Raw genomic sequence first — 144179 nt, 5'->3', positions numbered from 1 at the left:
CGGAAAAGTGTGTCTCCGGCGAGCTGATGGGCCAGGTCATTGCCGTCAATCCCTGAATGCCCAGGGACTCAGCGGAGGAAAACGATGGAAGGCTGCAGTGCGGAGACCGCTTGTTTGACCTCCTGTTGGAGAGACGGGGCCAGGGTGCGTTCCTCTATGTGGTGTATAGCGGCTTGTGAGTCTGAATACACTGTGTATTCTTGGAGAGAGGGAAGTAGGGCAAATGACTGGAGGGCATGCGCAATTGCGAGGACCTCGAGGGACAATGCGTCTGGAGGGTGTAGATACGGCCCGCTGGTGAGGGTTTCAGGAGCAGGGAGGTGTGGATGGTACAGGGCGTAGCCGCAGGAACCTCGTGGAGCCATGAAGGAGGCATCCATGTAGGCTACAGCCTGGATATCAAAGAGAGGAGAATGGTGCTGCCCGGCTGCATGACGACGGCCGGCGTGCAGGACGTAGGACATGTTGGTAGAGAGGGGGAGGATACGGAGGTTGGGAGCGGGGGTGGGAATAGGAGAGGTAAGCGGGGAGATTAGAATGGGCGAGATACCCGCTTGAGTCAATAATCACTGACCTGGACGGGTAAGGGAAAGCCGAACAAGATGCGAGTCACGATGGAGACTGAGAAGAGAACGAAGAGGATGGAGGAGGCCTGTGGCAAAGAGCTTAGCGGTAGAGGTAGTGATAGGAATGTTGAGAGCTGCCTTGTAGAGGCCCACAAAGGCAGTCTCGAGAGTGTTGAGTCTGAGTGAAGGAAGCGTAGGGTGGAAAGTAGAAGACCTTGTTGAGGGCTAGCGCGTGGGCGACTCAGCACGCGTGAGCCTCGTGGAGACCTGAGCATCGAGTGACCATGCGCCGCAGGAGGTGAGTTAAAGAGTGGCAGGTAGTGACAGCGCGGTGGAAGGCTTGCACATTCTTGGCCGCATGCAAACGGAAGCCAAGAACTTTGTACTGTGTGACAACAGGAATCGGGGAGCCAGAAAGGTGGAGAGAGATGAAGTGGTTGTGTGAGCACTAGTAGGAGGAATGGTTGAGAAGTAGAAGCTCGGATTTCTCAGGAGCATGAGAGAGGCCAGCGGTGGTGAGAAAGGAATCTATGAGATCTAGGCCACGTTGTAAGGTGTCCTGTACGTGACCGGGAGAGCCAGATGAACACCAGAGAGTAATGTCATCGGCGTAAAATATATGATGCAGGTCGGGAATTTCAGCTAGCTGGGAGGCGAGAGGGGCCATAGCGAGATTTAAAAGGATATGAGAGAGAACAGCACCTTGAGGTGTGCCACGGGTGAGGTGGTGTGGGTCAGACAAGTGGGTGTCTACTAGAAAGCGAGCCACACGTTTAGAGAGGAACGAGAATATATAAGAATACATGTGGGAGCCACAGTTCGAAGAGGCGAGTTGAGAAAGCAAGTGGTCGTGGCAAACACCGTCAAAGGCCTTGCGAACATCGACGGTCACAAGTGCATGAATTTGAGTGGGTATAGGTGACAAGGAGGTCTGCTGGAGAACCAGAAACATGTCCTGTGCACAGACGCGGCGTCGGAAGCCAATGAGAGAATGGGGGAAGTACTCCCGTGAATCAAGAAAATTAGAGACTCTAGTCAGAGCCATTCGCTCAAGGGTCTTACCAACGCACGACGTCAGGGAGATTGGGCGGAGGTTAGAGAGAGATGGAGGTTTGGCTGGCTTTGGAATCATGATTGGCTTTGGCTCATGATTTGCATTCATCCATTGATGCTTGGGGACAAATTGATGCCGTTTTTCTCGATTTTTCAAAACATTTCGAACGTGTTCCTCATCATAGGCTTATACTCAAACAAACTCAGTTGAATATTCACCCTACTGCTGTTACTTGGATTGCGGACTTCCTCAGCGCTAGACTGCAGTTCACCTCCGTTAATAACTACAACTCCACTCACTCTGAAGTCACTTCTAGGGTACCACAGGGGAGCGTCCTTGGCCCACTCCTTTTTTTAGTATATATTAATGATCTACCCAACTCTGTGTCTTCTCGAATTAGGCTCTTTGCCGACGACTGCGTAATATACCGAAATATTTCATCTATCACTGACCAACAATGTTTGCAAACTGACCTTGATGCAGTAACCGCATGGTGCACGGCTTGGCTTATGCCACTTCGTACTTCCAAAACTAAGTTTTTATCTTTCACTCGCAGCGCTCGCACTCCCCCAATTTATTTTCTAAATAACAACTCTGTCGAACTTGCCGCTACCTACAAGTACCTTGGAGTTCATCTGCAATCTGAATTAACATAGCATAACCACATTAATATAACTTTAGCATCCGCCAACCGCTCAATCAGCCTACTAAAGCACAACCTCAGACAGGCTCCCCCCAACCTGAAGAAACTTGCGTTCCTCACACTCATTCGTCCGAAGATTGAATATGCATCAGCCATCTGTGATGCTGAACAAGCCTATCTCATAGCAAACATTGAGTCCTTGCAGAACCGTGCTGCGCGTTTTACTTTTTCAGACTACTCACATACTACCAGTGTCACTGCCCTAAAAAATCGTGCCGGATTAGAAGACTTGTCTTTCCGCCGCAAATTATCATGACTAGCTCTTTTCCATAAACTGTATCACCATCCACCGCTCCACCACGATTTTTTCCTATCACCATCAGCCTTCTTTCCGCGGCTCGACCATCCGCACAAAGTTAAGCGCATCGCGTGTCGTTCAACTGCATTTGCGAAGTCATTCATACCACGCACTATCATAGTGTGGAACGACCTACCGGCACCCATAGCCACTGAATCTAACGCCTCCACATTTCTCGATCTCATCCGCAGTGACGTTCACATTTGAAATATACTGTTGACTGGAATGTATGCGATTGCTTCTGTCTCTCTTTATGGGCAATACGTACACGCTGCGTACGTTCATTTCTGTTATGCCTTATTGTTTTCCTAAACATATTAATATAATGCGTTCTATTAGCCTGTTTCTTTATCCTCTGGTGCTTAATTATTTTCGCATGTTATATTTAGCCTATTTATTGTTCATTTACATGTTAATAATGTTCCTGTTGCATGTGACCCCCCCTACAATGTAATACCCTCGAATGAGGGCCTTTAGGGGTGTGTTGAATAAATAAATAAATAGAAATAAGCAATGCTGGAACGCCAGCAACGAGAGCAGCAGCGCATTTCCCACCATCTACAACAGCAGATCCACGCCTTGACCCAAACCCTCCAGACAACCACCACCTCTCTTACCTCCAAGATTACCAAGCTAAATGAGCACCTTGCCACGTTAACCACTCCCTCTTCCAGCGCCCAGGTCGCCCGTTTGGCTGACCTTGTCGAAACCACCACACAGGCTTGGTTCAACTCGCTTGGTTCAGCTGGAAACTTCGGTTCTCCAGATTCTTACCACCCTCCAAGCACAAGTAAAGCAATTGGAAGCCTTCACTTCTATGCTCCAATCCGTCCATGAGTAACTGCCCCCGGACAAAAAGAAGGAACGCGTACCCTCGCGATCCTCTACCTCTTCTCTATCATAGTGGCGTTTGGCGAGGACCTCGAGATTGTGCAGTGGAAATGCCGAAATTTTTGCCACAATAAGACCCCCCTCCACCAGTATCTCCTTACCCGCCCTCCCTGCCCCATTTTCTCCTCCTCCAGGAGACTCGGTAGGCCCGCAATGTCCCAGGCTACCACGCCTACCATGCCACTACGGCCACACCACTTGCGTATATTTATGTACGCAGTGAAGTGCTCGTAGAGCCAATTGACATCCCCTCCACCCTCCTTACATATTTAGTTGATGTGGTTTATTACCACCCTTCTTTCGCATCTAACTCGTGATTTTGTCTTTTTACAACCCCCCTGTCACTTCCTCTTTATTTTCTGGTCCCGGCAAATTCCTTCACTCTCTTCCTTCTACCTCTCATCTCCTCTTTGGTGGTGACTTCAATGCCCTTCACACACTCTCGGGCTACCCAAAAACCCTCAAACCCGGTCGCCTCCTACATTGTCTGGCCCAGGAACGCCACTTCACCCTTCTTAATACTCCTGGCTCCCCTACTCGAGCGGGCACTGCCTCACCACGCCCCACGAAACCCGACCTCACTTTCTTTCGGGGTTCACTTTCCTTTTATTGGCAGGTGACAGCCGAAACACTTCTCAGTGACCACCTTCTCATCCATATTACCATCTCTCTTTCTCGCATCCCTCGCTGTCATCCGGTTATTCACACTGACTGGCATGCTCTTCGCACTAATCTCGCCTCGCCTCTGACTCCTTTCAATCCCACGACGACTGGACCTCCTTTCTCTGCAGCGCTTACGTCCCGCATCCGTCGCGTTCACTCTCGTCATCCAATCTCAGACATATATCCTCACGTTCTCCGTTTATGGCGTCGCCGTAAACGTCTTCAAAGCACCTTTCGCTGCCAACCACACAATGCCCAACGTTCCTTCCGGATCACTGCTCTGCGGGCCGAGATCGTCGCCCACTGCGCCTCACTCGAGCACTCTCGTTGGAGTGCTCTTTGTGATGGCCTCGACTCTGCATTGCACTCGCGATCCCCATGGTCTCTCTTTAAATTCCTCCTTGGCAACAAGCCTGCCCTTGCTCCCACTCTAGGTAAAGCCCTCACTCAGGGGACTCCCTCCGAAGTTTTTGATCAACTCGCCTCTCTCTACCTCCCGCCCTTTCTGGCACCCTCCTACCTGATGCACACAGGTGGACCTAACCCCGATCTGGACCACTGCTTCACTCTCCGGGAGCTCGAATCTGCTCTGGCTGCTAATGCTACGCGCTCGGCTCCCGGTGAGGATAACATTACATGCACCACACTTCGTAACCTTCCTGACTGGGCCAAAGAATTCCTCTTTCAAAACTACAATGAGGCCTAGGAGAGTGGCTGCTAAAGACGAGGTCAGTACAAGTTTTTCGCGCGGTTCTCACAGCAGTGTGAGGCGTTACGAGCGAGAGGAACGGGGTGTTTTCCCGGGGTAAAAAATTCCTGTTTGTCTTTATACGTACTCTAAAGTCCCCACCCACCCTGCCAGAATGACGTATGTTTGGATCAGCCCGTAAGGGACGTATTCTTACAAACACTAGGTGGAGGTCCCTAGCTTGGGACCCCAGGGGCGGTGGCCGCCGCCCGTGCGCGCCCGACTAAAACTTGTTGGCCCTGTAAGGCATGGCAGCGGAGCAGGGTCTCCTCCAAGTCCTCCCGGGTTAGGTTGGCGATGGGGAAATGACCGGGTAGGAGGGGCAGTGCCACACCATGTGTCAGCAGCCGAGTACCATGACCAGTGAGCCACCGCGGCGGCTATATTTCGATGGCGACGAAACGCACTACGCGCCTGTGTGCTGAACAATGTCAGTGCACATTAAAGATCCCCAGGTGATCGAAATTATTATTTGCAAGTCGTTATACGGCTCGTGAGGAGGAAATTTCTGTGTTGTAGTTATCTACGCCAGATAGTCCGAAAATCCCCGTCACCGCACCACGCCTTAGGAAGTGGTTACATCATCAGGAGAGAAAAACATTGTCCCGAATGTCGTTTCGATATTATTGTCTCGAAGTACGTTTTGAACCCAAGCCTGCGCGCCGCGATTGGTGAGTGGTTAATGCGCTCGTCTACCCAGCCAGAGTACCGGAGTTTGGACCAGACCACGGCAGCCGTATTTTGATGGAGGCGGAAGGCAAAAGGCACCCGTGTGGTGCGCGATGTCAGTGCACGTTAACTATCGCCAGTGGTAGAAATTATTCCGATCTCCACTACACCACCTCTTTCTCTCTTCTTCTTTCTCTCCCACCTTCCTCCCTATCCTTAGAGCGCTGTTCAGGTGTTCACCGAAATATGTGAGACAGACACGGCGATTACCTTTTCCCAAAAACCAATTTACCAACCCAAGCCGGCGCGAACAGATCAGCTTCGCTCGTCAGTTCAACAGAGTTCGGAGCTATCACCTCACTACAATACCCCACTACTCCGTACGCGAATCTGCCAGTCACGCGCGCTGTGTTTGCCTGGGGTACGCGCCTGAGCAGTCGCAAAGAGCGGACGTGTCTCACGTCGGCTCCGCCCAATTTATGATCCTTTCCCGAAGCATTTGTTGAAGCGCAACAACACCATCTGGCCACACTTCCAGAACAACGAGGAGCCCCCCACCCTAATTCAGGTGGGACCGTTTTCCGAAATCCTACGAAAATTAGAAGTCTGAGCGGATCGCGCGAGTAGGTAAGCCTAACAGTTAAGGAGCGTTTATAGTCCGACGTGTTCAGCGCGCGGGCGAGCTTCGCCTGCAAACAGTCGCGCTACGCCGGTTTCGCTGCGCGGGTTTACAGCGACGTATCGTAGGGACTGCCATCTTTGATCACGTGGTCACGCCGCCATTACACGCCTCCTGACCGCTCGCTGCGCGCCTCCTTGAGGCAGCTGCTGTGGCTGATGGTTCGGCTCCGCCAGGCAGTGTTTCGGCTGATACTGTTGTAAAGGAGTGGGAAGGCTACACTACGGTTTGTAAAAAGTTTCGAACGACATGTCAGAACCCCTAATGTGATCATTTTAGACATGGAAATGTGATCGGGCTTCATGTCGCGGAGAACGTCTGAGCTCTCCGCCTTTTCGAGCCAACGAATGAATCTCCTGAATGGTTGTCTTTGCAACCTTTGAGAGCTTTGCTTGATGTTTTTTGCTGCTATTATCTAAAACTGCAAGGTTTAATGGTACTGCGGCAGCGCAGGCCATTGTCGTATTGTGTACACGGATGCAGAAATCGCTCTAAAACACTCGCATGCACATCGTACGCATCTATTTACAACCTGTTAGCGGTGCTTAGAAAACTTAAAATATATTATACATGGTTTCTTAAGCACAGAAAGGCGACAGAAATAGACACAAAAATGGTAACTAATCATATAAGCAGTACCGTGCATCAAACCGCCTTCACAAGCTGGCGGGCAATCGTTTCGAAGGAATCCGCGATATAATTGTTATAACGCGCGCATGGAAACGAGTTAATACTGCACTACGTTCACAATCATGTCATTCTCACATACAAAATTCAAGCCGCCGCGGTGGCTCAGTGGTTATGGTGCTGGGCTGCTGACCCGAAAGATGCGGGTTCGATCCCGGCCGCAGCGGTTGAATTTCTTTGGAGGAGAAATTCTAGAGGACCGTATACTGTGCGATGTCAGTGCACGTTAAAGAACCCCAGGTGGTCAAAATTTCCGGAGCCCTCCACTACGGCGTCTCTCATAGCATTAGTCGCTTTGGGGTGTTAAACCCCATAAGAGAGAGAGAGAGAAAACTTTATTTACAGAGGAATTCGGGGCACGCCCCAGGGTCCCCGCACGACCCCACTGCACTCAAGTGTTTATGTTCCGAAGGTCCATAACACTGGCAGCACGGCCGGTGGCGATGGTCTGCACGGCCGGGTCCTCCGAGCGCAGCAGGGTCTCCCAGTCCTCCCAGGTCTTGAGGTTCTCTAGGTCCCGCGGGGGAGGGTCCGCCGGGCATGGGGAAAGGATGTGGAGGGAAGAAGCGAAGGGTTCTGGGCATAGAGTGCATGCCGGAGTGGGGAAGGAGGGATGATAATGGGCTAGGGTAAGGGGTGAAGGGAGTGTGTGTGTCTGTAGTCTGCGCCAGAGTGTTGCGTGTTTGTTATCGAGGGAGGGGTGGGGCGGGGGGTAGAGCTTGCGTAAGGGTCTGTGCGCCTGGGTCAGCTCACTGAATGAGTGCATGCGCTCCTTCGTGAATCCCCGATCAGAGGCCACCTGAGCCCGGTTTAAAGAACCTCGGGCTAAAAGGTTGGCGGCCTCGTTTCCGGGATTCCCGGAGTGCGCGGGCACCCATATCAGCTCCACTTGGCGGGGCGGGGGGGCATCGGGCGAGTCCAGTATGCCAAAAGCAGGGACATGGACTCGGCCTCGAGCAAAATTTAGAATCGCAGTTTTAGAATCGCTTAAAATGTACCGGGCTTCCGTGCGGGTTATAGCAAGGGCAATGGCGGCTTCCTCTGCAGCCTCTGGGAACGTGTCTGGAGGGAGAGGTAGTGTGAGGAGGGCGGATAAAGAGGAGTCCACCACAGCTGCTGTCGCTTCATCACCCGTGCAGGCAGCGTCCACCCACACGGCGTCCGGCTGGGGGCCGTACGCTCGATGAAGTGCCTTCGCACGGGCTCTGCGGCGCTGCTCATTGTGGGAAGGGTGCATATTCCTCGGGAGCGGCCTGATGAGGAGCTCTCGGTGAAGGGATCGTGGGATGGCGAGGAGGGTTGGGTCGTTGGCAGGTATTTTGATTCCGAGGGTGTCCAGGATATACCGACCTGTGGAGGTTTGTGTGAGCCTGATGTATTGGGCCTGTCCCATAAACCAACCAAACCTACCAATCATATACAAAATTGTGATACGTGCTCTTCCAGAGGTGCTCTTAACCTAACTCCAATGCACAGCCACGTTTCAGCTGCACAGCGCGAGAGAAACGACTGACAAGAAGGATGAATGCTGCTGCGCACGTGAGAAGATCTGTTAGAAGTCAACTGCGCCAAGCATGAAGATTAAAATCCCAGTCAGGCTTAACTTGCTACAGTACGAAACAGGACACGCTCTGTCGGAAAAGCAGTACCATACCTTTTGGAACCGCTAATGTGTACCGAGGGAACACCGTAGACACTTCATCAGATAGCAGCCTAGCCCTCGCTCCAGTTCTTTCTAGACATAACTCGACGCCCTGTCGTCTGCTAGTGTCCTCCCATTGCGATGCAATGGACCCTTATTTTAAGCATGAAATGCTTTTAGCTCCCGTTGTCAGCAGTGTGGTGACGTCACGCCGAGACCGAGAGCCATCATCCGGGCACTGAAATCCACTCATCCGGGCACTGAATTCCAGTCATCCGGGCACTGAATTCCACTCATCCGGGCTCTAAAACAAGAACATCCGGGCACCGTACGAGACTTAACGAGATTTAACGAGACTCTCTAAGCCCTCCTACGCGACCGGCATGCAAGCGCCGGTTGGTCTCCAAACGAGACAAAAAATAACTGCTGCCAGTGCCTTCTCAATGTTTATCAAGATATCAGTGGAGCTGTGGGTTTGATAATGCACGGAATTATAATTTCCGATTTCTAATAACGCGTGCAAAAAGCACATAAATGCCATGTTACACTTCGTTGTCATACGTGATCCGGGGGAGAAGCGCTGCCTTCAAAGGGCAAGGCATCGCGCCGAACGGGTGGTGGCGTTCCTCCCTTCCTTTACGGTGCGGTTCGTGTGTCCACCGAGATGGCAGAGAATTACTGCGCCATTTCCTTTCCTCAAAAAACCTTGCGTTCAAATGGCAAGGCATCGCGCTGACCGGGTGGTGGCGTTCCTCCCTTCCTGTACGGTGCGGTTCGGGTGTCCACCGAGATGACATTAGGCCCGTAAACATTTCATGCTTACTCTACTCTCGTTTACGGGAGAGGCAGAGATTTTTTAAAACGCCTTTCCCGAAGTCTTTGCGGGTCTTCTTGCTCGGTTTACGGCGCCACAGTTAGGCGCTGTCGTGGGAAAGGACGAAAACGGCGAAAAGACGAAATGCTAAGTGGGAAAACAAAACTGGAAAGGAAAAACTGCGCTGAGGTACGATTTCGTGCACTGCCAAAGGCTGACTTCCGGGACAAAGCCGCTTATTTCCGGTGGCTCCACTTTCGGGTGTTCAATGCGCCATCCAGCCCCCTAGTGGAGATCAGTGGCACTGACGGCCGAAAGGAACATAAGCCAAGTCGGCGCTGGGCATGTCGCGACGCGTTGGTAGCGGCCGGTTAATTCGGCTGTGCCGGCTCGTCGGACTATAGACGGGTTGCTTTCGCCAACGTCACGTAGCACACGCGCGCGTTACGTCGGACAATAAACGCGCCTTTAGGTCTCGACTCAGCTGCCCGCCGCAACTCTGCGGGCAAACTCTACCGCAAACCATGACGACCCTGACGGGATACGACCCGGAGGGGATGCAGATGGCCACCATGCCAGAGGCTAAAACGCGTTTTCGACAAGGTTACGGGAGCGATTATTCAACGCAAGATAGAAGAGTGGGAACGCACATCAGCCCGTGACAATTACTCGGCAGGGCATAAGGTTCAAACGCCAGATGGCCACCTCACCCCGGCAGCTGATACGCCGCTCCAGCAGACGCCCCGCACGCAAGCCAAGCGTTGGAAGCCTCTTCCGAAGCCGCGTCTGGGCAAGCAAGGTGCAGTCACCATAATCAAGGCTAAAGGAACGCTGGATCTCAGAATTCAGGGAAAGCAACCGCGGTCGGAAACGCCTTGCACATGGCAGCTGGCATGGACTATGGCTGAGCTGAGCTCAGCCTGTGGCCCATATGGGAACAGAACCGTCATTGGCGTCCGAGACGCCCAAACAATCAGAAATATCCTGGAAATTCAAGCCCTTCAGCACACGCAGTGTACTCCTGTAAGGCACACGCAGTGTACTCCTACCTCCGCTCTTCCGAAGAAATGCACAAAGGAGAAATACAGGTGGTCCCAACGGTTTCCATCGAAGACATGACGAAAGCACTTCGCTCCCCAGACGTAGCAGTGGTGAGAGCGATGAAATTACGCTCCTACAACATGACGGCCATCAGGTTTGAAGGAAGAGAGGTTGCGTTTCACGTCTTCTGCTACGTTGAAGCGGTTCTCGTACAGTGATGAGCAGCCTTGTCTAGAGCGCTTGAGCAGTGCGCACTTGGTAAAAAAAACCGAAATTAGAGAGCAGCCCCTTATTACAGGGCAAAGTTTTCGTGCCTGCTTTGTTTACGAGGCTATCTGGCGCTACTTCCGTGCAAGCGTTGCAGCCGGACCCTAGAGGCTGCCACAAAATCTGGATTTGTTTGCAAGGAAGTGCACCGCCCGAGCGCTCTAGACAAGGCTGCTCACCACTGTACGCCTATACAAGAAAACAGCGCCAGCCTGCGCACTGTGCGGGAAACTTGGACACCGAGCGGATGTTTGCCTTTGCCCTGTGGAGTCAGCATGACCGCAGTGCGGTTAGCAAGATATTTCAGAATCCCATGACTGGCAACACAAGTGCATGGTCAGCGAAGTCCACGTCCCATGGGGTAGAATCGATGCAAGTACAAGTAACGAACATCACAACCAACCAAGCCCAAGCGAGGGCAAGTCAATAAAAAGTCCAGGGCCGGGCTTCGGAACCGGTCCAGAAGCAGAGGCCGATGAGCAGCGGGTACCGACTGACCCACGAGGCCCAATCCTCTAGCAGCCACTCACCATCACCGGGCTCACGCTTTTCAAGCAAATGACCTGGGGCTACCTATAAGGTGTCGCACCACACTGGCAGCCATCCAGCCGAGAAGACAACAGGACCCAATTACAAGGAGAAGCGCAACGGCAGCACAGTGAGCTGGGCATCTACATCTGAAGCTACATCTGTAGCTGCCCCCTCCCCCGAAGCGTTCGCTTACAAAAATTTAAAGCCGATATTGAACAACTAAAATCATAAAATAGCACATTAAAACAGCACTTAGGCATCACAGCCAATCCAAACATCACATTACCTCCATCGACGCAACTGGCACGTCCGATGGAAGAAGATAAGGCAGAGCTACCACCTCCGTTTCCAGAACACTTAGACACTAGTTCCCCCGAGAGGCAACCAACTCCACCAGACACACCCCACCAGGCACCAACTCCGCAGGCTCCGAAGCCAGAATATACAGAGCACCCACAAACCTAGGAGAGCATCACTCGCTTGGAAAACACAATTCAAGACCTCACTGAGTATACATTACAAATTATGATCGAGACGACAATCAAAAGCATGTTCGAATCAGTTATTAAACCCATGGTGGAAAACCTCGAACCAGTTCTAATCAGGATGCAAGAGCAGGAGGTTACAACCGACTGCAAAATTCAAGAATTATCTGATGTCTCTCACAACAAGGGCACAAAGCTACAGGCTAAAATAGAAACTCTTCGCCTACTAAGCACTCAACTAGATCATGAACCTGAAGGCAAACCGCATGATCAGGCCACGTTTCTAATCTTCAACATGGCGCAATAATCCAGACCTAAACTCACCATCGTACAATGAAACGTGCAGGGGACTAAAGCGGAAGAGCGAAATATTACAATAATATATAGACTCTCAAGCCCATACGCCGCAAATAACAGCCCTATAAGAAGTGAATATGGAGGCTACGATCAGAGCATACTCAACACATCAAACAAATCACTCGGCATCTGTTTTGGTCCACAAATCATGCACGGAGTCCCTGTAGACCTTAACCAAGCCATTGACGTTTAATATACCTTCATAAAGCTACTATTACAGAACAGAAATAGCAAGGGCGCCTATATACTCAATATATGCAGTCCCCCAAACTGCACCGCATAGTCTTCGACAGGATATTTCTTAAAGCACTAAGTGAAGCCCAAAATGCTACCCTAGCTGTAATTGGCAACTTTAATGCTTCTAGCCCCCTATGGGGATTACCCAGGGAAGACGCGAAAGGTCGAGAACTAGCATCCGCCATCGCTGACATGGCCCTAACCCTACTTACGGATCCGCAGCACCCGATGCGAGTCGTCACGAGCGTAACACGGGGTACTTGCCCCGACCTCACGCTCGTCCGCAAAGCCCGTAACTATGAGTGGCTCCGTACGGGAGAGACCCTAGGCAGTGATCACTGCGTGCTGCAAGCCATCGTCGAAAGCAACAAGCACAGCAAACCCCAAGGGCAAGCGAGAAGTACGGGTGGGTGACATTCAGGAAGGACAGCAAACTAGCTACATCGAAACAAGTCAGGAAGATTGGGCGGCCTCCATTCTCGACCTTAAAGAAAAGCTCACAAAATCTCTCGCCACCACGAAGGACCACCCAGCTGTTGACAACCGCCTCCTACACCTTTGGGAAGCCAGACGTAGTATATTAAAACCATAGAAAAAACAAAGACACAATCGGAAACTGAGAATTCGAAGAGGCAAGCTTACGATTCAAGCGGACCAAAACGCATGGGGCCTTGCTCGCAACAATTGGCTAACAAAGCGCGAATCCCTCAAAGGCCGCCTAAACACCAAGGCTACGTGGAACCTTCTGCTATGCCTCCGAAAGCGAAGAGTGAACAACACAGGAATTTTCATCGAGCCCTACACAGCTCTCAAGGCACTGATCACGAACTCGTCGATAAACTCACGCGTCGCTATATCCGCACTGCATAAGACCCACAACCCTGCAATGGCAAGTACCAGGGTAACCAAACGAAGACCTTGATAGAGACTTCATTTTAGAGGAAATCATGGCACCACTAGCAGATATGCGCCGAGTCAGAGCCCCGGGACAAGACAAAATTACGGTCCGACCCTCGCCAACCTCGGCACGGAGGCTCAATAGCAATTCACGGATTACATGAACGAATGCTGGCGCACCGGCACCATTTCCCAAGCATAGAAAACAGCGAATGTATACTTTATCCCCAAACCCGGCAACAAAATCAGCATCTAACACTTGCGGTTCATATTCCTCGCGTCGTGCGCAGGCAATCTCATGGAAAAGGTAGCCCACGTGCGTCTCTCCAACTACCTAGAGGACAACAAGCTACTACCACACACTATGTTAGAATTCAGGGCACACATGTCCACCCACGATGTGCTTCCGCAACTCAAATGCGAAGTCATTGACCTGCACGCAGAAACAGTAAGCGAGCGCTTCTAACCCTCGACCTCAATGGAGCGTTTCACAACGTCAAGCACTCCACGGTCCTAAACAACCTCCACAGCACGAAATGTGGCAGCTAGTTTACTCATACATCTGTGATTTCTTTATGGACCGAACCGTAAACATCAGCACCGGCACAAAACAAACAACGCAAGTGAAAATGGGCATGAGAGGCACTCCGCTAGGGGAGTATTATCTCCACTTCTCTTCAACAACCCTCTCCTAAATCTCTCACTCCTTATCAACCAAGTACAGGGCATACGCCACACCTTATAGGCTAGCGATACAACCATCTCGACAACCACGGGAAGTAAGGGAATCACTGAAGAACTGCAAGCAGCGGCAGCAACAGTTCAGAATTATGCACGGGCGTGTAGACAAACGTGCTTTCCCGAAAAATCTGAACTCATAGTATTCCGTCAACACAATAATCAGGACACCATATACATCAGCATTGACAACTCAACCATCAAAGAAGTTCAGACCCTCAAGACACTGGGTCTGTACATCAATGACAAGAGCAACAACCCCTTCAGACCCCAGGAACTCCGGCTCGTGAGCGAGCGAGTCGTCCGGGTAACGACGCGGAAATCAGGGATGCGAGAAGATACTCTGCGACTTGAGCAGGCTTTCGTCGTAAGCCGCGTCGTCTACTCAGCACCCTACCTTCGCCTTAAAAAAGCGTGCTATCAAAATCCTCGACGCCATAATCAGGACAGCCTGCAAGAAGGCCCTGGGCCTCCCTATTGCGACATCGACTGACCGGCTCTTACGACTGGGCGTGCACAACACGATAGACGAGCTGATAGAGGCACACCTCACGGTGCAGGTGGTACGACTCTCCACTACTTGAAGTGGCCGACAAGTCCTCAGTGATTTACACATCAATTGCCCCCGACAGCTACACAGCACAAACAACATCCCAGCCTCATGGAGAGGACAATGTAGGGCAGCTCCACCAGACGGGAGTATGCACCCCGATTTTCACCAGTCAAGAACACAATCACGAGCCGAAGCTATGAAAAGGCCGTACGGCGGGCGCGAGGGCGTGTTCTGTGCCGAAGCTGCAGGTCCCGAGCAGGGAATGAAGGCCGTCGCGGTAGTGCACCAAAAAAAAGTAATGGATCGACTAACACTGGCTAGCCAGGAAATTCTTTCTGCAGAAGAAGTGGCGATTGCTCTAGCTGCAACACCCACTACCTCGTAATACATTCTTACAGATTCACAGACAGCGTATTTGCAATTACCTCACGGGCAGGATCGCACCGCTAGCAGCTAAAATCCTGCAAGATTGCTACATCCGTGGCTACAATCCCACACATGAACACTTAATATGGGTACAAGGTCACCAGGGCATCCCAGGGAACGAGAGCGCACACGCCTCAGCCCGAGCATTTCTCCGCCGGGCACCCAGTACCGATGCCGTGGAAGCTCCTACCCCACTAATAACATGGGTCGACATACTTCAGCCCTTAAGGTTATCCCGCCGGGTCTATCCTCCGCCGGCTAAGACACAAAAGCAAAAAGGAGGAACTGCTCCTGCGAAACCTGCAGACCAACGGTGACAACAACCCCGAAATCTACACGCAATAGACCCGGAGTCATTTGACTCACAATGCAAATTCCGCGGGGAGGAGGCAGACCTGTACCATAGCGGCTTTTACGCTCATGACGGGGTTGAGTTGAGGAGTTAAGCTGAAAACCGGTCACTGGGCTCATGTAAACACGGCAGAGTCGGATTCGGGTGTCGAGGGAGCGAGTCCGGTCATTCCTCTGCAGGGGGTCGGTTGAGTCGCTCAACCCAAAAGCAGATGGCATGTAAACCGCATCGAGTCGTAGAGTCGGGTTAGAGGGAGGGGAGATGAGAAATGCGAACCTGTTTTTCGCTTGCGCCGTCGCGCCTCCAAGACAGCGGTGCCATGCCGCAATCTTGGATTCTGCCACTGCCCTCTCCCACTGCGCTTGCTCGACGCTTGGTGTCGCTGCAGTTGAACCGGCCTCGACTTGTTAATACCCGCCGCTGTCGGCTTCATGTAAATGAGACATATGGTATTGCCCTCCCAACTAAATCAGGCGGTCACTGTTAATAGTCAGCCAATGCAGGAGGCATGGGAGGCAGCTCAGACCAGCTCGGACGAAACGAGTCAAAATGAACTCATCGAAACGGCCTGGACAGCAGCCTACGCCAAAGTGGTTCCAGAGTGAGAGCTCCAACCGCCACTACAACCTCCTCAACAATTTCAATAACATGTTTTCACCAACACCACCACGCTGTGTTCGGGTATCAACGTCTTCATCAACTTCCATTAGACCGGCCCGAACAGATAAGCATCACTGGCAACTGCATTAGTCTAGCAGGACATCACCGCAGCCGAACGCACTGCGTTCATGCTTTTGCATTCAGAGCACGTCATTAGTGCTAAGTGTCCTCCGTAATTTTTTTCCGCAGTCCTGCTTTTCGGCACCTCACTCTTTTTCTCGTCCATTCCCACCTTTGTCCCTCCCGTCAAAGCCCCGCACGACTGGCCGTTTCAATCTACGAAGCCGCCAAAGTCGACAAATGCCTGGTAGTTACGGCGAACCAGGTCCAAATCCACCCGCCTAACAACACAGTCATTGTGAGCACGCCCGACATTGATCGTGCACTGTCTACGCCAATGTCCACACCATCACCAACGTCACCGCAGTTCTCTCAGGGCGCTGTCTACGACCCACACTTACAATACCGTGTGCGGGATTCTGCACCGGGCCTACAGCTATGAAAGTGACGCGGAAATCCTCGGCGAGGCTCCGGGCTCGAAATTCCGACCTCCCCATGGTTGCTGCGCGCTGTATGGGCCAGACGCAACACTTAGTCGTCATGTTCGCCGGCGGCTGCCCCAATACATGCGGTGCTTGCTCTTTACTTTCGGGGTCTTCTCTCTCAAGGGGCGCCCGAAGGCTTGTTTCAACTGTCGCAAGCAGTGCCCTAAGGCCCCCACAACTTCTTGCAGCTCCTTCCCAACACTCGAACTCAGTGCCTACTCAACATCCTAAACATGTACAGCCACCCAAGTGACAAGAGCCCTAAGGTAGACACTCAATACTGCAAGGCCTGAGCGGCCACGCGAAAAGACATGCGGCTCACAGTGGGTGACTTTAATGCACGGTCGCTGCGGAACCAAGGTATGGGATACAGCCCACACAGCGGGTTTCACGTTACTCCTCGACCTGTTTTTTGCGAATATGCATTCTTGTGTCCACCATGCTTTGTGTTTCCTTGTTCTGTATTTTGCGAGATGGCTAATTTTGCGGCTGATATTATGCACACTCTAAGAACTGCTACTCCTCCATTAAGAGTAAAAGAGCCTCGCTACTCCTGCAGGTCTCAATCTACTCTCTCTACAAACGAGAAAGAGTGAAAGGTCCTGTTCACTCCTCTTGACAAAAGAGTAAAATGGCATTTCCACTCCTGCGTACTTCAAGGGAGTTCAGTGCTTGTTTTACTCCTCCGCCCTTACGGCCATACATTCGTAAGGGCGCGCTAGCTTCTCGGGGCCGGCCTGCCAGCCTGGATGCCGGCGTCAGAAAAATGCACTGGTATTGCTTGTTCACGACCAAAGCTCTGGGATAGAGTATCATTAGCCAATGTCGAGTTGTTGGTAGAAGCGATAACAGCCATACAAATTTCCTCCCATAGCCGCTTTGCTGCTGCTCTGGAGTTCGCCTGGCCTCTGCTATAGCTCCGCTCCTGAAGGGGTCGCGGAAACCGAGCATATATTTATTTCCCTATGACGCGGGGTTCAGAGTAAAACGGTGCCGAGGGTAGCACCTAAGTGCTGGCCAGTTTCGAAGCGCATTCAGCTACAGCATCTATGTGAAATCGGCTAGGTTTAGCGACGACAAGGGCAGCCAGCGAGCAGCGCACAGTTCGTCGCCCGGCGCGACCGCGGGCGGCGTCGTTGCCGAAAGCTCGGCTCGCTCAATGATTCGCTCCGTAGCTTGCGAATCGCGCACGCAAGGCTGGAAAATCGAGCAGCGACTGGCCTGCGATTGAGCGAGCCTTTATGCCCACGTTTGCAGCACAGGTGAACAAATTTAGCACACATGTATGCATGGAATATCGGCTGCGTTGCGGCGATTCTTAAGCTCGTCCTCGACGCCATCATCACCGTTCGGGTCGACCCGAGCATATCTTTATTTCACTACGAGACATAGTTCACAATAAAACGTACTTACAATGCAAAGAGTAGCACCTCAGCGCTAGCCAGTTTCGAAGCGCTCTCAGCTCTGGCATCGAAGTGAAACCTCCTAGGCTTAGCTACGAATACGGCAGCCAGGGAGCAGGCCGAAGCTCGTCGCGCGGCGCGCTCGCGAGCAGCGTCATTGCTGAAAGCTCGGCTCGCTCACAGATTGGCTCAGAAACTTGCGAATTGTACTCGCAAGGCTGGTAAATCGAGCAGCTAGCGGCTGGCCTGCGACTGAGCGCACGTTCGCAGTACAGGTGAACAACAATTAGCGCACGAATGCTTGGGATACCGGCTGCGTTGCGGCCACGTTAAGGCGATTCTTAAGCTCGTCCTCGACGCCATCGTCACCGTACGTGACACACAGGCTGAGAACTTGAATTCGAATACGTGCTAAAGTAAGCTGCTCGTATTTCTCGGAACAATCTGAACTCGAAAAGACAGTTGCTTCTGTCGGCTTCTATGCATGTGGGCTCTTGCTAGTGAAAGTACACTCGAACAGGATGCGGCGAGTGCGGGCCGCTGTTGCATATAAGCTAAAGTGTGAAGCAAGTATCGTCGTAGTTCCGTAACGCAGTTGATATCACAGTAATCCGCTTGTACGGGTCACATTTAAGCTCTGTTTCATATGTCTCCGTCGAGCATGCCAGTGTCGCGTTGAGTAATGCATCGCAGCAGCTCTTTGTCCTACCGCTCGCGTCGAACATATCCTTGATATGGACCAGTTTGCGATACGGTGCGTTTCTTTGCGTTTTTTGTCGCATTTAAGGGATTTTCGCTGCCGTCAATCGAAATTGCATTCCGTCAACAGCGTCGTCTGCGCCGTCGTCTGCTAGGACACCCGGGGATGGGATCACAGGATCGCAGCTTCTACAAACGACATGTCAGCAAAAGTATCTAAAAGCGCTTTGGTATTCGCATTTAATAAAGAAATAAAATGAAAAAATATAATTTGTTTTTGTTGCGAACACAATTCAAATATTAGTAATAAAAAAAGCGCATTTGTAGGTTTTTTCAACGAAGCAAAACTGCAGCCGTCGTCCCGTTTTGTGTTATTTGGGTTTTCGTAGCATTGTTTGAGTGCTCGTGGGGTGGACGTGTATGAAGAACACAAGTGTGTTTTGGAAACCAACGACGAGAATTACGCCCTGTCAACACTGGTGATTTTGAACGGGTAAAGCCGTGAAGAAAGGTAGCGCTACGACTTCTTGTCATCTGGAGAGGCAACGAAGAAGAATGTGCGGTTTTGCTAAGCCTTGATGAGCCGTCTGAACGGTGAGTCCCGTGTACGTTTCTTTACTTCTGATCTCTATTCGCACGCGTTATTAGTGTGCGCCTATATAGGGATGGCAGTGCAGGCAGTCTGCGTGCGGTTGCCTCAGCTATAATGCGTTAAGGCCGATTCACACGACGGTCCGTTCGCCCGCGGCCCGCGCACTACGTATTCAGGCGCGCAGTCGGCCGCGGCCACCAGTTATCACAACAGAGTTATGCGGTCGCTTGCTAGCGCTGCGAAAAACAACAGACAATGTTTGCTACATTCCAATAGCATAGATTTGTGCTACGTAGGAGAGGATGATGAGCGTGCAGTGCCACGTTAGAGAGCGCTCTTGCTAGGCCAGCTGCGGACAGACAAGGGAACTGACAACGGTCGAGTTGCCTCGCGGCTGGTGACCGTCGGATTGATTTGTGCTACTTAGAAGATGACGATGAGCGGCAGTGCCGCGCGACAGAGCACTCGCGCTAGGCCAGCTGCCAACAGACAGTGCTCAGTGTGTGTACTCGTCGGATTAGTGCTTACGCCTTAATATTTGTCATACAATTTTTTCGGGGACAATGATCGCGTGTAAAAGGCTGGGGCATATCCCTTGCCTAGTCATTTGTAAATTTTTATCTGTGCTTCCCCATGGAACAGAATTTGACACAGTATTATGTCAAAGTTAGATCGTTCTTGCGTCTGCCCTGAGGTGTAGGTGTCGATGCTTCCTCGCCTTCAGATTTTGAGAACTGTTTGGGATGCAACTGCGCACTTATTTAGGATTTCAAGCTTTTTGCTATATCCCTCGTTTGTGCGGCCCGCTTTCAAGTCGTTCGCTATATCGGTGATGGTTTGTTATTGATTTTCACTTTCTCTTATTTATTCTTGGTTGACTGCCACCAGCTGTGCTGCCGGCGATTCTCCGCGCTCGGAACTGTTCCCAGGCACGAGACCCTACCCACAGACCTCCCTGCACCACACTCACCAGTTTTCTTCGGTATTTTTTTCCCTTGCTCTTACTTGCATTGCCACTAGGCAGTTTTTATTTCTGTGCAGATTTGTTAAATGCAATACCAATTTTCGTTTCATGCTGTGATGTGAGATATCGTGCTTCTTGCTAATGAATGCATGCCTTTTTATGAAGCAGTAGACAATTTCTTCTCTTGTCATTCATGACATTGTTACGGCCACTGACAACAGTTGCTCTGACATATTTATTTGCAGTTGCCAGCTGCCAGTATCTACTGGGCCATTCGTGCTTCCAGCTTTTGGCTGTGCTATCTCTCCTCAGCTGTTTGTGGTAGGTATTGTTTTCCAGTGATGCATACCTTACCTGCCTATTTAGAAAAATTTCGTAGACATAGACTCACAGCCGGGTTTAGAAATGCATGCAGAGCTCTACGTGAACTTAGCAGCAGTACCTCCCTGTATAATCACATGAATCTGATCCTGAATTACATGAATGTAATTACATGATCTGTATGAAATAGTCACTCATGAAGCTTTTGACTGCTGCTGTTAACATAATGGAATTTACACTGCTTCAGGTGGAGTGACTATTTCACACATGTTGCCTCTTATGCATATGTGCCCTCTGAAAGGGCGAACATATTCCTTTATCCCTTTAAAAAACATTGTGTTCTATCATCATGCTTTACCGGTATTTCTGGTGTATAGACCAAAATGTCACTCAGTATTGTAACATGAAGCGGGAACTCAGTTTGTCCAATGTTTTAGAGGTAACATGAAGCGGGAACTGAGTTTGTCCAGTGTTTTAGGGGTCCTAAAACATTGGACCAACACAGTTCCCACTCAAGTTATTGATCACTTCGCTCTCGCCCTACCATAAGCTTGCCGTCCAGGTTGGACAAATTGATAGAGCGACTGCTCCAGTGAAGTGGTGGTTCTGAGTTCGAACACCGGACCAGGACGAATCTTTCTTTAACTACGAAGTTTCTGTGAAAGCTGTATAGCTTTCCTTTGTAGCCGTTTGGCTGTGCTCGAGTGGATGTCAATGAGTAATTACTCCTTATTACAGATCTTTTGTCAACGCCAAACTGATTCAGTAGCAACAAATAGTAGAAGGGTAAAAGCATGCTGCTCCCAAAAATTCGTTAAGCATGTTATAAAATGTATGCTGTATTGTTTTAACTGCTGCAAAGAAATAACGGTGATGTTAGATGCCCAGCCCCTATTAGGTAAACATAGCTCGCAACTAACACAGTGGATAGAAAAGAAATATGGACTTCAACCCTCACGACGACCCTCACCCCAGTAAAACAAAAAGTGCCAGTGTTGCCATACTTGAGAGCTTTGCTCTTTAAAAGTGCAGTAGACTGCTACTCAAAGTTGACAAAAAAATGCGTCTCGTTTTCTGCATGTGCATTCCACAGTGCTGGTGCCATTTTCACTGGCCATTGACATTCAGTCGCATGATGTGCACCCCGCTCCTCGAGTTGATTTTGTTTGTCTTGTGAACCTGCCGTCAAAATCAGTGCAGGATAATGCTTCCCCAGTTGATCTGCAGTTAACCTTGTCCTTTGCCAGCTGCTGTCACCCTTTCTCCACAGAGAAGGGCGGTGGGAGTCCAAGCCAGGTGGAGTTGAAATATTTGACTAGTAGTGGACAGGGATCCTGCGGTTTGTTGAGGACACAGGCAAATTGGAGACTTATGGAAGAATTTTTTTACCAGCCAAAAAAGACGCATACACAAGAGAGAACCGCACAGGACAAGGGCTGGTAAAAGCCGTAGTCCTCTGTGGTTCTCTTGTGTATGCGTGTTCCTTGGCGGGTAAAAAAATTCCTCCGTAAGTCTCCAATTTGCCGGTGTCCTCCACAGATTGGAGGATCCCTGTCTGTTACTAGTCAAATTTCACTACTCCACCTGGATTGGACTCCCACTGCCCTTCTCAAACTTTTGAAATCCTGTTGCCCTAGCAGATCATCAGCTGTCGGTTGTATTACTTTCGCTTCAGTGAAATTTGACGTGTAGCGGACAGGGATCCTAGAATTTGTGGAGTACACAGGCAAACTGGAGACTTATAGAAGAATTTTTTTACCAGCCAAGGAAGACACATACACAAGATTCGTTGTCTGTGTTTCACAACTGAAAGTTCTAAATACGTGCAAAAGTGTATCGTGCATTCGCACGTATTTTGAAAACTCAATTTTTGCAGCGTTAGGTTTTCGGAATTGGAGCTGTAGCATTGCCGCCAAAGAATCCCGCTCGTTAACAAAGCGCACACTTATTTGCTGGGTATATATTCCGTATACCGCCACCAGTACACGTCACTGTTTGGAAGGTTCTGTCGCGAAATTTCTGATTGTGCAAGGTAGCTTTTCTTTTAAATTCAAGCGCTCTCTGTTTGCTTTTTCCTGTGCATATTCATCGGTCGTTTCAATTCGGAAGCATTGGTGCTGCAAGACGTGCATACGGAAGCTACATTTGTGCACAAAGCTCCTGAATTTTTGAAAGCGCAGCTCTGACAGTTCTCATTGTCATAAATAAGTACAAAGCAGCCTAATCTTTTTGGACACACCATTTCATGCTCTTAGCTGTTTCTGAGAAACAGGCTGCCTTTTTTTCTGTTTTTGGTGTGAAACATTCCTAACAACTTCTTTCTTTCTCCATGCACAGATAGTCTATGCATACACGGGCAGCTTGATTGCAATATTTAGGGCAATATTTATAACAGGTGCAGTGAGCCTTGGTGCATGTGGACAGAAATTAAGCTAGGGTGGGGTGGGGTATTTTCGCACAGGGTAATGTTATGCGGAGGGTCTGGCGTATTGAAACCGAGTCTTTCTGAGCTCTTATTAGACGTCCCAGCACCAGGACAGTAGTTGAGGCTTTTCTTCTTTGTTGTCTAGTCAATGGTTTCCATCACATAAAATAGCCTTAATTCTAGCTATCCCGTGGCCGTCTACAGAACGATGCAGATATACTGAAGTGATCAGTGTTGCATAAAAGTAGTGAGAACATTGCAAATGCAAGACAACTTCATTGGTTTGCAGTGCACTAACGTGGCAGTCAGAGAATTACACATTACATTTGCAAATCTAAATTGTGCATAATAGTATGGACTGGCACGTAATGTGCGAAGTAATCACAGTTATCTCGTTCATGCCAAATGCTAGTGTCAAACATTGTCAGTATTGCATATTTATAAAGAGCAGACATGCTGCGCCTAACTTGTCGTTGGATAGATTTTATTACTATGAAAGCAAAAAGTTTACACATGGCTGTCGTGTTCTTGCGTGGGAAGTAGTATTACCTTAAATGAGTATAAACACCAAATTTTTGGTTATGTGTGTTCTTTGTAGCGACGTGCTGGGCATTCGTATACATAGAATTGTTGCATAGTATTCGTCTCCAATCGCTAAATAATTACAACCAGATTTCTTTTCTTCCCTGTTTCAATAGCATAGCAATTGCTATGACATCAATGTTCAGTATAGGTTATGGAAGGCACAAAAAAGCTACGATATCGCTACTTCGTTTTAATTAGTTACAATGCTAAAGCCAGCCTGCCTTAAGAGTCTGAATCACAATGAATGACGAAGCCGCAATTATATTGCAGTTTTCCTCATGCCTCCCCTGGCTTATACTGACCTTTGATGCATTGTCATTGCTCAGTTTTTAAAAGTGAAGCAGGAGAGAGAAGATATTTAATTACAAATTATTTAGCAGTCATAGGCGAATACTGTGTGGTTATCCGTGCATAGTAATGCCTTATGCATCATTTAAAACAAAAAAAAATGTGCAACTGAAATTTGCTCGGCTGCTGACCCAAAAGACGCGGGTTTGATCCCGGCCGCGGCGGCTGGAATTTCTTTGGAGGAGAAATTCTAGAGGCCCGTGTACTGTGCGATGTCAGTGCACGTTAAAGAACCCCAGGTGGTCGAAATTTCCGGAGCCCTTCACTACGGCGTCTCTCATAGCCTGGGTCGCTTTGGGATGTTAAACCCCATAAACCAACCCAAACCAAACTGAAATTTGTTGTCTGCCTCTTTGAGATGAAAAATTTTGAATTTTTCCTTCACTATTTTAGAGCATGAAATTCAGTTAATGGTATCTGAGAAACAGGAATTGCAACAGCCATTTCTCTTCAGCAAGAAAACTGTCATTGGTTTAAGTGTTTTCCCGATTCAAGGTTACCCTGAATAACACCATCTGTCGTGCTAGTTGGTTGCGATCCATATGTATCAGCAGCGCGAACACAACACAGGAAGAAGGAGAAGGTAAAGAGCTCTGAACTTCCAACTTTTATTTGAGCAAAAATTGAACCCGCACTTTTATACACATACCAGGTAAAATCCCACCAGGGGGGTAATCAAGGCGTGCTATCGAATTGGGACCAACACGATGTCCAGGGCATCAAAATGATAACTACTATCACACTATACAAAGACTTCCATGAAAAGCACGAATGACATGCGGAAAAAAAAAACAAGACAATGTAAAAAACAGGGTTGAGTGTGCGCAAATGGAAAAAATGGAAAAACAGGGTTGAGGGCGCGAATTTTGCTAAAAGAAGAAAAAAAAAACATGAGAAGGCGAGACACGGTAACAACGTAAGCGATGCGAAGGGATGAGCGCCAACAATTAACACGGCTAGAACTAAAATGCAGTGTGCCCCTAAAAGCCAGGTAAAATCAGGTAAAACCAGAGGGAAAGGTGATTTCTTTTTCAGATAATGAGATGGAAGGGGTGCTTACGCAACCTTCTTTGAGCCCTGAGATGTAGGTAGCTTCAATGATTTCGCATGTTAGTTGGTTTTTATGTTTCTTTAAGACGGTTGCTTTCTTAAAATGAGGAATGCACTTCTTTTGGCTGTCACATACGCTGCAATGGGCGGGCAGGTTCCTCAACGGCGCCCCAGTTAGATCGTTCCTATGTTCCATTAACCTTTCGTTTAAGCATCTTCCTGTTTGGCCTATGTACGCCTTACCGCAAGCTAAAGGTATAGAGATACAACACCCTCCGCACAAGGCACAAAAGGATCTCGGTGCCTGGTTGTACAACTACTACTCTTTTTCTTTTTATTAACTTTGTTGCACAGGCTTGACAGGCGCAGAGGGGCTGAAAAGACTACGTCTACGCCTGCTTTTCTGCCAATTTTCTTCAGATTATGCGAGATTTGGTGCAGGTATGGCAGAACGGCGACCTTTTTGTTCCGCTGTCACGTATCATCCGGGGCTTCACATTCATGCTTCATACTTATCAGGACTTTTTTTGCAACAGACGAAAGGAGAGATTGCAGGTATCCTGATTGCGTCAGCCTCAGCACTTGGCTCGAAAAACTGTCCTGCAACCTGTGTTCACAAGATTTTGTGAGTGCGTTCTTAAAAGTTGACTTCACGATGTTCCTTTTTACAAGTTTTGAATGGGCTGAATCGTAGGGTAGGATGGGCTTATTGGCTCTTGGTTCAAATAACCAGCACACATGGTCCTCTCCGAAAAACAACTTTAACTCTAAAAACCGCATGGCGTTTTGTTCTGGGAATTCATGAGTAACTTCAAGAGGTGATATAGTATTAGAAAAAGTGTGGAGCACTTGAGTTGCTTCTGTTTTAAAGGCTTCAGTGTCGCAATCTAAGAGGACCAGGAAGTCATCGACGTACCGGAAAATTTTTAGAACGCTTGAAGACTCAAAGCTTGTCCTTCAAGGATCTGTCATGCATAGCGAGGAAAAGGTCGCTCAAAATGGGGGCGATGCATGACCCTATAGATATGCCTTGCTTTTGTATGAATCTCGAACTGTTCCACTCTGCCACTGTTGATTTTAGGTAAGCGAATAGCAATTCAATGAAGCCATCCGCAGAAACGCCACACTCATTTTGGAAGGCCGCAGTGTGGCGTTTCTGCGGATGGCTTCATTGAATTGCTATGCGCTTACCTAAAATCAACAGTGGCAGAGTGGAACGGTTCGAGATTCATACAAAAGTAAGGCATATGTATAGGGTCATGCATCGCCCCCATTTTGAGCAACCTTTTCCTCGCTATGCATGACAGATCCTTGAAGGACAAGCTTGGGTCTTCAAGCGTTCTAAAAATTTTCCGGTACGTCGATGACTTCCTGGTCCTCTTAGATTGCGACACTGAAGCCTTTAAAACAGAAGCAACTCAAGTGCTCCACACTTTTTCTAATACTATATCACCTCTTGAAGTTACTCATGAATTCCCAGAACAAAACGCCATGCGGTTTTTAGAGTTAAAGTTGTTTTTCGGAGAGGACCATGTGTGCTGGTTATTTGAACCAAGAGCCAATAAGCCCATCCTACCCTACGATTCAGCCCATTCAAAACTTGTAAAAAGGAACATCGTGAAGTCAACTTTTAAGAACGCACTCACAAAATCTTGTGAACACAGGTTGCAGGACAGTTTTTCGAGCCAAGTGCTGAGGCTGACGCAATCAGGATACCCGCAATCTCTCCTTTCGTCTGTTGCAAAAAAAGTCCTGATAAGTATGAAGCATGAATGTGAAGCCCCGGATGATACGCGACAGCGGAACAAAAAGGTCGCCGTTCTGCCATACCTGCACCAAATCTCGCATAATCTGAAGAAAATTGGCAGAAAAGCAGGCGTAGCCGTAGTCTTTTCAGCCCCTCTGCGCCTGTCAAGCCTGTGCAACAAAGTTAATAAAAAGAAAAAGAATAGCTGTACAACCGGGCACCGAGATCCTTTTGTGCCTTGTGCGGAGGGTGTTGTATACTCTATACCTTTAGCTTGCGGTAAGGCGTACATAGGCCAAACAGGAAGATGCTTAAACGAAAGGTTAATGGAACATAGGAACGATCTAACTGGGGCGCCGTTGAGGAACCTGCCCGCCCATTGCAGCGTATGTGACAGCCAAAAGAAGTGCATTCCTCATTTTAAGAAAGCAACCGTCTTAAAGAAACATAAAAACCAACTAACACGCGAAATCATTGAAGCTACCTACATCTCAGGGCTCAAAGAAGGTTGCGTAAGCAGCCCTTCCATCTCATTATCTGAAAAAGAAATCACCTTTCCCTCTGGTTTTACCTGATTTTACCTGGCTTTTAGGGGCACACTGCATTTTAGTTCTAGCCGTGTTAATTGTTGGCGCTCATCCCTTCGCATCGCTTACGTTGTTACCGTGTCTCGCCTTCTCATGTTTTTTTTTTCTTCTTTTAGCAAAATTCGCGCCCTCAACCCTGTTTTTCAACCCTGTTTTTACTTTTTTACCGTGTTCTTGCCTTCTCATGGTTTTAGCAAAATTCGCGCCCTCAACCCTGTTTTCCCATTTGCGCACACTCAACCCTGTTTTTACTTTTTTACCGTGTTCTTGCCTTCTCATGGTTTTAGCAAAATTCGCGCCCTCAACCCTGTTTTTCCATTTTTCCATTTGCGCACACTCAACCCTGTTCTTTACATTGTCTTGTTTTTTTTTCCGCATGTCATTCGTGCTTTTCATGGAAGTCTTTGTATAGTGCGATAGTAGTTATCTTTTTGATGCGCTGGACATCGTGTTGGTCCGAATTCGATAGCACGCCTTGGTTACCCCCCTGGTGGGATTTTACCTGGTATGTGTAGAAAAGTGCGGGTTCAATTTTTGCTCAAATAAAAGTTGGAAGTTCAGCGCTCTTTACCTTCTTCTCCTTCTTCCTGTGTGGTGTTCGCGCTGCTGATACATAAGGTTACCCTATATTTTAAACTGCACAATGTATTACGTGACAAGAAACCGTCAAGCACAATAGGTGTGGTTTTAGAAATGACTGGAAGTGATAAGGGAATACATTTACTTAGAGCAGGCAGTGACCGCTGATCCGGATCATGAAGGGTAATAACTAGAGGAATATGGATGGGGCGGAGTGCATATAGGCAGGTTCTCTCAGATCATGAATGGCAGTTTTCAATACCCCTCAAGAGAAAAGTATACAACAGCTGTATCCTACCAGTATTCACCTATGGGGCAGAAACGTGGAGGCTAACGAAGAGGGTTCAGCTTAAGTTAAGGACAACGCAACGAGCTATGGAAATAAAAATGATAGGTGTAACGTTAAGAGATCGGAAGCGGGCGGAGTGGGTGAGGGAACAAACGCGGGTTGAAGACATCCTAGTCGAAATCAGGAGAAAAAAGGGTGCTTGGGCAGGGCATGTAAGACGAAGGCAAGATAATCGCTGGTCCTTAAGGGTAACGGAGTGGATTCCAAGAGAAGGCAAACGTAGCAGGAAGCAGCAAAAAGTTCCATGGGCGGAGGTTTGCAGGAACACGGTGGACATAGCTGGCGAAGGACAGGGTTATTGGAGAACATGGGAGAGGCCTTTGCCCTGCAGTGGGCGTAGTCAGGCTGATCATGATACTTGCAGAAGAGGTTGCTCATGTTAAAATTTTCATTTGGTAAATATGTGCTTGTTTTACATGCACACAGCTTTTGAAAGGACTAGCATAGTGATAATTGTATTGGGCTTCATAAAATTGTAGCTCTGAATGAAGGTTTGCAATGAAAGGTGTCTGCACTTGGTAACAATATAGGTACACACTAGTGGCGACATGACACACACGATCAGTACATTCTAGTTGTATTCTTTCTTTTTTTTCATGGGGTTATATGCAGGATAGTATGAAAAGGGCATTGGAATTGACTCTTACTTGCATTATTTTCATTCATGTTTGCAGGCACCCGGAGAAATGCACGCATAGCCAAAGCTCCTTCACTCAGCCGAGCAAGCTACGGCATCATCCAGCATCTTAGTTTCTTTTGAGCGCTTACAGCTCACTGCGGTGGATTTGGTAGATGGGTTTACTTTGCTTTTGGCAGTGTTCTTGGCATTTAATGTCAAGTACACCCCAAAAACAAAGCGGGCTTGTCTGCTGCTTGAGACACTAATGGGGCTTGATCCTAGCGAGTGCCTCCCGAGCGTGTTTTGGGCAGCCACAGCAATCACAGCAAAGACTTGAGAAATAAAAGTTATCAGTGTTGTACATTTGTGTCATTATTTCTTGAACCATTGTTATTCCCAACGCAGACAGAGCACCATACTAATGTGCAAACTGTAATGTAGCCATAAAGTAGTTGTATGAGCAAAAACTATAATCCCTTTTGCTCATTACTCTTTTGTAGATGTAGCGCAGGTGGATCCTGCAAAACATATGACCAACTTGCTCTGAAGAATATGTGAAATAAGAAAATGAGTAGGATACATTGAAAACACGTGAAACTCCTTTTGAAGGAGTAAAATAAGATCTGGGCTGATACTCCTTGAAGGAGTATAGTCACTCTAACAAACGGAGTCCTGGAACTCTACCTGAAAGAGTAGTAGGATGCTGTTTCAATGTGGTAGCTTTACTCCCTCGGAGGAGTGCCTGTACTCTATTGCAGGAGTAGTACAGTACTCCTTGAGTAGGTGTTGGATCACTCTTTGTCCAGAGGGAGTAATTTTATTCTGGAAAAAGGAGTGGAATATGGGACAAGCGAATACTCCTTCAAAGTGTGTTCTGGGCACTCCTCTGCACTCCTTTAGTTCTAAGAGTGCAGGTAGTAAAACTTTTATCAATTTTTTCTAAGGTGAGGTCCTCACAAACTTCCTTTTTCCTGAGTAGCATTTATTCTAAAAAGTGATCAGTCAGCGAGGTGAAGTTTCCAGCGCCGCGGCCTTGTGGGGATTATTGGAGCAGACGATGACAGTAGGTAGGTGATGACTCATGACAGTAGGTAGGTGATCGCTTCCCAAGGGGTCGCTTAAAACATCCAATTAAAATCGTCCAAAATAGATGGCGATGCAAAAGCTAGCCGATGAAACTCATTTCCCGGAGCTTGCGCAACAGTACATGATCTTTTTTTGTATTTAAAAGACATATATTATCCCTTGGTGTAAAATCTTCAATTACTTGGTTCCTAAAGTCACAGCGTTCGCTTCGCCAAAAAGCTCAGCGAGATTTAAAATTCCCAATTCTCTCACGTGCCCAACAATCTTGCACAACAATTTTGCATATTGAAATAATGAAAGGTATCATTAGGGAAATGCTGAAGGTAATGGTCCATTCTTCCGATATGTAACAAAATATTTCAGATTGTTTGCATCTCTACCATCGACCTGCTAAAGCTGCCATTGAAAACCAAAGGGAAGCACTTTTTTTTAATGCGATGGTGATTGCCTCAGGGCATAAAACGGCATGTAATGATAAATGAGGATGCCTAAATAAATGAGTAAATGTTCGCTGATCTAATGAAATCGAGCAGTGAACGATGATGAGGTCCTTGCGTCCAAGCGGTGTATGAAGCACTATTATCGGGCGAAAGGCCCGCTGGCGCCTTTATTAGCGGCAGGTCTGCAGATATATTGATTTGATAGTGAAATTTTAGAAAATATTAATAAATTGCGTTCATCATCTGGTTACCGTTCTGAATTGCTTTTGTCTACAATTGCTGGGCATGTGTGGCTTTTGAAGTTAATGCGATGCTCCATCGGTGCAAAGCTGGAGGACTGGCAGTTACCTCCATCACCTCACCAGAGGTGCTTGAGAACCCCGAAGAAGCCCCGGATGTGTGAGTCTCAGACCTCCCACGGCGGGGGCAGTCCTACGGGTTGCCGACCCATGGGCCGGTGCTCCCTGCTTAGGAGATCGCAGAGCAGCATTCGCGGTCTCTGTCTATGCCATGTATGGCCCTGCCATACGCTCGGCGAAAGTGGCCCTTGTAGGTGACGAAGCGTTGTGTGATGCACCACCCTTGCGCACCACACCAGGGAAGTTTCTACGGAAAAGTTGAAAGTATTATTACAATGAAAGAGGCGTCACGCTTCGTTACAAGTGATATTTTTTTTACTTCATAATTACAACCTTTTTCTCGTTTTTCCCTCAGGGACATGACATTGAAAAGGCTGGGTTATCACCTTCCCAATGTGCGTAGCGAAGTTAGCTTCTTCACTGTTTTCGAAGGCGCATTCAGGCCACGTTTTGAAGCGAGAGAGAGAAAAACTTTATTTGAAGAGGAATTCGGGGCACGCCCAAGGGTCCCCGCACGACCCCACTGCACTCAAGTGTTTATGTTCCTAAGGTCCATAACACTGGCAGCCCGGCCGGTGGCGATGGTCTGCACGGCCGGGTCCTCCGAGCGCAGCAGGGTCTCCCAGTCCTCCCAGGTCTTGAGGTTCTCTAGGTCCCGCGGGGGAGGGTCCGCCGGGAAGACGGAAAGGGTGTGGAGGGAAGAAGCGAAGGGTTCTGTGCATAGGGCGCATGCCGGAGTGGGGAAGGAGGGATGATAGTGGGCTAGAGTAAGGGGTGAGGGGAAGAGAGTGCGTCTGTAGTCTGCGCCAGAGTGTTGCGTGTCTGTTGGCGTGTCTCTGTAGGCCTGCGTAAGCTTGCTCTATGAGTGCATGTGCTCCTTCGTGAATCCGCGATCCGAGGTCACCAGAGCCCGTTTAAAGAACCTCGGGATAAAAGGTTGGCGGCCTCGCTTCCGGGATTCCCGGAGTGCGCGGGCACCGATACCAGCTCCGCTTGGCGGGGCGGGGGTGCATTGGGCGAGTCCAGTATGCCATGAGCAAGGACATTTACTTGGCCTCGAGCAAAATTTATAATCGCAGTTTTAGAGTCACTTAAGATGTACCGGGCTTCCGTGCGGGTGATAGCAAGTGCAATGACGGCCTCCTCTGCAGCTTCTGGGGAGGTGACTGGAGGGAGAGATAGTATGAGGAGGGCGGATAAAGAGGAGTCCACTACAGCTGCTGTCGCTTCATGACCCGTGCAGGCAGAGTCCACCCATACGGGGTCCGCTTCGGGGCCGTACGCTCGATGGAGTGCCTTCGCACGGGCTCTGCGGCGCTGCTCATGGTGGGACGGGTGCATATTCCTCGGGAACGGCCTGATGAGGAGCTCCCGGTGAATGGATCGTGGGCTGGCGAGGAGGGTTGGGTCGTTGGCCGCTATTTTGATTCCGAGGGAGTCCAGGATATACCGACCTTTGGAGGTTTGTGTGAGCCTGATGTATTGGGCCTGTCGGTGGGCCTCCACCAGTTCCCCGATCGTATTGTGGAGGCCCAGGCCTAATAATCTGTCTGTGGGTGTGTTGAGGGTAAGATGAAGTGCTATCTTAAATGCCTTGCGAATCAACGCATCCAAAGCGTTTATGTCATATTTGGATTGTTGTATGTATGGGGTAGTGTACAGCACACGTCTGAGGACAAAGGAATGAATAAAGCGACATACGTCGCGCTCCTTGATGCCTCTATGACGTCCCGAAACCCTGCGGATGAGGTGCGATATCGCGCCTACAACCTGCTTGAGTCTCTTGAGGGTGGTGATGTTTTTGCCATCGTTCTGGATGTGCAGGCCCAATACAGGGAGGGTGACAACCTCAGGTACAGGGTCACCATTCAGTTCAATGACAATGGGGCAGCGGGGGCAGCGGTGGTTCTTAGGCCGTTTGAGGAGGAGTTCGGACATCTCTGGGGAGCAAGACAGTCTGATGGTCTGTGCGTAATTTTGGGTGAGTGTGGCTGCTTCCTGTAAGGTGTTCTCTATGCCGCCGTCACTGTCGTGGGTGGTCCACAGGGTGATATCGTCGGCATAAAGAGTGTGCTTCAGGTGGGGAATACTTGACAATTTTCGTCCGAGGGGGATGAGGGTAATGTTAAACAAAAAGGGGGAAAGGATGGACCCTTGAGGGGTGCCTATGCTCTGAAGCGTGCAGGAGGGGGAATACAGAGGGCCGAAGTGTATCTCAGCCGTGCGGTCAGTGAGGAATGCTTGAATGTAGGCATACGTGCGCACACCCACATTCAATGGGGATAGTGAAGTCATGATTGCCTGATGTTCAATGCGACCAAAAGCTTTGGAGAGTGTAAGGGATCCGTAGTGTACGCGGAGTCATCGGAACGCGGCTGGGGCGCTCAAAGCGAAGCGTCTCCTTTCTGGAACGCAGCCGCAGGCGAACGCGCCGGGAAGTACGGGTGTGCCCCCGCCCCGCGGTACCGATTCACGCACGTACTCGCACGAATGTGTATTTGTGTTTGTTTTTACTGTTATTTTGCAATGGACTGGGCGTTTTGTCCTACGGAAGCTGGAGGGCTGGCCATGCTCTCGGTAAACCAATCATGCGAGCAGTGACACATGATTGGAAGCTACCAAATTATGGCCGGGCCTTTAGGGCTTTAAAACCGGGTCCCGGAGCCGAAAGCGAGGTTCTGCGCTGAGGTGAGATGCTATGCATCTTCGGCTATGCCGAGTAGGGGTCTCCCCTAGTGTTAGACAGATCCACCTTTTTTTTGTTGTGCATCTCTTTGCCGTTTAATTTCTCTCTCGTGCCTGAACTTGTATGCAATGTAAATAGCTGTACATAAACTTCAAGTATTCGCCTTAACCCTGCGTCTCAACTCATCGCGAGACCGTCTCTGACGGGGCACCCCTGGTGCGAAGATCAAGCTTCAGTCTTCCAGTTAAACCAACCGTCTCTGGCGGTGGTGGTGGTGGTGAAAAACTTTTATTCAAAGAGAGCTTGAGGGCTAAAAAAACCCTGCTGCATGGTCGGTATCCTTAGTCCAGGACACCGCACGACGAGGCCCCGTCTCGCGCTCGCTTGACCAGAGCCCTTTGAGACTCCAGCGTGGAGCAGTTGAGGAGGGCAGTCTCCCATGCCTCTCGGGTGGGGGCGGGGGAAGGTGAGGATTCTGAGTACATGCCCACACCATGTGAAAGATATCGTAGATCTCTCCACAGTGTGGGCAGCGCCCATCTGTGTTCGGATCGAAGTGTTTTGCTATGGCAGGACAGAGAAGGGTTCCTGTCTGCAGGCGCCGCAGAGTTCGCTCCTCCGCCTTACTCAGCCCCTTGGCAGGTGCCGGGTAGAGACGGTGGCTGTCGCAATAATGATTTAGGATTTCGCGGAACCGCAGAAGCGGTTTATGAGCTTCTGAGCCAGGAGAGCTAGGATGAGGAGCCCGGTGTGTGAGCGCTCGGGCGGCTGCATCAGCGGCCTCATTGCCTCGTAGACCCTGGTGGCCAGGAGCCCAGATCACTTTTGTGCGAGTTGGATCGGCGAGAGCGCGTCTTAAAATTTGCGAGGCAAGAGGTGATATTTCGCCTGCAAGATAATGTTCACAGGCCCGGCGAGAGTCTGTGATAACCGTTTTCGATTTTGGATCGGCGGCAGCGAGAGCTATTGCGACTTCCTCCGCTCGTGTTGAATTTGGGGCCCGAAAAGATAGCCCATCGACATACATTCCCCGGTGGACTACGGCAGCCGTGAAGAATCCCGCGGGCGACGGCCCTGTGATGTCCACGTAGTAGACGCCCTCTTTATATCCATATTGCCTCTCAAGCGTGCGAACCCGCGCTTGTCGTCTGCCTTCATGTGAAGCCATGTCCATGTTACGCGGGAGCGGAGCGACCCAGAGCATGTTGCGGCACAGCACCGGGATGTTCTCCGTCCCCTCTGGTATGCATGTGTGTTGGATGTGTAAGCGGTTTAGCAGGCGGCGCCCAGGAACCGTCTGCGATAGCCGCGTATATTGGTTCACGAGGTGGGCCTCCCGCAACTCCTGATAGGAGTTTACCATTCCCAACGCCTTCAGTTTGGCGTTGGAGGTAGCCACCGGGGACCCCTGGTGCAAGAAGAGTAGAAGAACCTGTGAAATTTACTGGCGCAGCCGACAGGATCCTGCGGCCATCGGAAGACGACGCAGGAAGAAGATTGAAGGCAGGGAGAAAGGCGACGACAAGGCGACAGGTCAGCGTTCGAGAACGGACCTGCGGAGAGACGGCGGCAAGGACGCAAGGACCACGGCAGTAGTCCAGCGACGCGGGACTGCATCCGGTCAAGGAAAACAGCGCGTCGAGAACTCGACGGTCACCGGCGGGTCACAGCAAGTGACGACAACGTGCACAGGACCAGCAGCGTGCGACAGCTCATCGCAGCGTCCGGTGAAAGTGGCGGTGGACTGCGACGCGGAGGAGCTGGCAGTGCGGATCGACGCATCGAAACTGTGAGTTTCCTTCGTCACATTGTTCACGTCGCTGTTCATGTGTTCGAACCGGTAGGACAGTTGAGGGGTACAGACGGCGGTATGGAGGGTTATCCATGCCGTCCCTCACTCGATGTGAGGTATCGATTGGAATTGGCGAAGGCGCGCTTAGCTTATTATCAGGCTGAACTTGCAAAAGTGAATGGAGGAAAGGCGCCGCTATGCGAGGAAAAACCTCCGGATTTGCAGGTGTTAGAAGCAAGGCGCCAGCAGCTAGAGCTCGAGCTCGCTCAGCTCAAAGAGTCTAGGAGGGCTAGTCAACTAGCCAGGGCGAACTGCTCCGAGTCCCCAGCGGAGAGGCCGCCAGTGCTGGAAGGCAAAGGCATATGCCTGTCAAGCACAGGTCAAGAAAACAGCCAGGCAGAAGTGAAAAGTGAGCCAGAGTTCTGCGAAGCTGGAGTCGCAGTTCAAGAAAGTACCGTGACGGAACGCAGCGCCGCGGTATTAGAGGCGGTGAACGCGCACTCCGACGATCCAGCTACACAGGTTAGCTCTAGCCCAAATGACAACAGGGACGCGGACGCGAGTTCAGGATTGTTGGAAGTCTGATAATTCCAAAAACCAGGTCTCAAGGAAGCCGCGGAAAAGGGCCGTTCATTCAGCATGAAGCGGCCAGTGACTATAGATTTAAGATCGACGAGCGTGTGACAGGAGAAAGTGTAACGTTGCTGGAACCGCACACTGCGTCGGCCATAGGGCATGAAGTGCCCCGTAGCGTTACTGGTGGCAAGAGCCCTTCATCCGAGGCAGAGAGCGGAGGTGGGCCTGCTGGGCCGACCGGGCAGAGCGCCGCGCAGTTGTTGAACGCACCCGGCGGGTGTCCCACCAGGTCCTTCGAGGAAATGCGTGGCGACTTGCCAGAAGGCAAATTTGGGTCAAGTAACTGCGACGGAGCTCATGTAGCCTCGGTGCTAGACGATGCCACGAAGCCGACAAGCGCCTATCGAGCGGGCAACGGCAACGTCAGTGTTTGCACGAGCAGGAACAGGGCAAATGGCTCGAAGAGAGGCAAAGTAGAGAGAGACAGGTGCATGGCTTTCACGCTGAAAGTCGACGCGAGGAACAGTATGTTCCGTGCTATAGGTCGGCATATCAAGTGCAGCAAGACTCACCGTACTGGTATATTTGGACGGGCCAGGGGCTATGCTCTTTACGCAGCACGCGTGTCGTACTGGCGCGCCGGAGAGACAGTGCTCTCAAGTGCTTCGCATGGTCAGAGATTTTCACCTATCGATGACCAGGACGTTTTTGATCCTGGAGGGCACCATCTTTTCAGTTCACGCCCCGCTGTGGCACCAGTCTAATGAGCATAGCGGCCATGAGCATAGCGGCTAATGAGCATAGCGGCTAATGAGCAGTTTGGCCAGTGTTGTATCTGCGCGACGTGTTCTACTAATAAAGAGTCCGAGAACTCTGATCTCCGATGCCTCACGGATGGGGCCGCTGGCGAGGGAGAGGGAAATGGGGATTGTACACTTCGGCGATGGCCGAATATGCACGAATTCTGATTTCTGTGGGGAGCACTGGAGGCCGCAGTACGCCACATAGTTGTCGACTATGTCAGCGGCTGCTTGCAGGCATTCCTCCATGCGACCCACATTACCTTGGGTGGCCCAAATAGTGATGTCGTCGGCATACAGCGCATGCTGGATGCCTTCGACATCGGCCAATTTAGAGGGTAGGTGAAGCATTGCTAAGTTAAAGAGCAGAGGGGACAGTACAGCGCCTTGTGGTGTACCCCTGCTGCCCATACTGTACGGGCCGTGCTCTTCGTCCTGGATGCGGACGAAGGCCTGCCGATCCGTGAGAAAGTGTTTTATATAATTGAAGGTGCTAGTGCCGCAGTCAGTCTCGCTGAGGTGGGCGAGTATGACGCTGTGCTTAACATTATCAAATGCTCCTTTAAGGTCCAAGGCCAGGACTATCTTGTCGTTATGAGGGCACTCGACAGGAGTAAGCACTTCATGTTTTAGTTGGAGGAGTATGTCTTGAGATGACCTATGCGGCCTAAAACCGAACATGGTATCCGCGAAGGTGTTGCGATTTTCTAAGTATTCTGAGAGCCGATCTCGAACCATAGTTTCCATGAGTTTGCCCACACAAGATGTTAAGGAAATGGGTCGGAGGTTGTCTGTATTGATTGGTTTGCCGGCCTTCGGGATGAAGGTGACTAGCGCAGTTTTCCACTCTATGGGTAGAGGGTGGTACCCTTCCCAGACGGCATTTATGTATTCTAAGAGTGCTTCGTACGCCGGATCGGGTAGGTTGGCCAAAAGTTTGACCGTTACCTTGTCCCAACCCGGAGCCGTGCCTCGTTTCATTTTGGCAAGAGCCGCCCGTAGGTCATGGAGTTGAAATCGCCGATCGAGATCAGGATTTTCTCTGCCTGCATAGAGATGCTTCAACCCCTTTGGGTCTTGTGTCTGGCACAGATATCGATCCCGCAATGTCTGTGCCAGCTGGTCCGTATTGCCCTTAAAGTTGTGAATAGCTCTTTGAAGGTGTTTTTGGTTGGTTGGTTGGTTGGTTGGTTTATGGGGTTTCACGTCCCAAAGCGAATAAGGCTATGAGAGACGCCGTAGTGGAGGGCTCTGGAAATTTCGACCACCTGGGGTTCTTTAACGTGCACTGACATCGCACAGTACACGGGCCTCGAATTTCTCCTCCAAAGAAATTCAACCGGTTTCGGTGCGTGTTTGGGCGGGATCGATCAGATATAATCTGCATGTAATCCGCCCATCCCTCATGTAATGCCCCACAACCGGGGCCTTTGAGGTAATAAATAAATAAATAAATAAATAAATAAATAAATAAATAAATAAATAAATAAATAAATAAATAAATAAATAAATAAATAAATAAATAAATAAATAAATAAATAAATAAATAAAGTACGGAAGAGTCTCCATGTGTTGGGACTAGACATTTGCCTAGCGGCCAAATTGCAGCGACCCACCCAGTTGGAGTCGGCAAGCTGGGCCGCGTAGTCCGCCGCCTGCTGGGTGATATCGAGAATTCGATGTTGGAGCTACCGATTGTGTTTCTGGCGACGCCATCTCTTTGTGAGACTGCGACGCGCCTCCCAGAGGTGAAGGAGATGGTTATCCACAAGCGTCACTCTATCTGTGAGCTGAATTTGCTTGTCGTGTTTGCGAATATTTTGTATAAGGGTGTGGGCCCAAGAGGAATAGCCGTTTTGTACCAAACTGTACGGGGGCAAGGACTGCCGGAAAGCCGTCCAGTCTGGGAGTCGTGCCTGGTTTAGGGGTCGCTTGAGGGGACGGGTGTAGAGAATGATGTTGATGAGGCAGTGGTCACTGCCGAGGGTGTCCTCAGTGTTGATCCATTCTGCGTGTTGAATGTTCCGAGTGAGGGTAAGATCAGGGCACGTGTCCCGATTGACGGAGTTACCCACTCTGGTTGGGACTGCAGGGTCGCTTTGGAGGGTGATCCCCAGCGTGGAGATAAGCTCCGTCAGCTTTCTGCCGCGCGTTTCCTCCTTGCGATAACCCCACATCCGACGGGGGGCGTTGAAATCACCCACAATCGGAAGGGGGTCGCGCCCTGCCACCTTCAGTGCCTTACTGAAGATGTCGGAAAAAATTATGTTCTTACGTTTAGGGGGACAGTAAATATTAAGAATGTGTACGGGGAGGTCAGTCCTTTTCAGGGGGAGGACGGAGACCATTACATACGAGTAGGGCAAATTTAATTCGAGATCGACCTCTTGCGCTGTGTAGCTTTTGTGGACAAGCAGACAGGTGGAGGGGTCTCGCTGGTACGTATTATATCCCGACAGCTTCACTGCCGCCCCAGATTCCTGTAGGGCGACTACCCCAGTTGGGTGATTAAACTTCTCGAGATAGAGGCGAAGATGAGCTCTTTTTTTTCGGTCTTTGAGACCTCTGCAATTCCATTGAATAACTGAAAAAGCCTGCTGTTTTGCGGGACAGCGGGGTCGCTTAGTGCCCTGTGTCATGATGAATTTCGGGGTGAGCTGGGCCAGCCGCCATCGCAGCCTGTCCGGCGCCCTGAGACAAAGAAGGTTCGATGGGGTCCTCGCTAATTTCGCTCAGATCAATGTGGCGGTTGAATTTGGATGGACGCTCCTTAGTGTGGCTTGGGCGACGCCCCAGGCGGTTGGAATCGTTGATCCATGTTTTAACGTTACTTGTGACCGCGAGGGTCACCTCTGGGTGGTTTCGGCAATAGTTTTGTTGATAATTTCGGAAATTAGCTGGCCGAGACCGCTAAGCTAAATATAAATTTTAGCTACACTGTTTTCTAGAGCGTCCAGACGACTCGCATTACATTGGGGAACAGACCCTTCGTTCATGGGCTCCGGGTTCTCGGAGGCGGGCGCACCTTCGCGTGCCAGTGGCGACGTTGTGGATTTTCCCATGCGGAGAATTTCGTTTTCAGCCGCGAGCTGTTTAACTTGCTCGCGTAGCGCCGCCATTTCGCGGCGCATCTCGATAAGTTCGGGAGAGGAATGAGGAGGGGGAGGACGGGACTGAGAAACGACCCTAGGTCGACCACCAACCTTACCCTGTGATTTCTTGGAGGCCCTCTGCTGGGTAGCGCCTCCGAGATCCGTGAACTCCTCAGGCTGGAAGGCCGGGGCGCCCTGATCTGACGTTTGTCGGTTTTTCTGCGGCGGCGTCTTCGGTGGCTGCTGTGGTGTCTTCGGGTTGGCTGCCGGTGGCCGGGCGTCGCCGTCTTCTCGCCGCGATCCCGCAGCTGGGCTGCCGGAAGCACCTCCTGGCACGGTGCCCGGCGATGACTTTTGACGTTGCACCGGAGTGTCCTTGGGCGGGCGTACCACGGGGGGTCGCTGCACCACCTGGAGGCGCCGGAACTTGCCCTTGCATGCCTGGGAGCCCGTAAGGTGGGCTTCCCCGCACACGAGGCATGATGGCTTGCAGTCATGAGGTTTCATACCCTAGGGAGGGGTGGGGCGGAGGTAGAGCTGGCGTGAGGCTCTGTATGCCTGGGTCAGCTCACTGGATGTGTGCATGCGCTCCTTCGTGAATCCCCCATCCGAAGCAGAGGGTGTTGCCTGATCGCGGTTTAAAGAACCTCGGGTTAAAAGGTTGTCGGCCTCGTTTCCAGCTTGACTAGTTCCCAGAAGAAGAACTCTAGTTTGGGCTAGTTGGTTCATGATTCAACAGGAAAATGGCGCAAAAGACGTGGACAAAAGAGACAAACACGACAGGACCAGCGCCAACTTACAACTGAATTTTATTTCGCACCAAACCCGCCTTTATGTAGGCCAACACGCCCCAGATCCCAGATCCCAGATCCCCATAGTAGAGAAATTCTAGAAAAATAAAAACAAAAAAACAAAAAATGGGAACAAAAATGAAAAATAATAAAAATTACGGCAGAGCAACATCAGAACAGCACGAATCACAATACAGAAATAACGTGTTTACAATGTCAGATCGGCTTGTACAAGGAAAACAAACAAAACAATTCTAATTGAACTGCATGAGACACCGATGATAAGCGAAAGTACGTGCCTGAAAAAGCTTGAAACTCCTGCAGCTGAAACCCCGCCCCAGTGACCCCCCGATTGAACTGCACATGTACAGGTATTAAGTGCCCATTGTGCCTCAGGTGAAGATTCTCGGCCGTCTCATTAACAACACACTCGGTGCAAACGCCGCCATTCAGTTCTTGCAAAGAGAGAGCAAACCGGTCGCTGCACTTATCAGGCAGGTGGCAGCACTCAATCATGGGCTGTATAGACGCGAGACGCTCAATATGACAAATGCACTAATCATTAGCCGCAATACATACCACGTCCCATACCACATACTCAGCGGCAAACACAACACGCAGACACCCCAATACGCACGGCGGCCACCTGTTCCCACGTCTTCCACGGACGGTTAGCACATAACGACTCCTGGCCACTCGTACCCACAATACAGTGACCGAATTAAAAGACTCAACGCACCAACCAATTATTCCGCCTGAGTCGCACGGAAACAGGACAATGCCTATTGCGGCAGCTACGTCTCAATCCACCCATTCCCACCCCAAGAAGTCCTGTACCTTACATGATTTCTCTGCGCACGCAGGATCACATATATCAGAAGCCCCTACCGCGCAATACGAGCGCTGGTCTCCATCAGGGTAGGCGGCAGGCACGAGCGAGCTATACACCAAAATATACAGCAACCGCTCCGATATCCTTCATGTCGACGCGTCAGAAAATTCGAAACCAGGATATTTGACGGCAGTCGCAGCCTATGAAGACGACACAGTGGGGTCCGCTGCCATTATCCGAAATAATTCGCCTGCAGAGGCGGAAGGAGCCGCCATCGCACTTGCTCTGGCCGACTCCACCACTGACAAAAACGTGACCGAAATTTGCACAGATTCCCAGGCCGCGTAGCGCCACTACCTAAAGGGCTTGGCGACGCCGGAAACACACTGTGTTCTTACCACGGCCACCTCTCTCGACCGAACAGTTACTCTGTCGTGGGTCCCAGTCCATGCCTCGATCCCCGGTAATGAGCTCGTTCATGAGCTGGCCCAAGAACTCTCCTCCCGGACCCGGATGATCAGGCACCCAACCCTGCGCAGGAGGCCCCATCGGTCCTCTCTACATATAATCAAATCACCACATTCTACAAACTCAGCCGCATGACACTGCCACCACCCCACAGTGCCTTATCGCCCTTATCCAGCGCCACGTGGCAACAATTACAAACAGGCCGCTTTATTTCACCCCACCGTCCCTCATGATTTCACCCCATCTTTCCTCCTTACTGTAACACCTGTGGCGTGCCGATATCCACACTTTTTCACTACCTTTGGGAATGTCCTTCCCCAAATGGAGTACCCTGCTTTACGGAGCGCTTAGTCCGCCGGCCAGGAATGTCTGGTGGATAGTGCAAGCCCGTGGACTCCTGTACCAGTAGGGGACCACCCTGGAAGATTTTTTGTGTGTTTGTGTAGTAAATTTGTTTCCATCCATCCGAGATTGGTAAATAGTCTTTAACACAGTTAAAGTTTTCTAAGAAACCGACAAGCCTAGTTAAGCCGAGAAGTGAAAGAATCCAAAACTGAATGAACAGAACAAATGTGCCATTCCTATATTTTTAAGGCGGCATTAGACAAAACCAACACTCGGTGGTCATATAATAGATACTGGCCGTACTGAAAACATCATTAACAACAGCGAATTCACTACGAGAGTCGCCGTGGTGCGTCGGGTAGTTTGGTGAACAGCTTTGGACCCGAATGACGGGGCTCGATCCCAGCCGCTGCGGTCGCATATCATCGGAAACAAAAATATTCGAAGCCCTTCTACTGGGTGAAATCAGTGCAGGCTAATGAATTGCAGGTAGACCAAAAATTCGGGAGCCCTCCAGTACGGCGCACCTCAGAGCGTGAGTATCCTTGGGACGTTGAACCTCATACACTATAAACCTTCATTAACTACGAAACGATGACTGCCGCTTCAAAGTTTTTGTGCGATGTTGCTGTTTCGATCTTCTTCACTCGCTTGCGGCCCCGGCATTATCTTTTATGGGTGTGTCAATATTATAGTGAGCGAAAAACGTTTCATGCATAAAGGAAATCGCAGTTAATGGGTGGGCCCTCGTTCTAGGAACACCGTGGCTTCCCTGCTGAAAAATCCGGTATGAATTTTAAACCGCAACCGCATACCGGGTTATTGTACAGGATACAGGACTGTCCTGTTTTATACAGGATACTCCGGTAATCCGGTATCGCAAATCTTGTACAATAACCCGGTATGTGGTTCCGGTTCAAAATTCATACCGGATTACAGGACAGTCCCGTATCATCTTGTATTGTACAGGCTAGCCCCGTATTATACAGGAGGGCCCTGTATCGCAGGACATAGCAAGGAATAAAATGCTTCAAATATATCCCACTTGGACTAAATGTGCACAAAAACTGGGGCAATTCTCCAACAAGTGCCATAAGTGTATATGCCAAATGCTGCAATATACAGAGCCTCAGAAAGTGGTAATCTGCGATTATCAGCGACTCGCATTGCAGTCGATGTGCAATTGTGTTATTTGCTCCCAGCTTTCACCAAGTATTGGTAGCTTGGTGACTATTATAATGCATCAAAAAATCCAAACGATGTTTATTTTTTTCCGATGTCTTGAACCAGTCACTGAGGTAATAATTTAACTCTTTGCGACGATCTACCGGCGCTGGGGTCTCTACAGGGTGCTGGCCCATGAAGTAGTCAAAAGCACCTGCAGAAAAGAAAATACGATAGCTAGTACATAATGCCCCAAGCTGATCATTTAAATGGGCATTGACACACAACATAATGCATTGAGCACTGTGATATGCAACTTACGGCCAATGGCTTGTACCTTTTCAGGGGTCATTGGCTTTCTGCCCACTGGGGAGGCTTTTGACTTCAGGCACTGACGCCAAGCCTGCCCTGTCACGCTGCTTTCCAGGAGTTGTGTAGTCGTCTAAAGGCTGCTGGCTGCGTCCTTGCAGAAACGCGAATCTTTGGGTGCCACCGTAACTGCTGCCCACTTTGCCGAAGGAGAAAAAAATTCCATTCCCGAGGTGGACCTGTATGCAATAATTACAAATGCATACAAACAGGGCTCTGAATTGCGGGCACTCGTGGACTCAAACAGGCCATAGACAAGCCAGGCGTCTCATGACACCTGCCCCTGAGCATTGGCAATGCTCAGTATCGTGCATGCACCTCACGCCTTTCGTATTTGAATCAATAATGTATTGCAAATCTGCGTCGTAACATTGTTGGTGTGCAAACAGGTTGCTCGGACGATTCCAATGCTTGCGTGGTCATCCTCCATTATTCACGGCACATACCGCAGCATCGATGCGATGCGTGATGTTTGTTCAAGGTCTGGAGCCGCTCCCCCTCAGGACGCTCGTCGCTGATTGCTCTCGTACGTATACACCATATGCCTCTGTAAAGAAAGAATACAAACCATGAAACTAATTTTAGTCGTGTTATCATGAAGGACAAGCAATTTCGGTATGTCGCTGAAAGAAAATTATGCGCTATTTCGTCCTTCTACGATGTGCAATCCACAAATTGCTAGTTAAAAAGACACTGGACAGTCAGAACGTTTCTATTGACGCCGAGCATATAACCAAGACGCAGGCAGTACTTACAGAACAGAGTGATTTGAAATGCGTACTTACGTCCTAGCAGCACGACGTCGCCGTCATAAAAACCGCCTTCACCGCCGTGGCCTAGCCGTGACTACAGACAACTTGAGACCCATCTCGTTCACCTCGTGTGTGGGAAAGCTCATGGAGACGAAGGTTCGGGATCGCCTCTCTCCATACATGGAGGGTAAGGGCTTCTTTGCAGACACTATGTTCGGGTTCCGCCCGCACATGTCTGCACAGCATGTCCTACTCCAACTACACAGGGACATAATACAACCCAAAGCCACGCAACCAAACGACAAGGCCATTCTCGCCCTCGATCTTACGGGGCCGCTTGACAATGTTAAACATGGTACCATACTTTCTAACTTGAACACCACCAACTGTGGGGCGAAGGTCTTCGCCTATGTCAGAGACTTTCTCTCTGAGCGTCAGGCACTCCTCCGGAGCGAGGACGAGGAATACGGCCCGTACTCTATGGGTACACGAGGCACACCACAGAGGGCGGTGTTATCACCGCTCCTTTTCAACATCGCCATGGTGCATCTTCCCGGCCGACTGGCTCAGGTGGAGGGCACAAAGCACGCGCTCTACGCAGACGGCATTACAATCTGGACCATCGAGGGGAGCCTTGGAGAGATGGAGAGCCGCCTTCAGCTGGCGGCCTCCATAGTCTGTGCATATGCTGCCGACTGTGGTCTCCAATGTGCTCCTGCCAAATCAGAGTTTATTTATTTATTTATTTATTTATTACAGTACCCACAGCGCCGTGAGGCATTACAGTGGGGGGGAAGACGACTCAAACACAGTCGAAAAAGCAGGAAATGCAGATAAAAAGAAGATAGGCAAGCAACTGAATTTACAATCAAACAAGCAGACAGGTAACACTTTCACAATCATTGAAGAAACAATGGCTCAATTACAATGCATATTTCGCAGTGAGGAAAAAAAACATCAGTGGAGGTAATGGTAGCAATATCATGGGGGAGTTTATTCCATTCTCGAATTGTTTGGGGGAAGAAGGACATCTTAAAGAAGTTCGTTTTGCACCTGATCTCTTTAATTTTAAAGGCATGATCAAGACGCGGTGAGACATAATCGGGATGTCGCAAATAATGCTCCCTGTTAATACCAGTCTTATTGTGAAAGACACTGTGGAGAAATTTTAGTCTAAGAAGTTTCTACACGTCAGGACAAACCACAAGGACAACACGTCTCTACACATATCTCTGTCGGGCGGTCCCATCAGAGAAGTGGCAGAGCTCCGGATCCTGGGTCTGCTCATCAATAACAAACTTAGGCCGGACTCTACTATAGCGAAACTCAAGCGCATAGGTGAATAGGTAGGGCGCATGATCCACCGTGTTTCCAACAAGCGGGGTGGTCTGCGGGGCAGGGACGCGCTACGGCTCGCCCATGCTTTCGTGACCAGCCGGATCCTCTACGCCGTGCCGTACCTACGCAGCACCAAACAACAAGACGAGCGCATTGACGCCATCATCAGGAAGGCAACAAAGCGTGCACTGGACCTCTCGGTGGCTACCTCCAACGCCAAACTGAAGGCGTTGGGAGTGGTAAACTCCTTTCCGGTGTTTCGGGAGGCCCACCTCCTGAACCAATATACGCGGCTATCGCACACGGTTCCTGGGCGCCGCCTGCTAAACCGCTTACACATCCAACACACATGCATACCAGAGGGAACGGAGAACATCCCGGTGCTGTGGCGCCACATGCTCTGGGTCGTTCCGCCCCCGCGTAACATGGACATGGCTTCACATGAACGCAGACGACAAGCGCGGGTTCGCACGCTTGAGAGGCAATATGGATCTAAAGAGGGCGTCTACTACGTGGACATAACTGGGCCGTCACCCGCGGGATTCTACACGGCTGCCGTTGTCCACGAGGGAATGAATGTCGATGGGCTATCTTTTCATGCCCCAAATTCAACACGAGCGTAGGAAGTCGCAACAGCTCTCGCTGCCGCCGATCCAAAATCGAGAACGGTTATCACAGACTCTCGCCGGGCATGTGAACGTTATCTTCCAGGGGAAATATCAGCTCTTGCCTCCCAAATTCTAAGACGCACTCCCGCCGATCCAACTCGCACAACAGTGATCTGGGCTCCTGGCCACCAGGGTCTACGAGGCAATGAGGCCGCTGATGCGGCCGCCCGAACGCTCACACACCGCGCTCCTCCTCCTAGCTCTCCTGGCTCAGAACCTCAAAAACCACGTCTGCGGTTCCGCGAAATCCTAATTCATTATTGCAACAGCCACCGCTTCTACCCGGCACATGCCAAGGGGCTGAGTAAGGAGGAGGAGCGAACTCTGCGGCGCCTGCAGACAGGAACTCCTCTGTCCTGCCATAGCAAAACACTTCGACCCAAACAGAGATGGGCGCTGCCCGCGCTGTGGAGAGATCTGCGATATATTTAACATGGTGTGGGCATGTACTCAGAATCCGCACCTTCCCCCTTCATCCACCCCTACCCGAGAGGCATGGGAGACTGCCCTCCTCAACTGCTCCACACTAAAGTCCCCAAGGGCTCTAGTAAAGCAGGCGCGAGGCGGGGCCTCGTCGTGCGGTGTCCCGGACTAAGGATACCTACCATGTAGCGGGGTCTTCTGATCCCCAAACTCTCTCTGAGTATTAAAAATGTTTTTCACCACCACCCGTCAAATGTCAGTAAATGTCACTGTTCACCACTCCCGTCTTTCGGAGCGAAGTCATCCATCACTGAAAGAAGGACTATAGCATTCGACTATATTTGCACTGGACGTACGCATGGAAGGCGATGTCGTCTATGATCATAAATTGATCAAGGCAAGAAGAGAAAAGGCGCAAAAAATTTTATAACACGAATTCAACGCCGTCGAGCAAGTGCCAGCGCGTTTTCGCAGCTTCCGTCATCGCCTCACACTCAACCCAACCGCAGGAGAGAAAAACCTGTTCCAAAGCAACGCAGGAAAGGCCGAGCAGCACTTCTGCATGAAGTCACCGCGCAGTGACCGGGCACAGTGAAGAGGCAGAATAGCAACCTCCTCGCCACATCGTGAAAGCGTCGCGGGAAGCGTGGTCGGGAGGGCGACTTAAAATGTTCGGTCGTGGGTTGTAGAGTGAGCGCCTCCGCGCCGTTTCGGGGAAGGGGGCTGGGAGGGACAGGACAGACACAAAGGAGCCCAAGGGGAAGGACCAAAGGCCGACAGAAAACCAGAGATGAGCAGGTTTTTTGTTGCGACCGGACCAAGAAAAGCAGAGAAGGCGGTGGTGAGAGAAAAGAAAAAAGCTTGAAAAAAAGTTGCGCAAAGACGGGTTACTCGTGTGAGGTTTCTACAGGTGGTTTTGGTTTTTATTTTGTTCTCTCGAGCGCTGTATCTTTTACCTATCACGGAGCGTCGCCCTTTAGGGAACGCCCCAAGCTGCCGGCTCCATTTAACCTTTTCTTTGTGTTAGAAGACGGTAAGTGACGCCAACCAAGTAAAATACAGGAAAAACACGACGTTTCGGGACCGGCTCGGCCCCTTCTTCACAGTGTGACTACTGGCGAGCGCAGCTTGGCTTTTTAAGCCTCTGCGTGGAGGACCTCTGGGTGATTGGCCTCAGCCCATGGACGTAGGATGAGGGGAGTGTCCTCAGGGAACGATTAACATTCTCTCCTGTTTGTTGAAAGTGCCAGGACTCGAGTACAAGCCTCCTGCGTGGGTTAGCTTCCGTTTCCAATACAATGGTGCTGTCGAAGTCAATTGGGTGGTCACACCCTTCGCAGTGTTCGGCCACGGCGCTGCGTTGACGATTCATGTGACGGACGTCCGCTTTGCGTGGGCTCATCCTTTCCGCAAATTTCTTCGTTTCCCCTATGTACGACGCCCGGCAGACGGAACACGAAATTTTATACACGATGCCCTGGGCCTTTTCTCTGGGCTGCCGGTTTTTTGGGCGGGGGAGAAAGCGACCGATAGTGCTGGTCGGTTTGTGCGTTGCCAGCACCCCTTCTTTTCCGACAATGCGAGCCAGCGTCTCGCTCACGCCTCTCACGTACGTCAAACATGACTACCATATTGAGGAAAGGGAGAGAGTGCCAGCACCCTGGAGACGCACCCTCCGGGTCCGACCCCTTCCCCGCAACATGCCCAGAGACGACCATAGCGGTCGTCGCCAGGCGCGCGCGGAAGCGTTGGCGCGATACTATGGTAACCAACAACATGTGTATTACGTGGACGTTGCCGGCCCACACCACGGGGTGTGGTACACGGCCGCAGTCGTACACAACACAAACACAGTCAACGGGCTCACTTTCAAAGCCTACAGCGCAACACACGCGGAGGAGATTGCCATTGCTCTTGCTCTCTCTACTCCCAAGTCGAAACACATCATCACCGACTCGCGAGGGGCCTCTCGGAACTACGAGTTGGGCTGGGCTCCCCCGCTTGCCTGGCGCATACTGGAATATAGCTGTCGATCTGAAGATCCAACTCCACGCAACCTGATTTGGGCCCCCTGTCACCAGGGACTCCAGGGAAACGAACAGGCCGATCAGGCCGCCCACGCACTCTCTCCCCGGGCTATCTCCCTGTCCTTGGAAGGGTACTCCCAATCAGACAATCTGGCCATTACATTCAAACACATCACCGATTACTACAAGGAGGAGCACCGGCGCTACCCGGCCCCTTGTAAGGGACTGGATCGCGCTGACGAGCGCCTCCTCATCAAAATTCTTACTAACACTGTACTGTGCCCGGCGGTTCTTAAACATTTCAACGAATCCTTTGATGGCACGTGCCAGTTCTGTGGAGAGGTGGCTGACACCTTCCACATGGTTTGGGCGTGTCAGTTAAACCCATCTATCACCCCCAACCCCACCAGAGAGGACTGGGAGGCGGCCCTGCTCGGCTGTCAGGACCTAAAGACCCAAAAGGCCTTGGTTCGCCGGACGCGGGCGGCGTTGCTTGCCAATGGGGCCTCGGAATAGGGGCTCCACCTAGTTTTGGTAGGGGAAAGGGCCAATAGGGCCTACCCCAATCACCTCTCTGTAAATATTTATTGCATTATAAATGTTTTTCACCACCACCACCACCATGTACTGGATGCAAACACGTTTTCGCTTCTGGCACGCGCCTGAGGAAATAATAGATCGGATTTTGTTTTGCCTTTCTTGTTTCCTGATAATGCGCCGGATGAATGAGCTTCGGTAGCCGTTCTTTTGGAGGTCAGAAATGACTCGGTTCTTCTCCTTCCTTTTTTCTTCACGTGAGGAAACATATGCAGTCTGCTCTCTTCATGTAACGACGGATGCTTTGTGCGGGATGGGATGGTTCGAATCGAAATGTAGGTACCGTCCTTTGTGGGTTGGCTTTCTGTGTACCGAGAACCGCAGGCTTTGTCGTGCCTTTTAAGTAGGACATCCAGATAAAGCAGGCTGCCCTGCTGTTCATGTTCAACAGTAAATTGTATGGCCGGTTCAACTGAATTTAGATGACTCTGGAGGCTTTCTATCTCTGAGGTTTTCACCACACAAAAGCAGTCGTCTACATAACGGAGGAATAACTTGGGCTTGGGATTAAAGGAGGAGAGGGCCCGGCTTTCGACGTCTTCCATGGTTAGGTTAGCCACTGTGACTGAAATCGATGCCCCCATAGCAATTCCGGTTGTTTGCTTGAAAAATTCTTCGTTGTAGGTGAAAAAGGTACTGCGCAGACAGACGTCGAGAAGGCGACATACCTCATCGACGTTGAGTGGAGTTCTCTCGTGCAGCGTTTGGTCGTTTTCGAGTGCGCGGCAAGCAACGGACACAGCAAGGGGAGCTGGTACGCAGGTAAATAACGACACCACGTCAAACGAGACTAAGCTTTCGTCTTCCTCCACGGTAAGGTTCGAGACAAGTTGGACAAAATTCCGCGAATTCTGTACATGCGTGGGTGTTCTGCCGGCGATCGGCGCCGGTACCTCGTGAAGGTAGTCCGAGAGACGTTGCAGAGGAGACAGGGTGAAGTCTACAGTTGTCCGAAGGGGGACTCCAGGTTTGTGAATTTTAGGTAGCCCGTAAAAGCCTGGAGCTGAGCCGTTTCTGGAGAGGAGGCGGAGGTAAAGCCATTTGAAATCAGGGTGCCGCTTGAATATCTCTTCCAGGGTTTTTTTGAGTGTTGCCTGAGTGTTTGAAGTCGGATCCTTGCGAACCTTCTCATACGCCCCACTGCTCAAAAGGGCTGACGCCTTCTCCTCGTAGTCGCGTCGGTCCATCACCACTGTAGTGTTGCCCTTGTCTGTCGGGAGGATGACGATGTCGGTTTCGTCCCTGAGACCGCGTAGGGCTTTTTGTTCCAGTTGAGACAGATTGCTCGGAAATTTGGGGGGTACCTTGGCGATGACACCAATCGCTTTCAGGCGGACCTCTTCCCTGACGTGCGGCTTCAGGTGCTGGATCGCATCCTCAACAGCGGCGACTAGTTTTGGTATGGCGGGAACCGACGATATGTTGAACCCATGTCCTTTTGCGAGAACAGAGGATTCGGGCGGTGTTAAGAGACGGGAGGACAGGTTCTTTACAAAGCCAGAGTTATGGGGGTCAGGCTGTTTCTTCTGCCTCTGCTGTAGGGCCAAAAACTTCTTGTTTTGACACTCGCGATGTTTGTTGGCTGCAGTGGAGGCCGCTTCCATGGCAAAGGCGTCCACCCGCGGGAAGAGCTCAGGCATCCTGTGTTCTAGTTGGCGGCGGGCGAAGAACCGGTCCAGCTCTTTTTTGCGGAAAACGGATTGGCACTCGTGTATCCGCGCACTTAATAACTGTTGCTCCGTTTTGGACACAGCCGTAGGCCTTCTGCGGTGGTTACAGGGCGCTTTAGGCGAAGGCTCACGGGTATCACATCCTTTTCCTTGCAGGTCTTGTTGAAGTTGAGATGTGTCCGGATAGAAATGTCGTCGATAGAAATGTTCTGGGCGATTTGTGATTAGTATGTCTTCTTGATAGAGTTAAGGGTGGGGCCGCTCGCGATGGCGCTTGGACAAGTTGCGTTATCAATGGGCGATCACTTGACGAAGAAGTGCAAAGAATTCCTGCACGAAACTAAGAATTTTCTTTCTTCATCGATGCGTCGCTACAGACTGCTGCTAGCGAACATTAAGAAAGCTGCTGCAATGAACGCGACACTAACAAACCTTTTGGAGCCTCTGGCGCAGTCGCCGGAGGCTCGCCATGTTTATCAACCAGTCGTGAAGTCCATGCGCCACATGTTGCATGGAGTGACGAAAGCGCTTGTAGTGTAGGCGTAATTGAAGTGCATTGAAAAAGCAAGAAACCTTATGCAGTCAGCTTTCTCCGAAAAAAATGCAATGCGAAAAACGCAAAAGACGCACGAACAAATCTCAGAAGCGGGTTCGGTTTTTATTACGGCGTTCAACGAGGAGCTCTTCATCAGAGTGAAACATGCAAGGTATTGCTATTTGGGTACGCTTAACCCTGTTACTTCTGATGTAGGAAATGAAGGCAGGCTAAATGTGAGAATGTCAACTTTTTCCGTGTATACAACTAATGTACGTGGGACTGTCGATAGGTGCTACCCGGCAACTCGCTAATGGCGCATGACTGTTCTGCACTGTGAAACCCAGAGTAATCTGCTCAGGACTTAGGGAGGCTGCTGGCGGATATATACTAGCCGTTTGCCCGCACACAGCCGCCCTGTCTTTGTCAGGGTGCTGCACGGGAAGCCAATATGGCGGTTGCCCGCAATTCACCTTCATGCAGCCCCCGTATTTCATGCACAAACTGCATGTTTTGCCACTGCGCGGCTCACGCTTAGCCCTTTTGTTAGCCCTTTCAACAAAGCCGTGTATGTGTTGATTATCGCACTTATACCAACGCTGCCCCCCCCCCATCTTCCCCTAAAAAATATCCGCTGGCGTACGCCAGTCAATCTGCATACCAAGCACCAAAACCACGCAGCACATATCGCTCTGAATACAGGCTGGTCTGTCCCGTTTGAGCTCCGTACCGGACTGGTCTGTCCGGTTTGAGCTCCGTACCGGACTGGTCTGTCCGGTTCGAGCTTCGAACCGGGAATGGACTGTCCGGTATGAGCTCCGTACCGGAGCGGTCTGTCCGGGTTGGGATCGATACCGGACCGGTATGAACCGGTATAGCCATCAAACCGGACGGGTCTCGCCGGTATGAGTGTGATACCGGACCGGTATGAAGCGGATAAGTTCCGGTAAAATCCGCTCTGCCGCGATATAGCATTTTTCAATAGGGTTTTGCAGGCGTTGTCAGTGCACAGCGAGGCCTCTCAGTCCCGAGTTGTTGGGTTATTTGCTCTGAAAATACCTCTATTGTTCTAGGATGCCCAAACAATGTGGTATAAGTTATCCACTGCACTGCAGGCACTTTACCACGAACCGCGCAATGCGGCTCGAATGAATTAGGTTGCATATCGTTCAATTTTATGAAGTTCATATAGCTATTTGACTGAAATTTTCTTAGGCCGACCGCTTGCTCCCTTTATTCGATTTCTGTGCTTTTCGTCGTATGCTTTCCTTGGTAACCTCAAGTGTAGAATTTCTGATAGCTTAATAACGGTTCTGAACATTTAAGTGTTAAATTGAAAGCAAAAATTTGCTGTCCTGACAAAAGAACAAGTGCCAGTATAACTTCTCTGTCCCCCGCCGTGGGTAATTGTCATCAAGGCTGATGACATCATCATCATCTCTGGACACCTATTACGCGCCTTGAGGGAAAATAAAATGTGGGCACGTAGTGCACTTATTTTTTTTTTTTTCATTATATGTGGTTACCATTGAACTTTATTTCTAACGCAAGTTATGTTCGGAATTGGTAGTCTAAAATTATGTTGAATATCTAAAAAATATCTGCCTCTCCCGTAACCGAGAGTAGAGTAAGCATGAAATGTTTACGGGCATAACACGAAGCGTACGCGGACACGACGAGACGCAGGCGATTTGGGCGTTCTGGGCGATTTGTGATTAGTATGTCTTCTTGATAGAGTTAAGGGTGGGGCCGCTCGCGATGGCGCTTGGACAAGTTGCGTTATCAATGGGCGATCACTTGACGAAGAAGTGCAAAGAATTCCTGCACGAAACTAAGAATTTTCTTTCTTCATCGATGCGTCGCTACAGACTGCTGCTAGCGAACATTAAGAAAGCTGCTGCAATGAACGCGACACTAACAAACCTTTTGGAGCCTCTGGCGCAGTCGCCGGAGGCTCGCCATGTTTATCAACCAGTCATGAAGTCCATGCGCCACATGTTGCATGGAGTGACGAAAGCGCTTGTAGTGTAGGCGTAATTGAAGTGCATTGAAAAAGCAAGCAACCTTATGCAGTCAGCTTTCTCCGAAAAAAATGCAATGCGAAAAACGCAAAAGACGCACGAACAAATCTCAGAAGCGGGTTCGTTTTTTATTACGGCGTTCAACGAGGAGCTCTTCATCAGAGTGAAACATGCAAGGTATTGCTATTTGGGTACGCTTAACCCTGTTACTTCTGATGTAGGAAATGAAGGCAGGCTAAATGTGAGAATGTCAACTTATTCCGTGTATACAACTAATGTACGTGGGACTGTCGATAGGTGCTACCCGGCAACTCGCTAATGGCGCATGACTGTTCTGCACTGTGAAACCCAGAGTAATCTGCTCAGGACTTAGGGAGGCTGCTGGCGGATATATACTAGCCGTTTGCCCGCACACAGCCGCCCTGTCTTTGTCAGGGTGCTGCACGGGAAGCCAATATGGCGGTTGCCCGCAATTCACCTTCATGCAGCCCCCGTATTTCATGCACAAACTGCATGTTTTGCCACTGCGCGGCTCACGCTTAGCCCTTTTGTTAGCCCTTTCAACAAAGCCGTGTATGTGTTGCTTATCGCACTTATACCAACGCTGCCCCCCCCCCCCATCTTCCCCTAAAAAATATCCGCTGGCGTACGCCAGTCAATCTGCATACCAAGCACCAAAACCACGCAGCACATATCGCTCTGAATACAGGCTGGTCTGTCCCGTTTGAGCTCCGTACCGGACTGGTCTGTCCGGTTTGAGCTCCGTACCGGACTGGTCTGTCCGGTTCGAGCTTCGAACCGGGAATGGACTGTCCGGTATGAGCTCCGTACCGGAGCGGTCTGTCCGGGTTGGGATCGATACCGGACCGGTATGAACCGGTATAGCCATCAAACCGGACGGTCTCGCCGGTATGAGTGTGATACCGGACCGGTATGAAGCGGATAAGTTCCGGTAAAATCCGCTCTGCCGCGATATAGCATTTTTCAATAGGGTTTTGCAGGCGTTGTCAGTGCACAGCGAGGCCTCTCAGTCCCGAGTTGTTGGGTTATTTGCTCTGAAAATACCTCTATTGTTCTAGGATGCCCAAACAATGTGGTATAAGTTATCCACTGCACTGCAGGCACTTTACCACGAACCGCGCAATGCGGCTCGAATGAATTAGGTTGCATATCGTTCAATTTTATGAAGTTCATATAGCTATTTGACTGAAATTTTCTTAGGCCGACCGCTTGCTCCCTTTATTCGATTTCTGTGCTTTTCGTCGTATGCTTTCCTTGGTAACCTCAAGTGTAGAATTTCTGATAGCTTAATAACGGTTCTGAACATTTAAGTGTCAAATTGAAAGCAAAAATTTGCTGTCCTGACAAAAGAACAAGTGCCAGTATAACTTCTCTGTCCCCCGCCGTGGGTATTTGTCATCAAGGCTGATGACATCATCATCATCTCTGGACACCTATTACGCGCCTTGAGGGAAAATAAAATGTGGGCACGTAGTGCACTTATTTTTTTTTCATTATATGTGGTTACCATTGAACTTTATTTCTAACGCAAGTTATGTTCGGAATTGGTAGTCTAAAATTATGTTGAATATCTAAAAAATATCTGCCTCTCCCGTAACCGAGAGTAGAGTAAGCATGAAATGTTTACGGGCATAACACGAAGCGTACGCGGACACGACGAGACGCAGGCCTGACAAGAATGTATATGGAGCGCGTTCGAAACTGTCGTGCGTAGAGGCGAAAGCGTTTTCCACACCACTTTGCCTATGTGACACTGGTGACGTCACCATTGGATTACGTCACACATCATTGATGACGATGTTAAGACAGATTACTAATTAGTGACTTATTACTGATTACTGACTCAATTCTAATTAACTGCTAATTAATGACGGTTAAGCTTCGCTTTTAGGAGTGGAACGCGACAGCGTGTTGTAGCGCTGGCAGGCAGTCCACGGAGCAGCACTACCCGTTCGGCGCGATGCCTTGCCCTTAGAACGCAAGGCTTTTTGAGGAAATTAAATGGCGCAGCAATTATCTGTCATCTCGGTGGACACCCGAACCGCACCGTACATGAAGGGAGGAACGCGGCCACCTGTTCGTCGCGATGCCTTGCCCTTTGAACGCAACGCTTATTGAGGGAACGAAATGGCGCAGTAAATCTCTGTCATCTCGGTGGACACCCGAACCGCACCGTACAGGACGGGCGAACGCCACCACCCGTTCGGCGTGAAGCTACCGGCGCTTGTATGCCGGTCCTGTAGGAGGGCTTAGAGAGTCTCGTTAAATCTCGTACGGTGCCCGGATGTTCTCGTTTCAGCGCCCGGATGAGTGGAATTCAGTGCCTGGATCTTGGCTCTCGGTCTAGGCGTGACGTCACCACACTGCCGACGACGGGAGTTAAAAGCATTTCATGCTTAAAATAGCGTTACGTAAGTAAAGGAAAAGACGATGAAAAACAGTGCGCATTGTACGGACAGAAAAGCGTTGCTCAAAGAAGGGTGCAGCGTACATATGCAGAAATACGAGAAACGCGCCATCATATGAACGGATTGTTGTCAAAGAAAAGCAAGTTCAGTTCTTTTTTTGAAGTTATCTCGAGAGTAACACCGCTTCTATAACAAAAATTTAACAAGTGCGGTGGCATTCTGTTTTAGCACGTTTTGGCGGGGTAGTTGGTTAAGCATCTTGAATAAACAGCGCGAACGAAGACGAACACAAAAGACAAGAAAACGGACGACACAGCGCTGTGTCGTCCGTTTTCTTGTCTTTTGTGCTCGTCTTCGTTCGCGCTGTTTATTCAAGAGGCATTCTGTTTACCATTTGTCGCCCATAATCTGTCCTGCAGGTTTTGAAGCGAAAGGCTTCACTAGGCTGGTCAACACCGCGCTTCGCGTGAGCCGGAGGCCAGATCTGCCACTTCTGCGCATGCGCGAATCCGAACGACGTCACGCACGGTGCAGGTGGCCGCCGTCGCCGCCGCCACCGTTGACTCCGTCGCTGACCGTTCGCCGCCGCTGCGCGCTACTGCGCATGTCCGCCGCCGCTTCTCCTCCTCGCCACCGTTTGACCTTTCGCCGCAGCCGAACGCAGTGCGCATTTGTAAAGAGGGTATATAAGAGCGCTTACCATAGAACAGGCGCAGGGTGAGGAGGTGATGACGAAACGCGACTTCGACCGCTTATCTGTTTTTCTAGCAGCGCCCGCTTCGGCAGACGCGGTTGTTGCTGCGACGCGCGTCTTTTCTATTCTTTTCTTTTCTTTTTCTCTCTCTCCTCTGACTTTCTAATTCTATTTTATCTGCACGCGGCAGCGATGGTGGCTGATGATGATGATGTCCTCAAGCTTAATGGTACATACCCATGGCTTCCACGGTTACTGTTTGGATGCTAGGACCAGATATTTTGTTGGAATTTATTTGTCATATTTCCTTGCTTTGATACGGTATACATTGATGGTATTTTGCTCCTTTCGATCTTTTAGCATATCTTCCTCACTAAGGTGGAGGAAATCTATTTCAGAAATCGCACCATGTACCATGTTGACGGATCGGTGTGCAGTGATTGACACAATAATGTACCCAATGGACCCGTGGCTAGAAAAGTTGGAGCATAGGACGATGTCTTTTAGCTCTTGTAATAGATCACCATTGGGCATTTTTGGCAGTTTGTAACCTGGAGGCAAGAGAGCAGTCAGACATTTTCAGACCAGAAACGGGGACATAGTTCCTGCAGTTTTTTGTATTTTTTTCATTATGAACGACATGGCATTTTGGAAATGATTGATTCCTTTTCCTCAAGCAGTGAGAAGAGGTGTCATCTGTCGACGCCTCTTCAGAGATCGATCATGATGAGTAGTTCGCCACACAATGTTAACGTTTTGCCGCCTGAAAGAAAGAAACATCCAAGAGAAGACAAGGGGACAGGGCATGTTGAGAAAGACGACAGGGAGGCGAAAGACAGTGGGAAAACAGCAAGAGGCGTCTGCCGATTTCTTCCTGTTGGGTAAAGCTGGTGACGCCGTCTGCAGGAAGCTGGCGCCAAAGTGATGTGTTGCCTCCGCCGGGATACCTTAAAGGTCGAAACGCTCGGCATCGGCTCAACAACCAGGATCCCCTTTTCCCGGATACGGCTAAGCGCGTGTGCTCGGGTCCATGGTGACGCAATGCTGTCCCATCGGATGCGCAGGAACCCGTCGCGTCGCAACTGACCAAAATCAGCGTGTTGCAGACGTGCCTGCGGGGAGAAGTCGAAAGAGAACAGACATTTGCCGGAAAGGCATTCCAGTTCATAAAGCGATCCGGAAAGAGTAGTAGGGCCAGGTTTAGTTTCAATATCACCCGAGCGTCGCAACAACGTGGCAATAGAAAAGCAGCCGCATGATGTATCACATGGCACTTCGGGGAATAGTAACGACAATAAGCAAGCGCTATAGCTCTTTCTGGCTTATAAAGACATGTACGCACCTGCTTAAGGGGAAAGAGAGTTTTAGATGACATGGCTCCTACAGTGTTCTCGTGCACATGAAAGATGCAATCCCTTAGGTGATCGCTTTTACCTTTGGCTAGTGATCATGGTGTGGCCGATGGGGCTCGCTGCACTAGTGCAGGTTGATCCATAGAAAGCGTAAAACTTGGTGCCGCGGTGCGGAAGTCGCTAGCTGGTAGTGGCGACGGTCACGTAACGGTGCTAGCACCTACCATATGTATTGGCTGCGGCAACAGCCAGCTCAGCGAAAGAACGAGAATAATCTGCGTCGGAGGAAAATGGAACTTAGATGACAGAGTTCCTGCAGCGTTCCCGTGCCTATTGGCAGGATCTCTCAGATCATGAATGACAGTTTACTAATATTTATTTATTTATTTATTTTACAAATAAATAACAGGAGTATTTTGCCAGTGCTCATTTACAAAGGAGAAACATGGAGGCTAACGAAAAGGGTTCAACTTAAGCCAACGACAGCACAGCTGGCTATGCAAAGAAAAATTATAGCTGCAGCGTTAACAGAGAGAAAGAGAGGGTAGAATGTCTATGGGATCAAACTTCGGTGAATTACATCCTAGTCGAAATCAGGAGGAAGAAATGGAGTTGGGCAGGGCATGAAGTGGGAAAGCAAGTTATTCAATGTTGGTTAAGGGTAGCAGAGAGGATCCCAAGGGAAGCAAATTGTAGTAGGCTGCGGCAGAAAGTTAGGTCGGCGGATGAGATTAAGAAGTTTGCGGGGATTAGGTGACCACAGTTGCCACAGAAGAGGGTTAATTGGAGCGATACAGATGACGCCTTTCATTGGGTGTGGTCAGTCAGATGATGATGATGACCCTTACTACAAATGTGCTTCACCTTGAGCTGTTCATCTAAATACCACAAAAAGCACCGTTCATGCTTCGTTTTCTTGGTCAGCATGCTCTCGCCCTACAATCTGCCAGCTATCCTGCCTGGCTACTTCCTTCTCTGAACAAGACCTCAGTCATGGTTCTGTGACGTCACATGACAAGTCGCCGGCCACGAGCTAATAAAGGGCGTACATGCCGGGAATGGGGAGGGGGCGTGATTGTGCTGTGCGCGGATAGTTGTTAGTTTGCGTGTCTTGAAGCGCCGGTCACCAACACTGGCTCATGCCATCGACTAATATGTGTCCCGTATATCTGCAGATGTCACCTCCCATATTTACAGCGGATAACACCAAAAAGCAAGCAAAAGAAATGGTATGGCATTTTGCTTGGCTAGCCTCTCTTGACTCCGAAGGAAGGTAACCGTGCGTGCGAATGCGTGATTACTCAAGACAAAATGAGTGACAAAACCGCCGTCGTGAGGTAAACGCCTCGCTGGTGACAACTGCAGAGTTTCCGCTACCAGGTAAGTGACTGTGTTGGGCTGAAAATAGAGTCCTCAAACTGAAAAAAGAGCGTACCCACGTCTTTGATTCATCATATGCTCGTAAGCCTAGGCTTCCGTCTCTTGCATTGCTCACTTTAATGCGTTAAAACAACTGGTCATCTACAGATTATCGTGAATGCAGGGGCATGTATGTTCATTATCCGTGTGCTTTGCTGCGTATAATTCTGGTCGCTTCGCTAACAGTCTGGTTTGGTTTGGTTTGGTTTATGGGGTTTAACGTCCCAAAGCGACTAAGGCTATGAGAGACGCCGTAGTGAAGGGCTCCGGAAATTTCGACCACCTGGGGTTCTTTAACGTGCACTGACATCGTTAAAGAACCCCAGGTGGTCGAAATTTCCTGGGGTTCTTTAACGATGTCAGTCTCGATTAGGCTGCCGCGCTTTGCGTTCGTCGGTTGGTTGAGTGGCAGATACTCTAGACGTGTATGGTGTTGCTCTTCGTAACGCGTGTTAAAATACAGCTGACTTATCCCTGTGTGAGAAACGCAGGCAAAAGATCGTTACTGTGCTTATTGAGATTTTTACTCACATGGTCTTTTAATTGATTTTCTTTCCACGCTGTTCACGAATAGCGAGAGTAATTATGCTTACAGCCTTGGTAGCTTGTGCTGTGCGAGGCTGTTTTGCGTGCATATTTTTCTTCCCCAGACCTTTTGCACCTTGCGCGCGTTGTAAATGCCACGCGGAGCGTATAAAAGCTTTCGTTGTGTTACTCCGAGGTAGCATCAAATACAATATACATTGTGGTTATGAATTGCTTATTGAGCTGGAAGTTCGCCATGATTTGGAAATTGCGGAGAACACCAAACTGACGTGTCGACTCTTGTAAGAAAATTTTTCGCAGGGGAAGTAGGTATAATATTTTATTGTACTTTGTTATTATGACCTTTGCTCGGCAGTGCAGCTATTTAGGCCTTTATTATTATTTATTACTGGGCACGGCGGCACTACCGGCATGCGGTGGAATAATCATTTTGCCTTCATTGTGCAGATGGTCATCGGAGCGCTGCCTCCGACCAGCGCCAGCATCAGCCACTTGCCCGAGGAAAATGCCTTCGATCGCGGAATCACCACCGCCAAGTTCCACGTGCGAGACGCGCTGACACCGCATCTGGATGTTAACTGGCTACACCGATCGTCACCGGGCACATGCGCGGACCACTGCACGCACAGATCGCTACCAGCGCCACCGCAGATCAACAGTATATACTGCCTCCCCGAACATCACGATGTCACTGGGCACGGCGGCACTACCGGCATGCGGTGGAATAATCATTTTGCCTTCATTGTGCAGATGGTCATCGGAGCGCTGCCTCCGACCAGCGCCAGCATCAGCCACTTGCCCGAGGAAAATGCCTTCGATCGCGGAATCACCACCGCCAAGTTCCACGTGCGAGACGCGCTGACACCGCATCTGGATGTTAACTGGCTACACCGATCGTCCCCGGGCACATGCGCGGACCACTGCACGCACAGATCGCTACCAGCGCCACCGCAGATCAACAGTATATACTGCCTCCCCGAACATCACGATGTCACTGGGCACGGCGGCACTACCGGCATGCGGTGGAATAATCATTTTGCCTTCATTGCGCAGGTAAGAAAAGAATTTGGAAATTGTTACCGTTCAGATGACCGCTTTCTACTAGTGCTGCCGTGCCGGCAGCTTCAGAGTATAGTGCACGATACTGAAGTGTTTCTTGGAAAATTGTTGCTTTTAGGAGGTGATGTGGAAACTAACCCTGGCCCTGAACTTGCGCAGATTGCAAAACAACTAAAGGACATTGCTTGCGACATAAAAGACATAAAAGAAAAACGACTCACAGAAATAGATAAGAAACTGGATGCATTGTCAGTGTTAGAAACCAAGATTACGTCTTGCCAGAATGAATTTTCCCGCATGACTAAAATTATTGATACACTAGAAAGACGGATTGACGATTTGGAAAACCGGAGCAGAAGATCGAATCTAATAGTGTATGTCTTAGAAGAGGAGGATGAAGAGAACAGTGAAACTCTAGAGCAGGCTGTTAACACAAAAATTATTCAAGATACTCTGGGTCTTGACCAGGTCGCCATGGAACGAATTCATAGATTAGGACGACCAGAGAGCAACAAGATCCGCCCGGTTATCTTTAAACTATTAGATTCGAGACAGAAGACAGCTATATTGAAGAACGGTCGGAAGCTAAAGGACACAAGATTCTGTATTGGCGAAGATTTTTCCCCCAGAATTCGTGAAATCAGGAAAAATCTTTGGGCCAGCGCGAAAGAAGAACGCGAAAGAAAAGAAAAGGTGTCCTTGGCCTTCGACAAGTTATTCATCAACGGCCGTGCATATGTCTGGGACTATGAGAAGAATAATCGAGTACCTCTGAAGGAACATGATGGGAAGACCAAACAACCACCTCTGGAAAAAAACTCTACCGATCTAAGCCCACCAATGACTCGACGGGGAGCACGGTCAAAGAATTAACGGTTATCAATATCAATGCGAGAAGCGTTATAAATAAAGTCGAATCCCTAGAGACTGTTCTGCTTGAGCACGAACCAGATATAGTTGCGATTACTGAAACCTGGGTCTCCCAAGATGTCAGCGACGATGAAATTGCTCCACCGAACTACGAACTTGTCAGAAAGGATCGCGCCTCCCGCGGTGGTGGCGTGGCACTTATGATACAAAAGCGCATCCCATTTGTCATGCTTCCTGAAGTAACCGGCGCTGAAGCTGTTTTCTGCAAAGTTATTTGCAACAACACTAACATTATAACTGGCAGCTTCTACAGGAGCCCTTCTTCTGGACACGAATGCATATCGGTAATTCAAGATTTCCTCCAGCAATACTGTTGTAACTCGCGAATCATTCTAATGGGCGATTTTAACCTACCAGATGTCGACTGGACTACCATGCATCACACTTCAATTATCTCCGACGCTGTAATTAATTTGATGATAAACTTTAACCTCCATCAAATAGTTCTCGATCCTACACGCGTACAAGGCTCAACAAAAAACATTCTTGACTTGATTTTAATCAGTGAACATTTCCCCGTCCATCGTGTTGCAACCCACGTCATCGAAGGCATCTCAGACCATAAAATCCCAGTTTGTGAATTACCGCTACAATGCACCATGACATGCCACTGTCCAACCACCACCATAAAAAACTTTGCAAAGGCAGACGACGCAGCTATCCTAACTTATCTCGCCCATGAATTCGACAGCTTTGCCGAGAGCGCATCAGATAGATCTACAAACATAGACACTGCATGGCTTATCTTTAAACGCGCTGTACAGTACTGTATGACTTTGTCCCGCTCAAGATCAAACGCATCGCTAAAAATAACCCTTGGATCACTAGAGACGTCATTCACGCGCAGCGTCATGTAAAGAGGTTACGCAAAGCTATAAAGACCAAAGGTGGTAGTCATTTGAGGAAATCTAAATTAAGCAGTGCCGTTAAAAAGCTCAAACAGGTCACGAAACAAGCGAAAGACTACTACTTCAACGTAACTTTCCCAAGTTTTTTGAGAAATAATCCACACAGGTTTTGGAGCCATTTTCGTGGCCATAAAACGGTGCAGTCCGGTCTCTCTGTAGAAGATAAGGCCAATACTGCTAATATGTACAACGATTTCTTCTTTTCAGTCTTTACTAAAGATAACGACATCATCCCCGACTCCTGCAATTTGCCCCTGCTAAATATTGAACCTCTCAGAATTACCGATGACGGGATTTTCAATCTTCTGCTGAACCTAGATCCAAAAAAATCAACAGGTCCGGATGATATTCCAAATGAGTTTTTAAAAAGATATGCCGAATGGTGTAGCAAGTACCTTGGTATTATCTTTCGCAAGTCTATTTCATCATCAAGGCTGCCCAGAGACTGGAAAACGGCAAAGATCATACTGTAGCGCCACCGCTTCGGCACGCGGAAGACGACGAAGCGGTGGGCACGTGCAGGAGAACGCGGCTCGCGCAGAGGAGAACGCTCTGGACTTCGGCCTCGCCGGACGCTGCCGCTGCTGCTCTGTCGCTACCTCTTCTAAGGCAGCCTCAAATAAACGTGGCCGTGGTCGCCTCCTGGGCGACCTCAACACTGGCCTCCACATCGTGGTGACCCGGAGAGCCGCGCCTTCTATCCCAGCGGCGTCCCAGCATGGCAGGCTGGCAAGACCTGGATTTCAACCCCCCGCTTCCAGCGTTCCGGCCTGCAGGCGTCGGCGGGTGGTTCGCCCAACTGGAGGCTGCGATGTACTTGAACGGCATTACCATCCAGCCGTTTAAACACGCAGTCCTTTGCGACATTCTCCCGCCTGACCTCCTCTTCCGACTTGCCTGCCCTGCCTCGGGATGCCGGCCCTACGACGAGTTGCGCGCTGCCGTCCTCGTCTACTACGGCGCATCATACTACCCGCTGCCGCTCCATGACGAGGCGGACTCGCTTTCGCCACCGCCAGCGCCTGCGCCCGCACCAGCATCGCACTCGTCTTCGGCTGCATCCTCCAGAAACAGCACGCCGCAACCGTCACTGGCCAGTACTCTTCCGCCCCAGTCCAGCGTCTCCGGCCCGGTTGCTTCAACTACGACCGCACCCTCGAACTCCTGCCCTCTCGACAAGGACCTGGCTCAAGACGAGTGGCAGCCACCCGAGCTTCTCGACCCTTCACGTCTGCAGCTGTGGCCGTTCCGCCCGCACAGCCCTATGGTTTGGTTTCTGCAAGTGGACGCTCAGCTATACGTGAACGGCGTCCGATCACAGATCTGGCGGTACCTCCTCGTAAAAAGGGAGTTGCACGCCAAATTGCGGAACTCACAAAGATAGTTCAAGACCTAAAATCCAACTGCAACCCGCTGTCGAACGCTACACAAACGAACTTCTCGTTGCAGATGAGCGATGAGGAACGCTCAAACTTCAAAGCGGAAATACAACAGATGATGCAACAAATGGTGCAACAAATGATGCAACAGACAATGCATCAGGTACAAGGACAACTAGCAGAGCTACGGAGTGCTTTCCGAAAACAAAAACACACAGAGAACATTAAGGAAAAGGCCTACAACCGTCCTGCGTTAGCAGCTCTCGCCAATCCATCTACATCCCAGGGAACGGGCAATTGCACAAGCTCAAGAACCTAAATCATGGCTAACACGAACCACAGCAAACAAGACATCTTAGACATATGGCAATGGAACTGCAGAGGCTATCGCAAGAAACAAGGCCTCATCAAACAATTCATTCAGACGCAGCTAACACCACCTGACGTTATCGCACTTCAAGAAACGGGCGCGACACCCACTCTCACGGGATACACATGCTACGACAGCCACATGACGGGAAAGACAGCCATCTTAGTGAGCAAGGCAGTCATAGCCATCAATCACGACAGCATACCCGACACTGACATTGAGCATGTGATTGTAGAGATCGTACCGAAAAAGAAAAGGAAAGGGGGAAGTGTATTCATCGTCAACGTGTACAGCCCCCCGAAGCAAAGAAAAGCAAAATTTTTTGAACTTTTTCACGGTGTCCACAGACTAGCGAAAAACAACACGTTAATCATCTTGGGGGATTTCAACGCCATGGACAAGAGCTGGGGGTACCAAAAGGCCACCATTAAAGGCAAAACGCTTGCCGAGGTTGCAGATAACTTCAACTGCAACCTACTCGCGGACCCAGCAACCCCTACCAGAATTGGAAATAGCGTCAGCATCGACACCTGCCCCGACCTCACATTCGTAAGAGGACTCGGACAAACACAATGGGAGAACCTATTGGAAAATTTAGGCAGCGACCACTACATACTCAAGACGCAAGTAACCTCAGACAGGCTGAGACGCCAGTTGGGCGCGGCAAAAATAACGGACTGGAATGCGTTCCGCGAAGCATGCGACAGCAACCTTACCGAGAATGGCATACAGTCGTTAGAGGAATGGGGAAGCATGCTAAGGGATACGCAAGACAAGTACACCAAAACCATAAACCGAACAGCGGAAACACCCGAGGTGGACGGTCGGCTGCTCAAGCTTTGGGATGCTAGGCGCAGTCTCACCAGGAGATGGAAAAAACAAAAACATAACAGGAAACTCAAGCTTAAAATCGCCGAAATTACAGCGAAAGCAGAGGAATACGCCACACAGCTGGCAAAACAAAATTGGCAACAATTCAGCGATTCCCTTAGTGGGACGCTAAGCACGACACGGACTTGGCGTATCCTTAGAGCGCTCCTCGATCCGACTAAGACAAAAGCTGAAAACAATAAATCCATATACCGGTTCATTCACCACTTCGAGGGCACTGACTCGGAACTCCTCGACAGATTGCGCGCCAAATGCTTTGGGAGCACGAACCCGCCGACCTATACAGGGGAGTACCGGGGAGACGATAACGCTAATCTGGACAGACCCATCACACGAGAAGAGGTCTACGCGGCCATGCGAAACACCACCAGAAATACGGCCGCGGGAGCGGATAAAATAAACAACGCACTCATCCGCAACCTCAGCGATGCGCTGGTCGCTGAACTGACAGACTTCCTCAACAAACATTGGGAAGCTGAAACTGTCCCCGAGGAGTGGAAACATGCTGAAGTGGTGATGATACCCAAGCCAGGCAAGAAACTGCAGATAGAAAACCTCAGGCCGATCTCGCTTACGTCATGCCTGGGAAAACTATACGAGCGAGTGGTAACGCAGAGACTTCAAAACTACATGGAAGACAACGAACTGGTCCCTCACAGCATGTTCGGCTTTAGAGCAAAATTATCAGCTCAAGACGTACTCCTCCAATTATATGAAGGTGTACTTCGGAACGTTCCTCGGGACGGAGAAAACGTGATAATGGCCCTAGACATCAAAGGGGCTTTTGACAATGTGAGCCACGAAGCAATCCTTACGGGCCTGGACAACCTGAACTGCGGGCGCAGGATTCACAGCTTCGTCAAAGCATTTCTATCCAACAGAACTGCAACCATCGGTATAGGAGAACTTCGGTCCGAGAAGTTTCGAACGCCTAACAAGGGAACACCTCAAGGGTCGGTCATTTCACCCACGCTATTCAACGTGGCCATGATCGGACTGGCGAAGCAACTAAAAGAAATTGACGACATCCACCATGCCATTTATGCCGACGACATCACAATATGGACTAACACTGGCTCACTCGGCGAGAAAGAGGATAGGCTACAAGAAGCGGCCACCTGCGTTGAAAACTATGTCAAAGCAAGAGGGCTAGCATGCTCGACCGAAAAATCTGAGCTCTTACGGGTTTGGAGAGGAAAACGGAACCGAACAGTCCCTACCAGTAAAGAACTTCGACTACAAGTTTACCTCGAAGGAGAACCAATACCAGAGAAGACACTCATACGGGTACTAGGGATGTGGATACAGTCAAATCAACGCTGTACTCACACCCTTGCGCTATTAAAGGCATCTACACTTCAAGTGGCCCGCATGATTACGCGCATCTCACACAGACGTCATGGCATGCGCGAAGAAGACACACTCAAGCTGGTCAGGAGCCTAGTGGTCAGCCGGGCGACATACAGTCTCCCGTACTACAATCATATCAAAAGTGAAATACAACAGGCGGACGCGATTTTACGCAAAGCGTATAAAACCGCGCTTCGGCTACCCCATAACACCTCAACTGAAAAGCTCTTAGCCTTGGGACTGCACAACACGTTCGAGGAATTACGGGAAGCGCAGCATGTTGCCCAAATGCGCAGACTACAGCAGACCTCCACAGGCAGAGTTCTTTTAAAGAAACTGGGCTACACCGAACAAATTCGAGAAATATTGAGAACTAAAACGATCCCCGATGAGTACCGCAGCACGCTCAGGGTGGCACCAATACCAAGAAACATGGACCCGAACCTCCACAAAGACCGAAGAGAGGCAAGGGCCGACCGCTTACAGAAAACACACGCATCCCAGGATACAACAGTGTATGTCGACGCTGCCACATATGCCATGACTAGGGGACAAGGCACCAACAACGCAGTGGCAACTGTAGTCAACTCGGAATTACACGAGATTACCAGCGCCTCCCTGCAAGACTGCACGATAGCTGAGGCTGAAGAAGCGGCCGTCGCTCTAGCGGCAGCGGAGGGCTATCGGACTGGGCGGTCACTGACAATTCTTACTGATTCACAAGCAGCCTGCCGCAACTATCTTTGCGGCAGAGTAGGTCACAGAGCGCTCCGCATACTCCGCTCTGTAGACTGCAAGACGCAACAAACACATGCAAAACCACACAAGCCGATCAAACATAAGATCATCTGGGTACCGGGGCACACGGGGGTGGCAGGAAACCAAGAGGCAGACAGGATAGCTCGAGGATATACTAACTACCGAGCATCCAACGTCAACGACCTTGAGGAATCCCTGCCAGTACCTCAGGAATACTCGGCCATACTCAACAACTACAAAGGCAGCAGGATGCGGTACCCACCACCGCACAAATCTTTAAACAAAGAAGAGGCTGTCACATGGAGACAACTGCAAACGGGGTCATATGCAAATCTAAACACACTAAGTAAAATTCACCCCACACTTTACGCACACAATTGTCCGTGGTGCCATGAAAAACCTACACTGTATCACATCACATGGGCATGTCAGAAAGTCGACATCGTCCCAGTTATACAAAACCCCAGTGTGGAGCAATGGGAGGGTCTGCTCTCCAGCGACTGCCGCGATGACCAGATCGGTTTGATACGGCGAGCTCAGCTGACGGCAGCATCCAGTGGAGCCCTGGAATAGGGGCAACCGACCGTTGCGGATGGACTCATCTGACCACATAAAAAAAAGCACTTGTGCTAGAGCCAAATAAAGTTATCCTATGCCCGCCGATCTCTTTACCCAGCTTGACCTTCCGCTGCCGGGTGAACACCCTTACGATGACTTGAAGGACGCCTTCTTCAAGTTTTTCGGCTCAAACCTTCCCCGTCCTGCGTCCCACGCGGTACAACAAGCTTCGGCTCTAGACGCCGATCCACGTGCGAGCACCCGTCCCACGACTCCTGCCCAGCCCTGCTTGCCAGCTGTGGTGCCTGCCTTGGGACCACCACCAGAAGAGGTCTCTCTCGACACGTGCCCCACCTCTTCGGAGAGTAACCCGACCTGCGCCGCAGCCCCGCTCCTCGTCACATGTTCGCCTGTCCCCTCATGCCTCTCTCCGGTGAGCCCATCTGTCCTTCCTGTCGCGGGGCACGCATGCACGCCACACCAGGACCCTGTCGCTGCTAATGCGCAACCCGCACTGCTTCCCACGGCTCCCTGGTCATCTGCCGGCTTCGCAAGTGACTCTGCCTCTGCGCCAAACGAGACAGTCACCGAAGGTGGCATGCATGCGACATGGACGCGCCTCAGCGGGCCCCCTCCAGCACCGCCTGTCGTAGCAGCACCAACGCACCCCGTTTCTTCCGACGCTCACGTGCCGGATTTGCGCCCTCCTCCTGCATCCACCGCTGCCACTACCCAAGCAGTCCCGGCTTTCCAATCGGATGGCAGCCGCCCGTTGCTCGCTCCGCCTTCGCCTGCCATGCCGTTGCTTCGCCGCCACGAGCGACTGCGCCATCGCCTCCGCTTCTACCACTGCTGCTGTATCAGGCGGCCCCTACTACCCCGCCGGCTGGGGCGACGCACTTCACACGCTCGGACATCTGTACGTTGGTTGATGTTCAGGCCATCCTCGAGCCCACTGCCACCACTACTAGTTTCTCTAAAGACTGCTTTACGACCATCTCGTCGACGCTTACTGGGTGACTTTTCCTGTCTGCTGTCCCTGTCCTCGCCTTCCCCTTTCTGCCTCCCTCGCCCATTGCGAAGCAGCCAGGCTCGACCGCCTGAGCTTTGTTCTCCAGCCTGACTGCCTTCCCGGACTACCGACCTGAACTCACCGGCCTTTCGTTCCCAGTTTTCTTTTGTTCCACCCTCTCCTCTCGTGTTTTCTGTCCCTTTCGCACAAACCGGACGTTCGTGCTGGGTGGGGGCCTCTGTAGCGCCACCGCTTCGGCACGCGGAAGACGACGAAGCGGTGGGCACGTGCAGGAGAACGTGGCTCGCGCAGAGGAGAACGCTCTGGACTTCGGCCTCGCCGGACGCTGCCGCTGCTGCTCTGTCGCTACCTCTTCTAAGGCAGCCTCAAATAAACGTGGCCGTGGTCGCCTCCTGGGCGACCTCAACACTGGCCTCCACAATACCTATTCATAAATCAGGGGACACTACCTCACCCTCAAACTATAGGCCAATCTCTCTTACAAGTACATCATGTAAAATTTTGGAACACATAATTTCGAAGCACATAACCGCATTCCTGGAGCGCAATAGTATATTGACACCCCATCAGCATGGATTCCGACGCGGGTTATCAACCGTTACTCAACTAACAGAGGTTGTACACGATCTAGCACTTAATATTAATAACTGTAGCCAGACAGACATAATATTGCTCGATTTTTCAAAGGCATTCGACTCTGTATCACACAATAAGTTGCTAGGAAAACTAAAAACTGTTATCGGGGAAGGCGACTTACTATCTTGGTTAGATTTTTTGTCAAATCGGTCTCAGTTTGTGGTTTTTGAGTATGTTTCATCCAAAACAGTTCCAGTAACGTCGGGCGTTCCTCAGGGATCAGTCCTTGGTCCATTGTTATTTCTGCTCTTCATCAATGACATAACTAATGATATTGATTGCAACATTAAGCTCTTCGCAGATGACTGCATTCTTTACAAAACTATTAACAACCGCGAAGACCATCTGTCGTTAAACAGTTCTCTAAAAAAAATAACAGAATGGTGTAACACGTGGCAAATGACAATAAACACTAAAAAATCCGTTTGTATGACAGTAACAAGAAAAAAATTCCCGTTTTGCTTTTCTTACTCTGTAAACGGCGTTCCATTAGCGAAAACTAAACATCATAAATATCTAGGTATTACGCTGTCTTCTGACCTGAGGTGGGACTCTCACATTGCTAACATCACGTCTACTGCTTTACGGAAACTTCTCTTTATCAGGAGACGCTTGCGGTCCGCACCAGTATCTTCTAAACTCCTTGCCTACAAAACCCTTGTAAGGCCAGTCTTAGAATACGCGAACACAGTCTGGTTCCCCCAATCAATAACTAACATCACAAAACTTGAGGCTATACAACGCAAAGCCCTACGAATAATTCACAATAAATACAAGCGCACAGATTCCCCAACATTGCTTGCAGCTTCATCCGGTCTCCAAACATTATCCGCAAGAGCAAAACAAGCGCGCTTAAAATTTTTGTTTCAATTATTACACGAGCAGTACAGGATAGATGTGAAAAAATACGTGACGTACTCACAATCGCCACCTTCACGGCACAAACATACGAACACACTAACCGAGTATATGTGCCATAATGACACGTTTAGGCATTCCTTTTTTCCTCTCTCCATTAGTGAATGGAATCGCTTGGATCGTGCCATCACCTGCACTCAATCCTTATCATCATTCGTGTCACAGATAGAGCATTTGTCGTAATGCACAGTGGCGATGCAGCAACCGTGACTGCAAATCTAGACAAGAAGACAACCCCTTCTAACTTGTCATGTATGCGATTTTGAGTGCATTTTGAAATTGTGCCTACCATTGTCGAAGATCTGTTCTGTATATCCTTTTGCTATGGCCAATTCACTTTTCCCTACCTTTGTTTTGATGCTATGTTTGCTGCCTTTGAATAATATGTTTATATTTGTTTTTTTTTCACTGTACTAATTGCCCCTGCTACGGTCTTGCAATAAGACCAGCAGTATTGCAAATAAATAAATAAATAAATAAATAAGAATAATTTTATTGTTATTATTACGATTATTATTCTCCTGGGGCACGTAACTAAGTTTATGGGCAGGGTTGAATAAGTCCAAAGTCCTGCAGAAGAGTTTCTGGTTCCCTCACTCTGCAGTTGTTTCATGCAGTCAGGCAAAGAGACCTCCGCGCTGTGGGAGAGTCAAGCAAGAATGCAGAAAAAGTTCTACAACACTATGAAGTAATCTTTGTAAAGAGCAAACAGTAAGTGACACAGGACAATAAAGATTGTTGACCCCGCAGTGTTTGCGAGAAGTGGTTTATTCAGGAAACAGCCAGTTGCATGGATCACAGTTCATACAAATCAAAAGGACCCGTGCAGTGGAGGTACACAAACACAAAATTAGTCAAGTACTCCAAAATTTGAAAAAAAGGTGCGGGCTATCGAACAAAAATATTCCATACAGCGAAAACCTGACCAATGTCTGGACAGGGTTTAAAAAGCAGTGCATTTTAGGTGAACAAAATGAAATTCCTGGGACATGTACTAACAATGACAGGACTTGAAACAAACAAATTCACACTTAACTGAGGAAGAGCAAGCTTGAAATCATCCACACTCCCCCAGAAATTAAGGACAAAGCATAGAGCACTGGCTACCTCAACACTGGCACTGCAGCACTGCGCAACATGTCAGAACGCCCACAGATTGGCAGTAATGCAAGACAACACCAAACCAGGACTTCCTTTTCAGGATATGAAGATCAGACACCCAAACATACCATTTCCAACCCTCACACACCAAATGAGGCCCATTCATAGGGGTGTGTGAGCGTTCGAAATTCTTGTACAGCAAATTGAATACAGTCCTGTTCAATTACTTGAATGATTCAAACAGTACATGTTCAAAATTATTTTAAACAAATCGATTTTGCTCTCAAATTTTGAGATACTTTTCGAATAAATGACACAACGCTAGATTAAGCTCCACTTTTTTTTTCGTCAATGAATCTTATCCTCCAGAAACTGCACACATTGGCGACGTGTACCACTGTTCATATTCTAATTTCAAAAAGCACTATTTGCACTCCTTTACAAATTCTGCTTCTATACAGACACCATTAATCCGAGCACGCACAACACCACCACCACCTCCACCTCCGCCGCCACCACCACGTCCTTCACATCCACCTTACCACCTACACTACAAGTTACTGTCTCATACAATTTCATGCTAATCAGCATGTGCTTTTACACACATGCACATAGCACATCAAAAGTGATCAGAGCATGCCGAGGAGTCCCTTCTCTTACCTCAGTAGACTGATGAACACACAAAAGCCCACATGCACACATATTTTCACCTTTCCAATCACACACTTGCGACTCGCGATATATCCCTTCGCCTGGCTACAAACAAGTTCATGGGATTGAACTCGCAGTGCTACGGAGGTGAATGAAGGACTACGTGGTCATGGGTAGCTGCCAGGGTGATGATGCGGTACACAACGCTGGGTCTGCTTACCTTTTGAGAAAGCTCCAGCAGATCTTCTCTCACCATGTCCTGTGACCATAGAACACCTTTCTTTGTGAGCCAAAGCTCAATATCAGCTTTTCGGTGAACTACTTCTGAAAGTAGTTGCCATCCATCTCAGTGTGGTAGTCAGCGTGGTTTCCCTTTTTTGCCCTGAAGAAGTCAGCAGCGTCTTGCACGAATACTGTTGCACTGCTCGCAGCATGTACAAGGACCAAACGGGCCCCTTTGCCTGAAGGCGCAGCCAATCCCGTTAGACCTTTCAGGAAGCCATTCTGAGATGACTTGACAGTCTTGCCGTGCCAGACGTATTCTTTCGTGTGCCCTGCGCTGAACCAGGTTTCATCTAGGTAGATGATGCACCTGTAAATGCAAAACAACCGGGTGCACGAGTTAATGCTAGTAAGTAAACAAACACACTGCAGCATGTAAGTAGACAACGCACTGCAACAAACACACTGCTGACCACTGTCTCACAAACAGCCGCTCAAGGACAATCGAAAAAAAGGATTATCTCGGCTTTATTCCTCCCTTGTTCGGGCTTATATTTCACGCCCAGGCGGCATTTGGTAGCCAGTTTATATTCGCTATATGTTTGCATGGGGTACCGGACTAACTCGGCATCATCTGAAATCTCTTCTCTTGCGGTGACTGCGTGTACAGTGTACAGTTCGTGTTCATTCGTTCCTGCGGAGACGACTAAATGGCACTACCCTTTGCAGTGCTAGGACATTTTTGGCAGTTTTGTTTTTTTTTTTTTGCTTGCCGCACCAGTTGGGACTTAGCGATTCAACCTGCCCATGCAGACACGTGCCCCACCCAAACGTAGCGCAAAACTGGCATTGAAGCATCACCTCTACGCTAAAGATCGGCAACAACAACGTGGTTAAGACGATTTCTTTTAAATGTGTTATTCGGAAGCAACACTCACTGTTCCGACTGCGAGGTTGCAACGCTAACATCAAGCTGTATATGAAGCCAGTCTAAGCGTGCTCCATAAGAAAATAGACAAGGAACGACTCGTACCTGCCCTGTTCTTGGAATTCCTTGATCGCCCGTAGGTACGCCTGCGACGCCAGGCAGTGACGTCACTTCTCTCGATTACCGCAAGCTTGCGTTTTCTTTTTTCAAATGTGAATCCGATGTCCTTCACCAACCTCCGCAATGTGGTTTTCTTGAAGTTCGGCAGGTCGTCGTCCTCATTGACAGCCTTTAGCACACTGTCCAGTGTTGGGACTTCCCTCTTCGCGTGCATACCGTGCACTTTAAGACGGATGGCATGGACTGTGAAGCTGTCATTCTTGACTCTTCGCGAGCTTGAAATCTTCACGTCGCGAGGTCTTTGCTTCACAGACCCCTGAGGCCCACACAGGCGCTCCCCCTTGATGTTGGCAACGGTACGGGGAGTTACTCCGGTGTCCTCGCTCGCAGCACTCAGAACTTCCCGAACAGACCTCTCCTGAAAGCGGATCCTGGTATGGAAGTACAAAACTGCAATCACTTGCTTGGCGTGCCTTAATAGCTTGGATGTAGGAATCTTCGTGATGATGCGTACAGGAGAGGTGACCGGGGCCGCTGAGCTAGACGCCATTTTCTTATAAGTGAAATGTAGCCGAAAAAAGTAAACACGGCGGCCAGGGTTGCGGAGACAGCTAAAACGTGAATTGGAAAAAGGCGACCAAAGCAAAATACAAAATCACTGATCTTGAGAGCGTTTTTTGTCACGTTGATGACAAATGTATTATCCACGAAACCTGGTAGCAAAGCATTTGTTATTTTTCGCTCACCACTAGCAACGCACTGTTTTGTGTCCCGGATGCAGCTTGCGCAAAAAAGAGCGCTAGCTTTGGTTGCGTTGCACCTGGTGTATGAAACGGAGTCGAGTCATTATGGAGAGCGCCAAAGAGGCGACAACGAAAGAACGAAGCGAGTAAGAGACAATGCGCTCGGTTGCTTTCGCAATTCAACTAGGGTTAACTAGAGCTAAACCACAGCCAATTTTTTTGGGTGCGTTATCATTGGTGGTTCCGCCATTATTCCAGGTTAAGAGGAACATCAGCAACTTTCCCTTTGCATCAGCTTCTAGTACCTGACTGCGAGATGACATGAAGGAATGATGAGATGAATACTAGATGCAGCCCCTATTCCGGGGTCCCATTCGCAAGCAACGCCGCCCTCGTCCATTGAACCGGCGCCTCCTTAGGAGGCGGTGATTGAACCAAGGCGTTTTCAGTCTCTAGGTCTTGACAGCCGAGCAGAGCTGCCTCCCAGTCCGTGAAGTCGCCAAGCGGCCGTAAGACGCACTCAGCAACCGAGCAATTCGTGTTCATACACCCGCCACTGGCTACTACATTCGTATCAGAACGGTAAGCAACCGCTTCAACCAGAGCGTTATGGGTGGTGTCAAGTGATCCTTATTTGAATATAGCTTACGTTCCCCTCTTAAGGCACAGCTGTCTACCGAGATGCGAGACAAGTACTGCCCATCTCCTTTCCTCAAAAGCAATTTTTATACCGAAATAGTGCTGCAACCCTTCCTTGTACACCCCTGCGAGTGGTATCATACGGTTTCTCGTTGCATATAGGCATATGGTTTATGGGGGTTTAACGTCCTAAAGTGCCTCAGGCCATGAGGTGGTGGTGAAAAAGGTTTTTAATACGGAAACAGAGTTTGGGGGTCAGAAGATCCCGGTATAGACCGTTTTCGGCGCGAGGAGGAAAATAGCCTCGAATCGGCGCGCGCGCGCCGCCGCTTCTCCTCCTCCTCTCCTCCTGGTATGCGCGGGCGGCGAAGTACGCGTTGAGTGACGTTCGTATCCTGCTGTATTGTGCACGAGAGAACAGCTTTTACGTGTTTTGACGCTGACTGTGAGCATGAATCGTGAGCCGAGGTCATCAGGATATCACTGTGCTGTCGTTGGCTGCACCGACAACTATCGCAAGCGGAAAAAACTAGCCGCAGAGCCATGTGCACAGCATCAACAGCCGCGCCGTCAGTGCGGCTGCGGCCTGTTACATCTGCATCGCTTTCCGTCAGATGAAGACGAGTGATGTCTTTGGCTGGCTAGCGTTAACAGAGAGGACTTTTTGCCTCCTTGAGGTCACATGCTTTCTTCTCCAGCAAATAAAAAATGATGTGTGGCATCCGGACGTGCGGCCACTTCAGTCAGTGAAATCACTTGGATGCTTGTACAGCTTGTGACCTGTAAACAAGTATGAAGATCACAAAATCAGAGCAATGGCAGTAGAGAGCTCAGATAAGCAGAAAAAAGACATATCGAAAGTTTTTCTTGCACGCTAAATATGACACCAAATGATACGCGATATTACAGCACTGGCGAGTAAGCAATGTTGTTGCAGCAGTGTGGTTACCGCGAACAACAGGGTCTAGGCAGAAGCAAAAGAGCGTGCTCACTGTACCAGTCGTCAAGTTATCAAAATCCGTAAAACTTGTGTGAAGACGCGTAGCGTGCTTACCGACGACTGCAAACGCGCTTGCTCACCAAAGCACAATCGAGCTGCGGGTGGCGTGGCGAATTTCTACTGCCTCGTTGCAATTACCACTGCAGCCTCTCATCTTTCTCTGTTTAGTGCGGACATTTATTTAGGGCCACCCCACTTTTCTTTCGACAAGTGAAGAGTGGACATGTACGCGAAAAAAAGTCGCGAGGCAGCGAGAACGACCACTGCTCGCGCTCGCTCGGTGGCCAAGCCCCCCAAAGAAGCAACGGTGACATACACGATGTCAACTAGCGTAGACAGTGCTTTCGTTCGGTGCCTGCAGGCTCTGGCTTAGTAAACATCTCGCACCTGCCGCCTAGATCTGCTCGTAGGCGATCATTTATCTCGAAGTGATAACCAGCTGAAATGCAGAGAGGACGCCAGGCATCAAACGCCTGAATCTGGCACGACGCGTATCTCGCTCAGAAGTGCACTGTAGTACCTGCCTGAAATTGTGAAGCGTATACGGCTCAGCTTTCACGAAAGGAATTCATCACTGCGAGTGGTCTAACAATACAGTTCGCATCTGCGCACCACGCACACTTAAGCTAACTTAAGCTTAAGCTAAGTGAAGTGCGGCTAACGTAACATTCCTGAAGTGACTTTGTTATACTGGCTGGTAATCGTAGCCTGTCGAACTCAATCAGATAGCATAAAAGAGGCTTGGCGGCTGCCTGTGTCGCTTCTTCGACCGCCGTCGTAGATAGCGGTGCGACCATTGCTGTGCACTAGACCAAACAAACAACTCGTAAACAAATTTCGATTACCCAGGTCAATCATCGGAACGACGGTGGAAGTGCCTCCTGCCCCAATATCCGATGAAGTTCCGGCCATCACTCAACCAAACGGCGGCAGTCTTGCTCGAAAATCGTTTCCTGTCACCCAGGCGCTTTTCTAGTACACAGACAAAAAAAAAGAAGCAGCTCCGAAACGCCAATTTACGACGCCGCCGTAATGCACCGTGGGCGCAGCACAAATGCGCTCGCGCATACCAGCATGGCGCTAGGGACAAGAACAGAACATTGACGGCGCCACCTCAAAATGGCGGCGCCCTAGATGAAATGGTCTATATGGTTAGTATCCTTAGTCGGGAACCCCGCACGACGAGGCCCCGCCTCGCGCCCGCTTTACTAGAGCCCTTTGGGACTCCAGTGTGTAGCAGTTGAGGAGGGCAGTCTGCCAAGCCTCTTGGAGGGGAGAGGGGGAGGCGATGATTCTTAATACATCCCCAGACCATGTGAAAGATATCGCAGATCTCTCCACAGTGCGGGCAGCGCCCATCTATGTTCAGATCAGAGTTTGGCGATGGCAGGACAGAGAACAGTTGCTGTCTGCAGGCGCCATAGAGTTCACTCCTCCGCCTCACTCAGGCCCTTGGCAGGTGCCGGGTAGAGGCGCTGGCTGTCGCACTAATGAATTAAGATTTCGTGGAAGCGTAGAAGCGGTTTATGAGCTTCTGAGCCAAGACAGCTAGGATGAGGAGCCCGGTGTGTTGGCGCTCGGACGGCCGCATCATCAGCCTCATTGCCTCGTAGACTCTGGTGGCCAGTAGCCCAGATCAGATTTGTGCGAGTTGGACCGGCGAGAGTCCGGCGAGAGACTCCTGAAATTTCGACCACCTGGGGTTCTGTACCGTGCACTCACATCGCAAAGCACACAGGCCTCTTGAATTTCGCCTCCATAGAAATTCGACCGCTGCGGCCGGGATCGAATCCGCTTCTTTCGGTCACACGATATTTTTAATAATAATAATAACAATAATAAATTGTTTTATTTCATCTTTTCTGTGCAGATGCGGACCAGCAAAAGCCTCAGAAGGCTTGAGTGACAGTGCCCGGCAGCAGACAGCATATCAGTCATGCACCGAGCAGACAAGTTGCAAAACAACAAAGCAAAGATGTTAGGAAAAAAAGGAACGGGAGCAAAAAAAGGGGGGGGGGGGGGGGGCGTGAGAAGAAGAAAATAAATGGATTCCAGAAGAACGAACGCAAAAATACACACAAAGAGAAAACAAAAACATCTGAAAATATGGCATCAAACAGAATACCGGAACTAAAAACGTAATTTAACAAGGCAAGCTTTCACTATCTTTGTGGAATTAGCATAAAGTGTTTCTTTGGGCAACCGGTAAAGAGCAGAGGGAAAATAATGTTTTCGAATACGCTTCCACAACAGGTTCGCACTGTAGGCACGATAATACAGTCGCGATTTCACAGATCTTTAACAGGAACATAAGGTGCACAAAAATCATTAGTCCAGATGTGTTTAAAAAATACAGTTTCTGAAAAGAGATGAGAAAAGTCAGGCATATGTAAAACTTCAAAAACACTTTTAGCTAAATCTCGTGACTTACCATGCAATACAGATTTGAGGGAGGATTTAAGTATGCTGTTGACCTTCTTTCGCCAGAAGGCAGAGCACAAATAAAAGTAGCAAATACCATAGCGTAACACACTGTAGGCTAAGGCGTATATTATTTGCTTTCGCATATCCATAGGCCAAAGGGACTTAACAGAGTGCAGCAAACACGCAACTTTCCGGAGCTGAGAACAGACAAAAGACAAATGGGTATTCCAAGACATGTCGGAATTGAAGACTACTCCTAAGTATTTGACCGTTGACACAGGCATGATTGATGGACATTTGCAATGAGCACAATTAGGTCTGTGCAAACGAATTGGCATATCATTAAGAATTCTCTTCAAATAATTGTCACAAAAAACTAATTTTTTCTTCTTATTGTTAGCGTTATTTAAGTTATTGCTGAACCATTCCATAAATACCTCGCTGTCGTGTTGAAAAAAAGATAATGCTGTCTTATAGTCCTTGTGTCTAGCAACTAAGAACGTATCATCAGCGTATTGAAAAACACGGCACAGTTTTCACTTGACAATGCTAAATGGCTATCCATTTTTTAATATCGGCTTGACGATTTCCGCAAGCCACATCCTTCAGCGCATGAGAATAAGGTCTAATAGATTCCCTCTTCTTCCACTACTACGCTTTGCAGTCACAGAGTGTTATCTGCAATTCAAATACATTCGCTAAGCTAACAATTTTTTCGAATAAATTCTCCACTGGTTTCGCAATCTCGTCGAGCAGAACATTGTCTGTTCTTGTATGACTACTTCGCTTTCACGTTCATTCAATGCCGTCGTATTTCGATAGCGCGGAAACAAAATACGCCGCTTACTGCGAGATATACACTTTTTTTTAGAGCGCAGCTCTTTGTCGCCCGTTTCTCCGTTTCGCGGCATCACCGTCGCCGTCACCGTTGTCCGTCGCCGTTGTAACCAGCAGTGGACACCTCAGTCGCGCTTTAAGCTGCAAAAACAATGGAGAGAAAGATTGGAAAGCCGAGGGCAAAGTGTTTAAATTGGTTTTAGAGCGCATTTTTGGCGCTCGTTTCTGCGTTTCGCGGCGTCGCCGTCGCCGTTTCCCTCGCCGTTGCTGTGGCTGTTGTCCGTTGTAACCGCTGACACCCGCATCCGCTTTAAGCTGCGAAACCAATGGAGCGGGAGCATGGAGAGTAAAAAAAAGGCACATAATTACCTTCTTGGAACACTCGACACATCAATTGTGCTTTAAGCTACGTGGCGGCACTGACAGTCAGTCGCTACAGATGTGCGCGCATGAGTTGGCATTGACAAGCGAGAGAGAGAAAAACTTTACTATAAGAGGTATTCGGTGCACGCCCCAGGGTCGCCGCACGACCTCACTGCACTCAAGTGTGTCTGTTCCTAGGGTCCATAACACCGGCAGCGCGGCCGGTTGCGATGGTCTACACGGCCGCGTCCTCCGAGCGCAGCAGGGTGTCCCAGTCCTCCCAGGTCTTGAGGTTCTCTAGGCCCCGCGGGGGAGGGTCCGCCGGGCAGAGGGAAAGGATGTGGAGGGAAGAGGTGGAGGGTTCTGGGCATAAGGCGCAAGCAGAAGTGGGGAAGGAGGGATGATAGTGGGCTAGGGTAAAGGGTGAGGGGAGAGACTGGGTCTCTAGTCTGCGCCAGAGTGTTGTTTGTTTGCTCTCTAGGGTGGTGGTGAAACACATTTATGGGCAATTAAATTTTTACAGAAAGGTGATTGCGGTAAGACCCTATTGGCCCTTTCCCTTGCAATACTAGGTGGAGCCCCTATTCCGGTGCCCCATTGGCAAGCAACGCCGCCCGCGTCCGTTGAACCAAAGCCTTTTGGCTCTTTAGGTCTTGACAGCCGAGCAGGGCCGCCTCCCAGTCCTCTCCGGTGGGGTTGGGGTTGGGGGGGTGGGGGGGATAGGTGGGTTTGATTGACACGCCCAAACCATCTGGAAGGTTTCAGCCACCTCCCCACAGAACTGGCACGCGCCATCAAAGGATGTATTGAAATGTTTAAGCACCGCCGGGCACAGTACAGTGTTAGTAAGAATTTTGATGAGGAGGCGCTCGTCAGCGCGATCCAGACCCTTACAAGGGGCCGTATAGCGCCGACGCTCCTCCTTGTAGTAATCGGTCACTTGTTTGAATGTAAGGGCCAGATTGTCTGATTCCGAGTACCCTTCCAAGGACATGGAGATAGCCCGGGGAGAGGGTGCGCGGGCGGCCTCATCGGCCTGTTCGTTTCCCTGTAGTCCCTGGTAACGGGGGGCCCAAATCAGGTTGCGTGGAGTTGGATCTTCGCATCGACAGCTATATTCCAGTATCCGCCAGGCAAGCCGGGCAGCTCAGCCCAACTCGAAGTTCCGACAGGCCCCTCACGAGTCGGTGATGATCTGTTTTGACTTGGGATTCGTGAGAGGCAGAGCAATGGCAATCTCCTCCGCGTGTGTTGCGCTGTAGGCTTTGAAAGTGAGCACGTTAACTGTGTTGGTCTTGTGTACGACTGCGGCCGTGTATCACACCCCGTGGTGTTGGCCGGCAACGTCCAAATAATACACGTGTTGTTGGTTACCCTAGTATCGCGCCAATGCTACTGCGCGCGCCTGGCGACGACCGCTATGGTCTTCTCTGGACATGTTGCGGGGAAGGGGTTGGACCCGGAGGGTGCGTCTCCAGGGCTCTGGCACTCTCTCCCTTTCCTCAATGTGGTAGTCATGTTTTATGTGTAGCCGGTCCAAGAGGCGGCGACCGGACGTGGTCTGTGCAAGACACGTGTATTGGTTTACTAACTGGGCTTCTCGAAGCTCCCGGAACGTGTTCACCACGCCCAAGGCCAGAAGTCGCTGGTTGGACGTGGTGACAGGGAGGTCGAGAGCCCGCTTGATGACTTTCTGGTGGATGACCTCCAGTTGGTCATCATCGTGTTTGCGCAGGTGGAAGTAGGGAATTGAGTAGAGGATTCTACTCGTTACGAAAGCATGGGCAAGCCGCAGTGCATCCCTTCGTAATCCGCCCCGCTTGTTGGAGACCCGGCGGACCATGCGGCCCACCTAGTCTCCCACCGTGCGAAGCTTGGCTAGGATGGTGTCGACTCTGCGTTGGTGGTGTATGAAGACGCCAAGTACGCGAATCTCCTTGGCCTCCCGGATCGTTCCCGAGGGGACACTGATGCAATGCGGAGTTGTGTCCCGAGGGGTGGGACGTAAGTGCATAAATTATGATTTAGCTGGGGCGCACTGGAGTCCGCATTAGGCCGCGTAGTCGTCGACTAGAGTCGCCGCTGCTTGCAGGCAGGACTCCATGTGGCCCAGGTTACCTTGCGTCGCCCAGATTGTAATGTCATCCGCATAAAGAGCGTGATGTATCCCGGGAAGAGAAGACAATTTGGAGGGAAGACGAAGCATTGCCAAAATCGAAGAGCAAGGGAGACAGGACCGCACCTTGAGGTGTTCCCCTCGAGTCGATGGTGTGTGGCCCGTGTTCCGCATCTTGTATGCGTATAAAGGATTGACGGTCTGGAAGAAATTGTCTTATGTAATGTAATGTTTTGTGACCACAGTTGGTGTTACTGAGGTGGTTCAGGATTACTTTTCGCGGACACTATGTTCGGTTTTCGTCCTCACAAGTCAGCACAGGATATACTTCTGCAGCTCCACCACGACATTTTAGATCCTGTAGAATGTCTCCACAACGACAAGGTGGTCCTGGCCTTGGATCTTAAAGGTGCTGTCTAGGGAGCGGTGGGGCGGCGGGTAGAGCTGCGGAAGACTTTGTAGGCCTGCGTCAGCCAGCTGAATGAGTGCATGTGCTCCCTAGTGAATCCCGGATCCGAAGGCACCCGAGCTCGGTTTAAAGAACCTCGGGCTAAAAGGTTGGCGGCCTCGTTTCCGGGATTCCCGGACTGCGCAGGTCCCCACATCAACTCCACTTGGCGGGGTGGGGTGCATCGGGCGAGTTCAGTTTGCCGAAAGCAGGGACATGGACTCGGCCTCGGGCAAAATTTAGAATCCCAGTTTTAGAGTCAGTTAAAATGTACCGGGCTTCAATGCGGGTGACAGCAAGTGCAATGGCGGGTTCCTCTGCAGCCTCTGGGGAGGTGTCAGAGGGGAGAGGTAGTGTGAGGAGGGTATATGAAGAGAAGTCCCCCACAGCTGCTATCACTTCATCAGCCGAGCAGGCAGCGTCCACCCATACGGCGTCCGGCTCGGAACCGTACGCTCGATGGAGTGCCTTCGCACTGGCTCTGCGGCGCTGCTCATGGTGGGACGGGTGCAAATTTCACGGCAGCGGCTGGATGAGGAGCTCTCGGTGAAGGGGTCATAGGATGGCCAGGAGTGTTGGGTCGTTGGCCAGCATTATGATTCAGAACGATTCCAGAATATACCGGTCTGCAGAGGCTTCTGTGAGCCTGATGTATTGGGCCTGTAGGTGGGCGTCCACCAGCTCCCCGATCGTGTTGTGTAGGCCCAGGCCTATTAATCTGTCTGTGGGTGTGTTGAAGGGAAGATGAAGTGCTATCTTGAATGCCTTGTGGATCAAGGCATCGAAAGTGTTTATTCATGTTCGGATAATTATAGGTATGTGGAAGTGTGCATCCCACACCTAAGGACAAAGGTATGAATGAGGCGACATAGGTCGCGCTCCTTCGTGCCTCTATGATGCCCCGAAACCCTGCGGATGAGGTGCGATATGGCGCCTACAACCTGCTTGAGGGGGTCGGTGTTTATGCGATCGTTCTGGATATGCTGGCCCAATAAGCGGAGCGTGTCAACCTCCGGTAAGGGGGCACCATTGAGTTCAATATCAGTGAGGCAGCGGGGTAACGGTTGTTCTTAGGCCCGATGATATGCACTTGGAATTTCTCTGGGGAGCAAGACAGTCCGATGGTCTGTGCGTAATTTTGGGTTAGGGTGATTGGTTCATGTGAGGCCACATTCTCACAGCCGGTTTTTCCCTTGCTCCGTCGCCTCCGTCGCCCCCGCAGCTGACGGAGGGAGGCGGCCGGTGCCGCTGGGTCCTGCTCTACTTTTCCGTCGAGCGGTGGCGACGGAACCCCGCCCGTGGAGAACGCGCCAGTTACAGCGCGAGCTTGCTTCACGTGAACCACCGCTTGCTTGTTGCGGTCAAGAGATGGCGCTGGCGATGCGCGGGTGCGTGGGTGCGCGTACAGGAAGAAAAAAAAAGCATTTTTTTCCCTGTCGTGAGATGCACATGTCTTGCACCCCGAAAAGCGCCCGCTGCCAACAGAGAGCGGATCACTGTTTTATTTCAGTTGGCAAAGTACGAGGTGTTTCAGCTAAACGAGTCTCTGACTGAGATTTGTGTTTGCACATTCGAAAGAAAGACAATAGAAGAAAGGCGCAACCAACCGGCCAAGCAGACCACTTGTATCGAGACCAATTTCGCAAGGTCCGGGGAACCATTCCTATATTGATAGCAAAGTTCATTATCTGCGTAGATATCTTCAATTTCACTGACTGGAAAGAATGATATGACTTGAGTGCGCATTTCTGTACCGCTTTATTACTAGCTTGCTATATTCGTATTCATCAGTTTTAGCGCCGTACGCACGGTGTTTTGCAGCAAACTGTGGAGTTGCGCATTGTAATTGAAAATAGCTCCAAACTTTTGCCACAGCTCGCGAGATCACGCCGTCTTTTCTCAGATAAGAGACAAAGAAACAAAAGCCAAGGAGACGATAGACGACTCACCAGATCGCTCTTCGGAGCCCGCTGCCGTCCGTGCGCCGCTGAGTTTTTTTAGAGCGAAAAGCTTCACTACGCTAGTCAACACCGCGCTTCGCGTGAGCCGGCGTATGTCGGAGAACGAGTGGCGACACGCACAGCGCCAGCTACTGCGCATGTGCGCCGCCGCTTCTCCTCCTCGCCACCGTTTGACCTTTCGCCGCAACTGTGCGCAGTGCGCATTTGAAAGGAGGGGTATATAAGGTGCGCTTGCCCGTAGAACAGCCGCGCGCCTTATATACCCCTCCTTTCAAATGCTTGGCCGTAGAACAGGCGCGGGAGCAAGTGCGGCTTCGGCCGCTTATCTGTTTTTTGAGCCAGCGTCCGCTTCGTCGCACGCGGTTGTTGCTGCGACGCGCGTCTTTCCTCTTCTTTTTCTCTTTCCTCTGTTCTTTTAACTCCCCTATCTGCACTTAGCAGCGGTGGTGGCTCGGCTTGAGCCAGTAGGCAGGCCCATGCAATTTCCTTTTCATCCTTCTCTCAGTAACAACAACAGAACAGGCGCACGCTGCCGCGCGCTATGCGTCATCGTTTGACAGTTCGCCGCAAGCGCGTGTTTATCGCGGAGGTCGGCTATATAACCATTAGTTAAACCATAAGCATATCCATAGGCTAAATCATAAAGCATAACCATAAGCTAAACCATAAGCATTACCACAGCTTTTCGCTTCGAGATATCCACATATGATATCCACGCTTAATTTTACCTAAGCCACAGCCAATTTTTTTTTTATTCATATTTTACTTCGTATTCTTACTGAATGTAAACATATAGGGCTGAATTTGCCAAGGGATCGAGAAACTGCTTTTAAAAACCGCAAATATATACAGCAGCGTATTACAGGCCAGCAGAGATCACTACCGAGTGCAACAGATTGAAGAGAAATTTATTTGGACCATTAGCATAAAAGGGACAGTCGTTCTTGAAAACAGATAATCATATTACGGCGACAGATGTCGCCCGATCCGCACACATACAATCACAAGCAACGTAAGTGTCTAAAAAACAAAGTGTCCAAAGTACAATTGTTCAAGAGGGTCCATACGCGCGGGGGAAGCACGCGGAAGGAAGACCGCGCACCAATTCCGCGCACAAACATCGCGCACTACACTGACGCGCGACACTCAATTGGCAGGAGCCGCACCGTCACACGGTCCCTGCTTGCGACGACGAAGCGGTTGCTCCATCGTCGCAGGAACACTTCTTCCGGCAGCGTCACCCTGCCTAAGCATGCCTGCTGGAACAGGCGTACTCGCACTCGCTGCAACATCGGGAACATGGCCCGCTGGGGTCGGCCCAGTAAGGAAGCGGCGCCTCTCTGGCGCCACAAAAACAAGGCGCCTGCACGCAGTAATAGCCGCGCAAGCGTATCGCGCGGCCTACTGCAGGCGTCGAGAGAATCAAAAAACATACACGACATAAGTCGCCAAAACGTTCTTGCCACCACACAGTCAAACATGGCGTGCTCGAGAGTCTCGGTCTCGCCGCACTGCGGACACCGCCATGAGGGTTCGATGCCCCACGCTGCGACGCAGACTCCCGTTGTCAAGACCCTCCAGCCTTGCAGCCAGCCGAAGTCGCGGACGTCTGGTGGAAGCGTGTGAGACGTCTCGACACCGCACCCACCTGCTGGCTCAGCGGCTATGGTGCTCGGCTGCTGACCCAAAAGACGCGGGTTTGATCCCGGCCGCGGCGGCTAGAATTTCTTTGGAGGATAAATTCTAGAGGCCCGTGTACTGTGCGATGTCAGTGCACGTTGAAGAACCCCAGGTGGTCGAAATTTCCGGAGCCCTCCACTACGGCGTCTCTCATAGCCTTAGTCGCTTTGGGACGTTAAACCCCATAAACCAAACCAAACCACCTGCTCCGCTCTAGCTGTTCAGGTGTAGCCTCCTCGATGGCAAAGAGCTCGCAAACGCGGGAGGCCTGCGTCTGAGAGACCAACCTTGGGCAGGGTAGCGGTGAGAGACTCGGCCGTCCGGCAGACATACCGGAAGAACCCCGGCTGCTATTTGGCTGAACGACCTACAAGGTGACCAAAAAGAGACGCCGCGACGTCCCCAGGAGGTAGGCGAGAAGACCTCCCCCCGGGTAGTCGGTCGCGTTGACAAGGTCGCGGACACCTCAGAGAGCGAGCACGCTGCACATTATGCACAGGTTGGGCAGGCTAAACCCACCCATGCACGTGGGAAGGTGGTAGGAGCGCGCGAGCGACGGTCTCCGTCTTTCCTGCCCCGAAAAAACTGCCGCAAAGTGTGGCCAAGCGACGTGTTAAAGTGCGCGGCGGGCATGCGACGCGAGCGATGTAATAGAGCGACGCGCACACGGAAGATGTGATGATAAATGCCCGTTCGGACATCGACGGGCTAAAACGCGCTGCTACTGCCACACGCTGATATGCGGTCGCTGTGAACTCGGTCCACGTACCGCGGGCTACCTACCTCCTCTGAGGAGTAACGCTACTTCTAGGACCAACACTGGCCGGGCTGCCAGTGTTATGGACCTTAGGAACATAAACACTTGAGTCCAGTGGGGTCCTGCGGGGACCCTAAGGCGCGCCCCGAATTCCTTGTACAAGTTTTTCTCTCTCTCTCTCTTTCTCTACATCGCCAAGCAGGTCTCACGAAAATGTGCCTAAGCGCATGGCAGAAGGTCACTGCAGCCCAGGAGGAGTCCAGGAATGTTGACAAGAGCGCAACCCTGAATGCATCCTACTCAAGGACACCGTCATATCTGGCACACAAATACGTATTGGGTATGAAGGGAGTTCGTGAAAGATTATTTGCAAAACACGAAAGGAAACTGTCTCACTTTCGGGCACACTTCACTTCTACAGTCGACTCAATGTTTTACTAAATTGATATCTCGGAATAGGCAGTATTACAGAAACAACAATTACGATTTCTATAACTTTTTTTTTCAGGAACCGGAATAGCAAATTCTTATATAAGGGAACAAGCAGCTATTAACCACCCTAGTAGTAATATAAATAAAATTGTGTGTCAGGAAATATTTCAGGGGGAGGGGGGGGCAGCTAAGGTACCTGTTCTTAAAACCGGCGTGGTGGTGGTGGTCGTGGCGAAAACATTTATTTAGAAGGGACAGGAGGTATGTTTGGATCAGCCCGTAAGGGACCGATCCATATTGCGCAGTATCTGTCACATATCTCGGCGGACACCTGAACCGCGCCGGTAGGAGTGAAAGAAGAAAGAGAGAAAGAGGTGCCGTAGTGGAGGTCTCCGGAATAAATTCGTTCACCTGGGGATCTTTAAAGTGCACTGATATCGCACAGCACACGGGCGCCACTTGCGTTTCGCCTCCACCGAAACGCGGGCGCCGCGGTCTGGTACGAACCCGGGTAATCCGGCTCTGTGGAAGGATAGATTTTGTGAGTAAACTCAGGTTGGGATATGTATTAGTCTCCAGTTGTCTCCAGGCAGCCGACTGCTCTCTACTAAGGCCTTTGTTGGACGTCGGTCCTCCTGAGGGTTCGTTGGTGTTCTAAGGTGGCTGCATACCGCCTAGTGACCTCATCACTTTCGCGTATGGGACCACTGTCAAGAGAGATATTTTAGTTGTGCACTTTTGTGAGGGGCGGAGGTGCACAAATTCAGATTTTTGAGGCGGCAGCCTTTAATGCCTCATCGTTGTAAGCAGGAGTTGTCGACAGAAATGTCACTCTTTTCATTGGTCGAAACGGTCGTGACGTCACAGTGCGAGAATTTCAAACGGGGCTAATTGTACTTGGCTAGTAACCATGCAACCAATTAATGGGATCGTATAGTGATGCTCCAAGTAAGAGGGACTGAATTTAGTTAATTGCTTAATCACCCAATTAGCCGAATGAACCCTTCTAGTCAGGCCATATAAATAAATAAAACCGAGTAGAAAATTGGTCGAGTTCGGGAATCGAACCCCGGTCTCCGGAGTGCGAGCCGAGCATGCTAACCACTCCGCCATGCCAGCTTTTTTTTTCTTTATTGCCTGTCTTTGGCTCATGACATTGCACAACAAAAATGCACATAACGCCACATACACACGACACTGTCGCGGTCAGCTGCGGAGCCTCCCGAGTGGCTCTCAGGACTGGAGCCGTTGTGTATGTTGCGGGAGTTTTGAGCTGACTCCGCCATGCCAGCTCGATAGTTTCGAATGAACAAAGGGGCGTCTAGTGAATACGGTGTCTTCGTTCACTCCCATCTTTCTCCTTTGCCGTTACATCGAGGTTTAGGTGTCCACCCAGATATTTCCTTTCCTCGAAAACCAATTTACCGACGAGCAAGGCGTAGAATCGAACCAGCGATGGCGTTCGATGGACTCCCTGGCAGCGTTGCAAGACGCTGTCGCGTTTCACACTCATCGATGGATGGATGGAAAACTTTATTACGCAAGCGAGTTTGGACCGTGCAAGGTCTCAGGGCCACCGCACAGCCCTCACAGTACGCGTATGTGTGTAGGCCACGTAGGGCGATGGCACTGGCACCCCGGTTCACACAGCGAAGTTGCGTGTCCGGGTCCTGCGACGCAAGGAGGGCCTCCCATTCCTCCCATGTACCGATGGCGGGCTGTCCCTGCGGGAGAGGATCGGCAGGGCAGCCGAAGAGGATGTGGTCCAGGGTGGCCTGCGATTCTCCGCAGAGTGCACTCTGGGGAAACATGGCGGAAGCAGGATTGAAGTTGAGCGGTAGGAAGAGTTCCGGTCTGGAGTCGCCTCCAGAGGATTTGTTGAGAGTGGGATAGGCGGAGGTGGGGAGGGGGGTAGAGTCGACGGGCAAGGCGTGCTTGTTGAGTCAGTTCTGAGAACGTGTGTGCCCGCTCCCTCGAGAAATCCTGGCTGGGGTCGCCATTTGGCCGGCAAACAAGTCCTCGGGCTATGTTATCGGCGGCCTTATTTCCAGGATTGCCAGAGTGAGCCGGCACCCATACGAGCTCAATACGCCTTTCGGAATTTAGGGTGCACATTCTCAATATCTGCCACGCGGGGGGATGGACGCGTCCGCAGGCGGACGCGGGCGGCGTTGCTTGCCAATGGGGCCCCGGAATAGGGGCTCCACCTAGTATTGTTAGGGGAAAGGGCCAATAGGGCCTACCCCAATCACCTCTCTGTAAATATTTATTGTATTATAAATGTTTTTCACCACCACCAGGCGAAGTTAAGAATGGCTGTTTTTGAATCGCTAACTATATAAGCCGCATTGGTTTCTGCAATGGCTATTGCTATAGCTGCTTCCTCTGCTTCTTCCGGGGTACAAGGGAGGTCTATGAAAGGGATAAGTGGTTGGGCTGCTGGATGGCAAGCCACAGCTACTGAATGGTCTGGACCACACGCGGCGTCCAAAAAGCGCACATCCTCAGAAGTGCCATATTTTTTATGGAGAGCTTTGGCTCGCGCGACTCGGCGGGATTGATGGTATTCAGGGTGGACATTCTTAGGAAGGGGTTTGAGGACAAGCGCGGTGTGTATGGCGCGAGGGAGAGAGATGAAGTCTTTATTGTGTGCGGGTATGCGAATTCCCAGAGAATCCAGTATATATCGTCCAGTTTCCGTGCCAGCCAGACGATGGTACTGTGTGTAGCGATGTGCATCTATAAGTTCTTGTATAGTGTTGTGCATTCCTAATTTTAAGAGCCTGTCCGTGCTAGTGCTCTTTGGTAGGTTTAGCGCTGCTTTGGTAGCCATGCGGATTAGAGCATTGATCTTATATTTATCCGCACAGGATAGATTCAGGTAAGGAGTGGCATAAACAATGCGACTAAGCACAAAGGCATGCAGCACCTTGAGATTGTCTGCTTCGTCTAGACCGGCTCGTGAATGTGAAAGCCTTCTAAGAAGATGGATGACGGAGTAATTGGACTGTTTTAGTGCTTTCAGGGTAAGGTTGTTTTTCCCCGTGTCCTGTAAATGTAGGCCAAGAATGCGGAGGGTAGGTGTTTGCGGTATGGGAGTTTCATGCAGGTAAATCGTGATGGGAGAGGTAGGGACGCGCCGCGGGCGGATTATGAGGAGTGCTGACTTTGTGGGGGAGCATTCAAGCCCAATGTTTGGCGCGTGAGTAGCTATAGTTGTGGCGGCTTCCTGAAGGGTCGATTCTATGTCGCCATCCGAGCCATATGTGGTCCAAACCGTTATATCATCCGCGTAAAGTGTGTGTCCTACGTGCGGGATGCGGCTGAGAGCCTTGGCCAGGGGGATGAGGGTGAGGTTGAAAAGGAAGGGAGATAACACCGCCCCTTGCGGGGTACCAATGTTGCCAAGCGTGAAGGAGGGAGTCTGTATATCATCTATATGCAGCGAGGCAGTGCGACCGTTTGAGAAGGCCCGGATATAATTGTAGGTCTTAGGCCCCAACTGGAGCTCTTGGATTCCCTGCAAGATGGCGCCGTGCGTAACTTTGTCGAATGCTTTGGTGAGGTCGACTGCCAGGATTGCTCTGGTGTGATGTAACATGTCATTGAGGACAGCGTGTGAAATCTGCAGCAGGGCGTCCTGTGCCGAGAGATGGGCTCGAAATCCTATCATAGTATGGGGATAGAGTCCATGGGATTCCATGTGTTGCGTGAGACGGATGAGGATGATATGCTCAAACAGTTTGCCCAGACACGAAGTAAGCGAAATGGGACGGAGATTTTGGGCATTAATGGGCTTATTTGGCTTAGGAATGAAAATTATTTTCCCGTGCTTCCGTTCAGCAGGTAGCACCCCCATTTTCCAGCACTCATTGAAGTAGTCGGTGAGAAGGGAAATTGAACGGTCATCGAGATTTCTCCGCATGTCATTTGTGATTTGGTCCTCCGCAGGGGTTGAGTTTCGGTGCTTCATAAGGGCTGCTCTGACTTCAACCTCCATAATTCGGGCGACGCGGATGGGTTGATCGGAGCCTACATAGTCGGGATATGATACAGCTTGACCCACAGTGGTATAAGTTGATTGAAGTTGGCGTAACACTGCTTGATGATTTTGTCGATTTTGATGGGTAAGTCTTTTGAGTGTAAGCCGAGTTTGCTTTTTAGATTTAGTGGGGTCTATCATATGCCGTAGAAGATGCCAGGCCCTGGTGGAGGAGAGATTACCTCGTAATCCGTCACATAATTGGTGCCAGTTAGATTTACTTAGTGCGGCACTGTGCTCTTTTCTTTGTTTTTGTAGTTGCGCTAATTTTAGCTTAAGTTTCCGATTCTGTTTCTGGGTTTTCCAGCGTGTGAGGATACTACTTTGAGCTTGGATTAGGTGCGCTAAGCGACTATCTACAACGGGAGATCTCGGGGGTGGCGTCTAACGTTGGCGTGAATGCCTGGACGTCCTGTTTCAGCTCTGTCATCCATGTGTGTAGGTTAAAGGGGGATTCTAATGTTTTGGCCTCTCTGTGCTTTCGAAGATTATCCCAGCTGGTAATTCGGGCACGGTAGCTTCTAGCTTTTTTGGTGAAATCAGATGCGAAGCCTAACGTCTTAACAACGCATCAGTGACACAAGCAGCAACACCACGCTTAAGGCCTTCGCCTCACCGCACCTTAGGTTAACAAAGTGCCCCCTTGAATTTTTGAGGGGAACATTGAAGACCGCAGCGGCGGGCGTAGCAGTCTACTATCGTCGCCGCTGTTTGCAGGCTGGTTTCAATGTCCCCTGTGCTGCCCTGCGTGGCCCACAGAGTGATGTCATCAGCGTACAGGGCGTGCTGCGCGGCGGCGACATACTCAGCTGGGCCGGCAGGTGCATCATAGCCAGATTGAAGAGCAGCGGGAAAAGTGCTGCCCCTTGGGGGGTTCCCCGCGTGCCGAGTAGGTAGGGTCCGTGCTCTGTATCTTGCATTCGGATGTAGGAGAGACGATCCATTAAAAATTGGCTTATGTATCGGAATGTGTTGAGACCACAGTCGGTCTGCCTTAGGTTACTGAGTATAATCTCGTGTGTTACATTGTCAAATGCCCTTTAAGATCCAAGGCGAGTACTACCCGGTAATTATGGGGGCATTCGAGGGGGTCAAGGATTTCCCGATTAAGTTGCAGGAGGACATCCTGTGCGGATCTGTGTGGTGTTGGCGCTGCCATCAGTTGTTGGCGAAGATGGGTCAGTTCGGCGTCGTTGCTAGCTCGCTGCTGCTGCTGCTGCTGCTCGCTTGACGGAACCGTGGTCAAGCTTCGACACCCGTTCCCACCACCACCAGGACAGGAGTGCCGCCATGTCAAAGAGTTAGGTGATGGGAGGAAGATTACAAGAGGGTTTATTTACATCTTTTTACAAGCATAAGAGACTGAAGTGAGGCTCAAGTGAGGTCCTAGTGAGTTCTGAGATGAGGCTGATCTGCCGCATTCGTTCTCAACATTTATAGCCTTCTCGTTCCCCAAATTCCCTAGGTTGAGGACGCCCACGCAGAGGTGGGAGGGGCCCAGAGCACAAACAACACAAACTTGTGTGCCCAAACACACCACTGCACTTAGGGCCACGCCCCCGTCACATGTTGAGTCTGAGGGAAAGAAGGTCGTCCTCGAGGTAGCGTCGACTGTGGTAGGTGATGGCCTCCGGCCAGCCGAAGGTTTCTGCGGGTCACCGACTCCTGCTGATAATCAAAGACACCCGCCGCTCGAGGCCGGAAAGCGAGGTCACGAAAAGTCCGAAAGTGGTTCCCCATGCCTGGAGAAGTTCGCGAGGGTCGGAGAGGATGCCCGCCGGCCTGTCGCGGTGCTTGCACGCCACAGAGCCACACGAAACGAGGCCCTTTGTTCCCCGGCATGGCCACGGCAAATGGGGAAGATAACGTTCGTCTCCCCGAGGCGGCGGCGGCGGCGTTCTACACGTGCAGGCACTTTGTGAAGGGGGTCTGGTTTTGGTCCTGCACTCCAACCGGGCAAACTCCGTAATTGAAGCCAGGTGTCACCTGGGTCCTCTCCGGGCGTGCGGTCCATAGCGGCAGGCCCGAAGGTAATCACACTCAAGTAGCTCGCAGCCATACACAGTAGAAGCAGGCGTACTGGCGGCCACCCGGCGAGACTTGTTGACGTCGATCTTAATAGCTCCTCCGCGGCCCGGAAAATCTCGAATGGCCAGCGTTCCCCACCGCTGGGAAGGAAGAGATGGTCTCGCGTCCACGTTGATATCTTGGCTTGCAACATCAACTTCCAAGGCAAACCCAAAACACCAAACCACCAACAAAGGAAAGCACAGATGGGACGTTCTAAACAACAAAGCACCGCTCCACGCGCAAGCGCCCGGAATTCACTCAAGACCCACCAGGCTTCCTTTTAATTCCAAACAAAATCCTGCTCCAGATTACTGACCCCTCAATTTTGCCCGAATTTAGGGTCAAAGCGAGCGTCCGCGTCACATCTGAGGTCGCCAAAGACAGACTGCCACGTTGTACGATAAGCGGTAGTGTGTCAAAGCCTACAAATTTAGAATAGAAACTCCATTCCTTATCAATCAAGCTGTGATCCCCAATACCACCCGAATATCGAAAGTCTGCTTAAAATTTGGCCCACGCTCAGTGTAATCCTCTGGCTCTTCTCAAAGAACCTTGATCGCTCGAGACTGAGAATCAACTGCTCCAGTTAAACTCACAAAGATACGACTGCTCTTCAGAATCCGTACTCATTCCAGTACTGACGCAAAACTTCTCTTAAACTCATTGTGTCAGGCACCATAACCTATACACAAGCTGCTACAGCTGTTCTCCAGAAAATTCTGCAGCTTCACATCATTTGTTTAATCTCCGAATACCGCAATCGGATAACTAACCACGCGCCAGGAAACACGAGTACGCAAATGAGCACAAATACACGCACTTTCTTTGCCTTTCGCAAGGCGTTAGCTACACTGTCGTTAATGTAGTAACAAGATCTTGGTATCTCAACCAAATTTGACACGTCTGAATCTACTAGAGATGCAAAGGAATCGTGTGCCAACCTTCAAACACAGCAAAACTTGAATGCTTTGAACGGTTCCAACTATGCAGACAGCACATAGTCTACTCAGGAATCTTCGCTAAACTCCCTGCGAGTGCTTCCGTAACCTTGTATAGCGTGGCAAATTAACACTCGTAATTCCTAACTCAGTGGCCCCAATAGCCTTTGCTAAACTTGTAAGAAAACACAGTAACGTCCGATCAACTCCAAATCCTTAGCTCAAAACAAAGTAGCCTTTCCCTTTTTGATTTCACGCACAAAAAAGGAACAAAAAACCAGCTACTTCGAATGGCTACGCGGGGGGGAAAGCTGACTCACCTTCGCCGCGTTGAAGTGATTAGCCCTTCAGACGCGCCCGCTGGGGTCGCGCTTTGTCTGATGACACTGTAGTCATTTCGTTACAAAAGGCCTCTGAAAAAAGCCATCTACGACTCCTTCTGTCGTCTCCGCGCCCCCTCGACACGCTCAGAAAGCCTTGGTAGGGCATGCAAAGCCGAGAACCGGCTCTTGGCGACGCACAGCGACCAGCGCGAGAAGCTGTTCTTTGTTCTCGCCCCCAGCACGAAGCTCGGCTACCTTTTCGCCCTGCGCGCTTCCCGGAATCCAGTGCCGAAAGTGAAGGACGCATCCTTCTTTTCAATTGCGCGCGGTGAACCCGCCTGCGTGCGTGGCCTCTGTTGCTAAATCCCTGTGTTCGCACGCGCTGAGGGTCGCGCAACCTAGCGCCCTCCGGTCTCTCGGGCCGCTTTGCCTTTTCCCTTGCCGCCTTTCTGTCAGGTAGGGGTGGTCTGGGCTTTCCCGCAGGTCGATGCCCCTTGAAAAACCCCCCTCCTGCTCTGCTTGGAAGATGCGGTCTTCCCTTTCTGTTATTGCGGTCAGGTTTAGGATAATACACGCGTGTCGCCTGACCAGTAACTTTAGTCGCGAAATTACGATGTCCAATGCGGGAAGGCTCTGCTTTCTCATCTGCCGCCTTTCCATTATCACCTGTCCCCGCGCCTGAATTTAGGGCCTGACATTTCAACCGTTTCTTTTTTGTCCTTGCCCTTTTGCTTTTTTTCTTTGGACTTTCCGCGTGCACCGCCTGAGCCAAGACTGTTTCCTCCAGCCCTTGACATGCATCGCGTGATCCTTCATTAGTCACAAAATTGACCTCTTTGCCTTCGCAACAGATGGTCATCTCCACAGAGCTGACAGACGGACCTTCAGCTGCCCCGGAAATGAGCAGTTCGCTCCCCTGAAGGTAGTCCTCCGCAGCTGGCTTATCGCTCTCAGTGCTTTCCTCCGAAACGCACTGCTCTTTTCGAATCAGGCTCTCTTCCTCTGTCTCAGCCTGGCTTTCAATACTGCGTTTTAACTCAACAGCAGCTTCACACACTTTACACGCCAGCTTCGCCGAGGTAGCCACAACCCTGGCTTGGTCACTGGCACCGCAGTGACGCCTCAAATCGGAGTTGCCACGATTCCCAATCCCTAAAGGGCTCCCCTTTGTTTCCCTTTCGAAACATCTACCTTTGGGGAAGTTATCCCTTTCACACCCGTGCCGGTTAGTCGCCTGTACAGGCCCCTTTCTAGCGTCCTCGCGCTTAACCAGATCGGCCACGGTTCCTACTTTCACTGCACAGCCTCGATTCGGAGCTCTCTCTTTTCTAAACCGTCGGTGCCGGTTAGACTCTATTTCTCGGCCCTTATTCGCAGGTTTGCGACTATCGAACTGGGCGACGTTCTGATTAGCTAGCTTGGGAAGTCTCTCTTGGCTCGGCTTTGTCCGACGCCATCCGTGCCTTCTCCATTCGTTTTCTGAACGAGCTCTCGCGGAGTTACACTTAGCTAACTCGGAGATGGTGTCTGTAGCCTCTCTATTTTGGCCGCGCTCTGTCGTGTACCATCCATGCCGGTTTTGCGCCAGTTCGCAATCCTTTCTTACGGCGTCACGTCTCTCTAACTCGGCGATGGACTGGAACGTTGAAGGCCCTGTCTGGACGGAGATAGCGTCACTCATTGCTACTTCGTCCCCATTAAGCCCGTTGAGCTTTGCGAGCCGCCTTTTCTCAGCCTCGAGTTTAAGCTCTTTTAGCTCCGCTGCTAGTTTCTCCATAGCCTCTTCCCGAGCTTTTTTTCTCTCCTGTAGCTGTGCGTCGAGTTCCTCTCTTTCCGCTTCCTCAGCTCTTTTACGCTCCTGTAGCTGTGCTTCCTCAGCTCTTTTACGCTGGTCTTCTTTTACCCACTTTTGCATATTATCCTAAGCAATTTGAAAAGCATCCTCTTCCTCCGTTTCCAAATTTTGGATCGCTTGGACAATATCCGAATCTTCCGCTCTTTCCTCCACATCCACTCCTAACTCGTCGCACAAGAACAACAGTTCTGTCCTCGACAACCTCGTCAGGTCCACGGTCGCTGCTTTTAAATATTTGTTTTGATCGCTCATGGTGATTCTGTGCAACTACCCCTGTGCTACAGACATACAAACACCCGATCAACCAGCAGTTCAAATTATTAACCCAGAATTTGAAGCCTGGAGGATCCAAAGCAAAAACCAAACACTCACCCGCAGATGCAGCACCATGTCACCCGGTTCATCACACCGCTGCCAACCAGTTGTTGGCGCTGCCACCAGTTGTTGGCGAAGATGGGTCAGTTCGGCGTCGTTGCTAGCTCGCTGCTGCTGCTCCTGCTCGCTTGACGGAACCGTGGTCAAGCTTCGACACCCGTTCCCACCACCACCAGGGCAGGAGTGCCGCCATGTCAAAGAGTTAGGTGATGGGAGGAAGATTACAAGAGGGTTTATTTACATCTTTTTACAAGCATAAGAGACTGAAGTGAGGCTCAAGTGAGGTCCTAGTGAGTTCTGAGATGAGGCTGATCTGCCGCATTCTTTCTCGACATTTATACTGTTCGCCTTCCCTAAATTCCCTAGGTTCAGGACGCCCACGCAGAGGTGGGAGGGGCCCAGAGCACAAACAACACAAACTTGTGTGACCAAACACACCACTGCACTTAGGGCCACGTCCCCGTCACATGTTGAGTCTGAAGGAAAGAAGGTCGTCGTCGAGGTAGCGTCGACTGAGGTAGCGCCAGCCGAAGGTTTCTGCGGGTCACCGACTCCTGCTGATAATCAAAGACACCCGCCGCTCGAGGCCGGAAAGTGAGGTCACGAAAAGTCCGAAAGTGGTTCCCCATGCCTGGAGAAGTTCGCGAGGGTCGGAGAGGATGCCCGCCGGCCTGTCGCGGTGCTTGCACGCCACAGAGCCACACGAAACGAGGCCCTTTGTTCCCCGGCATGGCCAAGGCAAATGGGGAAGATAACGTTCGTCCCCCCGAGGCGGCGGCGGCGGCGTTCTACACGTGCAGGCACTTTGTGAAGGGGGTCTGGTTTTGGTCCTGCACTCCAACCGGGCAAACTCCGTAATTGAAGCCAGGTGTCACCTGGGTCCTCTCCGGGCGTGCGGTCCATGGCGGCAGGCCCGAAGGTAATCACACTCAAGTTGCTCGCAGCCATACACAGTAGAAGCAGGCGTACTGGCGGCCACCCGGCGAGACTTGTTGACGTCGATCTTAATAGTGGGCGGAATCCTAACATGGTGCTGGCAAAAACATGTTTGTGTTCAAGATATGCAGGTAACCTATACCGCACCATCGTCTCCATTAGTTTGCCCGCACAAGAGGTGAGAGAGATGGGGCGAAGGTTATCTGTGTCAATTGGTTTGCCTGCTTTAGGAATAAATGTGACCAGAGCCGTTTTCCAGTCAATTGGCAGGGGGTGTCCCCGTACCAAATTGCATTGGTGTAGTCTAGGAGGGACTGGTATACTAAGTCGGGCAGGTTCGTCAAACGCTTGACGGTGACCTTATCCCTTCCCGGCGCAGTGCCCCGTTTCATTTTGGCCAGAGCCGCCCGCAGATCATAGAGCCGCAAAGGTTGATCAAGCTCCGTGTTCTCTTGGCCTACATAAGAGTATGCAGATCCACGGGAGTCTTGGTCTGTTCAAGGATACTGGTCGCGAACTTTATGTGCCAGTTAAGTTGTGTTGCCAGGGAAGGCGTGCGCGGCTCACTGCAAATTTGTCTGTGTCTCGGTTCGTGTTTGGGTCGGTTCGATTAGGGCTGCAAAGAGACGCCACGTGTTGCGGCTGGACATTTGTCGAGCGGCGGTGTTGCATCTACCCACTCAGTTGGAGCCAGCGAGTTGTGCCGCGTACTCTGCCGCTTTCTGGGTAAGCTCGGCAATGCGAGCTTTAAGCTTTCTGTTGTGTTTTTGGCGTAGCCAACAACGGACCGGGCTGTGACGAGCTTCCCAGAGGTGTAGAAGGTGGTTATACACGTCCGTGACCGCCTCTGAGAGCTGGATCTGAGTTTCATGCGAGCAAAGGTGTGTCAGCAGCTGTTGGCACCATGCTGAATATCATTGCTCGTAAATGGGTGTATTGTCAAGTGAGTGAAAATTTTTTCTGAATTTCGTCCAATCTGGGATACGGGCTTGTGCTCTGGGACGCTTTAGAGAGCGTGTGCGTAGTGTAGTGTTAAGGATGCAGTGGTCGCTACCGAGGGTCTCCTCGGTGTTGAGCCAGTCTGCGTGTCGTATGTTGCGAGTGAAGGTTAAGTCCGGACACGTATCCCGTGTCACGAAGTTTCCTAGCCGTGTTGGGTGGACGGGGTGCGTGTGGAGGGTGAGGCCCAACGTGGACGCAAGTTCCGCCAACTTACGTTCGCGCGACTCCTCCTTGCGATTTCCCCACAGCTTTCTGGGTGCGTTAAAGTCGCCTACATTCAGCAGGGGATCGCGACCCGCTACTCTTAGCGCGCGGCTAAACAGGTCCACAAAAGTCACTCGCTTGAGTTTGGGAGAGCAGTAAACGTTGAGTATATGCAACGGCGGGTCCCTGCTGTGGAGTGATAGGATAGTCACCATTACATAGGAATACTCGATCTCGAGGTCGAGATCCACTAAGTTGGCTGTGTAGGCTTTCTGGATGAGAAGACAAGACGCGGGATCCTGTTGGAACGTAGTGTAATTTGAAACTGTGGCGCCCAGGCCTGGCTCCTGAAGGGCAACCACGGCTGGTATGTGCTCGAAGGTTTCAAGGTAGAGGCGGAAATTGGCCCGCCAAGTGCTGTCTTTAAAGCCTCTACAGTTCCATTGTGTTATTGAAGTTGAAACGGCATTGTGTTATTGAAGTTGAAACGGGTAAAAAACTGTATTTATAAAAGCCTAAAAAATTCAGGGGGGCATTTTGTTTACCTAAAGTGCGGTGAGGCGAAAGCGATAAGCGGGGTGTTGCTCCTCGTGTCACTGATGTGTAGTTAAGATGTCAAGCTTCGCGTCTAAGAGTGGAACGCAACAGCACCTTGCAACGCTGCCAGCGAGTCCACAGAACGCCACCGCCCGTTCGGCTCTACGCCTTACTTCCGTAAATTGGTTTTTGAGGAAAGGAAATGTGTCTGTCCCACATATCTCGGGGGACGCCTGTTGTTGTTGTTGAAAACTTTGATCGTCTAACAGATAAGGATCAGACCGCCTGGGCCGCTCTGTCTCACCCCCCTTTACGGGGGAGGGGACTCAGGAGCCGCCCAGCCGCACGGGATGCTCGCAGTCGATGCTGGCCGGGTTGGTTTCGCCGGCGACCTCTTCTGCCAGTTGGACGGCGGTGAGTTGGAGCTCAGGGCCCGAGCTCCGCAACAAGGTTTGCCAGGCTTCCCTACTGCTAATGTTTTGCGCCCTACCTAGGAGGAAGATGGGAGTAAACGAAGAGACCGTATTTACTAGACGCCCCTTGTTCATTCCAAACCATCGAGCTGGCATGGCGGAGTGGTAGCGTGCTCGTCTCGCACTCCGGAGATGAGACTCAGATCCAGCTCTCAGAGGCGGTCACGCACGTGGATAACCACCTTCTACACCTCTGGGAAGCCCGTCGCAGCCTCGTCCGCCGTTGGCGACACCAAAAACATAACAGAAAGCTTAAAGCTCGAATTGCCGAGCTAACCCAGAAAGCGGCAGAGTACGCGGCCCAACTCGCCGACTCCAACTGGGTGGATAGATATAACACGGCCGCGCGACAAATGTCCAGCCGCAACACGTGGCGTCTCTTTCGAGGCCTACTCGACCCAACCCAAACACCAACCAAAACAAAAACATTTGCAGCCAGCCATGTACGCTTTCTCTGGCAACACAACTGAACTCGCACAGAAACTTCGGGACCAGTATATGTGTACAGCCAAAGACCCCCGTGGATCTGCGTTCTCTTATGCAGGCAAGGACAACACGGAGCTGGATCAACCTTTCCAGCTCCATGGTCTGCCAGCAGCTCTCGCCAAAATGAAACGGGGCACTGCGCCAGGAAGGGATAAGGTCACCGTCACGCTTTTGAAGAACCTGGCCGACTTGGCATACCAGTCCCTCCTCGACTACATCAATGCAATTTGGCGTGGGGACACCCCCCTGCCAATTGACTGGAAAGCGGCTCTGGTCACATTTATTCCTAAAGCAGGCAAACCAATTGACACAGATAACCTTCGCCCCATCTCTCTCACCTCTTGTGTGGGCAAACTAATGGAGACGATGGTGCGGGATAGGTTATCTGCATATCTTGAACACAAACATGTTTTTGCGAGCACCATGTTCGGATTCCGCCCACACAGATCCACGCAGGATGTCCTCCTGCAACTTAATCGGGAAATCCTTGACCCCCTCGAATGCCCCCATAATGACCGGGTAGTCTCGCCTTCGATCTTAAAGGGGCATTTGACAATGTAACACACGAGATCATACTCACTAGCCTAAGCCAGACCGACTGTGGTCTCAACAGATTCCGATACATAAGCCAATTTTCAATGAATCATCTATCCTACATCCGAATACAAGATACAGAGCATGGTCCCTACCTACTCGGCGCGCGGGGAACCCCCCATGGGGCGGCACTTTCCCCGCTGCTCTTCAATCTGGATATGGCAGCTGCCGGCACAGATGGAGGGCGTTTCCGGCGTGCAGCACGCCCTATACGCCGATGACATCACCCTGTGGCCCACGCAGGGTAGCACAGGGGACATTGAAACCAGCCTGCAAACAGCGCCGACGATAGTAGACCGCTACGCCCGTCGCTGCGGTCGTCAATGTTCCCCTCAAAAATCGTAATTTGTGCACTTCCGCCCCTCACAGAAGTGCACAACTAAAATCTCTTTCTCTTGAGAGTGGTCCCATACACGAAAGTGACGAGATACGAGTACTAGGACTAGGGGGACCAGGTGGGCCGCATGATACGCCGGGTTTCCAACAAACGCTGGGGGTTACGATGTAAGGATGCCTTGCGGCTGGCAAACGCCTTTGTAACTAGTCGAATTCTTTATTCGACTCCTTATCTCCACCTACGGAAACAAGAGGAGGATGCGCTTGAGGTCATCGTTCGCAAAATTATTAAGCGTGCCCTTGATCTCCCCATCACTACTTGAAATAGCCGGCTTATGGCTCTAGGGGTGGTGAATACTTTCCGGGAGCTCCGGGAGGCGCACCTTACAAACCAGTACACGCGCTTGTCGCTAACGGAGTCGGATCGCCGCCTCCTTGCTCGACTCCATATCCAACATACCCCTCCAATGAAAGACAGTTTTCGCAACCCAGAACTATGGAGACGTGCGCTCCACGTGCGGCCTCTTCCAGCAAACATGTCACACGAAGACCATAATGGTCGGCGCCTGGCACGAGCGGAAGCGCTAGCCCGACATTATGGCAACAAAATAGATGTATACTACGTGGACGCCTCCGGTCCTCACCACGGGGGATGGTGCACGGTCGCGATGGTTCGCAACAACAACACAGTTAACGGCCTCACCTTCTGAGCCAGCAGTGCAACACAAGCAGAAGAGGTCGCGATTGCTCTCGCGGCCTCACATTCCGATTGAGAATACATAATCACCGACTCGCGAGGGGCCTGTCGGAACGTCGAACAAGGCTGCACTCCCTTCCTAGCCTATCAAATCTACCAATATTGCATACGGGATACGGACCCCGCCCACCGTTACCTTATATGGGCCCCTGCTCATCAGGGGTTGGCAGGAAACGAGGCAGCAGACGCATCCGCCCGCGCGCTCTTTCACCGGTATGTTTTTTCCTCCCTATCCGATCAGGAACCCGATTTTAATCCGATCTATACATTCAAAGATATTACAATATATTATCAAAATTGTCGTCGCCTTTACCCTAGCCCATGTAAAAGCCTGAAGAAGGCGGATGAGCGGCTCCTTCTCCGCCTTCTCACCAATACATTGCTGTGCCCGGCAGCGCTAAAACATTTCGACCCCTCCTTTAGCGGCAGCTGCCCACACTGTAGTGCAGTGTCTTCTGACACCAATCACATAGTGTGGGCCTGCCCCTCCAACCCCGCTATTCCCCCCATGCCCAACCAAACCCGGGAAGACTGGGAGGCGACCCTGCTCGGCTGCCACGACTTACAGGCCCAACAAGCCTTAGTCTTGCGCGCCCGCGAAGCGGCCAACGCCAATGGGGTCCCATACTAGGGACCTGCACCTAGTGTTTGTAAGGATCGGTCCGTTACGGGCTGATCCAAACATACCTCTTGTTCATTCTGAATAAATGTTTTCACCACCACCACCACCACTCCGGAGACCCTGGTTCGATTCCCCAACTCGACCAATTTTCTATTGGGTTTTATTTATTTATTTATTTATCGTGTCCTCTTGTCGTGACGTCACGCGGTCATGTGGTAGCGCGCCGCAGCTCCGCCGGAGCGAAGGATGAACCTCCATCGATGGGAGAAAAGTGCAAGCTGTATTGCTTTCGCAATGATGATGGTTAAAACGTTTATTTGAAGCCACAATGCCTTAGTTGAAGGGAAGGCTGGAAGCAACGTCTTGTGACCAGCCATTAACTCAACTGCCACCTGGCATAGTGGGCAGCTTTCTCGTAATCTGGTGGGCAGGTTGTGGTAAAGTCACATGTTCACTTAAATCTAGGTGGTAAGTCAAATGCAGAACTGAAACGCAGAAGTGAAACGCAGAAGTAAAAAAAATATACAAGAGAAAAAGGATTGCTCTGTTGACGGCATGACTATCCGGTACATCCTGTGGCATTATTGTAAATTGATAACAGTTAACATGATTATATATATATATATATTTTCCTTTTGTAATTCCCTGTAATCCAACAGCATGCATCTCAACAACTTTGAAGCTACTGTAACATTGCTGTAAAGTTTTTTCTTTTTAACATGCCAAGAAGTGCCATGGCGACCGCTACATTTATTGTACTTGTTTGTTTTGTGTGTATATATGCTGAATGCAATTTGCTTCCCCCAGGGAGGAAGGCCCTCGTCAGGCACGCCTTTTGGCCTCCGTCCTGAAGAATATCACTTCAAATAAATACTTTTCCAACTTTTCAAAGTTTACCACCTGCTTTGCTTCTGCGTAAACTTCAGCCCGCGAGGTCAGGTTTCCCGCTCGGTTACTTTCACCTAGCTGTCAGGTAAGCTTTTGCCGGAGATCTCTACAAGTGGTGACAGTGGCGCAATGAAGATACGTCGAAACGTATTGATATTACTTTCGCTGTTGGCGCGTCGCTCCCGGTCCCACGAATTATTTCACCGAGACGCATTTTTTCCCGAAAGGCTTCTAATGCTCCAGCATTAAAGACTGCCGCCACAATTTTCTATGAGAGAGCTGTGGCTCTTGGAACAACTCGAGAAGTATGCGCACCAACAAAAAAAAAAAACTTCGTTGTTTTTCGAGGCGTACATGCTATCTCCTCAAGGAGAAGGAGGTTGACAGCTCCCTTCCGGAAGTGATCGCGTGCGAAAGCTGCACGTTCAGCCAGCGTTTTCAAGGGCCAGGAGCTCAGCTCGGACGACCCCGGACCCGTAACCCTCGCTTGCAGATTTCCAAGCAGCGGCCTCCACGTGGTGATCTTGCTGTTCACCAGCGACCTGCCCGCGTTGAAGTCCACTTTGCTGTCCGGCCGCCTGGAGAAGCCACCAAAGGTGATGACGTCGTGCTTGTGGCTCTTAACAACATTGACTATGTTAACTATCCGTGCCTTCGGGCTTGCAGCAGCCTTCTCATCATGAAATCAGCACTGCTAACTTCATAAACGACAAGCAGATCAGGTCAAACAGGTGTAATTCTAGTTTGAGGTGGTCTTGTTTTGTGTGTAACCTGTTTATTCGTTGCGTGTTAGGTACACCGTGGAATACCGACCGTAGTGCGGTTGGCTACTCGGATTTTAATCCGTGAACCTCTAGAATTCTGCCATTCTTTTTAGCTAGATATTTTGCCTCCGGATCGTATTCTTTAGTTTCATTCATATGAACGCTGACGAAGAGAATGTATTCTTTTTGTGACACCTAAGCTGAGAGCATTACCAGCAGCTATATATTTATGGTGAGCTACCTGCCGTGCTTTCATTTACAGCAAGATCCGATCGCGGCGATGAATGCCCTATAGTTCTATAGCTTCTGCTCTGGAGAGAACTTGCACCTACTTGCTGGATCTTCAGAATATGTCGTCCGTGATACGTCTAGGTACTATTATTTCGTTACCCTTTCAAATGTCGGAGAGTTATGTCCGTCTGACAAGGTTGATAGAGCGGCTGGGCAGCTCATAAAGGTGGTAGCTAACACGCAAATATTACCTTCGCTGCTAAACGCCGCAGAAACCTTTCCGTGAAAAGCATGCAGTTCTCAGCTGGCTTTAAGTTACGGAATCTATTTTTACAAAGATACACTGCAGGCGTAATGTAAAAAAAACAAATAAGTAGGTTTTTAGAATTCAGCTTAAAAAGAGATACATGATTTCCTTTGCATGCCTTGCCTGGCAGCGGCCGACGTGTCGCTTTCTCTACAGCACCACTTACAACCTGCAGCCACAATGCCGGCCATTTTGCTTTTACATCGCAAGGCCAGATAAAAGATAACACCGCCATTATCACAATACCTTAAATTCCTCTTTACTTGTGCTTCTAGTTATGTTTTAGGGCGTGATGATATCGAGGTGTCTATAACACGACCGATCACAAAGCTTACGTATTTATTCTACATCATCTGCGTGCACGGCCAGCCAGCAAGCTGTATTTATACATAGTGCAGTGACTCTTTAACAGGAAAAATTAAGTTTCTAAAACCACGACTATTGAATTTCGCGTACGATGCTATACAATCTGAGCTTTCGTTCTCACCGTTCGGTCACGCACCGTCAAGCAATAGTGGTACAACTGGACCTGCTACACCCGCCGCTACGGACGAGGGTGGCGCTGGTGAATTCTCAATGCTAGTTACGCGTGCCATAAATTCCCCTGAAGGTTTAATGCTACACAGGCGCTCCCGCGGACCAGTTGGTACAGCACCATAGCAGAAATTCGGAGGTCATGGGCTTGGTTCCCGCCGGCAGCACGTGGTTGAATTTGAATTTCGGTTTATTTCCAAGTGGCGTAGAGGTCGAGATGGGAGAGAACGCTGTTTTTATACAGCTTAGACATCCACTGTACCGTCCCCTTTACGAGAGCATAGCATCGGTACATGCTTCACACAGAAAAGCAATAAGCTTCTCTTACAGAGCCGCCGCGGTGGCTCAGTGGCTATGGTGCTCGGCTGCTGACCCGAAAGACGGGGGTTCGATCCCGGTCGCGGCGGTTGAATTTCTTTGGAGGGGAAATTCTAGAGGCCCGTGTGCTGTGCGATGTCAGTGCACGTTAAAGAACCCCAGGTGGTCGAAATTTCCCGGAGCCCTCCACTACGGCGTCTTCATAGCCTTAGTCGCTTTGGGACGTTAAACCCCATAAACCAACCAACCAGCTTCTCTTACAGAGTATTTGTTTTATCTTCTACTTTGGAATCAATCATGTCTCATCCATAAGGTAAATGCACTAGTAATTTCCCATTGATCAACAACGCAAATGATAAAAAGTAAAAATATTGCGTTATGCTTTTTTCGTTTTCGGTGGTTGTTAGCTTTTTTCACACGTTAATTACAAAGAAACCCCTAAGTTTCATACTTTTCATCAATAGCTTAACTAAGGCCTCAGTTCTGGCATTCATGATGCCATGAGTAGCACAAGCAGGATCTCGCGCAGCTTTTGCCCTCACCGTTCGATTAATTTGGACGTGACACATGCGGCAAAATAAGACGTACTACATCCACCGCTCTGAACGAGGCTGGCGCTGGTCAAAACACTCAAGGTTAGGTTACAGGCAGCATAAATACCCCTGAAAATAGGATTGAACCGCTGTTAACGCAGCCCACTCAGTTGTGCACCGTGCTCTATATTCAGAGGTCGTGAGTTCGGATGCCATCGGCTGCTGGTTGTTATTTTTTCTTGTACTTACTAAACATTACCTTGCAGCTTTGAGATCATTACACTAATCTGCCACTAATCAGCCCCACAAATGAAAAAAAAAGAGAAAGATGAAAATATTCTACTACGTTTTCTTCTAGGTTTCGGTGGCTGCTAGCGTAATGCATATATTGTAACGAAGAAGACGGCACGAACATCTGACCGTTCTATTGAGCGACATTGCCATCCCTTTGTGTGTGTGCTCTCGGGGCTCGACCTCTGTGAGTACGGACCGCCGGCGCTCAGTACCTCTAACCATCCCAGCACCGATCTTACAATACAATACGTACAATACGTACAATACATACAATACAATACAATACAATACAATACAATACAATACAATACAATACGTACGTACGTACGTACGGACGGACGGACGGACGGACGGACGGACGGACGGACGGACGGACGGACGGACGGACGGACGGATGAATGGATGGATGGATGGATGGATGGATGGATGGATGGATGGATGGATGGATGGATGGATGGATGGATGGATGGATGGATGGACGGACGGACGGACGGACGGACGGACGGACGGACGGACGGACGGACGGATGGATGGATGGATGGATGGATGGATGGATGGATGGATGGATGGATGGATGGATGGATGGATGGATGGATGGATGGATGGATGGATGGATGGATGGATGGATGGATGGATGGATGGATGGATGGATGGATGGATGGATGGATGGATGGATGGATGGATGGATGGATGGATGGATGGATGGATGGATGGACGGACGGACGGACGGATGGACGGACGGATGGACGGATGGATGGATGGATGGATGGATGGATGGATGGATGGATGGATGGATGGATGGATGGATGGATGGATGGACGGATGGATGGATGGATGGATGGACGGATGGACGGATGGACGGATGGACGGATGGGTGGGTGGGTGGGTGGATGGATGGATGGATGGATGGATGGATGGATGGATGGATGGATGGATGGATGGATGGATGGATGGATGGATGGATGGATGGATGGATGGATGGAAAACTTTATTACGCAAGCGAGTTTGGACCGTGCAGCCCTCACATTACGTGCATGTGTCCAGGCCACGTAGGGCCATGGCACTGGCACCTCGGTTCACACAGCGAAGTTGCGTGTCCGGGTACTGCGACGCAAGGAGGGCCTCCCATGGCTCCCATATACCGATGGCGGGCTGTCCCTGCGGGGGAGGATCGCCAGGGCAGCCGAAGAGGATGTGGTCCAGGCTGGCGTGCGATTCTCCGCAGAGAGTGCACTCTGGGGAAACATGGCGGAAACCATGCGTATTATGGTTGTCGAGCCTCAGAACATGATCATCATCACAGTGCATGTTTCTGTTATCATTCTTACAGAAAATGTGAATTTAAGCGATTTAAGAATTCAATAAGAAACCTCATCTTCTTTGTTAAGCATTGGCTGAGCATTCAAATGAGAAGGAGGAGGAAGAACATTTATTTCCGCCGAATATGGCGCGAGAGCCCCCTCCGGGTCCGCACGCAGGCGTCCGGGGAGGAAGTCTGTCGCACCGCGGCCAGAGGACATCCAACCCCGTCTAGGAGAAGAGGTCTTCAGCCTCGGCCGCCAGGCGGACGGCGAAGCGCTGAGTTCTTTCGTCGGAGCTTCTCAGCGTGGTCTCCCACTCTTCGCTAGTTTTAATCGCGTTGAGCCGTGGGGCACGAACGCATCTCCAAATTATGTGATCTAATGTTGCCACGTGGCCGCAAAATTTACAAATTTCGGTTTCTGCACCGTCCCACTTCCGCCCTCTGGCACCCGTCCAACTCCTCCACAAATGAAAGGAAAAAAATCGTCCTTTCTGTTTTTCGAATGCAATTTGAAACATCAGCCGGCAAAAAAAAATTCAAAGCCATGGCAATGTGCTACTAGAGTTACTTCAACGTGTAGTTGGTTAAACTATTTCTTCCCGGTAGTCTACACAGGCAATTGAGATCTCATGTGAGGACTTCTAATTTATCTAAAAAATGCGCCCATTTCTAGTGCGCACGAATTTTCACTTCACATTTTTCCTAGAGGCAACCATTCCCAGCTTTTTTTTTTCTCAATGTAGGGCAGAGGTGTTTGTTTAGGTAGGTAAAAGCAATACATCAAATTTTCATACTACCTTGCACGGTAGATAAAGGGCAACAGTGTTCGGCTCCTCAGCATAAGGTTGCGGCATATAAACGCTTCCATGGTGGCCTCACTTCAGTGAAGGCTAGAGAGAACCTGAGGTGATATAATTTTATCCCGAGCACTTTACTCTACCGTTTTTCATAGCCCATGTGTAGGATATTAAGCCATACGCAACGTACCTTTTTTTTACACGTATATTACTTCATGCAGCCGAAATATGTCTTGCTCTACCTTTGTGCTACACGAGGTCGCCTATTAGTTAGCAGCGTCGGCGCTACTAAATTAATTAAGGAGTGAAAAAGGCAAACAATAGTCCACCGTAAGAGCACCTTTGATGCTCTAAGATGATATAGAACCCACTAACACGCAGTTCTGTGCTGCGAAGATAATTGCAAAACCGACAATTTTCCATTTCAGTTTGTGCACAAGTGTCCATCTCCACTTTGCTGGTGGCACGGCTCAGTGACAAGTTTCAGGAAAGCGAAGTAATTTCCCAGGCAACAACCTTCTAGCACAACCTCACCATGTGTAAGAACTGCCGCTGTCCTTTTGCATGCTCTCTGTCATTGATATCACGCTTTTTTCACCGTAGTGGTCCTTTTTAACAGCTGCGAACGTGTAAGGATGAAAGCCAATGCCTTTCTTTGCAGATGAAGTCACAGACAGCAGGATGGGATGTAAGTTCGAATGATAAAGTCCTCGATCTAGAGACTAAGAAACCAGGACCACTGATTTCTATGATGCTGGGAACTTCTGAGCTCAAGAGTCTTTCTGATCATTAGCACGTATATCACCGGGCTTGAAGGGCTATAAAGGCCTTCAATGACAGCGATAAAACCGCTAGCGCTCGAATGCAACACGAAAGCATTTTAGACCGCGAGAGCTCCGAGGTCGGGGCAGAGCTTCATGTTGCGTGTGGTGTATGCGTCAGGGATATAACGAGCATCCCTAGCTCTGAGGTGAAAAGTGGTAGGGTTGTAACGTAGCTAAACCGTGTAGACGTGCAAAGCCTATTTTTAGCCTTGTTGGCTCGTGGTTTGGCTTTTCTGGACCATTGGCACGTCTGACGACGATATTAGCCTCAGCGTGAGCTCTTATCGAGGTTAAACTGATGTGGTCGGTCCGCGCCGCAGATGGAACCTCATGAAGACTGCGATCTGTAATGCACAGCCCGATAGTTTGTTGCAATTTAACACGAGCAGTGATCGATGCGGTGATAGCACAGTACTCTCATGCAGGCCAGCGAAGGTGATCTGTTTGCGTCGCCGCGTGTTTGAAATCCAGTAGGGGCAATATTTTTATATCTGGCCCCTCAAGGTCAGGGACGCCTCAAGATTATTGGTTGGGTTTCAAACGGTGAAGTAATGCTTTCGCTCTAGTCCACAGCTTAGGCCTCGAGGTATGCCATATAGGAGGTCAAGTATGAAAAATACTGCCCCAAATTCTTTTCCTTCCTCGCCTCAGTAGGACATGCTGGCTGTGCCGTCGCGATCAGTGTGGAGGGTTCTCTGCAGTTTGGAGTACAATTCTCACGTAAGAAAAGTATACTCCGTTTCATACATAGCAGTCAACGCAGCCAAGGCTGCGGCGCCTGTTCGCGCTCCTCGTCCGCATCGTAATGTAGTGCGTCAAAAGTTAAAATCGTAATGAACTCACAATTAAAGTAAATGTTAGTTGATATTGCAGTATAATAATAACGGTGTTTTATTTTTCAAAAAGATTGCTTTTTTTATGTTCTACAGAACAGTGCCTTAGTTTCTGGGGATTTTTTTCCAGTCCCTCCTGTATCAGGTTTTCGCAGCTAGGCCGGCTGCGCAGGCCGGCCGGTCATGTCGTCTGCTTGAGTGGTTCACGTGAAGTATTTCCTTCCTCCGAGACCTGGTGCGCTGTTCTCTTTTCTGTAAAAATCAGCGACCGTACAACCGCTGAAGGCCACTCACATGATACGCGTAGCAAATGTTATACAGGGTGTTTCACCTAAGACTTTCTGCAATTTTTAAAAATAAGCTATTTGAATTAGATGCGCGCTTTTTCTGGCATAGCATTGTCAGTGGTGTAGTACATCATAATGCAGCTAAGACGAGCTAACTAGCAGGCTTGTTAACCAATATTTAATAGTTAGCTTTTAAACTATTACCGTTGGGCTCCTTAATTATTGAGAGGCATGCAGCCCACCGTAAGTAATGTCCATATCCGTTTTTAGAATTTCGAGAACGGGATTATCCTGTAGAAGAACTGCAGATTGGGCTAGTTGGTCTAGATTCATAGTGATGGTTCAACAGCGCAAACACACATAGACCAAGAAGGAGACAAGACACACACAGCATGTGCGCTGTTTTTTCATGTGTGTTGTTTTCGTGTGTGTATATTATGACATGCTTCTTCCTAACAAAAAATCAGTTGTAAGTTCAGCGCTGTGTGTGTCTTGTCTCCTTCTTGGTCTGTGTGTGTTTGCGCTGTTGAACCATCACTATGAGGGATTATCCTAGTTGCTGTGGCCCAACAAATTTCTCCTACATCGCGCCAAAATACATGCGGTTTGAGAAGCTTGCTGGCAAAGCAACCTCTCCAGTGCACGTAACTCGTCGAAATAGCCAAAATTTGTTTTGCCACAGCGCCGAGGATAATCGCGTTCTCGAAATTATACAAACTGATATGGACACCACTTACGTGGGGCTACATGCCTCAATAATTAAGGAGCCCAACGGTAATAGTTTAGAAGTTAACTATTAAATATTGGTTAACAAGCCTGCTAGTTAGCACGTCTTAGCTGCATTATGATGTACTACACCACTGACAATGCAATGCCAGAAAAAGCGCGCATCTAATTCAAATAGCTTGTTTTTAAAAATTGCAGAAAGTCTTAGGTGAAACACCCTGTATATATCATTCCATAACCTGCAGCACTCTTGTGAGTTGTTGCAGCAGTGAAAAACAACGATAGTAGATTACGATCGAGCAAATGCACAACTTTAGTTACAAAGATAATATTTACAAAGATTAAAAACATGAGAGCGGATGTCAACAATTAAATGCCAGCCACAACGTTCACTCACGCTGCGCTTACATCTCATTGGTGTGTAAGAAGCCCGAATTTTTACTCGTCTATATTGTTACCGCGAGAGGACGATGACGAGCTACTGTGTGGAGAACGAACAGCGAGCTTCGTCAACCTCTTTGTACGAACCACGGAACCTCGTTGCCGGCTTGTCACAATAACAATGTCAACTGCAGCGGCAAGTCCGCTAATATACGACACCACGTGTTGCGTTCGATGACCTGCGCAGCGGAATCTCTGCTCACGGCCCAAATACACAGCTTTCAACAATCCCCATCTCACCGCACTTGTTCACACCCATAACACACCGAATCCGACATCTAATACAAAACATTACTACGAACGGAAGCGCTTTAAAGAATTTTCCTTGTGACAACAGCTCAAAAATGGAGACTTGCCGAATCAGACGCCGCTCACTTTAAAGCCGCTTAGTACGCCGATCAATGCCGGATTGCCGCTAGCCGAGGCTGCTCGGAATCATTGACGCCGCACCGAATTCTATCACCACACAATTAATGATTCATTGTGTGCCGCATGCAAAAGAGTCACTGAACGCCTGAGAACAGCACTTCGCAATCACGTCCGTCACCAATACACTACACTGCTTTTTCTCTTCGAAACAAGTAAGCAGCGCAAGTAAATAGCGCAGTGTTTTTCAAAGTACGCATTACAGTTTGACAGTTTCGACTTTCTACCTAATGATACTTATAAGAAAAATAAAAAAGAAATGGAAAAAAACCAGCCAAGCCGGGAGTCGAACGTAGGCCCTTTGTGAAATGAACACACAGGCGCGCGCTTCGTACCACTCAGCCACGACGCGAGGCGGACGGATACATTTTGCTTGTTTTTTGCAGCGGACTACTTTCGTACCTTCGGCAGCGTTGACAGCTATGTATGAAACGGAATATAATGGTAGTACAGAAACAGGGCGAAATGGGGCGCTGTTGGCACGCAAGCAAACCAGCCAACGAGTTTTCCAAGCCCATTCTATTATGGTAGCAGACAGGTGCTCGGTATAACAAAGCCGCTGGCCTGTGCGCATTGTAGAGCTGCTGCTCGGCACTGGTGTGGCTGCCCTCCTGTCATTCGTTTACCTGCCCACAAGTTAACATTTTGCGTGCTTGGCAGGAGCAGCGCTATCGTCCTTTCCAATCAGTGATTGACCTTCGCGGACGGCTTGCAAGAAATGAACTAGCAAGATTGATACGAAACAGTACTCATGTACGACAGCTTGAGGTTCGCATTCAAGTCCAGCAACTTATCTGAAGTCTGATTTTAGCAAATATTATTACGAGTTTTGTTATTCGTGCGCAAACAACGCGGAAGTGTTATGCGACCGCTAATGAACATTATCAGTGAAAGTGATAAAAGAACAAGCACACCTCCAAAGCGGCTCCTGTTACGCGTGTAGTAAACCGAATCATGAAGAAAATGCACATCTCTCTAAAGGTTTGCGCCCTCAAGGAGGTTTAAAGCGCTATGCTGCATGTGACCTACACCGTGTGGAGCAGGCTGCTGTTTGGAATATGTTTGGAAAAGAAAACGGGGCGTCTGGTACTTCTATGCCCGGTCGCCGATGCGGGAATAGCTCGGCAGCTACACCCTTAATGTTATAACTCTAGATAACGTACTGGCGCGTGTCCCAATGCTGCATCCCCCCCCCGCCCACCCTTTCGTGAATCTGACAGATGTTTGTTAAAATGAAGCATCGAGTCCCAGCTTAGAGCCCAGCAGACCTCCGGCCGTCCTCCACCATAAACATCACCCCCCAGCCGCCTCTCCACCAAACTCTCCTTGCTGTGCGGATGTCCGCCCACTAATGACAGCCTCGATACTTCTCCCATCATCCCCGGCACTCACCTGCGCCCTTCACAAGCGCGATGCTCCACCTAGGAAGCTCTGTACTGAAGAACAACCAGCCATTAAGAGGCAATTAACACGCCGTCTCTATCAACTAGAGGCCGACGCGCCAGCAAGGACAAAAGCAACTGCGAACTCAAATTCAAAGCAGCAGTGGAAAAACCAGCTGTACACCAGCTGCTCCACCTGTTAGCCACCTCGCCTCCGCTAGGCAATGCCTCCCCGCACTTTGTTACCATCAGAAAGCTCACGAATCAGCTATGTAGACGACAACGCTAATGCACAAACAAAGGTTTAAGACGGAATGACGCCAATTCAGGTATAGAAATGTGCAAGCGCACTAATGCAAAAAGTGCTAAACATAAGTCATGAATCCCATTGAGGTATTTTAATCGCACTGTTTTTGCAGATTCGCCTCGTCAGACGTCAGATTCTTCCATCAATTTTTACGTGTCGCAGAAAAGCTGGTGTCGTCTTTGGAGTCATTGGCCGCGAGTGAAAAAAATCCACGAAAAGTGAGGAAACCCTACAGAAGCAACCTAGGTCACGTGACCTTTTTGACGTAATCAGAACCTGCCGACCTTATTTTGATCAAACGGCCTGCCGTGATAGTTCACATTTAAATTAAATATTGGTCGCGAATGGTTGCTCGGAAAGAGAAACTTGCATTTCACAGCCACCATCTGTGCAGCACCTGCCGTGGCAGCGCAGTGGCGCAGCACTTAAGAGCAGGACCACTGCAACAGGGGTGGTATGGGGACTCCCAGGTATCCATGAATGTAAAGCAGGGAACGACTAAATCCGCATATATGGGCATCAACCGATTAACGCCACCGCCTCATACTTTTAAGACGTAGCTTAAATATCCCCTCCTCTTAAGTGACCCTTCCACTCTAGCGGCATGAAAAAAAAGACTGAGCACACGGAGGGTTTTCCAAACGATCCCATGCGAGAAAGGATGTGTAACGCCAACTAATTAATCATGCAGTCTGGGCCGGTAGATTCGGATTCACGCTTTAAGAGCAGCAAGCAGAAGCCGATTCCCAGTAGGTCCTTCCGCCCGCGGACTATGCGTCACGTGAGGATCCTCCTCCGATCCATGAGGCCCCCACCTGTCCCTCATACGGAGACAGGGCGTATATATGACTCTTCCGCTTATCGTCGCTGCTCCGACCTTCACCTTTACTCGCGGCAATAAACTCAATAGGCACGCGCGCGGTCATTCGCTATGCCAGTTCACCGACATTGCTGGTCAGAAGTTAACAAGACGGAGCTAAAAAATTGCGTGACACTTGGTCCACGGGCCAGTTGTACATCGTGTTAGTAGGCCTTAAACATACCCGGTCGGGAAGAACCTAATGACCTCTTGCAGCATCTGATATTCCAGTGCAAGGATCCCTTAATTTCGTAACAGTATTGTTATGGTGGAGGCAAAAATGGTCTCAAGTACGGCAGTGTCTGAGCTAGTAAGGGACGGTTTGTCGATTCTCGAAAGTAACTATTTTTTCTCGACCTTCCGTGCAACAGTAGTGGTATTTATAATCGTTAATCTCGCTTGAGTGTGAATGCTGACATTCCCCTTCGGAGGAAACTGCAGTTTTTTGCGGTGCCGATTATTGTTGTAGTCATTGTTTGCTTTCTTTGGAAGCTATATACGTTCGTCACAGCAACAGTCAGCCAGAATTTTACCAAAAATGACGAAAAAAGTGTTTATGAAATACATCGATCCTTGCAGCCTTTTGCCTGGGTCTACTGCACTTGGGCCAATACCCATTACTTGCCTGGAAGCTAAATTATCCAGGAAAGGTTTTAACCTCTCAACGTTGAGTTCCCTACGGTGCTGTCATAGCATGAAGGTTTTTGAACTGTTTCTATTGCTTTAAATGACGAAATTTTCTGCACTGTTTTTCCAGCTGTGTCCTCTGGTAAGTCAAGGCGCATTAGTGTATCTGAAACCGAGAATATTATTCGACCTTTTTGATGAGAAGTATGCCTGTCCCTGCTTTCTATATATATGAGTTCTGTGTCACTCACGTTAGTACTACTCATATATTCACGAATGCTCGTGTACAATCTAAAATAGTCTAAAATAAAAAAGCACTGGCTTTTTATAAAAAAAGCAGGCACTTACTAGTTAATTGGCAGTTGGCGGGGCATAGAATTGTTCTGGTTAGGGAGTGCGATTTCCGGAGCTATATCTGTCGCCTCACTCTTGGTGATAGCTAATGCTGACAGGCATCGACTAAAATAAGTAGTCAACCCTGCCGTCAAGGTGGACGCCAGCATTTTACTTGAGTGTTGCATTTTTTCTCCTCTGCCCACGCGAAAAAAAACAAGGATGTTAGAGACGCAGACGTTGTCGGGTGTTTTCACACACCGTGCCATCTCAATGTTGCTCCTGTAATATCCTAGAATGACGGGATTTGGAACAGTAGCGACCACGTGCAGGGCTAAATATTGAGTTGGAGCTACGATAGGTCGGACGTAGTTAGGATTATTTAAGGCCGAGCAAATAGAGAATGACACCTTGTTATGTTTAGCCTCTCAACGCCGTCATTCTTCTTTGAGCTCCAGTTATATAACTGAACGTTGTAAACGGCTTAGGGGCCAATTTTAGAATTCAACTACTACACTTGTAGTGTTGACGCTACTTAGCTTTGCGTAGGGATAGCTTGGAAAGCTGTGTCTCGTACTACTGTACTCTTTCCATGCGCCACACCAACTGACTGAGGCTCTCGTGCTCAGAAAAAAAAAGAGTAGAAAGGTTAGGTTAGGCTTGCCCTGGGCTGCTAATAATGTGGCCGAAAAGCGTGTATCGCAGCTAATCGAACAAGAGCAGAAAGTGCGGTTTAAATAAGTTATTTAAAAATGTTGAACCTAAATTTCAGGTCTTCAGTCGATCGAACTGTTCGGCGAGTATTACATTCTAGGTGATGTGCTGCGTATGCCCAGTGTAGAATTTTAGCGAAAAGGAGGCGTTCTTGCCTCCCCTTCAAACATATTTTGTAGAGAAACCACGCAATATTGACATTGGTTTCTAAGTGCGTGACAGGAGTAAATGATAAATTATCCCTGTATGTGAAACTTAAAGGTGGAGAGCCGGAGGCAAAGTGCAGACAAAAACCGGGAAACGAGCAGTCACGAGGAAAATCACTAACATGAACGCTGATATCAAAGCATCGAAACTTGATTGTATGCATTGGAATTTGTCTCTGGCGCCATAATTATTTCATGGCAACTCCCAGATCGATGAACATGGCCCAGAAAAGATATCAGCGCACGAAATATGTAGGCAACGAGGTATTGCATAGCGGAAGGAAGCCACAAGGAAGAAGATTGTGGCGCGCGCTGGAATAGCGATGGTAGTAGCATTTTATACTTAGAAAATCTCAGCTTCAGCCATCGAATATTTTTCAACAGCCCGTTTTAGATAAAAACGCTGTCGCTAGCATTTTTATTCCTTGTAAGTCCATTGGTTTCGTGTAATTTTGGTGTTTAGACGCAATTGTTGTAAATACCAAGGCCCACAACAGGCCCGAAAAAGAAACAGCATGTCTTCCCGTTATATAGATGCTTATGGTCTAGAATGGCGTCCACATTCTAACCACCAGCGAGATGTGTTCGCGCACATGGAAGCCAGTGTGTTTGGGATGGTAGCATGCAATCATTGACAGGTCGTCGGATTCTTCGACAGGGTAATGAACCCGGGTATCCTTAATATATTCATATCCTCCACTAGACGGCTCGCCTCAGAGTTTTATTTCCTCTAAGGCAGCCGAAGTTTCTGTAGGTGGCAGTTTCTTGCGCCTGCCCATCTTCCTGCGCCCATGAGTCGAAGACGCTACAAGACGTTTTTCGTAACAAGTTAGTCTACTCGTGCGCAACATATGGCGCACTACGAGCGTGACTGACTACTTAGATTCGCTCTCTAATTCAAATGTTTGGAATGAAGACAACGGGCCTTGATTTGGGAGGCCATGGAAAGAAAGGCTTACCAAGAAGGATTACCATGGCCACTCAGTGTGCTGGGGAAGGTTTTCTTGGCTGTATTTTAAAGAAAGTTCTAGTAAGGTTGGATACATCATTACTTGTCAATAACGCAGTGAAACGTCGGCAGCAATTTTAATAGCATTTGTTATTGAAATTGAATGTGCCAAGCACATTACAAGGATCGATAAAGCGCGTCATCGTGCATCCTTACTGCTTACAATGAACTGGTGCCCATCAAGCTGCGTACGATTTGATTTATTGCTAGGTTTCTGACTGGAGATGCGACCTTGACTTTTCGCTGCCTACTATAGCGACGTATTCTCACAACTGGCCACTGTTTTAAGCTAGCGTATCCCTTAGAAGCAATACCGGGGAAGTATACGTGAGCCTTTCTTTAAACATCAGTTGCGGAATCAATACTCGCAACGATTATGCCTCCTAAATAAACAGTGAAGCTCATGAGATTTACTTATTTTCAGAGATTATCATATTCATACGGCGTAAAATATACAAGTTTTAAAGGTTATTTTATTACCAGTAAGCGCTGCATTTCTTCGCTTCGTCGTGAGTACTCAGTTGTACTCTTCAGGAGGTTCTCGAATGGGCGCAAGCAACAGATGTAATTCTAACCACTGTTGTCAGTTTGTTGATGGTATAATAGATAAAAAGCTTACCTATATGTGGTGGACACTCAACAGCGAAACGAGCCTTCCTCAGGACCTGAAAGTGTAGCGAAGAATGTTTCACTCAATGTCTCAGTAAAGAAAAGATTACTACTGCGCGAATGGGACAGGACAGGAGAACGAGGAACACAGACGAGCCCTTCTGTCTGTCGTTTTGGTACCCAGACCCGCTCATTTCAGTATGCATCATCATCAGCGTGACTAGTCACGTCTACTACAGGGCAAATGCCTCTCCCATATCTTTCTAATTAAGTGTCTCCTGTGCCAGCTGCTCTCTCATCCGGCCATATAACATTCTGCCGCTCCCTGCCACGCCTGCCATATCTTGGTACCCACTTCGTTATTCTTAACGAACATCAGTTACCTTGCCGTCGCCGCTGTCAGTACTGATGAGGTTAAACTGCTGGGGGAGGGGGGGGGGGCAATCGCACTGAGGCAATTGCTTGTTCTCGGCCAATGAATTAAACCAGTTGAACATTTTAATGGTCGGATTGCAAGAGTTCCAACTTGTGCCCTCATATGTATTTTATTCCGCTGTCGTAGTGCGCAGGTAGGGTATAGTGTACGGCGCTACGCCATGCCAGCATTTCTGCGCTCTACTTCGAAGAAGTGTGTCCGGTTGGATTTCCCAAATTATAGTTTCTCCAGCGTCAATAAACGTCAAGGTTCAGTCCGCCCACGGTCCAGCAGCGCTTGTGTTGCTAGTCTCAATAAGCCCGCTTGTATGGTGTTTGATGTAATGCGAATGCCTGGGAAAGCAGGTGGAATAAGTTTCCGTGGGGAAGGAAGTAGAGCCACAATCCAATGTCAACCTCGACCACTGTTTTCAGTCTGCGTATCAGCTTCGTTTATAAATTATTCAGAACAAAGTTTTCTTGCTTCTCCGATCCGTACATTTTTATTCCTTCGCTACTGCAGTTATTATTTTATTCTGGGAAGTCCCGTTTGCTGCGCAATATTTCAATACAGCTTGATAGCAAACGCCCCTACGCCCACTATGGAGTCACACACCACGCAGTGCCTATAAGCGAATTGGAATATGAAAACAATGAATTAGTGGCGCTTCGTTTTCACCGACCTTGTTTGTAACGACCCGAGCATGTGATGGTTTTGTCTGAGAAGCACTATATAGCTACTCTGTATTTTGCAGTTGCAGTTGACGAGGACCGGTAAGTGAGCCAATAGGAGGTTCAAATAAAAATATTTCTCTTTCTTTGTTTCGTATATTATTGTATGATCCTGCTTCCTGTAACGACGAAGGATAGCCGACTTATTGCTGATTCCTTTCTCTAACGGATCAACATGATTTTATGTGAGGAGGGCGTAGTAAGGAGAAAAGAAGTGCCTGATTTACGGATGACAACCTTCAATAAAAATATCGAACTAGAAGCTAGTTCTGCGCGCAAAACTTTTACAAAAAGCGCTCTGCAACTTGCAACCCTCCTTGCCCACTCTTATCAAAAAGTTTTAAATCAGTGAACTTTAGCTACGCGCGTTTTATATAAGATTAGCGATATGATGAAGCATCCGCGCAACAGCAAAATGAAGGTCACATACCTTTCAGATCTTGGGGTTAATTCCTTTACCCTACATAATCTCGAAGGCCAGGAAGTGACTATTCTTAACTCAAATTACTGGAGCTCTGCTTCGGCTTGAAAATGTCTTTATCCTTGTGGCCTAACGATGAATTATTTGCCAACATCTACGTTTTGTTGGCGAAGACATGCAATTAACAGCAGGTGGGTTGCAAAACATAGCTGCGTAACAAGCGAAATAAACGCGCACCTCCTGGTGACATAGAGAATAATTTACAACGGTTGTAGGCCTCGCGTCTCATATGATTGTGTTTGCGCCTATCGTGGCGTCAGTTTTCTTTTGTCATAGAGGAAATGCTTTTTGATCAGCTCTGCAACCATATGGTTGAATCTTATATGACACCAAGGTGAATATCACCGTCGGTGCAGAATAAGAGAGCCGAAATTTTTTATCGCAGATGAGCTTCTGTAATATTGAAATTGAAATTTTATTCCACAACAGAAAAGGTTTTGGGGGTGGCACTCAGGAGCACAATGATGTAAGATGAAATACGATTAAATGCTGCCGATAGTGAACTGCAAATTAAACGAAATTTAGTCAATGTTTGCATACAAATAAAGCCCTTTTGACTAGGTTTGGGGAGATGTTGGTTAGAAGGCCCTAGTTATTAATTTGTCTTTTATGCTGCCACGAAGACTTATACCTTATTTTCATTCGAACGTGTAAGACGCTGAGACAAGTATCTGCTGTTAAGGAACTTATTTCGCCTCCCAGGAAAAGTGAGGGGTCGAAGATCTTGGTCGTGGTGCTGTCTGTCGTGCTGCTTTTCTCATTTGTTGCGGTGCTCGCGGTGCTTCTGATCGGATCTCCCGGTGAGTGGAAGCAGGCATCTTGCAGCATGCACACAGCTTGTTAAATTTAATAAGCGGATGGAGCACTGAACGGCACTATTTTGTCTGTCCGGTCTACGGGCACACGTGTTTGGGATTGTGCGTCGCACTTCCCTTGCCCACGGTTTCCAAATTTTTATTTTTGTTGCCCATTCAAAAGGCTTCTGTGAGAGGAGTCGGGTTACGGGAAATATTCCGAGAGGGATTGACTCGTAGCGGAGTACGAGGTAGTGGCTGATGTTAGTTGATGTTTCGCGAGTGGCGTGGGAATATATTGACTACATATTATGTATGGTTCTGACGGTGATAAGCTGCAGAAGGACGTGACTGTTCTACTCACTCACCTGCTAACGGCTTCACTCCGCACACCACTCACCTCGACATCTTCGAAGTGCTAAGTCTATGTGCGCGCAAACAAAACATCGGCGGTCGAGCATGGTCCTCCTGTAGAAAATGTGTTGAGTTCAGCAGCTGCTGGTGACAACATATGAGCGGATTTTTTTTTCAATATAATTTGCTATTGTCTGAATCAGAAATGCAAAGCAACACTACCATTTCTTGTGTTCTAAAAGAAGTAATTGCCTATTATCATTCCCCCAAGCACAGCAATGCGGCTGTAAAGGAAAGCTATATAGCTTCAACAGATGTTTCTTACATGAAGAAAATTTTATACTGCTCCGCAGTAAATACTACTTCATTGCTAAAGTAATGCACATTTAGCGACTCCCCCAAACACGAGACCAACCTTGTTTCTGTTGCGGGGTATACAGAGGCAACGGTATCAAAAGCTTGCAACATAAAACTCGGGTTTCCTCTTTGACCTTTCGATAAGGACACGTAATAGTGAGCGCGGTAGTGGTTAAAAGAAATTCACCAAAACAGTACCTATCAGGTCCGTTTTCGGTTTGTAGCATAGGCTGTATTCAACAAGATACCATGTAGGAGGAATCGCTGCCAGAGTTACAACTGATGAAAAATTTCAAATGCTGCATTGTTGCATATTGATTCTGCACTCCTTGCTGGGAGCGCAGTGCAAGGAAAGAATTGGTTGCTTTAAAAAGTTTTTCATTTTTTCTCGAATATCACTCTGCTGCATAGGTGCCTATAATTATTCATAAAAATTCTTCAAATGTTTTGACATATTTCCGTCGGTAGTGCAATGTGTAGATATTCTGGATTTTTATTCCTGTGTGGGGTTTTTAATAATAGTAGTGTGAGCGTTGTCCAAGAATCTTTCCCCAACTTATTTAAAAGTCCATCTAATAATTTCTACCGGGTGACTTAGTCCTCCGCGCATCACTGCGACTATTGGAGGCGGTTGTAGAGACGCTTCGCATGCGACATATTTTTTAAAGCCAGGATGGTGAAGTTTTTCATTGTGTAATACTATTGTCTGTGTGTGGGCCTTCTAAGTGCGTGGGGCGCACGGTAGCTTCGCTCTACCACATTTGAATGTCGCGACAGCTGCAATCTGAAGGCGTTGGATCGGGCGTGAAAGCATGCTTCATCGTGTATTAAAAAACGTTATAGCAATGGTAAGCGACTGGTTAATATCCGCGACTTCTATCTTCTTCTATGCCTCTTTTTTTTCGCACAATTACGTCCTTCTTTTCGCAGAATCCCCTCGGCTATGGGCCTTATCAAATGCTTTTTTGTTTCCTGCGAACGCAGGTGGCGATGAGGATCAGAAAGGCAACGGTGGCAATGCCCGCTCGGGCAACACAGAGACTGGGGTCGACGGCGGACGCATTCCGGCGCCCCCTCTCGTGTTGGAAATCCCAATGGGATCCCGGACGAGGACTACGGTGTCGGTGACGCCAGGTGAGGACAATCATTGACACTGAGATTTTTGACGGCACCCGGACAAACATCCACAAAAGTTTTCCACCTATGTCAAAATCAAAAACCTTGAGCATAATGGCTTTTCACGAGTTTTATTGTGGTCAGCCTCGGACCATGTGTCGATTTAAATTTATAGTAATTAGATGTTATAGGAAAAAGGCACCGTTGGCATGAACATATAGAAAACATCAGTGCTGGTAGAGATGAAGGATGTCGTAATATCTCAATGGCTTTGGTGGTATATTTTTCGGCAATATTTTTCGCATTTTCATTTAATTCTAGGCATGAAGCAATGCTTTAACCTCAGCAATGGATCCATATGAGATTTGATGTGTAGTGTCGTGTGTCCGGAACCTGCATTTAAAGAACCTTTGTTATCCGGTTTTCCGTAGAATCTTTTACTGTTGGCTAGTATGGGGCAAACGACTTTCTCAAATATTATTAAAATTAGACGTCTTCAGGACAGAATAGTTAGAATTATTTTTAGCGTGCCTACAGACCACGCCGTTAGTCCTATGATGTCGAGATGAGGTTTGGTTAATATAAATAACATTTTCCATTTTACACTGACTACAACTGTAGTGAAAGAAATAAAAAATAACATCACACATCTACACCCTTTAACTAATTTAAGTACACGTATGCGCGCTTATGAGAGAAGAAGCACTGAGCACTGGATAGTAGTGCCTTTCAGCAGGAAAAATTACGAAATGCAAAGGTTATGCTGTATCATTCCTAAACTACTGACCACGTTGTACGAATGAAATGATAGCATAGACTATGTTACGGTTCCGGAAGTAAATAAACTTTGTAGTGTTTTGTGCTTGTCTTATCATTCTCTAATGCTGTAATAAGGTTTTTGTGTTTGATATCTGTGCATTTATACAGTGCTGAGATTACCGCTGTGTTACTCCAGATTCTTTTATTTATTTTGTATTGTATGTGTATGTGTGTTTCTTTTTATTCTAACTGTCGTGATGACCGCAATTATTGCCACTACTACTCTTGTTGTAAGGTGTGAGATATTAGTCAAAGTGCTTAAATGCGGCCTTTCTTCTCATCCCACATGTCTTCATGAGTATATGAAATGAAATGAATGCAAGGAATTTAGCCCGGGCTGTATTGCAGCCCATTACGGGAAGCTAGGCACCTCTTCCTAGGTTCTCTCGCGTAGAAAGAAAGAGAGCGCTTATTGATTATTGCATTCGATGTGTTTATGTTAAACCAATACGTTTCGCATTAGAATAGCGAAAATATTGTTACGGCTATAATCTTTATAGCCGGGGTGTTCTAGCTGGTTCAACAGGCCAGCGGCGAGAGGTACGGGGATCGATACCCCGCACCTCCACCAAGATGTTACGGCTATAATCTTTATAGCCGGGGTGTTCTAGCTGGTTCAACAGGCCAGCGGCGAGAGGTACGGGGATCGATACCCCGCACCTCCACCAAGATGTTACGGCTATAATCTTTATAGCCGGGGTGTTCTAGCTGGTTCAACAGGCCAGCGGCGAGAGGTTCGATCGGCGAGCGGGAATCAGCGTCCAGCGGGGCACAACACTCTCAACCTCCTCTTCTTTTGTTCTCCGGCCTTGCCCTTCCTGCGTTTCTCCAATCCCGTAACACTATCTATAAAGTACAAAACAATAACTGCAATTACACGATGTGATGCGAAAAATCTGCGTCAATGGGATCGGTTTTACATTTTCGCTTCTGCAATGATCGGCTTTCCACTGTGTGTTTCAATTTTATTTCACCCCCCCCCCCCCCCATTTTGTGTTCCCCTCGTCGGCTTGTGTGGACAGTGGCGGTGGGCTGTTGCGCGGGTAATATTTATGGGCTGCTGATGTTTCGGTAGAGTTCTTTTTGAACGTAAAATTGTTAAGTGGGTTTAAGGCTCAGACACATATAGCAGTATTTTCACCGAAGGCTGTCAAATTTGGTAACAGATTACATCTCAGGAGAATAACAAACTGAACTCAAGTGTTAGTGCGTAAGATATTTAGAAAATAGCGGCGCTGATTGGGCTTTTGCATGAAATGCCGTAAGGTCACTGCAAGCAAGAAGGAGGGACACCTATGGCGGCCAGATTGCTTTTGGGTAGCCGCGTCGGTTGCAGAGTGGAGTGACCGGAAAAGCGATACGGGATTAGGTGATTTTAGCAAGCGTCCTCTTACGAGCACCACTTGATAGTGTCCTAAAAATTACGCGATCTCTCATGGCAATAATGACGCCGAGGCTGCTAATACGAAAAGGAAAACAGTGCAGAAAGTTAGACATCGATGCGAGATATGTGAAATCAGTGTAGGCATGCGTTGAGAAGGTAGAAAAAAAAAAACCTGGCACGGGCTTAAACTTCACCTCTAAGAGTAGAACGCGAAAGCTTCATAGGGCTGCCGCCTCTTATCGTCAGCTGCTATCTGCAGCCGCGCACAAGAAAGGGGGGTGCCGGTTCAGACTGTTGACGGAGCAGCTGTGCAAGGCCACCGCTGCGGGTGCATCTGGGAGGTTTCACCGCTAGCAACGGGCGGCAGCAGCTGCGGCACCTCCCAAAGTCAGCCAGGGCATGTGGTGACGCCGGCGACGACAACGGCGACACCGTCGATGCCGGCTTTTCCGCCTCGCGAGCTGTTTGCAGCCTGTGGAATCAGACTTGATTTGCAGGACGTAATTAAAAAATTTGTCTAGAGCGGCGAGGAGGGACTTGCGCAGGCGAGGGCTATTAGGGGGTAAAAACAAAAAAGGTTTGTACGGACTGACGTAGTCTGTGAAAATAACAATAAAGGTGCGTCGAGGTGCGTATGAGAACGTTATATTAGCAAGCAACACAGAGCGCATCATGTGCAGTGTCTCGTGTGCCATGTTTCTCATATGTTCACTGGCTGTGAATCCTTTCCATGTTCATTTTGCGCACTATGCTAAGTTTTCTGCATTGCCTCTCTCGTACAACCACCGATTTGTCTCCCACAGCCCCCAACACTCCTCCTACGGCGCGGACTCTCTCACCGACGCACCCTCCGGGGATGCAGACTTGTAAGTTAATACCTGCGCATTCAGCTCGCAGGCGCCGCGAAACACGCCGCTTAGTCCCCCAGTTGAAGTTTAGCACAACAGTGACGCCCCAAACACGCGGGTTCTAGCACGACATTTCTTCCAGTCGTGGTGATCTTTTGGAGCGGCCCAAGTTGCTCTACGGCGGCATGCCTGTTATCATGATGTTGACCCCCGTCACGCTTTGTTCAATGCTCAGCCAGCACTAGGCATCAGTAATAGTCAGTCATCCTATATTTACAGTGGCCGCGAACAACGAAATTGTTTCTCGGAAGATTTTCGAAGAAACGAAAAACACGGAGTTATTATGACAAATGCATAGCAAAATGATGCATACGTATAGAGTGCAATGCACATAATACATAAAGCATGTTTGCAAAGAATAAAACGACACAACAAAGGAGCAAAGATTGCTCGTACCCAAATTATAGAATTTTTCATTTTAGGCAGCAATAATATTCGAAACAAAACTTTTTTCGTTCGGTACTGTGATGAAAGTAGTAGAAAACTGTTCAAAGAAACCTATAAACAGACATATTTGGCTGCTGTTAAAAGAATGCACTTGCTGGCTCTTTACTGCAATTTGGGTAGGAATGTATTGCGTAAATTTCGTACATATGTTCGTAGTAGCGTAAAGTCGCTTTCTTTGGCTGTGATAAAAATAAAACGTTAGGAAATGTGAGAATGTAACCGTTTCAGAGGGAATAAATTGCCAATTGACGTAAACAGACATCAGTGTTTGTTTAGGGTCAGAAGTGTCACGATCCTCTGTGACTTTTCTTCGCTCTTGCGGCTGCTTGCAGTAAATGTAAAAGTAAAGATTTCATCGAGTCTGGAAGGAAACAAATTTCGTGAAGATTAGGTTCTTTTTACTCTCTTTAGGATCTGGGCATCCTTATAACTTTAGTTTTTTCTCGACCGAAGATATCATGTCTGGTAAAGAGACCGCAGTATTTTGAACAATAGTCTAAGGATCGAGGCGATGATGTCGCACTCGAGGACTCAGATTCTTGGATCTGCCACAAAATGAAGACGAGGACAGGCTCTAAGCTGCCTGCTGCGCAGAGAGAACCAAGGCCAAGGAAACACTGCAAAGGTGTTGGGTGCGTCAAATATTTGCAACACGAAACCTGTGCTTGAAAGCAATGTGACTAAATCAGTGGGGTCTGGGAGTCTGAGCATAGGCGCACTTCTGTAGCGTTTATACAGGAAAGGAGTCGAGATAATTTACGGCACGTTTCAGCAGGGTAGCTCTTTGGAGATTTGCGTCAGAAATGTCCTCCTGGATAACGAAGTTTTAAAATTCTGTATGGCAGCGCCGAAGGGTGTGCAGAAAAAATTCTGACATGCTTATCAGAAAGAAAAAATTGAGGGGATATTAAAGCTCCGCCTTAAGGGTATGACGCCATAGCGCTAATATGTTAACGACCATGAGTGTGGAAATGGTAACTCTCGACTTTACATTCGTAGACCCTCGGGAGTCTCGATACCACTCCAGGTGTAGCAGTGGTGCAGCGGTTGAGCCATGCGCCATGGTCCTGCGTTGGCAGGTGCTACCACCGGTTGGGCTTGAGAGACTCAGGTTGCTGTTACTGAGCAACTACTCACGACCAATTATTAACTTCCATCTGCCACGGTGGCCGATTTTCTTGCACTCCGATGGGCAGGTTGTGCGAAAGCCACAAGGTCACGTGACCCACGTGGGCAACCTGTGTTACTATTCCTGGAAATTTTCGCCCACAACGCCGCCGCCGACGGCGTCGCCGGATTAGCTGTAGAACGGGGGCCTTAACGCTGTTTCGTTAAAAAGAGAGCCTCTTGTATGAATAGGTGGAACTGCCGACAGCTACCTTATACAATTAGAAACATAAATATGCCTCTGGCGCCACAGGTGTTGTGAATAATCCAATGTTATAAACTAGTTACGGGATTTTTGCCTCTACCTGATGGTGGTAGCCGCGCTAGCTAAGGTGTCAGGCAGTGAATATAGTGTTATCCAGTTGAATGGAAGATCTTTTTTGCAACAAAGTATGTTTCCTCTTGTTTGCGCCTTTGGCCTGCCGGTATGATATAAATAAAATGCACAATTGTCCGTGTGCTTCTCCAGTGTACTATGTACTCTCAACACGACAGTGTTAGCACGTTCGGAATGTAGTATTCAGAACCCGATAGCAAGAACGGTGTATTTACAACAAAATACATCAAACCTGGACATTGTCGCAGCTGTCTAATTGGTTTCATCCATTAATCTTATGGTGTTCCAGCTTTAGCGCTAAACATAGCGAAGAGTTAACGCGTTGCAACTGTTATCCAAGGCATGCATCACACAATGATGCTTGTTGATTACTCACACTACCTAGAGAATGTCCGGGCAAAATACCTTGTTTGGACATTTCATTAACACTCGAGGATGACAAAAAAGCCAGAACTGGTGTCCCTCAGTCAGGACGGTTCAGTGAGTACTGTGTGATCTACAGCACAACGCGGCGCCTTCAACAGATGTGAACAGCAGGTGCTTTTGTCTTCCCATCTGCCACGAAAAGTCCAAAGTGACTGTCATGCTGTGTTCATGCCGAAAACATCTTACTTGCTATGCCAACGCTTTGGAAAAGCGATTTTGTGGCTGATGCTGCCTAACTGAAGCCAATGTGCAATCCTTTGCGCAAACTCTTCTTTATCCAGGCTCCGTTGGCGGTTACTACGGTAAGCGTATCGGCACGATCAGCAGCTACGCCTCTGGCGTCACTGGCTTCGTCTACGCCGCCAGCGGGAGCAGCATTATCATCACCCACCTCAACTTCGACGGAGGGGAACCTGGTGCGCAGCGTCTCCCATGTTTATAAGCGCTGTGTATTTTTATGTTATACCCAATGCTTTAAAGATACGCGCCCACTGAATCTGCGATTTTATGGGAGTAACTTCCCGTACTTGGCAGCATATTCTGTCCACGCATGTGTCACAGTCACCTCACATGCAATTACTGCGCGAATGTTACGGCTGTAGGGACACAATTTACATCCCTAGCATGTTCATGTCTATCTGCCCTGTCCAGCCATTCACTGTTTGGCGTACTGTTAGCTTCCTGTTGAGTTTCGTGACATTTTCGCTTCATTGGAACAAAGCTGATTGATGAAATTTGTCACGTCCTTCACTGCGCCGAAAACATCGGTGCTTTCTAACGGAAGCGTTTGGTTGGTTGGTTTATGGGGTTTAACTTCCCGAAGCGACTAAGGCTATGAGAGACGCCGTAGTGGAGGGCTCCGGAAATTTCGACCACCTGGGGTTCTTTACCGGCACTGACATCGCACAGCACACGGGCCTCGAATTTCTCCTCCAAAGAAATTCAACCGCCGCGGCCGGGATCGAACCCGCGTCTTTCGGGACAGCAGCCGAGCACCATAGCCACTGAGCCACCGCGGCGGCTCTAACGGAAGCCTAAACATTCAATGGCTTTTTTTTTTTCTGGGGGGTGGGGGGGGGGGGGGGGAAGGATTAGACATAAGACTGTTATTCCTGTAGTTTTTAACCCTGGTTATTTAAACAGTACTGACAGCATTACGCTGGCGAGCCGGTAAGAGCACCGATTCAATATTTTCTTCAAGATTATTTTCTTCCGGGATTGGGAGGCGGTGATTGGAAAAGATCCGGAAAACTTGTCCACACGGGAGGCAATTGCCGAAGCATGCGTGCCCCAACTACAAACTAAATATGACCAGGGCTGTCTTTCTATACTTCTTCTCGCTCCGAGCAGTCACTGCAAGGAATCATTACGGAGGTTTGGGATTCTTGCGTGCTAGCCGCCTATACGTAAGGATGCGTACCCTTTCAAGTGGATGTGTCAGGTGGCAGCCCTTAGCTCCGTAAAATGTTGGGAAAGTTGGAGCGACATGTTGTGGGAGGAACTGCGCGGCGATGTCCGACGTGGAGTAAAGAAAGAAAACGCATACAAGCGCTTGTATGTGCCTTTTCTTTCTGTCGTCCACGTCTTTCCCCGCCTCGCCGTTCCTACTACATCCTTCAGGTCTATGTTTTTCCCAGGTGGTTTGTGGGTTTTCCATGCTGACGTTGTCCAAGTGGCAGTGAAGAAGTTTTGCATAAGGATGCAGCTATGTCATTATATATGTTCGATCGCAGCTGCCCGCTTCTGGGGTGAGTATGCCCAAGGGGAGCCGGACCAGGTGACCGGCGACGTGATCCCAGACGAGACTGGCAGGTTCGTATTCGCGTCTCAGAATGGGCTTTCGGTTACTTTGGTTTTGATTGGTTCACTCGCCGCGTACAAAGCTGTCTAAGCTTCTGGCTCACAAGCCCGTTTGCCGCCCGACCTAGCACTGCGGTATAATGCTCCAGAGAGCGGGTGACGTTACCGACGGCTCAAGTTGTTTTCATGCTGAATAACACTACGACATTTGGGATGGATGGCCACATCGAAAATTATGGTGCAGCAGTTGTGGACGCTCACTGTAGTTGAACAGTTCCAGCGGTTCGTGTGTTTTTATAATGCGGATAAATACCACTTTATCTTCGATATTTCTCTACGGCATGAGAAGCATTCAGCCTCCCTTCAGCGCGCGTTCAATGCAATAACTGCAGTCAATGATGCTTGCACTACAGCGCAAGAAAGAACGGAGCATAGTAACACCAAGGATGACAGGATGAAGCGTTGAAGTAAAAATTTTGTATTTGAAAAGAGGTGAACCCATGTTTAAAGGTGCAGTGAAGAGGAACCTGAACTCGTCTTTTTGCCGCGCGGAACTCAATCTACACGTTCCGAGCATTCTTATAAACTTCGATTCATTGCCCTGTGTGGCCGAATTTCCTAATTAAATTGGAATAACGTGCGGCTCCCGTCATTTTTTTTTTAATTCTCCCCGTACGGTGGGTGGAGTCGACGAACGCGTGGAGTGCGTTTCAGCCAGCTCCGTGGAGGCTTGCCGCTCTGCCATCGTCGGAGTAATGCGTAGCAATCCGTAGTAGCAAATAGTCCGCGCGTATTTTTATTTCTACGGGCTTATTTTGCGGCTATATAATCTGCGAATGAAACTATTCACGGCAAACTAAACAACAAAATAAAGCGAAAGCAAAGCATCTACGGAGCTGGCTTAAAGGCACTCCACGAGTGTGTCGACTCCGTCCACCGTACCGGGAGAATTAAAAAAAAAAGGCTGTAGCCGGACGTGAATCCGATGTAATTAGAGAAATCGGCCACACAAGGCAATAAGTCAAAGTTTGTAAGAATGCTCCGAAAGTGTAGATCGAGTTCCCACAAAAAGACGAGTTCAGATTCCTCTTCACTGCACCTTTAAGCGGAGCATATAAGACCACATGACCAATACAAAACGACGAAAGTGAACCAAAATAAAAAAAAACACTGTCGTAAAAAAAGCGGTGACTAAAGGGAAAGAAATGTCATGACCACAAGTACAATGTACCGCCTTTGCCAAAAGTAACCGAGTGTCACCCAGACTTCGCGCACTTTTACGTGGGAAGCTCCCAGACACCCTTAGAGGGTGTGGGGGTAGCGGTCTCGGACTCGAAGGAGATGCCCTCGACTCAGCGTGGCAAGCTCAGCGCAGACCAGCTACCAAGTGACAAGAGGTTTTTGGGCGTTCGGTGCCAAGCTTTCGCTGGTCGCAAGCCAGAGAATGGGTCGGAGCCAAAGATTAACAAACAAAACAAAGTTTATGCAGCAAAGAGACGATACAGAGGATTACACAATCACTAGTACGAGCACATACAAAGTGATTAACAAACAATGCAACTCGGGCAAAGTTAAACTCGAGAGAGAGATTACAGTACAAAGACAATATTGCACCTGAAGTGCACTAACACACGAGAGAGAGGTAAACAAACAAAACACAATTTGTTCACCGGGCACTGCGGCAGTCCGACGACCAGAGTTCCGCGACGATGCCGTCCCGCAGACTGGCAACCGTTGCCTAGTTGGTCCGATGCTGGCCGAGTGGTGTTTTCCCCGGGAGTCGAACGGGCGCGCTTCGATGAAGCTTAAACGGCGGTCCGGACTGACTGATAGCGGTCAACGCCCTTCTTTTATAGGCTCGCTCTCACGTCTGTTTGTTCTACGCGCCAGAGTAGGCGCGCACATACACGCAGCATGGGCAGTGCTGTCTCCCTTCCTTTCTCTTGCCAGCCGCGCGTCCCCATTGGTCAGAGTACGGGGGTCGCATCTCGCAGTTTCGAGCGTGTTCTAGCGTGGCGCCGTCGCCGACGGGCGAGGGGGACGTGTCTTAGTGCACGCAAGGTTGCGCCCTTTTGCCCCCGTCAGCTGTAGAAGCAACTCGGCTGTTCCAGAGAAATCTTCGTGGATGACTCATTCCTTTGGCGCACGCCGTGGCGGTGGAGAGAGAGGCACGCGCTCTGTGGGGCTTTCCCTCTCTCCCGTTGGGCTCGCGCCGGCGAGACGCCGTGCGCTCGGCGGTTTTTCTTTGTTTGTTTCTAAAATGCGCCGAATTTTGTGACACCGAGTAACAGGTTTTTCATTCTCAAACGCATAACGGAGGCTTTGCGGCACCCCCAAAGACCGAAACGTGTGAAAACGTGAGGACAAGGGCTCAGCTTACTTTACACAGAATCAGAGCGAGCATAACGACAGCCATTAGTGCTTCGCCACGAGGCTGACAAACTGACTGTGCGCGGTTGCTTTTGGCAAAGACTGTACGGCCAAAACACAATGTGCTGCAAGCATGGAAACAAATCAACTCACCCAACAGCAAGTTTTGCTCTTTACGCTCGGAGGTAGCGTTTGGTGCCTTGAACTCATGAAACGTTCGTTTAAGCAAAGTCGTCAGCTTTTTTCGAATGTCAATAATTTTTCACTTAGGTTCTGGATTAAATGAAAGAGGTTAACTTATAGTGCTATCCCAGGGCTCTGAGACAGTGTTTACCGTCCTATGCTTTCTGTACACGCATATGCATTTGAAACTGGAAAACTTTGCTCGAGGATAACGTGCATGCTGCCTGCTCGCATGTTCTTTGTTGAACAGCTGCAAAAAAAGACGTTTAGCGCATTGAAGAGTATTACGCAGGCTTTGCATGTGGGCACTTAGCGCAGTTAATCTCTATGAGTCTAGACGCGCAATAAGCTCATGAGTGCTGGCGCCTGCTCTGCCTCGCAGCAACGGCGTCCTGAAGCCCTACACCAATGCCACCGTGTACCTAAAGCTGCCGAAAGAAATTACTGCCTACGAAACTCTGGGCATCTACCACCCACAGGATAAAGTGAGTGGCGCATCAGGAGAGGTGAACATTTCGGAAAGTAATTTTTTATGAATGTTCTACACGAAACATCTTGATAAATTAAAGAAGAGGAGCCTAGCATGAAAATCACCGCAGAAGTAACTTAAAAACACGGCCTTTTCGGAAACTGTCAACCAAATCTCTAAAAGTCGATATGTGGTCTAAAATTTATGGCAGAATGAGTAATGGTTTCGAGAATAGCCGGTTGAGATCGAACGGAATGATCTAGATGGCTCGGCGGAACAACTGAGGCTGGCTGTTACCCTTAAGTGTGTCGTAGAGATTTAGGAATGCATGAACTTGGGTAGGGGAAAAAACCGGCCAGCTGTTACAATTGCAATTAATATGCTTGTGTAAATGCAAAATATGTACAATAGAGTACAGAGCACGTTGCCTTTGAAGCCTTGGGTACCTATGCGGTCGTTGTGGATATATGGACTCCTTCAATATGTGGTATATATGATCGAAATTGTGATCGAAACTTGCATAGGCATATGGTATAGAGGTGAATAATTTCTCCGTGAAATAAAAGAGTAATTGCCTGTTAGTCCCACTGAAGAGAGCGCAGCCGCAGATATACGCAACGTAACTATAGAAAAATACAGACATAACTGCGCAACGTCTAGTTATGGTATTTTGATCATCAAACACAATGAAAACAGCGCAAACTTCACGTAAGACGCAGAACGGGGAGGCGAGACACAGGCGAGACAACGCGGCTGTGTCTCGTCTCCCCTTTCTGCGTTCTTCATGATGTTTGCACTGCTTTCGTTGCGACGGCAAAACCAACTAGGTCGTGATGTGTTCTTCAAGTTCATAATCCACCTTGCACGCTCATTTAGGATACGGTAGCATGCAAATACCTGAAAAATTGAATTTTTTTTCCAAGGCATTTATTCGTAAATACGGCAGTGGAGACCCTATAGTGAAAGATTTGGGTTGTGCAGTATAGAAAGGACATGTCTGAAATATGAGATGAGTCTTTTCATACTTCAAAATGCTGAAATGTCTATAGCCTACAGCGGGGAATGATGTGCAAAGCTTTTTAAGAAAACTACATTAGGTTAGCAACATATGATTGCTTTAGAAGACTTTCACGCAGAAAAGGCGCAATATAAGACTTCATTAAATAATTGCAGATTTATATGGATGAAAAAGTATGTACACGACTGCCGATTATTCTATAACAAATTTATGGCATCCGAGATAAATAATGTTATTGGAATACAGTTGTTATCGTTGTGACAGTAGGTATCACCGTTGAGGAGCACGTTTCTTGCTTATGGTGCATATATTATTACACGTAATCATTCATTGGAACATTCATTATTAGTATATTTTGTGGAAATCGCTGAAAATGATAGTAGCGTAGCGAATGCAAAAAAAGAAAGGCAAATTGGAGACAATTCATTGATTATGTCTTCGAACGACGTTTTTCGAATGACGTCTTTTATTCGTCGTAGCACTTGGCTACAGTGATCAGTGCATGGGGGTAAGGATAACGTACCCCACGCCCTCAGTCTAACCCGCCTAACCCACAAGCGTATGCGAAACAGAAAAAAAAGTAAATTTGAAGTCTCAATCCAGGATTCCGATCGGTAATTGTAGCTTGAGAGAACCTATAATTTCTAATTACTATAGAGGCGAAATTCTAGAGGCCCGTGTGCTGTTCAATGTAAGTGCAAGTTAATGAACTCCACGTGGTCTAAATTTCTGGAGCCTGAGTCGCTTTAGGATGTTAAACTACCATAAATCATAATTTTAAACCGCATTCCCTCATCGCATTCTTTTTTTTTTTGCGGTATGAAAAAACTATACATTCGTTTCCTAAGTACCATGTGCTGGGAAAATATTTTTTTTCATGTTCATAAACTACGGTTTAGAGTAGTAGAATAGAAGGTTGCCATAAATTTCACCCGGTCAAGATTCAAAATTGCTAGAAGTATCTTGAGCATCTGTGGTAGAGCAACCGTTCAGATCTAAGTTTAAAGAAGCTGTTTCTTAATTTTAGGTTACCTTTTCAAGTTGTCGAAAATATAATCTACTGTTTGTTTCCGAAAGCTTTTCGGGGCCTTTAGCAGCAATTCTTTATACAGACCCACGTTGAACACCTGTGCACTGCAAAATGTGGCTGTAAAGTGATCCATAAGTAATACCAAGTGTTTTGAAAGAAAAAAAAACGAAGTATTCAGTCAACATATCAGAAAATACAAACAACTTTTTATGAATAGCGGCATAGGATCTTAGTGCTAAGGCGCTGCGTGATTCGTACATAGACTAGTGCAGATTCTGATGACCATAATGGATCTTCGTGATTTTCCAGATATACTTCGGCTGGGCCAGTATTCCGAGCGACTACGAGCTGCCGAAAGAGCAGAGCTTGGGGATGCCGACCTCCAGATTTGGAAGCGTCATGGCCAGCGAGGTGGTCCTCAGCGACAGTTCCAGTATGTTGCTCAGGGGCTTCATCAACGACGGCCAATGTCCTTGTGAGTGGAACTGTGCGCGCCGCGCATGGTTGCAGCGAAGGCGAATGCACGCTTCAAGGATTGCGTAACGTATATTACCTGTCTCTTGGGCAAACTAACTGAAGCTGAAATGCGACACGTGTTTTTTTTTCCCTTGAGCTTTGCAATGAGTCTCCGTTCTTGCTTGAATGTTTGACTGCTCTCGATGACCGTACTTTTGAAGACTTCAGCCGCCACATTCCGCTTCTGAAATCCTGGTGTTGTGAAAATCATATAGTTTCAAGACAACAAAAGGATAAAGAGAAAAACTCCTAGTATTTCTCAAGTTATGATTTTGGGAAAAGTATACACTACCTATAAAATACCTTCTGAATGCAACGATTTTGTACGAACTTTTCTTATCGTATTCTGCAAAAGCTCGCAGATGTGAATAAATTTTATTGTGTTTTGGGCTTTCTTTAAGCTTTAATGACCACATCCCTTTTAGCCGCCGCGGTGGCTCAGTGGTTATGGCACTCGGCTGCTGACCCGAAAGACGCGGGTTCGATGCCGGCCGCGGCGGTCGAATTTCTTTGGAGGCGAATTTCTAGGGGCCCGTGTACTGTGCGATGTCAGTGCATGTTAAAAAACACCAGGTCGTCGAAATTTCCGGAGTCCTTCACTACGGCGTCTCTCATAGCCTGAGTCGCTTTGGGACGTTAAACCCCATAAACCAAACCAAACCTAAGCTTTAATGAAGGGTAGTTACATTACGTTCATATTATCGGAACTGTCACAAATCCACTAATTTACGGAACCTCTACCGGTCGGATGAAGACAGAGGGTACATGCGCCACATGTTAGGGCGAAAATTCCATCTTGCATTCCCAGAAGCTGTGACAAAGCAACATAACAACTCTGGGATGCTTCAAAAGTGTGACAGCATGTCAAAACCGCTTTCAGGTTTAATCAAGGACTATCTATGGCATTTTGGCAATAAGTTAGCATTTTTTGTTCTCACCGCAATCCCACTCTCAGAAAGAGCCTGTCACTGCGTGTATACTCGCAAAGGCAGCATGACTGGTTAAGCATTTTGGAATAACTAAACACTTATGACTACATTTTGCCTGCATGTTACCAAATTGCTTGTCAAACCACCTCAAAAAAATTTTTGGCAATGTCTAATGCATGAATGGGTAAATAATTCTGGATATGACTAAGCTGCAAAAAGATTTCGCCCATGTGAAGCAGGCAAGTAAATCGCCGTAACGCTTTTGCAGATACGTACTTTGTGGTGGCGCCGACAACCGTGCCCCATCCGGAGGAACTTACGTACCTCATTTATGACGGCAACAAGTAGGTACCGCAGTACTACCTCGAATTGTTTATGCACTGTATCGTGATATGCCTCCATGAGTACGCATGAATTCATAAGATTTTAAAGTGGAAAGAAGAAAGTAAAAATAGGGAAACAAAGGCGTAAGCAGTATGAGTGGACTTTTTCATCTAAGTTCAGTTTGCTCTGTTTTGTATTGTAATCGCAAAAAAAACACAACGTCTTGTTATGTATTTTCAAGGCCTGTTCGGCCTCGAGGAGGCAATTAAACAGGTTGGCGTGGATACCCTGAAGCATCGGATGATGTACTGAAGATTGCGGGATGTCTGAGACAATACTAATTGTCATCATGAACTTTAGACTTTTCTGCAGTAAGGCAAAACACCACTTCTATTTGTTTTAAAATTGGTCATATGGTGTCCCAGCTTGTGCAGCCACATCCACGAAAATATTCATGCCGCTTTTCCGAAACAGTCTCTTTGCGTCACTGAGTTACCTTCTTCCGTTAGCGCCGAAATAGATTACTGCTTCCTGCTTTCCCATACAAAATTGTTAAGAGCGGTTTTTCTCTAATGCACTGAGGTATGTCTCTTGTTGTCAACGCGGCGCGTCATTTTTTCATTTATGGTGTTCACTGCGCTATCTTTATACTAGATCTTTCAGGAAGCCTCCAAGATGGGACCCTTTCTGAGTTGGCTTCGATGATACCTATCTTGTGTAGTATCCTCCTATGGTCTGTCAGTAAGCTGCTCTTCGTAACTCATGAGCGGCTGCCTAATGCAATTTAAGTCATATTTACGCGCTTGGTTTTATTTTCGTGATTTATATTTATGCGGTGACTAATTGGTAACGATATATGGATTCGCTAACAACATCCAGCATTATTTCATACTGCTGTGGCACCACAGGACAGGGACGGAGACAGAGTGACAACAACACAAGTGCTCACTAACAACTGGCAAAATTTATTAAAAGCACAAAATATATAGACAAAACTAACGGTTACATGCACAGTCAGAACACGGTTACAAAGGTTACAGCCAATAACACACGTTAAATCACGACGAATCCACCTGTTATCATCGTTTAGTGTTCTTTGAAGATAATCAACATCGGCGTCAAGCAGCAGCAAGGATGGCAAACTCACGCATACATCTGCCGACTTCCTTATGCGGAAGCCCTCCATATTCTCCCGGGAACTCTTAGCTTTACGCTTCCAGAGAAGGCGCGTTTCTTTGAACAACGGGGCACACTTGTGGCTTTTGACATGCTTGGTCAGGTGCGTCCCCGAAGCCCCGATGAAGTTGCTTCCATTTCCAGGTGCGGGATTTCGGTCGATAGTTTCCTTGAGCTTCTGGCTGTTTATTTGAACTCGACTTTTATTGGCTGGAACAATGACGTGTACATTCAAAAATCAGGTATCTGTATCGAGTCAAGAGTTGCTCCGGTTCTGAGCGATATTTTCCTGTGCACGGTTGATACGTGCCTTGAGCGTGATTTGGAAAGAATGGCGACGAAAGTTTTCCGTTATGTTGACGATTTTAGAGTTTTGTGAAATGTCGTGGCACCACCCGGCCTATGGTCGATGTTTTGAAGGTGTTCAAAGAAAGAGAACGTGGCCTGAATTTTACGTGTGAAGCTCCCGAAAATGGACGCATTCAGTTTTTGGACCTTTCCTTGTTTTTCGAGGGCAACCATGCGTGCTGGTCGTTTTCACCAAGGTCAAAGAAACCCTTGTTGAATTTTTTTCCGGCCATTCAAAGTTGATAAAGAATGGCATTGCGTTGAATGAATTAAATTCGGCTTTCATAAAAACCTGTTTCCATCGGATGGACAAAGCGTTCGCCGATCAGGTGGCCAGACTAAAAAACGCAGAGTTCCCGGCTTCTGTGCTGGCTTCGGTGTTGAAACGGATCCTTACGGTACAGAAACAAACTGTAATGGACTAGGTCACATAAAGAGAGCGCACAGGGAAGGAAAAAGCTCGCCTGCATCCCTTACATACATGGAGTGTCTCACAACCTTAAAAAGGTGGCTCGCCGTTATGAGGTGGACTTGTTATTTTCAGCCATGAATAAGGTAGAGCGGATGTGTGCCGCCATTGAGAGGTGTGACGCACCGCGGGAGAGAAGGAACGCTTGTGGTGTGAAGCACTCCAATCCGTTTATGGACTGTGCTTGCGGTGTAGTGTATTCCATTCCCCTGAAATGCGCTCGACAATACACGGAGCAGACGGGACGCTGTCTAAATGTACGCCTCCAGGAGCATGCCAGGTCACTTGACGGGGGTTCGCGGACGCTCCTGACGAAGCATGTCAAAAGCCACAAGTGTGCCACGTTGTTCAAAGAAACGCGTGTTCTCTGGAAGCATAAAGATAAGACTTCCCGGGAGATTATGGACGCCTTCCGCATAAGGAAGTCGGCAGATTGCGTGAGTTTGCCATGCTTGCTGCTGCTTGACGCCGAGGTTGATTATCTTAAAAGAACACTAAACGATGATAACAGGTAGATTCGTCGTGATTTAACGTGTGTTCTCGCCTGTAACCTTTGTAACCGTGTTCTGAATGTGCATGTAACCGTTAGTTTTGTCTATATACTTTGTGTTTTTACTAAATTTTGTCAGTTGTTAGTGAGCACTTGCGTTGTTGTCACACTGTCTCCGTCCCTGTCCTGTGGTGCCAGAGAAGTATGAATTCGTACCAACTCGCCCAATTCTCAACCCTTTTCAGCATTATTTACAGGCTGTTGCAAGCCATGAAACCTGTGTCAATTACGACTCCTTTTTTAGATTAATTTTGAAGCTTGTCATTGCAGTTTTCATTCTTATGTCAGCGAACATGCAGGTAGATTCATTCCCTCTGCCCAAATATTCAATGCGACGATGACATGATTAGCCCAATGTCAAGAAAATTCCCCTTGCTAAACATGCTTTCCTATCGAAACCGACGAAATATTTCTGTTAATGAGAGTATGCCTCAATACGTAAAACTTGCCTTGCCTCTGTTAGGGGTATCCTTGGGGAAGAGGCAACTCCTTACAAGATAAGCCTGTCTTTCGTTCGCGGCGCACTAATGCGCCAACATGCAGAAATGCGAGTGCAATATTCTTTGCTCGCTTCTGTTTTCAGGCCAACGCGATCAGCAAACGAAAATCGAAAGAGCACGCGCTGTGCTGAGCGAATGGAACATTGAAAACCACTGAGTCACATATCTAATCGCAACACGGCAGAATGTTCAGAGGGTGTAATGTCTCGGTAACATGTTTGTTTACTCTTCACGTGGAACATGCTTGACCAGCACGCGTACTACATTTGGAAACTCCGCAAAACTGAGAATGGTGGTTCATATTTGCAGGATGGGTGAACTGGCGATCTACAGCGGCACAGACGTGACCATTCAGCTTCCCCACGGCTGCCACTGGAACCAGTTCAAGTGGTTCTCTGTGTTCTGTGTGGATGGGCTATCGAGCCTCGTCGATATCGACATCGACGGAGGACTTGCCGAAAGACTGCCTCTGCACAGTCCAGAGTCGGTTGTTCGCCACTAATCAGAAAGCGGCTCAAATCTGCACGATGAAAGCGTCCAATGCAGCCCGAACATTTGAGTGAATTTAGTCGTGTAATTTGCCGCGAGCTAAGTGCTGCCGTGCTGATTAAACTCGCCGCTTGGTTGTCTCCAAATGTTTCGATCGTTTCATTTGCGCTGCATTATTCCAAGTACACCGTGTTCCATGAAGGATGTCTCAATCATCGGGGTCCTTAGGTAAATTTTTGCCCTCCTCCGCCGAAATACCGGAATAAAATAAAGGCAAAAGACGTGTCCAAAAGACCTTAAGCCGATATTTTTCCGCAGCGGCCGCTGAAACTTTTCTCATACATGCTGCGGAAACTTTGTTACGTGGTTTATTATGCAACTCTCGAAAACAAGTAGGTTACAGAAATTTCAAGCTTTGAACACTTAAAGTATTTCCGGAATACTACACCACCATGTACCATTGCCAAGCCCTTTCTATATTTAGGAGAACAGGCTTCCGATATTCCTAAGTTATATAGGTCATTTTTTAGGTAAGATTATACCGGCAATAATAAAACTTGGAAGATAAGTGCCCTTTTTAACCTGAAGATTTTGGCTCTCAATACTCATAGAAAGTCACCGCTCTTTCGCAAGAATCTGTTATCTCATTATATAGACTGGGGGCACTGTGACCTTATTTGGAGTGTGAACGTAACAAGAAATCAACACATTTTGACTTCGTAGGGCTTTGCTGATTAACACAAAATACAACAATGCGGCAACCTTTTGAAACCTCATGCGCCCTTGTGGGCTCGTTACATCGAATGAAGCAATAGATCTGCACTAGAAGGCTGGAGGGCGCATGAGGCGCTCGAAAACGAAGCCACCGGAACTAAGCGACCACGTCCTGGAAGTTACCGTTCGGCAATGCAGGAAATTGGACACTAGACGGTTTCTCAGTTTCAGTTTTTGCTTATCTTTTCGTCTTTTCGACATTACAGGCTTTGTCCACCGCAATGCCAACTGGCTGCGCCGCTAACTGCCAGAGGAGACCAGCAAAGCATTAGGGAGAGGCGTTTCAAAAAGGAGAGTCCTTTGCATCTCAAATCGGCAATACTAGCAGACGACAGGACGACGCTACCGAGCCGATAAAAACCAATCGGTCCAAATGGGCTTTATAAGTGGAGTGAACTCGACTCAGCAGGAAGCCAGCTGGATTCGCGAATCAAATCGAGCTGTCCCGTTGAGTCAGCTTGTTTGCAATTGGGGAGTACTGTTGCTTTTCACACTTCCGGCAGTTACGCCTATTGGGTCCAACGGATTCATGAAGTTCCAATTGGCTCCAGTTATATCAATATAGAACTCCAATTGGATCGTCAAACTTGTTTTCACGCTGAACACGAATAGTCTAAATACCGGTTGAGTGTTAAAAATGGGCCAACACATGCAAAAACAGCATTTACTGCAATTGGTGATAAATCTTGATTGGATCCAGTTTGCTCCGGTAAGAATGAAATGGACTAGCAAGTCAGCCAATCGGACTGATGAATCGATAAATCTACTGGGCAGCCCCAATCCGTTTCCATTAGATTGTCCAACTTGGAGGCGCGATTGAAGTATTCAATTGGACATTCGAGTTGGAGCTTGCAATTGTCTCCAACTGGACCTCCCAATGGGAAGAACTAAATTGGAAGCCAATAATTTTAATGTCTGATGTCTGCATATTTCTATTAGAAGCACAGAACAGCGAAGTCAAGTTTCTTGGAAAAGCTATATTAGCAGCCTAATCTTCTGATTTGTTTTCATCAGTTCCACAATCTCTGAGGTTTTCTTGAAAAACAAAAACTCCAGTCAGCCCACCAGCGCCACTGGCTTCAATATAAGCTCGAAGAAAATTTCAGGGAAGATAGATTGAGCATACTGGCTTGTGCCACCTGTTAAGGTTTTTAGTCTTCCTGCGGTTTGTGTGTTATGCATGCTTCCACTTCAAGCTGCCACTGAGTTTGGAGCCAGCAGTTGTTCAGTTGTTCCTAAGACACTGAACTTCAAACCGTTTGTGCTTACCTTAAGGAACATGGTGGAAGTTATTTTTAGGCTCCGAAAATGGGTCGCACCGTGTGTAAGACCAGAATCACAATCAAGGTGCAAAGGGTTGATGAGCACAAATATGCACATAAAAAAATCCTTGAACAGCACCACCTACCAAAACTGTAAGTATAATTACTCTTGCTGTTTCCTCTTGACGGCGCGGAAAGAACCAATAAAATACAAATAAAGCGAGACTTCCAAGAAAAGCAGCAACGATATTTATCGGCTTCTTACAAATTTTCTTTAAATCAAATCTGGTCAAAATCCCTGCTGTTCCCAATCCCACCTAATTCCCACAACCCAAAGAAATTTCCAATTTCCCATTCCTACAGCCCATCCCAGCCATCTACTTCCCAGGGGAGAGTAGGGGAGTCTCCCCGGGCCCGCTCCCCCGGCTGTGGGTCGCTACGGTAGAGCTTCCCTATTGATTTCTTTCCACCTACGGGTGGCAAAATTGCAATTTCCCTCGGGCCAAATCTTTTATATTACTATTGGGCCTATACCCGCGATACATGTGCGATGTCAGTGCACGTTAAGGAACCCCAGGTGGTCGAAATTTCCGGAGCCCTCCACTACGGCGTCTCTCATAGCCTTAGTCGCTTTGGGACGTTAAACCCCATAAAACCAAAACCAAACCAGATACATCAGCGGTGCGGCATTAATAAATAAGCATTAATAAATAAAACTGAGTAGAAAATTGGTCGAGTTGGGGAATCGATCCAGGGCCTCCGGAGTGCGAGATGAGCACGCTAACAAGTCCGCCACGCCAGATCCTTTTTTGTCTTTATTGCCTGTTTTGTCTGATCACAACAGATCCCAAACATAAGTTCTGCGCTACATTCTGAAACATTAAGAGCGAACATGTCTCACTGCCATGCCAGCTCGATAGTTTCCAATGAACAAAGGCGCGACTAGTGAATACGGTGTTGTCTTAGAAGGGTGCTTTAGAGACATGTACTGCGGTGTATATATTACTAATTAAGTGCATGGAAATCGTATTGAAGTTGCAGTTAAGCGAGTAGCAAAGTGCGCTTCCGCTACATTTTCTCTTCTCTTGGCGCGCACGAAGTGCCATCAGGCGGCGCCCTCTAAAACCACTCCCTCTTCCTCGTCCTCCTCCTCACAATGTACGCCACTGCCCCGAGATAGCGCGCGAGGGCAGCGCGCCCCGCTCGTCTCGTTCGAGCGTAGTGGGGCCTTGCGGGGACGCAAGAATCATGCAGGGAGCGGCGAACGCAGCGCACATCCAAGGAGCGTTCACCACGAAGCTTGCGGCTTGCTGCCCGTTGGTTCGGCGCGGAAGCTATGCTGGTGATCGGCCGACAAGAACGATGCGAGAACGATGTCCCGACGAACTAGGACTGCACTTGCGTTCGCGCGTTTCGACAATGCCTGGCAGCGCTTCTACGTGGTTTGCCGCTCCGCGCATCCGTTTCACCGTACGTAGGTTCAGCAGCATCAGGTTCAGATAATGGTCAATTCCGCATATATGAGCATTAAAGCAACAAGGCTATCGCGTCATACCCTTAAGGCGGAACTTTTCTCGGAATACTTTGGTGGGGGGGGGGGGGGGGGATTGATATGGCGCAGTAATTTACCTTCTGACACCTCAATTGCGCTCTAAGGGAAGGGAGGAATGTGGGAGTAAAAGAAGAGAGAGGCGCCGTAGTGAAGGCTCCGCAGTAAATTCAAACGGCTGGCCTTTATTGCAATTTTTAAAATCCGGTTAATGAATTCTGCGCATATTTCAGACCTCGTTCTCTGTTCTTTCACCTCCACCTTCCTCCCTTCCCTTACGGCACACGCTTCAGATGCACACCGAGATACGTTAGCTAGGTACACGGTGCC

The 144179-nt window shown here is 49.1% G+C and overlaps 1 protein-coding gene, 1 long non-coding RNA gene and 1 pseudogene across 2 annotated transcripts; 2 read left to right on the top strand and 1 right to left on the bottom strand.

Moving 5' to 3' along the window:
- The window catches only part of LOC149333632 (uncharacterized), a 2125-nt pseudogene extending 427 nt beyond the window's left edge, over nt 1-1698 (bottom strand).
- Nucleotides 1699-19404: 17706 nt separating this feature from the next.
- Nucleotides 19405-29092, top strand: LOC149333631 (uncharacterized). Its single transcript, XR_016284950.1, has 3 exons — nt 19405-20179; nt 20407-20482; nt 28827-29092. It is a non-coding gene; the product is annotated as an uncharacterized LOC149333631 (long non-coding RNA).
- Nucleotides 29093-60489: 31397 nt separating this feature from the next.
- LOC149333630 (uncharacterized) lies at nt 60490-140277 on the top strand. The gene is made up of 12 exons (XM_089557769.1): nt 60490-60585; nt 60793-60888; nt 68365-68679; nt 120640-120784; nt 122474-122623; nt 125612-125674; nt 128375-128509; nt 129827-129905; nt 132829-132931; nt 135273-135438; nt 136677-136752; nt 140085-140277. The coding sequence occupies exons 1-12, from the start codon at nt 60490-60492 to the stop codon at nt 140275-140277; spliced, it is 1617 nt and encodes a 538-aa protein (XP_089413895.1).
- Nucleotides 140278-144179: the final 3902 nt, after the last annotated feature.

Source organism: Amblyomma mixtum, chromosome 8, assembly GCF_055824585.1.
Source record: "Amblyomma mixtum isolate Tamu chromosome 8, ASM5582458v1, whole genome shotgun sequence".
Lineage (NCBI taxonomy): Eukaryota > Metazoa > Arthropoda > Arachnida > Ixodida > Ixodidae > Amblyomma > Amblyomma mixtum.
The sequence above is the reverse complement of the archived record's forward strand: the minus strand, read 5'-3'. Positions and strand labels throughout refer to the sequence as shown.

What these genes read in the sequence shown, in the direction of transcription:
- LOC149333630 (XM_089557769.1), top strand. Translation starts at nt 60,490, where the DNA reads ATGGTCATCGGAGCGCTGCCTCCGACCAGCGCCAGCATCAGCCACTTG. An exon ending in CCCTCCGGGGATGCAGACTT is followed by an intron (nt 125,675 to 128,374) that starts GTAAGTTAATAC and finishes TTCTTTATCCAG; the next exon opens with GCTCCGTTGGCGGTTACTAC. An exon ending in ATCCCAGACGAGACTGGCAG is followed by an intron (nt 129,906 to 132,828) that starts GTTCGTATTCGC and finishes TCTGCCTCGCAG; the next exon opens with CAACGGCGTCCTGAAGCCCT.